Genomic DNA, 142,879 nt, shown 5'->3' on the forward strand with positions numbered 1-142,879 from the left:
CCCCTTCTAGTCCCATTAAGTGCCTGAATGAAATAGATGCAGTTTTAGGCTAAGATGCTGCCATTGTACTGTCTCCTCAGCTCTATGGAGCCTTTTAGCATCTTTCGGCTCATTACTTTGGTTTTCCGGCCCACAGCACTACTGTGTCAGTCAGTGCCATTCAGTGTCGCTTTCAGCTGAAGCAGGCAGCTTGTTTCAGTTATTAAGCTCTGAAAACCCACTACAGACCAGGCACCCAACAGCAGACAGCCAAGTGAGGAGAGTAATTACAGACACCATTTTCAGGTTCATCATCATTAGTATGATTGGCTGGAAAGACCTCACATGACAATAGCTATTCTCATATACACAGACGTGATCCACGTTGTCAGAGACATGACTCAGAATGAAAAGTAATGTTGCTATGTATCTGCTTGATATATTAGTATACTGTTTTCTAGAATGTATGCCACATCACATTTATATGAAGCAATATGCCATTGTTATTTCCACAGCTTGATTCAACTTGTTCTTCTCATGTTGAACCATCGTCATGTCAAGAATGTTTGGTTAATCATCAACAATCTTACGTGACATGGTTACCATGTTAAGCATTTCTTTATATAACTATGTTAGCATTTATATTTTGAGTGTGTCAGTATTTGCATTTAGCTCAAAGCATTGCATCACGAGCTGTTCACATGGTTATAGACCAGTAGTCGTGTTGGAACAAGAGTGACAAGAAACTGTGATCACTATTCCTCCCTCAAGACTAATGTGGAGACGCATTCGAATGGCAGTTGTAAGCTGATGCCCTTGGAGCTGTGAATTTGTGATCAGATCAACCAAGTTCGTAGTAATCTCTAAATGACCCAAAAAGATTGAAGCAAATATTTTGAATGACTTCATCTCGTCATTTTAAGGTATCTCTGAAGAAACCAGGTCAACCGGGATTAACATTTCAGTTTTTGGAAATTAAAATGTAAGGTCAGTCCTGAGTAATCATTTGACGTTTCCTCTGCAGGTCTTCAGACCCAATCTGATTTCCCTGAAGAGATCCGTGAGCTGGAGACCACAGCAGCTTTCTGCGAATGACATGTCACACATTTCCCCCTTCATTCTCAGAACCGCTTGCCACATCTAACTCTGCATGGTTAGCTTGTGTTGTTTCACACGTCCTAAAATGCAGCCAACATGTTTTGCCGCTCTCAATGTATTAGTGTTTTTAATTTGAACGCAGGTCAGTTGGAGCTTTTATTAATTCAAACACACAAAATAGTTATTAGATATTTCTTCAATGAGAAAAAGCTAAGGAGAGAACCTATTTTTGTCTTACCTACAATGATAGTTGCCACTAATAAGAAATTATAGAAATATAGTTAGTCATTTAAAGGAAAATACTGATATTGGCTCTATTGACTAGAGTTAGATGAAAAGACTGATACCACTATATGTCTGTACGGTAAATATAAGGCTAACACAGGAGGCAACTAGTTTAATAGCTTAGCAAATACGCAACAGCTGGCCTGGCTGGGTTTAAAGAATGCAAAATCGGCCTCGTTCCACCTCTAAAGTTGACTAATGAAGACTTCTTTCCACTTGCGATTATGCACATTTTAGTTTGTGTATTCAAAACCTGAAATAGCAGTTACTGAAAGAAATGCAAATCGAGACAAAGAAAAATATCACAATGCAGATGAATTACTTGTCATTCAAGAGAAACAAGAATTACCGCACTATGGTTGTATGCCTCCGTCAACTGGTGCAGTTTCTATGTATATATTGATACATACTTTTTTTCCAGTTTCATATAAAGGTCACTTTAACCTCTGACAACTGAAGCATACTCACTTTATCTTTTAGCCCAAGTTCATCCGCGATTTTGAGATATCGCGTTCACAGGAATGGGTATGTATGGATGGATGGACTAACCGCCTCTGGCCACTGGTTACTGCCGGCGCAGAGGCATACGAATAATGGCAGAGGGGAATATCTCGAATGAGGAGAACATTTTCAAGTTAAACATAAAAGACACATAAAAGTCACTTTTGCATCGTGTTTTGTGCAACATTTTTCATCATTAAAGGTTAGAAAGGCACTCCTTTGGTTAAACCTCTTTTGCAGTGGTATACGAGCACCTGACTGGAAAATTAGCTTTCTGACGCTTTCTGAGCCAATCTATGTAGCCAAATTTTGCGTGACATCATGCCTCTGACCGCAGCACCACCCCTCACCTGACACTCAAGAGATTTATTTTTTATTATTGTTGAGACAGTTGTTGTCTCAACAATAATCCTGTTGTGTTGATAATGTGCAACAGTCAAACTCTGGAGAATTTCCGGACCCAATTTTGCGGACATCCTCCGGAGGTCAAGTCGGAAAATGGCTTGTGAACGTGAATAAGCCTCTTTCCCAATACATGAGCCTATTCCTCTGAGTATCAACTGGACCCGGTTGCTGGCAGACTCCGTCGTATTGTTCATATGGCCATTGTTTGCTGACCACAATTTTCCCTGCACACACGGAAGGGCCAATCATGCAAACTGTCTTCAGCGTCAGATACGGAGTTGAGTATTTGCATGGATTGTTGATGAGTCACCCCTCCTTCTCGTCCGAGTTCATTTGAATGCCTTAGTTCAACACTGAGTCATCATGAAAATAGGACGCAGTCGGAAATAGCTACCACAGCCATTGAACAACAGTGTCTATGTTTGGCTTTTAGAAGTAAAGACACATTGATAACTCATTTGAGTCTCCTTGGGGAGGCCTTATGAGTGATAATGTGTGTCATTTGTCGTGTTCACAGCACACAGGACTGTGACTCAATACAGCCTCGGCTCTTACTCATTCTCAGCAGGCGTTACTGGCTAGAGGCTTCTCCCCAGCAAGAGCTGATTGGCTCATCTTCGTCCTGTTCCCGTAAGTCTTGTGCTACACCTTCTTCTTAAGAGAAAGACAGAAAGCCCAGCAGTTGCATAACCCCCCCCCCTCCGCGTTCTAGCTGTAATAGTGTTAGAAACAGAGCTAAAGCTGCTGGGTAATGTTGTCAGGAACTTCCTTTCTTTCTTTACCCCCCTCACAACCGCCGCCCGTCTCTCTCTCTGTCACTGTCGCCATCTGCACGTTTTTTCATCTGCCTGCTTGATGAATACACTTTAATCAGGAGAGACTTGATTCACGATTTAACAATGTTTATTTGACAAGTGCACACACTAATGTGAATGTTTTAGTCGTTGGCATTTTAGATCCCTGTGTAGTGTCATCAGGTTTTGAAAGGGGGTGAAGCAGAGTGCAGAGCAGGAATAACCCCCCGGGGTTTAGACACTGGTTGCGGTTCATGTGACATCCTCTGCCCTTAACCTTAAACAAGAGTAAGCGAAAAACTATACAAAAAAAACTATCAACAGGGGGAAAATGAAGAAATGTCAGGAAGAGCAACATGTGAGGGATCCCTCTCCCAGGACGGACAGAATTGCAATAGATGCCGCGTATAATAGGTATTGTGTCAGGCTGTCTTGTTGAATTTAGCCGCGATCAGCCGCCACCATGATCAGATACCGCCATAATCCACAATCCATTTTCGTGATCCATGATCGGTTACCAACACGATAAAGGATTATACATATACTGAGCACGATCAGTTGAGGTCGGGGATCCGGACGAGGTGAAGATGATTCTGCTGAAGGCTGGAGGAGATCGGAGTGGAGGTGGGATAAGCACGTCAATGAATGACGGCCAGGAGGAATGGGGATTTTAAGTTTGACAGGTGCTGAATAATAGGCTGAAAGAGACCGTGGCAGATCTGATTGGCCATTTATAAACTCCCACAATGGGCGGCTGTGGCTGAGGGGTAGAGCGGTCGTCCTCCAACCCGAAGGTCGGCAGTTCGATCCCCAGTCTTCTCCATCTGCATCCTGAAATGTCCTTGGGTCAACATGCTGAATCCAGAATTGCCTCTCACAGAACAACAAAGGCTGCTCATAGATGCACTGTATGAATGTGTGTGTGAATGGGTGAATGTAAAACTGTACTGTCAAGAGCTTTGAGTGGTCATCAAGACTAGAAAAGCGCTATATAAATACAAAACCATTTACAATCAACTGATCAATAAGCAGTTCAAGTCTACCTGACTGAACTAACGCTAAGCTCCATTACAGGAACAGGCACACACATTCTTACGCAAACACACTTAGCTAACAGATGAATGGGAAATCACATGTGTTCTAGTGTAGAGTGTGAAATATAATATTGAGAAATGTGCCATGAAGTAATGAAATCTCTAGAGTTATTCTTTGTGTAATAGATTAAACCAGAGCTGGGGCTGCAATAACTGAAGCTGGTTAACACCACAGTTACAAAACAACAGATTTATTTTCAGCTTAAAAGTCCTGATAAGTGTTTTTTACTAATTGAGCTTCTTATTGACCTACAACTTGATAAATATTTGCTTGTTCTAGTGTCTGTAAAGCCAAATATTTTAAGTAAACACATATGATAGGGACACAGAATATTTATAAAGTCAGAATATTTATAAAGTCAGAGAATTGTTTCAATACATTTTGATGATCAATCTGTAAGAAGCCGACAAAAGTTCACTACTCTCCATGATAAAGGGCTCCTTCTGAGGTAACACAGCCAATCTGATTACACAGACTAAAACATACTTCTGAATGATATATTGAATATATTGAGAGATCCTCCTAAATCCTACACATTACACCTTTAAGAATGATAAGGGGAAGCAGCTTAATAAAATTATTCTAATTACAATTTCTAGACATTTTCATGCAAATAAAAGTATGTGCAATAAAATCTGCAGAAACTTATTTATTTTCCTGCAGCTCAACTCCGCCCCAACTCAATGGGATTGTTTGTTGGATCCTCCCTGCCTGATAAATATCAATAGCTTTCATTCTTCATGCCTCCTGTTTATAATTAAGTCTAAAAGACATTATACAGAAGTTTCTCATTGCCTCTTAATGGAACAACACAGTGTTCTAGGTGTCACTGGGGGGATTTCCGGCTCTGAGTCGTATTTTTGTTAGGTTGCTAAAATGAAAAATTACCTTCCACAGATCAGGAACTCGCTGTTTCCATCTCTTCTCAGTAGAATGAGTCACACAGTGGTGCAGTGGTAAAGAAGTTATAACTATGGCCACCAGCTGCTGATAATTTATTAATAATATCTTGCCTCATTCAATCAGCTTGTACTTAATCTAGTCTTATTGCCTCCAAATAAGGAGTGATGTGAAGCTGGGCAGCTTTGATTTTTAAAATATACATTATGAACCTCATAACTAGGTTAGTCTTTGGGTGTTGTCATAGTCAGAACCTTTTAGGAAAAAACTCTAGCCTGAGTGGCTATACCCGACCTACAATAGGAGGCTCTAATTGTCGTAAGGAGATATCTTGGGCTCTTGAAAGATAGTAAAACTGTGTTTAAATTAAAATTACCAAGAACTTTTGTCCCAGAAACTTCTTTCAAGGAACTTCAAGGTCCAAGAAGAAAGAAACTTGCCTGCATTTCCACGGCGGTCTTAACACCATGAGAGATGTGGCGAATTAGCCTGCTAACATCCACTCCTGATCAAAATCTTAAGACCAGTTAAAAAATTGCATGAATTTGCATTTTGCACTGTTGAATCTTAGGAAGGTTCTAAGTAGTGTTTCAAAATGCAAAAAGAAGAAATGGGAACAAGAGCCCAAAAGTTGTGAGCAGGCAATTTATTGAAAACAACAATTTAACTGAAGTAGGCTGTTCATCAGCTGATCAAAAGTTTAAGACCACAGCTCAAAAAAAAAAAAAAACCCTCCTAAAACAGAAATTAAAGTGTCAAAAACTGAAAAGTAATGAGTAGCTCCACCATTATTGTTGATCACTTCAAAAATTCCTTTTGGCATGGTTGATGCAAGTGTTTCCAAAAGGCTAGTGCGAATGTTGCGCCAAGTGGTAAAGATGGCTTCACGGAGGGCATCCACTGTATGGAACTGAAGTCCATTTTTTTTAAACTTCCCTTGCCATCCATCCCCAAATGTTCTCAATTGGATTAAGATCAGGGGAACATGCAGGATGGTCCAAAAGAGTGATGTTATACTCCTGGAAAAAAGTCTTGGTCAGACGGGCATTGTGAATTGGAGCGTTGTCCTGCTGAAAAACCCAGTCGTTGCCACACAGACGAGGGCCCTCAGTCATGAGGGATGCCCGCTGCAACATCTTCACATAGCCAGCTGCTGTTTGACGCCCCTGCACAACCTGGAGCTCCATTGTTCCATTGAAGGAAAAAGCACCCCAGATCATGATGGCTCCCCCTCCACTGTGCCGCGTAGAAAACATCTCAGGTGGCATCTCCTTGTCATGCCAGTAACGTTGGAAGCCATCAGGACCATCAAGGTTAAATTTTTTCTCGTCAGAGAATAAAACTTTCTTCCACCTTTGAATGTCCCATGTTTGGTGCTCCCTTGCAAAGTCTAAACGGGCAATTTTGTGGCGTTGAAGGAGACATGGGCTTTGAAGACGTTTCTTGTTTTTGAAGCCCTTCCTTCGCAGATGCCGTCTGATGGTTATTGGGCTGCAGTCAGCACCAGTAATGGCCTTAATTTGGGACGAGGACCGTCCTGTGTTTTGACGGACACCCATTCGGATCCTCCGGCTCAGCGCCGGTGAGATTTTTTTGGGTCTACCACTTGATTTTTTTGTTCCATAACCCTGAGGATCTTTTAAGAAATGCAAAATGACTGTCTTACTGCATCCATCCTCAGCAGCGATGGCACGTTGTGAGAGGCCTTGTTTATTCAGTTCAACAATCCTACCACGTTCAAAGACGGTGAGCTTTTTTGCCTTTGCCATCAAGAGATCTTCACAGAGTGATTACTTGACAGGAAATTTTTGCACAGATTTTGGCTTTTAAAGGCTGTGGTCTTAAACTTTTGATCAGCTGATGAACAGCCTATTTGAGTTAAATTGTTGTTTTCAATAAATTGCCTGCTCACAACTTTTGGTCTCTTGTTCCCATTTCTTCTTTTTGCATTTTGAAGCTCTACTTAGAACCTTCCTAAGATCCAACAGTGCAAAATGCAAATTCATGCAATTTTTTAACTGGTCTTAAGATTTTGATCAGGAGTGTATGAGCAGCCGCCGGCTACAACAAGCTGTTCCACTCCAGTCCACCACGTGGCGCTAATGCAAAAGATTACACAACGTGATAAAGCTTTATAAATTGAGCGACACTACAACAAAAGTACATATGGAAGGTATTACAATGGTGCTGCAGTTGATCAAGACTTAAAGCTGATATATGCTGCTCCGTTTTGACAGACACAGACACATGGGAACGGCTGTGCGGCCGTGGAACTCCCTCTCCGAGCACCTTGGAGAGCTCTTCGTGCCTCTCTGATTTTACTAACTATCCGTCGGCATTTCGGAGAGCCCAGGGATAGCCCTTGGCTGTGATTGGTCCGCTAATGACATAATTTCCGCTCAACATCATTTTCCGGAATCCCACATTTACGGACCGAACACGTGTTTCATTCCCTCTGTCTCCTCTTCTGTTGTTCTTCTCGTCTCATAAAATACGTTACAATCCTCTTCCATGTCAAGCAGCTCTAGCTCCTTCAACAACCTTTGTCTGTTAGTTGCCATCTTTCACTGTGTGTGAGGAAAGCCGGGAGGAGGAAAATAATCAATCCTGGACTTCTTCTACATACGTCATGAGGTAGGCTTCTCTAAGCTCGTCTTCCGTTGCGCCACCTACTGTTCTGGCGGTGAATTGCTTTCAGCACCCACATCCTTCGGAGAACCATAAATGAAAAAGAGTCCGTCGGATCCATCTGTCCGCCCGTCCGTAACGGATTTGGAGTAGCATATATCGGCCTTTACTCTTTTGCAAAAAGCCTTCAGTCAAAGGTAGTAACGAGGCGACAACAGTAACAAAGCCTTAAAGACTTAAAGCAAGGAAACAGAGTTGCCAGTTATTGCAGACAAGCTTACATAAGATGCTGAAGAACTCAACCAATCAGGCATCTATGTACTACGCCCTCCCCCAAGCAATTTCTTGGTGGGGGGCAAAAATATTCCCCAGACCATCCAAACTTGTACTTTTTCCACACGCGATTTGGCTCCGTATCTGTTTTAATCCCTGTCCATAATAAAATCTGAAAAAACACATATCATGTGATCACTGGTACAATGGGCACATCAGTGTACACATATTGCTGGAATAACAGCTCATCTCCTGTGAATGTAAGCTGTTGTATCATTGTAAAATACAGAGCTTAACTTAAAAAATAGATGGGTCAGCAACACTTGTAATTGATTGCCCATGTTGTGTTCTCGACTGGTAGTCGGGGCTAAAGATTGTTGTTTTCTTCTGGAAGGGGGTCATGTAATGGGAGCGGTTGTGTTGATGTCATCGTTTCCAAATATTTGCCTGTTCTACTGAAACAAAGCCAGAAGTGCTCACAAACCCTTAGCAGCTCGAACTTCACTGCACTTATCTAAAGCTAACGTGTCAAAACAAGTGGATCTTCTTCAAAGTTACAATCTCTTAAATTGCTGTTAGTCTGTCTGAAAAGGTTCAGGTTATTGGCCTGAGTAGGCAACTTAAACACACGTACCACCACATTGTGCAGGAGCACCTGTTGCAAACTTTCCACCTCCTAGTTTGCCCATTGCACATCTTTAGGAAGTGGGACAAGCCAATAAGAGGCCCCTCTCCTCATTGGAGATTCAAACACTCATCAATAAGTCCGAACGTAATTCTATGTTATTGTAGTTAATAATTTTTAACCTCCAAGGTCTGCGTTTACAAATGAGCTCTTACATTATCCTAACAATCTATCGTGCTGCAGCTACAGCACGGAGCAATAAAGTGTTCTCAGAGCACCAATGGTGATAATCTTATTTTATCTGCAGGTTTGCAACAGCCAAGTGTGTAATTAATGAAAGCAAAAGCATAGAATTGGTTCATCTACAGATGTTCCCACGGCGTTGTTGTTTATCGCCTCATTAAATTCAAAAGTTTTCCTCTGTCTTATGCAGCAGCACTTTCCGTTGAATTTCATCTGCATGGGAAGAGAGAGGACAGTCAGTCCTACTCGACTTGTAGTCACATGAAGGCAGTTATGCTGTTGACTTTGTTTTCACATTTTTGTGAATGACTCAGACTTTCATAGTGAGAGAGGGAGGGAGAGAGAGAGGGAAGACAGCTCTCGGCCTCACCTCGGCAATCTCTCAACGGCTATGCTGGATCCCACGGGTGGTGGCCATCCCTGACCGTGTTGCACCTCCATGATTAACAAGCCTGGACACGGAGGGAGTGAGGAGGTCCATGGCTGTAGGTGTAGATTTATGCAAACATGCAGGTATGACCTTATTGAGCAAGTGCTAGAGTTGAAACATTTTTCCCACAGTTTGTCAGTTGAAGTTCTTCCGAAGAGAGATTTGTGGGGCACAGAGCATGTTTATCATTTTGACATTTCTGAGGAACACCATAGAAAAAACTGACAGTTACTATGCAGCTTTTTAGTTTTTCAGTACTTAAACTATTCATACTCTTTGTTCCAGTTATTCTTTTTATTTATTTCTGCAACTATTGACTATTGCAACTAAATACAATGTGTCTATTTCAATTATACTACTACTTTTGTTTTAGCTATAATTTGGCTAGGATATCCTCATGCTTACTAAACTAAATGTCAAGGTCTGGGCACATGTTATAGACATACTGACTGAGGGTAACTGAGTCAGGTTATGGCTTTTTTGGTTCATCATACGAGCCACATCTGTCACATCACACATATAGAGGGAGTTCACCATTGGGGCTAGGGAATGGTTCATTTGAATCAGGGCCAGGTGGACAAATCAGAATTCATGCAAATCGAGATGAGCTAAACTCCCCTCCTAGAAGAATACATCAGATAGACGTTCAAACCGTGGAAGGTATTAGGAGGTCTGAGCTGACACTGGCCAGTGGGAGCTTCTCACTGAACACACACTTGAACAGCCTCTTCTCTCTTTGTTTGCCTGAGGTAATACATGGTCAGTTGAGTATTTTTCCCAGGCCAGGCTGGGAACTGTGGGAGTCCAGGAACTCAGTGTGGTAGCTCAGTGGCTCAGTGTTTGTCTCCAGGATGCCTGTTGGGTTTCCAGGGTAGTGGGAGTAACTTGTCTGAGCCGGGGATGACCCTGACTTTCTCTTTGGCTAATTCCCTGAGCAGCTGATAGGCTGTTGGAGGGGGAGGCAGCAGATTCTTGAATCCAAAAGGTTATGGGAAGGAGAGGTTCAGGAAGCTCTGAAGCATGAATTTGGACAAAATCACCAAAAGAGGTTGAATGCTCTGCATTCATGATGGTTTGTGTTCAAGTTAATGTCATGACATACGCCATGTCATTCTCCTTTCTCTGTAAATGGCCAATTACTGCACAGTCTTAAAGGAATAGTTCAACATTTTAGGAAATACTGTCATTAGGCTAGGGTTAGGGGTTTATCCCAATTCATGCTTCTGCATTGAAGCTACGCTGTAGGTTCACACGCAGCCTAGACACAGCACCGAGCATTCATAGTTGTGTGTCTGGTGTGTGAGTGTGTTAGTCGTGCAGCTATTACACCTCTCTAACGCAACAGGGTTAGGGTAGGGTTTCAGTGCTGGTGTTGAGTGTCGTCCGTTTTCTGGCCCGCCTATTTACAAATTCTCTGGCGTCCGTGTTTACTTCAGAACAATGGTGAGTGTCACTAAGCGGCTTAGTTGGAGGTGGGGATAGATGTTGAAAAACAATTACTTTTTATGAAAGAACTGCAACGAATAAAGAAAGACCTCATCTGTGTTCGTTCCTTCAACTGAATTAGAAAGTCATTGGTCCCTTCAGGGTATGGCTTACGGCTCTGCATAGGGTTCACGTCTACGCATGGTCTACGGAGTATCTTTGACCCAGACTTTGGTCCAGTTGTTTAAAATAGCTTAGCATACAGAAAGAAAGCAATGGGAGAAGCTAGAACAGCTCTATCAAAAGTAACAAAATATGTTCGCTGATAACAAGCAGGTGTGTTTTATTACCAAACCGTTTTCAGACATCAACTCTGGAGGATGGCCATCAAATTGGGGCCGGACTTTCTCTGGAGTTTGCTTTTTCACATGTGAACTACGACAGCAGGAGATTCTCCAATCAGACTCGTGCACAACAACACAGATATCTCTGGAGCGTTAAGGGAGGGGTGAAGCAGAAGGCAGAGAAGTATTAATGTAAAGCATTAATACTGCTGCAGAGATGATGTGGTTTTGTTGACAGCACATCAACACTGGTGTCGGCCTTCATCAGGAAAATCTCTATTGACATCTTCCTCTGTGTTTTCTACAATCTCATGCAGTGATTTCACATGGGCTCACTCAGGCATTATCCACGTATACTATACTAACCATTCAAATAAGGGGATGCCAAGAGAAACTGTGCAGAATGTCGGGAGGCTCTCACTCGGTAACTTGCATTCTCACTTATAGCCTCTCTGGAGAATTTCCTGACATTATCCGGAACCCAGTGAATGTCTTCAAATGGCCCAAGATCACTGCACCTGCCGGCTGTTTGCCAAGAAAATATCACAACCTGAACCTCCTTAAGTTGGTTTGTTAACACAACGAAGAGAAATAACAACATACAGTATCTGCTCAGTGTTTTGTTTCTCAATTAGAGAAACCTCTTCCTGTGACCTTCATGGACGTCCACTAGAGTTATCTGTCAATGGGAAGTAAAAGTCACGTTCCTGACACGTTAGACCTGAGCTTGAGGGAGTTTCGTTAGCTGAAGGGTTATTCAAGCTGGCAGTCAGGTCGACCTGCTTCAAAGCTCTAATCCAGTTGGGACACTCTGGGTGGGGATAGTGAATGTGTTTCAATTAAACCAGTTATTATATTAATGACACTGTAAACAGGAAACGGTTGTGGCGGGAAGTATACATAGTGTTTTATATAGTTGCCTCTCCATTTGGGGTTTTGAGGATTTCTTTTCACCAGAATAAAGCAAAGATAGAATCTACACGACGGTTTATTAGTTAGTTGTCATAAGAGGGGATTAGGAAGAGAATCATGGGTTTGCATTAACATTGAGCGAGTCCTCCCTCCCAGAATGCCCCCCTTCAAATCACATCTCCCTGTGAGAACCTGTACGAGGTTTCCAGCAGATGCCGGTAGGGGAGTGCCACATTCCTATTTGCTGACTGACTCACCACATAACACAGTGTGCTGGCTGCCACAAGGGAAAAGGTCAGGCTGCTCTTCCTCTCTGTCCGTGACGGAGAAAACAGAAACAGCACCACCAGAAGTAGGACAAAAATGATAATCACTGACAGACAAAAACATGTCTGAACCACACTGTGTTTGTCATGTGTTTACATATTCTTGCAGTGTGTGTGTGTGTGTGTGTCTGTGTGTGTTTGTGTGGGTGTGTGTGCTTTGTTTTTGCACTAACACATTCCTGCGTCTGGAACATATTCAACAAACTTTTCATGACATTGAAAAAGGAGGGCAGCGTTTATCTTTGGCTCCAGCTGCAATAATTATCTTTTTGAAAAATCCTTCAGTTCCCCAAACAAGAGAGTGCTGTGACATTTCCTTTCACAATGACAGGCAGGTTTGACAGAAGACAGTGTGGGGGCTGAGTGGACATTCAGGAACTGACCACAGTGTCGGTATGATGAGAAATGTGATTACCCAGCCTCAAATGTAATTAAATATTTCCACCTTTGCCTTCCTTCTTATCCAGCTCGTCTTTTCTGTCTTAACAAATATTTGTCATAGCCTCCCCACCCACGTGCATTCCCACCAGGCCCTCCCTCCCGCACTCGCTGGCTTCCCGTAAAGATGCTGCCTCACTCACTTCCTCATTCCTGAAAAACCAATAAAGAACAGTGATGTGGCAACGCTCATGCTTCTGCTTGCTGGTACAGGCTGCAGGGCTTTGATCCTCGGAGAGTACTCCTCTGGAAGTGAGACGTTGGTTCACATCGTTCTTATGTTATTGTCAATGTAGGTAAGGGAATTTAATCTTATTGAGTTATGACAAACAGTGACTCATGAACGTGATATAGGTGCAGTAAACAGGTTTGTTGACACTGTCTGTTGCAACGCCTGTGAGCCTTGCCAAGGATGCAGGAAAATAATCTTCAAACAATATAGGATTTAGGGTGTCTTTTCACTGGACAAAAACATCAAAGAGACCGGTTTAGAGACCAGTTTTAAATAAAACATAAAATCAATGATTATACGTCAGCAATGAAAGAAAACGATCTTGGCAAATACCTACATTTAATGCGAAATTAAACTTTAATACATACCACAAAAAAATTCTCAATTCAGAGAGGACGAGATCTACGTGGCTTACGAAAACAGCCTCCTCTGTGGGCCGCGTGCATGCAGAACTGAAATGATGCGTCTTGAAAGTTTTAAATGCCCCTTCTTCTTTTTTTTGGTCAGCCTTTTATAATAAATGTTTACATCTTAACATTTGCCAAATGTGGAAAAAAGAAGGATCCAAATGAAGGCTCACATGACATTATAACTAATGAGCAGGTGTATGAGCTTTTTGGATATGGCGATTTAGCAAGTGGTTATCCTGAGCAGGAGAAGGAAAACAATGACACATATATCCATTTTATATAACTTGTAAATGCGTTAAAGCAGGGAGGCTGGGTTCGAAAGGTTTATGATTTCAGTTCTATTCCAGAAAATATATTTCATGGTTTAATTAGGCTGAACACAAGGCCTAATAATTAGCTTCTACAAGAGGCTAAGTGTGTACGTCATCAGTTATTACTTTAATAGGCAACATCACACACCACGCACTTGTCATTTCCTGTCCAGCAGCACAGTTTCAGTAGTAAACTCACCCGTGCTTATATGATCACCATGTGTTTGTTTTTCTCAAAATGACGTGTGGTCAGTCCAATGTTGGTGCACTGCCATCTTCAACAGGAACATTTTGTATATTCGACTAACAAAAATCTGGCCTGAATTAAGTTGTGCACTGTTTCATGATTATTGTAACACACAATATCAAGATAGTCAAAGATGATGTGCCTTCAACACAGGTGCACAACACATGCAAACTCTGTTTATTCTGCCTTTGTGCTGGTGACAGCTTGTGGTCGGCGACATAAGGTTTGCTGGTTTGTCTGTCTGCCCCAGTTTTGTAAAACAACAACACAACATCTACTTCAAATGTGGTACGAACATTTAGTTGGACTCAACATGAGAATTTGGTGGTCAAAGGTCAAGTTCACTGTGACAAGTACATTTGTGGCTTGTGAACGCGATATCTCAGGACGCCCTCCGAGGAATCCCTTCGAATTTTTTATAAATGTTGACTTGAACTCAAAGATGAGTTGATTTGATTTTAGTAGTCAAAGGTCCAGGTGACTTCATATGACTCTGGAAATCAAATTGTATGTTTACAGAAACTGCACTGGTTTGCAGAGGCATAGACCGATGGAGAGGTTATTGTAGCAACACAAATGATCTGCTCATGTGCAAATTGTTATCTCCTCCAGAGAGACATGTATTTTTTCTGCTAACTTGCAAACGAGCCCTTCTAATCCCAATCAGCCAAGGTGTTAGCACACCTAGGAATGGAAGATTGAAACTGATTGGTTCAGTGCATGTTAAGACTCATGATTGATCAAGAGCCTGAATTCAACTGGTGCACCAACATTTCACATCATTTCAGTAACAAATGTGCTTGTGCTTTATCCTAAGAGGCTCTTGGATACAACACTCAGTAAATTAAGGGTGCAGTAACGATTCAGAAAAATGTCATAACTATCCATCATTCATTCTTTAGGGTTAGTCTATGTTGTCTTGAGTTTTTTTTTATATATATATTTTGTTCATTTGCCAAGTTTGTTTTGTAGCGTAAACATTGTCTTCACAAATTGGTTTTGCACACATTTTGTTGCAATTTGTTTCACCAATTTGTAAAATGTGTCCCTAACAGACTGTTATTTAAAGGGTCACAAATCCGAAAAATGTATGAATATGTGTGAGCAATGATCAGGAATGATGATGCTTTAAAAATATCAATATTAATACATGCTATTTTTAACAATAGTTATCTTATGCAGGTACGCTATTGTCTTTGAACAATAAGTAAGAACATATACTGAATCTAAGCTAACACTGTAGGTTTAACCCTAAACTTTTAAAATCCTTGTTGGACCTGTTTTCTATTTTATACACTCTCGTCTTTAAACAACGTTTTCTGTGATAAAACCTTTTGAAAGGTATATTTCAAAAGGCTTTTTGTTCCTGTGTTTAAACAGCTCATTTTCCAGCAGTGAATAAAATAATATAATGAATTTCCCGTCCACACACTGACAGTGAGTACAGGCTCCAGCCAGGCTGATAGTAACTGCTGAGTAAGGAGGGCCTGTCAGTGGCCACTGAGCATCTATTTTATGAAGCTCCCCTGACTGATTTTTCCATTGGGCTGTTTGTTAATCAGTCATTGATAGCAGAGGATACGGGATTATGTGCTCTGCATTTTGTAGTAATGAAGAAGTGGAAAATGTAGGAAAACAGGAACTGACCTTGAGCCTTCCTACCGGCTGTTTGTGTGAGTGTGAGTGTGAATGTGTGTGTGTGTGTGTGTGTGTGTGTGTGTGTGTGTGTGTTAGAAAGAGGGAAATAGAGGTTTTATAATTCTTCTTTCTCTGAGCCAAATCGGGTGGACATAGCTATGAGTCTTCCTACTTTGTGCATATGTCTGTGTGTCCGTGTGTCCGTGTATGTGTTGCAGCTGGAATCTACATGGGAGTCATGGAGGTTCCAATGTGTTGAAATTGTCTGTCACTGTATTGACTGTTACCGGCTCCTGTCACAACAGCAGACAGGATATTATCATCACACAGCGGTGACAAAACAGATTGTGCTAATAAACTACAAACTGTGCAAATAGGCCTTGTGATGATATGACTCTACAAATATGAATATATAAACATTAATTGCTGTCAGACATTGTTAATAGTCACATCAGTGCGCTCCTACAGCACATGGAGACAGTGATAATGAGGCAGATGTAAAGGCCTGACAAGCAAAAGTGTCTGCTGTCAAATCGCACAACAGTGCAACATCGGGAAAACTCATATCTAGATTACACAGAAGCAGAGTTTTAAAGTGAATCCTGCACTGGAATTGTAATTTTTACACATATAGACGACACGACTGTACTTCGTCCCTTTATCCAGAAAAGAAGCCGAAACATCCCGAAGACAATGTTGCCATCTAACTGGTAAATGGTCTGGGTTTATAAAGAGCTTTTCTAGTCTTGCTGACCACTCAAAGTGCTTTACAGTACAGTTATTATTTGCTTTGCCATTCACCAATTCACCCATTCATACAGTTAACCTATAGGCAGGTTTCGGTCCATGTGCCATCCACTAACATGAAGAAGTGTTTATGTCCTGTACTGCAGCCAGCCACCAGGGGCAAATTTAGATGCTTTGGCTTCAGTTTTCGGGAGCGGTCAGGTCGTCCATCTTTATATACAGTCCATGGTTGTGGATCAGGTTCACCAAAAAAGTCAACTATTAACCAGCAGACTATTCCTTCATCATGAGCCATTGCTGGCACACGGAGAAGACATGTTTACTTTACAGTCACTGAAGATTTGGAGAGAACCATAAACCTAGAGAGTTTAGTGCTGATGTATCCAGTTCATGTTGAGATCTTACACTGTGTAAGGAGAAGAGTTGGGGAATCGTCAAATAAAGTGGGGGTCCTCCTCTGATCATGAATGTGTTTTAAAAAACCATCAATGTACAAAATGCTTGCTGAGAAACTCAGTTGGGATCAAATTAGCCGGCTGACCAGTCAACTGACAGATGCAGTGGGCTGCCGGTAAATCTGCATTTCCATGGACTGAAGGGAAAAGAGGGCGGCTGACGTAAGCTGCTGGTTTCATTCATAGATGTGTTCTAGCATTCAGAGCAGAAACCCAACAGTGATACCACAACAGGAAACGGGGAGTTGTGGCCTTAGCAGTGAATGTGAAAGGCAAAGGTACAATGAGAGCTGGGGGACACATATTCCAGTCACTGACAGCATCAGTTTTACTTCCAGCTATTCTTGTTGATGGGTGTGGGGGAAGTGGGAGAAACATAGCAGCAAGTGTTAAGTGCTTAAAAAAAAAGTATCCTGTCTTCTCTCTGTCTCCCCACAACCGCGTCTAGTGTTATGCTGAAATAATCTGACCCCCCCCCAAACGAAATAAACAAACAAACAAATAAATACAACATAATGTTTGGATTGTTGTGTTCTAAATAAGTCTAGATAAAGCCAGTTTCCAGTTTCCTTTCACACCTGAACAACACAGCAGGAGATTCTTTGTTCAGACGCATTCACAACAACACATACAACTCTGGAGTGTTCAGGTGAGGGGCTGGTGCAGCAGGCAGGGGAATAACAATTCTGTTAGGGAGATCACATGTTATTATTTACAGTACATTGGCCCTCATCACCAAAAGCTCTCTTGACACCAAACAGCTGCAGGATCCAGATCTGACACAGATCCACATCATTATTATCATTTGTACAACTATTAAGTGGTGTTTATATCATTAACCACACCATTACAGCTATGAGTAGCAAATTGTCCTTATAACAACAAGTCTGACTCCCAGTACCTCCCACCACAGTGCAACCAATCACACTGACTCTGGTTCTGATTTCTCCACAGACTGCAAGTGTTTACTCATCATGGGAACTGGTTATGTGTGTTTGTGCTATGCAAATGAAAGAGCAGGGTTACTTTGACCTACTTCCATCCTGCCATGACCCACATTTTGATTCTCTTTCCCACACTCTAATCCACACAGCCTCTACTAACACTTCAGAGAGACAGGTCACCAGCTAACTGGGCCAACGCTTGTGCAACTGGCTTATTACACTGCAAAGGTTTGGTCTCGAGCTGGTTCATGAGCATTTAGAGCTGAGTAGTGGGATCTGCAGAGGAAACAAATCAGGGAACTGCTGAGTTCAGGGAGTTCTACAGAGTTTCTGCTGAACCGTTCCTCCAACCTGACCACAAATCTAATAAAATATGAATGAGGAACGCAAATCCTCACTTTGGCCCAGGCAGACATTTTAAATGTGCAATCACTTTGGATCATGTGGTTAACAGTTATAAAGGAATGGACACAACAGCCCAGAGTGAAAGTTAAATGTGTCTACTGACAATCGAGTTGGTTGGTTTGATCTTTTCCATAATGACCTGAACACAGACTAGAGATTGATTGAGGCCATTCAACTCTAGTTAACTACCAATACTCTCGTCTGTAACTTTGCCTTCACCCTCTCCCTGGCTCAACAGCATCAGGGAACAAAATACAGAGCTGCTTTTTGCTGCTCTGGTAGTTTCCTGTGGGAGATTCTCCGGTGCTGACGGCCGTCGCTGACATTGACCCTCATCGCTGGTGGATGACCTGAGATGTGTCACATTGTCATGTCAGCACCAAAGAAGAACGAAAACAGGAGGTGTAGAACATAACAGAAATAGTGCGACTGGATTGTACTGGATTGGATATTAAATAAGAGATGTTACAATATAACGAAGACCTAGTTCTATGACTGAAATGGATGATGGGGAGCAAAATATTATCCTGTACATGTACCAGTCTGGATTCTGATTGGCTTGAAGGAGTGAATCAACTTTAGGAAGTGAACAGTCCAAGTTTTTCCTGCAGTTATTACATGCAAAGTCAATGTTTATTGGGGTACCAGTCCTCCATAGAGGATAGCTATAGAGGACTGGTACTCACTTTTAATGAACATCACAAACCTTTTGCAGTGATCTTCAGGTAGGATCTGTGACCTGGATCTGGGGGATGGGTCCTTGTGGTTGGGGTTCCCTTTTTTTTTCCATAGTGATTTTGCGATTTTTACATTGAATGCTTTATTTATGTGCATTTATTTGTATTTATATGTTTCTTTGGAGTAAATGTTTTATTTTGAGATTAAATATGTTTACTATGTGCGGGGGACCAGATACGATACATCCTCCGTACTCACAAAAGAAATAAGAAGAGGGCACTTGAATATTATGCCTTTGATTATGCTGCCACCTTGTGTTCAGCCTGTGAAAATGCAAGCTCCCGTTAGTTTTTAAATATCTACATGTCAGATCCACTCAGTTTCCAGCACTATCAAACAGAGAGAAGCAGCTAGTCATCACAGAACAGGGACTGGAATTAGAGAATGAGACACACTGCTTCCGTGTCTATACTGCTGGCTCCATAAACTTATCCTATACCAAACAGATTTGCAGAATTCAGAAATGATGAACATTATGACATTATTGCACATCATGCAAATACACATGATCCATTTTCATATTGAAAACCTTGAGCCATGATCTTTAAAGGTCCAGTGTGTAAGATTTAAGTGAAAGGGATCTACTGGCGGAAATTTAATATAAAATAATCCTAGTGATGTTTTCACTAGTGTGTTTCATCTAAATTGTACAGATTGTTATTTTCTTTACTCTAGAATGGGCCCTTTATATTTAAATATTTATATTAAATTACTTTACATTTCAGTAAGGTGACGCTGTTAACCAAAGCGACTTACAATAAGTGCATTCAACCCAAGGGTTCAAACCCAGAACAAGAAGAATCAAGCAAAACTACAGAGTGCTATTAGTAAATGCCTTTTAGGTAAAACTAAATAGTTAGTTTCAAAATTTTATTCAAGTTATGGTTGGAAGAGGTACTTAAAGATGTACTTACATCGGGAGCGGGTCTTCTTGACAGGGGCCCAGACTGGACAGGTGTTTATTGGACAAAGTGAACACCTTGAGTTCTTTATGATTCACCACTAGACGTCACTAAATTCTACACACAGAACCTTTAAATGACTGAATTTCAATCATCAAATCATTTAAATGCTGTTGAAACAATGTAAAATGAGTTTATACATAAACTCAACATCTGATCATCTTTTACTTTAGACGGGCGAGTCCAGTCTTACGCTCACACGTGGGTTAAAGGAATAACTGCTTGGGAATGAGATGTGTTTTATGAGATGTGATTTGTTCTCTGCTACTCCCCTGTCGATGGCCATACATTTTCCTGATAAAAGTCACTCACCTTGGTCACCTCAGCTTTTTCTCAATTGATGGATGAACTATTCCAAACCTTCTCTCAACAGGCAGTTTGTTTTCTCCTCTTACTTAACTAATTCATCCTCTTCTTTGACAGATGAAAAGCTTTTCAAATTCCCCAAAAGCAGACGGCACTGAGGAGAAGTTTGCTTTTCCTCATCATGTGGGGTCTCAGCACCCCCATTATCAAGCTCTCTCTACAACTCCTCAAAAGGAGATCTGCCCACAACTGTGTGGGCACTTTTTCCTCTTCATCATCTTTATTAGCTTGTTTCTATTCTGTAAACATATGTTCACCAAAGGGATCAGCTTGTCTAGTTATTTTTTCTGTTGTTACCGGGTCGAATCCCTCACTCCCATCTTTGTTCCTGCTCCCTACCGCTCTATCCCCTAGGCCACGCTCTCCCTTGGCACCCCCTATCCATTATTTCAATCTCCATCAAATAAACCAGGGGTCTTCAACGTTTTTCAGGCCAAGGACCCCCAAACTGGTGGAGAGATGGAGAAGGGACCCCCTACTTTATATATTGAAAGAAATTGTGCTTTATATCAAACTGGGCCTAGTGCCATATATAAACATTGCTACACAGTTATTGTGCATTCAATACTAAGCTATTCAAATATAACACAGGTTCATATATTCATGTTTTTAATTTAAACATGTGCACAGATGGCTTGAATCCTAAAGCCATCTGTGGATGGCACACATACTCCCAGATTAGTGAAATGTCGGAACCTGATGGGTAGCACACAACTTATCTAACCTTGGACGTATGGAGGTTGTCACGCAGAGGGTCATATCTGCCTTTCAATATGTCGGATGCCGGTTAATGTGTATTTAAAGACATTCAATTTGTGGAAAAACATTTCGCGACCACCCCCCCAGTACCTCCGCGGACCCCCTGTTGATGACCTATGAAATAAACTAAAGGAGAATTGTCTTCCTTGAACGTTAATGATTATTTCTGTTATAACATTAGGCATGCCTTCGATTCCAAATCGGCATTTGATTTGATGTATACACATTTTGGTGATTTAAAATTTGACTTACTTTTGTTATAACTCATAATGCTTACTTTAACATTTGGAGTCTGTTACCAACCTATACATACACACCAGAGAAAAGTTTTTTTTTATTCATTTCCTTCATCATACGTAAGAAATTTCTCTCAATGTGTTACAATCACAGGATTGACTCTATTATATGGAACAGCAGGGCACAATATGTGTCACTTTACTTTCAAAGGATCCACAGTGTGGCCTGTATGTAAAGCTCAGCACAGGTCATATAGTCTCAATTCAAAACGGACCTGAAACTTAAATAGGACATTCAATTTTCTTTAGCTGCAATTTTCACTTTTCAGTCGAAATGATAATCCGTGCTGAGGGTGGATGATTGAATGTCAACATTTTTATTCCAGTGTCACTGCCACTTAAAATCAGAGCGTTCTGCTCAGAACCTTGAGCTGGATACCTTTTGGTATGAAAGGTACGATAGAAATTTGTTATAATGATTATTATTGTTAGATTATTGTGGTATTGTGTGGTCACTTCACCACCTGTGGTGGCTCTTAATATGAGTTTGAAGTAATTTTAGTACTTGGCATAGTTCAAATGATAAACATAGTGAAATAAATCTCAGACAGCTGTTAATTAAGGACACTTTATCATTTATTTTTTATTAAACTAGTAATCCTGAGAGTGTTTCATTTAACTAGGGCTTTCCTAAACTAGAACTGTATCAGTGGGAGGCTGCAGTTGTGTTAAATTGTATTGAACTATATATAAGACCTTTTTTAACCACCTTTAATAACAGGGGGCGGCCACACTGGTTCACAACATATTGGAACATGTTGTAGTAACATTTGAGTACCACAAGGTGGTGATTTGGTCCAACTTTATCATGTTTATACTGTGAAGTGATACAGTAACAGTTAACATTATTCCATAAATGTCCCCATATCAGCATTTATTGCAAAATAATGGAATTCTAACGTGTTGCTGAAGTGAGAATATTCTATTAAAATGATGCTTTTAAATCTCTAACAAGCAAGAAGTATTATAACTTCCCTAAACCCTTGAGTGTGTATTTGAGATCAGCCCTGTAAAAACTGTAAATTGGTCCTCATAAAACACTTTATAGCTATAAATGTAATATATGTATATAAATGAGACATATTTGCTCATTCTTTTCATGCTGTTTGAGGACAAAGTTACAATGCGTCTCAAAAGTGCAACTTCGTTTCCACCGTTTACCATTTGTGCCTTTTGTGTTGAAAGCCCAGCGAGGAAAAGAGTAACTTCTCAGAAGAGGAGAGGATTGTCAAGCACAGCGACCCCCACTGCTACGCCTCCATCTGCGTGTTCTGAACTCTTGGTCCTCAGAAGATGGCCCACACACTCGTTCATCACCATGTCTTCACCTCGTCTGGAACCAAACAAAGAGAAATGATAAAGTAAGACAAGCTTAAATTCAATGTGGTTGGTTAACATAGCTGCTGTGAGTGTGCAAGTCTAATCTAAAAACACACGTGAATGTTAATAAAGTTTAATTGATAAATCTTAAACTAAGGGTTCTATACTGGAAACAGAATTTAAATATATTCTTGATTCCAAACACTATCTAGAGTAAAACTGCAGCTCTCTAACAAGTGATTCACTTTATGTGTAAAGTATAAAAATCTGCCAAAATTTGAATTCAAAACCCAAAAAAGGAGAAGTTTCTTGTTTTATTCTCATACCTTGTGTGAATAAATGTAGAATAAAGTATTTTAGATAAGCAGTACTCATGCAGTGTTGGGCGAGTGGGAAATATGTGATCATGCCAGCTTGCAGATCAAGGATTATAGATGTTGTCTCACACTGAGATGAGGAACTAATAATGCAAAGGTTACACAGACCAGGAGTCTTCGCTGCACTTATTGCCAGTGAGTGTGGTATTAGAATACATTTCATAATCCTTTAAAGCTGTTTTCAGACATGAGCGTCGGAGGATCTGTGGAGAACGACACAGCAGGAGGTTCTCTTCTAAGGCTCGTTCACAACAGCAACAAATCCTCCAGTGGATTCAGGTGAGGGGTGGAGCAGCAGACAGAGGCAGGATGTAACATATTAATTCAACTGCAGCGATCACATTATAAATAATTTATTACATCACATCTACACCTTTGTCGACTCTCTTGATATAATCGTCTGTCCTCTATGTGTGTGACTTCCTGAAATATTTGTTATTGTTTTTTTTTTCATAATTTTTGTTTCTGTAAAGTGTTAGAAATGGTTGCGGTGAATCCTGCAGAGGACCACCTGGTGTTTTCTCACATCATCACCTCCGGACTTTCTGTAGAGTCTATACAATTGGGCCATGCGGAGGTCTCTCACTTGGACATTTGGCTCACACATACACGTCCTCCAGAAAAACACCAGAGGATCTCCAGAGTTTAGTGCATGTCTGAAAGCAGCTTAAGTAACTTAGATTTATATAGCTTAATTTATCTTAACGATACGCATGTTCTGAGGTAATGTGGAGCAGTTGAAGCTGAAATGAATTGACTAGCTCTGAAAACACAACCTGTTTTATCACAATATCCAACAATATATTTTTATACCAGTGAAACTATGAATACATACCTGACATATGCTCCAAACGCTCCCAGTTCACAGAGACAGCTGCAGATCTGGAGGGGAGCATCTCGCATCAGCAGGTAGTTGTTTGAGGGGGTGGGATGGATTTTATCCATCAGAATATAGGCCGTCCTCTCAGAAGGCTCCTTCATTCCCTCCAGGATCTTGCAGATCTCTGAGCCATAGATGTTATTACCTTGGAAAACAGCATTTAAAAAATGTGTCAATAAACCATGGAGAAATATGAACATATTATTTTCCCAACCTGTTTTTTCATGGTTTATCCATTTTACGTACTACATGTACTCAGTATTAGCGAATATACGACAAAAAACTATTTCTGAAAATGTTCCCTACTCTTGCTTATCGAAAAGGTGAGTATTGTCTTTTTGTGCTCTGTGTTTTCCCTTCCCCCACTGTTTCTCCTTTCCTGTGTGGCTTCTAGCTGGAGCTGGGAGAGGCCTCCTGTTGAATACCTGTGAGGCTGAGCTTCATCTTCTCATCAACTCCACCTCTCAGTCTACAGCAGTGGTAACATATCGCGGCTTTGTGATTTCACCTCTCATGCTTTTTTATGCGTTTTTACCCCGTGCTCCCTTTTTTCCACAGAATTAGCTGGTCACCATTTGTTTGTTCACCTTAATCTGCTGCGGCCTCACCCTGCCAGGACCTTTGGATCCCCCCTGCCTGCCACCCCCACCCCAGCTAATGATAAATACAATTTTTTTACTCCCATTATCCTGCTGTGTTTGTGTTCTGCACTTTGGGTCCGCAGGAAACAGATCATAACAAGTAAGGAGTCAGGGGTTTTAGGATTTGTTCATTTTAGAGACGTTTGTGTAACCACACCTCCTCCTTCTCGCTGGGGCTTCAGGACAAACCGGTCCGGTGATGCCAGAGCCATCGCTACTGTTTGGTCACCCTCTGGGCCCTTAGGCAACAACAACAACAGAGATATTAATGAGGAAAGGAAACCATGACAGGACATACAGCATTAGCATAGAATATTAGAGTTTAACTTTTCAGGACAAATATGCCATGACTATATACTTTTTCTCAAGTACTGTGAAAGTATATGCTCTCGAATAACTTCTATTTGTCACATTTAAATGATTCCGACAGAATATAACTTTTAAATTACAAATTCATTGAGAGCTCTTAACAACCTAAATCAGCCATGTGAAAATGTAATTACCAAACAAATCATAATTGTTGTATCACTTTTGGCAGCAACACCTGACATTAACATGTGCAATAACTTGCTATGAGTCTTGTGCATCAATGTGGAGGAACTCTGACCAACTTATCTTGCCTTTGTGCTCAGGATAATTTTCCTGCTGCAAAAACCTACTGTGCTTTAGATATAGGAAAAGCTAGACCTAATGGGACCCATGTCTTCCAAAAAGCTCTACTTTTCACTCATCAGTTCACAGAACATTATCCCAAATATCTTGGGAGGGGTCATGATAATGTTTTGGGGAAAAACAAGACGAGTCTGGTGTTATTTTTGGTCAGCAGTGTTTTGCACCTTGCAGCTCTCCAATTGACGCCTAGTTTCTTTCTTACTGTGGAATCAACAACACTGACCATTTCTGTGGCAAGTGAGGCCTGTGGTTGTTTAGAGGCTCATTTAGGTTCCTTTGTAGTCTCCTGCCTGAGTCCTTGTAGCGCTCCTGGAGAAATGTTGGTCAGCAAGCCACTTCTGTGGAGGTTTGCCACTTTCCAAGATAAGAGTTTTGTAACCCTTTGCAGACTAATCGTTTCATGACTTTGTTTTGCTTCTATTATTTAATTTTCCTCAGTCTGTGGCATCATTTGTCGCATCAAATATGGTCAATTTGTTAATCAGAAACTGATGGGGAAATACTTTCTCACATGGGGCAGGGAGGTCTGGGTAGTTATTTTCAATCAGAAAAAGAAATCCTCATTAATTAAATGCACTTAGATCGAGGCACATTTTCACAGCACTCTATACAAATTCAACTTAATAGTTTCACTCACTTACCATGTCTAAAGTGTAGAGGCCAGCGAATGTTGCTCTGATCTGCTCCACTACCTGAGGCTGGTCGGGGAAGAACTTCTTCAGAACTCCAGGCTGTGCGAGCACCTGCTGGACCTTCTTGGTTCCAGCCAGGTGGGTGCCGATGTCTGGACACTTCACAGCCAGGGAGCGCTCAATCAGAAGACGAGCATCCCAGTACTACAATAAAGAAAACAACTTAAATCAGATTCTGAATGCAGGTCCACCGCTACACATCATAGTACAGTTTGGCAGAATATCATGTGATCTGATTTATTTCCCTCATAAAGAAAGTTCTATTTAACTGACCACTATTTGAAAAATGTGATGTTCAGACACTCAAATTGTATGTAATAAAATAACAAATATCATTATAATTGCTAATATCCTTTATGGATCCTTATATTTGAGACAATCAGCATTGGTTTGTATGAACTATTCTTCCAACTGGGTCCAAGAGGGTTTACACAGTTTGGGGGATATTTTTGATGCCCGTTTTCTCTTGGTGGACATTCCTGACAAAGCAGAGGGCCCATTGGCCAGCAGAGCATGAAAACTGTTTTTTTTTTCAATGCAGGGGCAGGTATCATGTGACCTCAGAATGATAGACACTGACAGGAGAATGAAGGAGAGTAACACGCAGTCACACAATCAGCACTTTCAAAAGCGCATCCGCAAAAGAAACATTCTTGTGATGTGTGGTCACTATGCAGTAGATAACCCGACCATCAGTCACAATAAAATCTGAATTACACTCACTTCGATTCAGCTGTGTGTTTGTTACAAACTCTGATCCAATAACTTTGTTTTTTGCTTAAAAAATCAAAATCAATATTGACTTATGTGGCTCTTATTCGATATTTAGAGTTTACTGTTCATAATGTAGATATGCAGTGTGTCCTTCAGTGCATTCAGGATGGTAAAAGTGATCAAAATAGACCAGACTAAACAGCTTTGCTGAGAAAAATTTGACCATAATTAGTTTTTCAATTTTCTGTCATGGCAATTCATTATTCTGCCAATACAAGTCCAACGTGACAGAGTAGCAGCGAAGAAGAAAAAGAGGTGACATTCTCTTAGAATATACACAATGTCATGATCTGATCCCTATGTAAACTTTCTGCCTTAACTTCCTATTTTATTTTTAAATTACCAGTTGTAGTTTTATTTCCTGTCTTTGTGTATTTTCCCTCCACTTGTCTGTAGCACCTGTGTCTTGTCAGCCATTAAGTTTCGGTGTAATTAGAATCTCAGGTTTGTCACCATGTGCTAAGATTCTCTGTTTCTAGCTGTTTGCCCAGCACCACTCAGCTAGAACTAAAGGGGACGTCTGGAGACAAAGTGTTGATTGTTCCTGCATCAGCCTTGTTCCACTCATTGTTTTATTTCACTGTAACAGCCCCACCAACCCTGGGGCATTTGCTTTTGGGTCTCTCTCTCTTGTATCTGTGGCACTGGTCTTTACTTCACCTGTTCTTTGGCAGACCCACATGCAGTTTGTTTTACTGTGACACTTTTTTAGGGTTTGTAACAGATATGGAGAAGTGAAAACTACGTTATCCATCTTGATTGCACTTCACATACACATCACCTAAAACTAGGAGTGAAGAAATTAAGAAAGACCTTTTCAGAAACGTAGTTCTGAGGCATGTAGCCATTCCTGAAGTACACCACTGCAACCTCCAGGCCATCACTGTAGAAAAAAGGTGATGTGGATCCAAAGTCAGTAAAAATGTCAAATTCATGAACATAAATGTAGCTGAAAGAATCATTCTTACACAAAAAGCTTCTTGTCCTGAAGTGTTCCTGTTTTACTAACATCATCAAACCGCTTTCTTCTTGTGGGAATGTTTCTGAAACACAATGAGATCAGCCTTCCTGTTTAATTTGCTTTCCAAAGCTCCACTTCCAACTGAATGGTGCCCACATTTTTTGCACACAAATAAAAAAGGTCTATAAAATACAAGAAAAAAGCCAATTAAAGCTAAGGGAGTGAAATATGTGACTCAAGGCACAAGGCCAAAGCAGCCGTAACAACCAGGGATGCTTCAGATGAAATCACAGATAGACACACTTCTACATTTTCCATTAAAATTGCATGTCAAATGTTGGTTGAGGTAACTGGGAACAGCTTCCTCCTCAGTACCAACAACTTACTTCTTCCACAGTTCATACTCAATACATCGCTGGTCAAAGATGTTTCTTTGGGTGTCTTCCACCAAGAACATGACGATGGCTCTGTAATGACAAACATTTCTCCTGTAAAGCACCATCACCACCAGTTTGAACATTATTCTGGATTGCATTACATTTCATTTAGCTGATGCTTTTATCCAAAGCAGCTTACAATAAGTGCATTCAACCGTGAAGGTACAAACCCACAACAACAAGAATCAAGTCAGTAAAATTTTCCTCAAGAAAGCCAAACTACAAAGTGATACATGTAAGTGCCATATAAGTGCTCCTAAATATATATATTTAAAAAGAGAGAGATGTGTCTGTAGTCTGCGGCAGAAGATGTGTAGACTTTCTGCTGTCCCTGATCTCAATGGGGAGCCCAATCCACCATTTAGGAGCCAGGACAGCTCGCAGTGAGGGAACAGCAAGCCAAATGGCAGATGCAGAGTGGACAGGATGGGCTGGGGTGTAAAGTTTGACATATATATACAGTCTATGATAACGGTAAGCAAGTACTAGTGTTTTGAAACGGATGCAGGCAGCTACTGGTAACCAGTGAAGGGAGTGGAGAAGTGTGAGTGAACTTATGTTAAAGACCAGTTGAGCTGCTGCATTCTAGATGAGCAGCAGTGGTCGGGTGGCACTAGCAGGTAGACCAGCCAGGAGGGAGTTGCAGTAGTCTAGACGTGAGATGACCAGAGCCTGGATCAGATCCTGTGTCTCCCCTGAGTGAGAAGGGGACATATTCTCCTGATGTTGTGCAGCATGTATCTACACAAGCAGGTTGTTGCACTAATGTTGGTGGAAAGGAGGAGTTGACTGTTGAGTGTCAAACCCAGGTTCCTAGCAGTCTGGGTGGGGGCTAACACGGTGTTGTCAAAGGTTATAGTCAGGTCATGGGTGAGAGAGCCTTTCCCTGGAAGGAAAGGTCTCTCTTGAATTTATTTTGACAGGAAGCTTCTTACAATGCGGATAAGTCTGTCTGTTTAGACCTGTAAGGGTGACTGTCCATAGATACCCAAATTATATTAAATCCATGCGCTGTAACTTTATTCCTCCAGGTTTTCTTCTTGATATCGTTTTGATGGAGGTTAACTTTTGTTTCTTCAGTCGTTACAACTTTGTTCCACAAGTGTTTGTGTGAAATGCAGCCTGGGCTTTCTGGTTTTGTGCAGCACCGGGGATTTGCAAACTGCAGTTCATCGTCTTGAGGTGCTATTCAGGAAGTCGTATCTTAAACACCAGGGGGAAAACAAGACCGCCTACGCCCTGAGGAACATTCTCAGCCTGTATTGCAATCATGAATGGATTTATTCTTTATCTGCCAAATGATTTTCTGCTCTTCCACAAGACCTGTTCTCAATCTTTTATTTTTTCCTTTCGGCACGTAATATTAATTATTACCTGAGCTAAGAGGTAATTAATGTCATCCCACGTGTGTTTGTTTGTTGGTTTGATTGCAGGAATATGCTAAATCTATCTAACAGATTACCACAGCATTTGGTAGAGGGATGCAGTAAGAATCAGGTAGGAGCCCATTCAACTTTAGTGTGGATCTAGATGAGGGGTGGAACCAGGTGTTGTTTTTCCAGTTACTTTGACATTTTGAGTTTTTAACTTTTTAACTGATTTCCAAGAGATAGCCCTAAAAAAACTGCACATTTAGGGGACTGAAATCTGAGTATGTGAAATCTGCTGCAGCCTGATTGAATTGAAAGGGACCGGTATATGCACTTCTGAGTGCCATTGTAGCTTGATTACAAACTGAAATATAGTCTCACCCCTCTGATGCATACAGCTCCCAGGCTTTAGCAATTGCTCCAGCCAGACCAGCAGCAGGATTATTGTCGAGGATGCGTTCACTCTCCTCCAGGCGGCCGGCTACCCTAAGTATTTGTCTGTCGAGAAACATGAAGGAAACATATAGTTATCTTTTAATCAGAGCAAACATTACATTACATTACATTACATAAAGACCCCTTTCACCCCAGCCATAAACATTATTGCCTTCTGCCATCTGGCCGACGGTACCGCAGCATCCGGGCCCGCACCACCAGGCTCAGAGACAGTTTCATCCCCCAGGCCATAAGACTTTTAAACTCCTCTCCGTGACATATCTGTATATTTGCACTTTTGTTGTTTTATTTTCTCCTCAGTTGTTTATATATATCTAGATATACATTATTTTCTTTTTTAAATTTTGATATTCCATTTTATTCTATTTTACACTATTTCTATCTTATTTTATTGTATAGGTTGTAATTACTTGAGCATTGCTAGAAGAGAGCCTGAGACTCAAGCATTTCACTGCCAGCGACTGCTTAATGTTATTGTTGTGCATTTGACAATAAAAAATCTTGAATCTTGAATCTTGAATACATTACATTACAAACACATATGGAAACACATTATTTCACCCTTTGTCACTATTTCTTCTTCTAGTTTAAGCAGCAACACTTTGTCAGTTAGTTTTTGATCTTCAAGTAGCATCATCAAATCAGTTACAGGGCAGATGGTTTTTCTTTCAGTTTTGTTTTGACTGTGCGGGAGTCAGACAAAGGGAAAAACATCATCATGAAATGGTTGCCGGTTTACTAAATCTGACTGCCTGTTGAGTACTTATGGGAGATCTATCATGCATGACCATTCATAACAGTTGTAAATTGCAGCAAAATAATAAACTACAATCTGTGTGGAACAAATTTACAACTGACTTACCGATGTAAGTCTGGCGTGCGTGATGAGAGACCTCCAAAACTAGCAGCAAAGGTGTTGATCTCAATCTGTTTTAGAGATGACATCCCGTCCTCGCTCTGGTCCAGCATGTAGTCAGAGCGATTGAGACCCAACACAATAGACTGGGAGGAAGGCAAAGAAACATGATGACATTTAATGCATCAAGCACTTCTGCATTGTGAATGAAATATCTTTTGTTGTTTGGATGGTGCTTTGCATCCTTGACCACACGTCAAGGATGCAGGCAGGACATTTGCATGAAGTCAACACAAACACATTAGTCCAGAGGATCATTTGGCCGCTGATCAAAGTAAATCGAATTCAATACTACGGTGATTTACTAAAGAAGAACAAATGCTGCAGTCTGTGTGTGATCCTCCTGATTTATTTCTTTATGACATGGCAACTGAAAAATAATAATTGTGTAAAAGTGTTCATTTACATTAAATTTTTTTCATTAAATACATACTTGAGACCTTCCTTCTTTCAGGATCTGTTGATGGATCTTGAACAACCTCGCTGTGAAGTCATCCACTGCGATGGTGCTAAAACAAATGATTTCACTCAGTTAACTCAGACCCCCTCAGGTAATACATCAATAACGTGGGGTTTAGGTGAAGTTGTGTATTGCGAAATTCTGAGGAGACCATCATTATAGCAGTGTCATAAACTACCTGGCAAGAGCTTCCTGCAGAAAGTCTGGATCCTGGCTGATCCTGTCCACCAGGGTGTTGTAGTGAGTTTGCACTGCCAGAGCCTGGTGGAACACAGCTTTAGGCACTGGCGTGGGGAAGAGTGTGAATGAAGTGTAAGTCACCAACTGAAAAACAAGAGGGAAAATGTAAGAATAGAATGCTGACATCAAAAGACCATTCATCGAAAAAACAAAACCACTGCACACGGTACAAGGGGAAAGTGATCATTAGGAATGAAGCACAACAAATTCCTGACATGACTTCCTGACCACGCCTGCTTCAACAACCCGCTGGAGCGGTATTATGTGCTCTTTCATTGGCTGGGGCTAATGTTGTATAATCAATGAAAGCATGCAAGTCTGACTTTGTTGTTTCATGACCCTTCTCAGACTGGATGTGTTACACTGTTGGATTCATCCGTTTCTCTATCTGTCTGGCTTTCTTGTCATTTCGATGTCATCTAACATTACCTAACATGATCCTTACAGCTTGTCTAGTGAATATCGGAGACGATATGGTTAAGTACTACGATGCTCACATGGTATTTTGCAGCTGAGAGTGGGTGGGATGTAGACATGCCCTTCCTCCACAATTATTTTATCAAATATACTGTATAATACAAACCAATTAAAAAGTATGTGTTTGTATTAGATTGTATTAAATTGTGGAAAGAGGGTCTCTGAATTGGCAGAAGTCATATCCAGTGCTGGTCAACTAAGGCTACATCCATACTCTGTTTCTGCCCCTACAGACAAAAACTCTGCCAGAGGGTTTTTAAACGAGAAAGCAGCCAGAAGTGTTTCCAAACTTCTCTGTTTTAGCTGCTCTATGACCCTGAGAGGTATCCGTAGCAATGTATGTGCATTTTCAAATGAAAATGTAGTAGTCTGGATGTATCCTACAATGTGTGTTTTTCCAGCTCTCACCTCCGATGAGTTGGGAGTCTCTTTGATCCTCATTAGGACACCCTGCTGGAGTGCTGCATCTCTGGCCACTTCTGCCAAGTCTTTTATAAGTGCAGTATTCATCATCACCTCATCTGGTATCCCCTGAGCCATTCTGATTCACCTGCGATTTAAAGAAAGTCAGAGTCTGTGGTAAGACAGTACCAAAGTCCAATACAAAAACATAACATAATATCTGGTCTGTGAAGATGTCATTTAGCCAGGTCATGGTATCTTCAGGTATTGTACATGTGTACTTGGGCGACTGGACTTTACCTAGAGGCTTCATCAAGTCTAACGGAACAATGAGAGGAACCGGTTTAGGGGCCGAATCCAGGATTTGCAGATCCAAATAAAAATCGGTATCTAGTGAAATTAAATTTGTTTTAAGATTAAGATGCATTTATTTGTCCCAGACACATGCACAGACATGTACAGACACACTCATGCAGGTAGGGAAATTGAATCTCTTCTTTTGACCCATCTGGTGCAGGACACACAGAGCAGTGAGCGACCATGTACGGCGCCCGGGGAGCAGATGTTGGGGGAGTAAGTTGCCTTGCTCAGGGGCACTAGACCGGATAGGGAGAATCCTCTTGGATTTTTTGGACAGATCAATCCAGGTTCGTCTTTTTGTTGTTTCTCCGTGGAGTCGAACCAGAGACGAACCAGATGCCTTCTCTGCCCATAGTCCAAGTTTCTGCCACTAGTCCACCCCCTCTTGTTGATTGTCGGGCCCTAAAGGACGTATGTGGTTTGTCCTAATGATGGACAAGCTTCTGCCTGGGCTGGGCTTATCATATGTGGCGCTTTTTTCTGCAACTCCAGCAACATACACAAAGTCATATAATGAAAATATGAAGACAATGTTTTTTCCATTATGTATTATGTCAACTTTGTAAAGAAATATTTGTAGTAATTATTATGTGAGTTTTTGATTAAGGAATATGTCAGTAAGTTGTTCTCTCAACAGAAGTATTTTACAAATTCACACAATCGGATTACTCATGCATTGGATTGAAATTTGTAGTTGCTAAGAAATCTCAACTCACATTAACAGTTTAGCGTTTTTCACCAAACTTCAGACTGATCTGACCTGTTTGAACAGCCCTGCTCAGTAGCCCCAGGTACAGAATCATTTACTCACATGATCCACAATAAAGAAAAACGTTCACATGATGACACTAAGTTTTTAGGTTTCTGACAAAATAAAGTCACCTTTCATACCGAATATGTAATGACCTAAATCATTGATTCATGTCACATGACTGATTTACATATTTCAGAAGACATACTCCTGAATTTACATTGTGTCGTGTCTTGGTCTTTTATCACTATAACTATCATTATGATGACTATTATTTATGTACTTCCATCTGTATTTTAACCAGTGGTGTAGAACTTTGTGTTAAATGGTGCTTTATAAATAGTTATATTATTAAAGTTATTAAGTGAGTATACAGTGTAAATGATCGGACTGCACTGTTTCATGAGCCCTTCTCAGACTCAGAACAGGTAACTGCTGCTTTAATTTTTCTCTCGCTCATTCACACATTTCCTGTCATTTGATTGATGCACTTGATCTAGAAATAGAGGACATGTCACAAAGCTCACCTGTTATTTTGCATATGAGAGACATGCTGCAGCTGAACAACATATTCTATAATTTTTATTATAACACTATATTTAAGATAAAAGAAGAAGCGTGACTTCAGCTCCCTCACAGGTTGCGTCACTGTGACAATTCCAACCCGTTTCGAATAGAGGGAGCACGATTCATCTTTGAACTAATGTCACCACTTGAAGTAGTTAGAAATAGAGAGAAATAACTCTATCACTGTTCATTCGGATAAACGAGCACCCTCCAGAAAGTGGATCCAGTGGCTGGTGATGGCAGCTAGCACACTTGGCTTCCTACCTTTCGGGCTTCCGGGTCTCCTCGGTCAGAGTTGTAAATCCGGTTCTGAAGCACAGGGTCACTCTGCTGTCAACTCGCTCGTCGTTCTGCAGTGACGCTGTGAGACGGACAGTCAGGAAGTGTACGGACTCGGAGCCAGGAAGCCACCTGTGAAGTACAGACCCATACAGAGCAGCCGGAGATGTGTACTTCCTGGCGCTGGTCACCACTGATTGGTTTGTGTGGTCCTGCACCCGCCTACCCCGCAGCTACTGCCCGGTTGCAGCGAATCAGGGCTCAGAACGTCACAGAATACGCTGCACGAAAAGTTCAGGGACGGTTGTAGCCATAGCTATATGTAGCCGGAGGAGCTTGGCAATTGCCCCCCCTGCTCATAGGTCTATGTGGAGGATGTCATGGGTAAATTACTAAACTGTGAACTTCACAAGTGCAAATAGGGATAGTTTCCCTCAGTGGTGCAGAGGTCAGTACCTTTTTCTTCCTTTTAAGAAAATCCGTTGAAAGAATTTTTGTTTCATTTTAAATGTAATGAGTCCGTAAGGTAAAATTGATATCCATAAAAGAAAACTATCCCATCATATTTTATTTGATATCTATGTTATATATTATTTGAGATAAGGTGTGCACAATTTCTTTTTTCTTACAAATATTTATTTATTTATACGTATGTTTATTAAACTGCACTGTCCCTTCAGCTGTGTATTTTCTGTTTGGAACACATATTTGCAACGTTTGTGCTCATACAAGTTTCTTAACAAAAATATGTAAAGTTCTATATGTAAATAATGTTTCCTGGTAGGTAACCTGTGTGGCTCATGTCTATCTGCTTTACTTTATATTCCATAGCCTGGAAGTAATGTTGTTTTTTGTAATCTTTTGCTTCTTGTCTACCTCATTCTGACTATCGGCTGATGTAACAAGTGAACTTCGTCTGCATGGGATCAAGAAAGTTTTATCTTATCTTATATTAACTTATCTTATCTTACCATAAAAGCAAAACACAAACTATTTCAAGGAAACATAGCAACAAATCAGCTTGCAGAACATGGATGATATGAACCCATTGTTGCATTTGTAAAAGAATCTTTCGAGAAGTCTTCAGTTATCAAATGTTTTGACTTTTTGTATAATATGATTTTCTTCCTGAACCACAGACAGACAATACAATACAAATAGTGAGGAAAAATAATAAAATAACATAGTGAATATAACAGAAGGCTTTAGACTCAGTTTCAAAACATGGTGGAAGTGTTCCAGCATCCGGGTCACATAAAGAGCAAGGTTATCACTGATGGAGACATTTCAAATAGGCATCTGGTTTTGTTTTCAATGAAACATCTTGAAGAGCAAATTTCCCATTTCTTCTCTCATGGGTGTTTGAGATGAACTTTCCCCAGTAAATTAGGTGATGCCTTCTTTCTATAACACAGATCTGATCCTTTTGTTCCAGGTAGATGCAGTGAATACATTTTTATTTTCTTCCCAAGTTGTCATTCAAAGACCAACAAAGCAGAGATGGTTCAGCATTACTCTTAGATAACAGCTTCAGAGCTTCAGGATTGGAACTTTATAATACCATATTCCTCTGAGATGATAGCTTTACTCAAAATGATATTATCCTATTGCATTTTTTTCTCTTGTTTTCCTCATTATGACTTTGAAAGGAATTTCCCCAGCGTGGGATCAATAAAGTATATCTTATCTTATCTTCTATGAATACCTATGAATTGTGGGGAAAAAAGTAAGAAGGGAAAGAAAATAATTAAATGTCTGTTAAAAATATTAGAAAAAAACGTAAACAAACCATCCAGGGAGTGATTCCGTAATTGTCAGCCTCCTCCAAACCAACAGAGGGAGCAAGAGCTTTCTAATAGGAGAGGTGACTAAAGCTTCCTGGTTGGGAAGTGTCTTCCTGATCCTGAGGCCTCCACACTGATCAGATCAGTGTTCCACTCAGGTCTGTTGCTTAAGCTGACAGTATGTATTCGGGTGATGTCCCTTTGGCAGCACATGACAGTAATCCAGATACACAGAGTGATGAGGAGGCACTTTTCTCGTTTTCTCACTGTGTCTTTGTGTGTGCTTGTAGATGGCGAGTGGACAGCTGTCGAGGGCGGAGGCGTTGGCGTGCTCCGGCTGCTTGCATGCTTGTCACGTGTTGCTCTACTCTGACACACCACGTCAGCTGTTTGGGAACATTCCCATCAGACATATCATACTGGTGAGGAGGAGGAGGAGATGTGTGTGTGTGTGTGTGTGTGTGTGTGTATGTGTGTGTGTGTTCCTCTTGGGGTCAAAAAGCAAGTCCCCAAAGCATAAATCATTAAATTCTATGGTTACAGCATGTTAGGATTTGGTTTGGTTAAACTAATATTTAGATTAAGCTTCAATTAATGTTAGGTTAATCTGAGAGCTAGATTTAGGTAATGTCAGGTTAGCGTTAGATGACGTTAAAATAAGTTTAGCGTTAGGTTGAAATCAGATTTATGTTTAGGTTGGGTTAAGGTCAGGGTTAGATTGAAGAGTTAGATTTAGGGGTTAGGGTTAGGATAAGGGTTGGGGTTATTAAGGTAAATTAACATTTGTCTAATGTAAAAGTTAGGTCGAGGTTAGGTTTTTGTTAGGGGAGGGTTAGTCTCCAGGAAACCAATGGAAGTTAATGCAATGTCCCCTGAAGTCATAGAGTGTCCCTGTGTGTGCGTGTGTGTCTGTGTGTGTGTGTGTCCCGGTATTTGCACAACCATACACACGTGTGATATTCAAGCCACCTTTGCTTCTAATCCCTCTGCATGTTCACATTCATTTTTGTGTCTAAGATTCTCTGCTGCCTGCTGTTTTTGTCTGTGTTGTGTGTGTGTGTGTACGCATCAGTGTGTGTGAATGTTTAACAGCCTCTGTCATTTCCCACAGATGCAGATGCGCTTTGATGGTCTGCTAGGTTTCCCCGGAGGGTGAGTCTTTCCTGGCGCTGCTTTGTTTTACTCCTTTTATGTGCACAGGTTTGTTTCGCTCACGTTGTTTTTTTCCTCACAGACGGGCCCAATCAAAAGATGTGGGAAGCCCTTATGGCACACAACATTTACTCTAGGAATCTCATACCACAACGATATACATATTTTATAAGATACACAGAATGTGGATGGCAGGTTCCTCTGTACGGTGACTTGTCTTGCCTTGAAAAAGAACTAAACTTAATTACAAATTTAAATGATCAGACACATACTGAGTGTCTCGTTGTCAACTTAATATGAATCACTTGTGCCTTTTTGTACCAGTCTACTATGCCAGAATGTCAGGAGGATCACTCGCCAATCCAGTGAGATTATGTAACAAAACAAGAAGAGAAGTCTGAGAAATTAGGGGAAACTGTAACTTCAAATAGGAATAAAACATGTATATATATAAACGTATATAAAACGTACATACTCCACAAAAACACACAACAAAATAATTCAATAGTTCATAAAGCTGTTATATCACCTTTTGAATGTTTTCCTCTGATGTTCTTCAAGTGTTTCATAGGGAAACAAGTGGGTTCATGCCGCCTTTCTAACTATGGCAGCAGCATGAATCCCCAAAGGATGAATGCTAAAACTACACACTTCAAGTTTTCATTATGGCGCTATCATCAGGTCAAAATTGTATTTCTTATTGCTGTAGTTTATGAAAAGGGCGGCAAGGTGGAACAGTATTTGCTTGGTTGTCCCGGGTTTACACCAGCTTCCTTCCACAGTCCAAAGACAGGTAGATTATTATGGTTCAATTATTTGTTATTTCATGACCCCTGTGATGTATTTGCTCACAGATTCACATAGGCTCCACTGTTCCATGCAGATATTATAATATGAAGCAACTACAGAAAATAAAATAACCTTTTACTTAATTTTCTATTAATTTTGAGAGGAAAATTGTGAAAAACCTTTTTTAATTTGAGGAGAGCGTGGCCTAGGGGATAGAGCGGGTGCTCTGCAACAAGAAGGTTGCCGGTTCGAATCCCACTCTATCCCATCTGCATGCCTAAGATACTGAACCCCTAGATGGCCCCTCATAAAATGATGAGTGTTCTAAAAATGTAAGTCGCTTTGGATAAAAGCGTCAGCTAAATGACATGTAATGCAATGTAAATGTAATGTAATTTAAAGTTCAATTGTTTTTAACTTGAGACTAAGGCTACATCCAAACTAGTTCAACATCTGATGACCTGTTACTTCAATGTGACCAGAGTGTTGGGCTTTGAAACTCAGGGAGATTTAGTTTATTTTACTCCAACAAAAGTACATATGACATTGTTTATCTACTATTTATCTGATCCTGACCCACCACCCCCTCCCACACTCTCAGGCTGGTTAACCCCGCGGAGGAGACCCTGGAGGCAGGCCTTACCAGGGAGTTGTCGGAGGAGCTGGGCGTGGCTCTTCCTATATCGGTGGAAGACCATGTGAACTCTTGCCATGCCCCTGCTTCATCCCCGTCCTCATCGCCGTCCTCTCGTCTTATCACTCACTTCTACGTGAAGAAGATGGAGGAGGAGCAGATTATAGAGGTGGAGAGAGCAGCTACATCCACAGCAACCGATCATGGACATGAGGTAATATGTGTGTGTGTGTGTGTGTGTGTGTGTGTGTGTGTGTGTGTGTGTGTGTGTGTGTGTGTGTGTGTGTGTGTGTGTGTGTGTGTGTGTGTGTGTGTGTGTGTGTGTGTGTGTGTGTGTGTGTGTGTGTGTGTGTGTGTGTGTGTGTGTGTGTGTGTGTGTGTGTGTGTGTGTGTGTGTCTGCAGGTGCATGTTTCCAAGTGGGAATAAGCTGATTTTTGGGGTGAGGAGGGGGGGTAGAGAATCCTTTTCCTATCACGGACTGTTCCAGTTTTTAGAATATAGTTCCTGGACCACATTAAATGATTGAACACATAGATCTCACTAACCTTTCTAAAGAGATGGCTGGAAGTCACTGCAGAAAGCCATTTAGAAAATGACTTTCATTTGCAGGACAACTGATGCCAGGTAGTAGTGAGGATAAAGCTGCTCACAGATGGTTTTAATCCAAAACAACAAGGCAACAAATCCTCACCTTAAATAGAGGCATACATGAATTGCAATTATTGCAAACACAGTCAATTCTCCCTTGTATCAAACTCTTCAGTGGTATCACACATAAATACAGCTAAATTGGTGGTTTGCTGTTTCTCTGTAGGTCCCAAAAATTCAGTAGAGTAATCTGCTCTCCGACTAGTGGACTTCTACACAATGTTTTACTTGGTCCAGTACTGGGAGCTTCTCTGCAGCTACAATGCTCTTTTCTAAATTCCCGCCCTGAATGAGGTTTCAGCCTCATAGCTTTTAACATACAGAACATATGTGTTTTATGGTGATTTAACACAATCACCATAAAACATGTTATCTCTGTCAGAATGTGCTCTTGTGAAAGCTGCTTGGAACCAGACTCCACTGAAGGGTTTTAACTTTATTCAAGTGCATTTTCCCTTGTAGTTCATGCATTGAAGCTGCATGTTTTCAGCTGAAATTCTGCTGGGTTTGGCTTTTTTCCTCACTGCGAATACATTCGTGCAAACCTAACATGCTGGCTTGTCATTTAATGCATTTTTACAAAACAATGTTAGTTTTTTTCCATTTCTCTTGTCGAGCGTCACGTTCTACATTCTTGACAGTCGGGGTGCTTTCAGACATGCACTGAACTAATTATAATTTCAGGAGATTCTACGGAGTTCAGTGAGCGTCTGAAAGAAATGTGTGTGAGAAAGCAAATGTCCAGGTTCAGGATTTGCTTTGGTGTCCTCCAGCCAGTGCTCTTGCAAAAACTGTATGATGTCCGAATGAGCCCATCTGAGAATACAGCAGGAGATTATCTAGAAGATTCACCCCAAACGATCGGTCGTGTTGACTTTTCTACCAATGCGACCTTTGCATGGTAGTAATGTTAAATTAAATTTTGTATGTTTTCCTCTGTCAATCTGTGGCTCCCTTTATCCTTGGTTCTGTGCTCTGTATGTCTTTTCTATTTATGAATGGTCTTGTGCTTTAGAGGCTCCCTGGCTTTGGCAGCTAGTAGTGGTTGTTGGGGCAAGTTTCCAGGAAATAACTGCAACAGCCATGGCAGCCGTTTACCTGATGTCGTGCTCTCTTCCCCCTTCTCTCTCACTCTGTCTCTTACTTGCCCAACAGGTTTTGGGAATGGTCAGGGTCCCGCTCTATACCATGAAACGTGGGGGAGGCCTCGGGCCTTTCTTGTCGCATTCGTTCATCGGCAGCGCTCGTTCCCAGCTCATTGACTCTCTGCTGCGCCTCAACCTGGTCGCCCCTGAGGAGTTGCGAGAAGCCCTCTCCCGCTCTCTGAAGATACACTCACACACAGCAGAGGATCTGAAAGCGACCCTCGCGCTGCCACCGGTGAAGAGAGAACAGCTTTGAAACCCACCCGCACATGCCTCAGAACATCATCTCTTGTGAACTTGTTTTGGCTATCAGCATTGCAATCCTTCACTCACACGCTTTATCGAACACACACACACACACACACACACACACACACACACACACACACACACACACACACACACACACACACACACACACACACACACACACACACACACTCAGACTCATACTGATTCTGAGCTGGTGACTCATAATTGCCTGCTGTGCATCAAATACTTTGGGGAAAACATTATCATGAAGCCCTGTAACATGAATGGAAATAAAATAATTCAGGATGGCTGTAATATTCAAGCATATCTGTATGTGTCTTTGAAAAACAAACTCTGAACAATTCTAGTAGGAGCACTCATATAAGCACCTTGCAAGCTACTAATAGTCCACAGGGCTGTGCTACCTTAAATGGTAATGCATATGCCCATATACACCCTGTGGTATTCTATAACTGCCACGATCAGAGGGGCCCGATTAGCAGAAATGTACGCAGTCAGGTAGAATGCTTCCTCCATCTTTGTGCGGCTCACCTTTTTTGGGCATTTCCTTTATTAAGTTATAGCGCAAGCCGCAGTGGTGGTGCCATCCGAGGATTAATTACGTTCATGACATACCATAAAGCCTGCGGGCGAAGATTAGATTCTCTTTAAGTGCACCCTGGGTGCGCATAGCACGCCTGCACCAGATGTTAGTAACCTCATTCCCAGATAATATTGCTGCCAGTGAGAAAGAGCAGTCATGATGCTGCCTAATGTCTTCAGATACCTGATGTACACAGTCCACGCTGTCCAAGCAGGTGATTTAACGCGGACATGCTGTATTGTAGGGGTTATTGTACAAAAACTGAGAGAAGACAACAGAACAGAGTTTATTTGATTCATTAGTCATGCAGCGGGTTAACTACACTGCATTCAGCATGACAAATCGACGACAATGTCAAATCAACCTCAGTGTCTGATGAGTTCTACGCACAATCAACATAAAGGATGAATAGAGGAGGTGAAGGATCCTGAGAGAAAGACACTCATTCACTCATCACTCATTTTCTTGTGAGTATCTTACTGCAGATACATCCATCACACGTTTACTGCCTACACACAGACTGACTCCTGCTCGACCGGGTGCTAACACAAGTGATGCGAGGAGAATTCATTTATGAAGTCCAACGTGAGCTGCCGTCGATGCGTATCTCTCTCAGCGCGTGTTTTTTCTAAGCTGTCAGGAGGAAAAACGTGCACCACATCCGCTGCAACAGACAGGAAGCACAACAGACGGATGGTACATAACACTGTTTTCTGTGGTTGTGCTTCTGTGCATCTTTGTGTGTATCTGAGTATATGAGGCTGCTGGAGGATGTCTCCTGGTAGCATGCTCATGATAAATGTGTGCGATTGTGGAAATGGTTTCATCTTGCAGTGTTTGTGTGTGTGAGTGAGGAGAAAGGATTCCTGTCATGTGATGGTGTTGTGAGGGCGAATAATGCAAGGTCATCACGAAGATTAACACATTTCCAGAGAGAAAGGGATGGAGCAATGGAGGGAGGGCAGTGCAGGCGAGCGATGGATGGAGGGAGAGAGCGTGAGTGAGGGATGCTGAGGGAGAAAGGCGGTGTATTCATAGCAGCAGCGGTATTTATAGCCGCCCAGAGGAGAGGAGAGAGTGTGGGGGGGTGCAGGGGGCGTGGCTTTGGTTATGGCTTTCCCACTGCTTCACAACACACAGAGAGAGAGAGACAGAGAGAGAGCGAGAAAGAGAGAGAGAGGGGCTATTTGGCAGGAGAGGGAAGAAAGAAAGAAAGGAGGGAGGGCTGTATTTGAGTGTGTGCCGGAGAAATGAGAGAGAGAGGAGGGAACTGAGCAGAGAGGAATCTGTCAGATACAGACACACACTGCTCTGTGTGTATGTGTGTGTGTCTGTGTGAGAGAGGGAGATGAGAGGAGCAGAGCAGAGCTGAGAAACAAATAGAAAAAGACAGCAGAGGAGCACAAAGTGAGGTATGTACGGCTGTCATGCTGCCCATAGATCCATTAAATACCTGTGTGTGTGTGTGAGTGTTAGTGTGCGTGTGTGCAGTGCATGCATTTGTGTGTGCAGTGCATGCGTGACTAAAGTGAATATGGCTGTGTGTTTATATATAGTTCAGCGTTTTAAAGGGACCCTATTCACTTTGGCTTTTCTAAGTGGACAAATGGATGTGGGCTCCTGACTGTTAGAGGAGTATCAATTATGTAATATGTGTGCACCATTTTCAGTGTTGATGCTCTAACGTGCGTCTCTGTTGTGTGCTCGTGGAATGACACTGTGGTGTTTATGTGGCCATTGTGTAGAGCACTGCAACAGTCCACTGGCCATATGGGGTGATATACAGCCATTGTAAACATAACTCAGCGCTTCTGGGCTGTTCGAGCAATAGGACCTTAGGACCCCCCCCCCCCCCCCGCGGATCACCTACACTGCTGACAGATAATTCACATTCTGTTGTCATGTCACAGGGATCAGCTAATGGTCAGTGCTATCTACAAAGTAGCATTCCCTTTGTGCTGCTGGATAACAACAAGGACTGTGATGGTAACAGCCGCCTGGTGTAAGAAACCAAAAGCTCTTGTGAGCAGGTGAAGTTTATTTAGCCCTAGAAGGAGGTCCAGGTTAAAGTGTGGTAAACATACAACACTCTGGGTTGTTCCTAGACTGTGACTCATTGTTGACTTGTAGTCCACGAATGTGAAATACTCAATTATTTCTATAAATTGCGCTCAGATAACAAGCCCAATCTGCTCTCAGATGCAAATCCCTATAACCCAAACAGCACGGATGATCAGCCTTCACTGCATCCAACAACTATATAAAATAATAATACTTGAGTTTTCGGTTATGTTGTCATTCATGTTTGTATGTCTGTCTGTTGGTTAGCAGGATTACAAAACTACTGGATGGATTACAGAGAAACCTGGTGAACGGATGTGGTTTGGGTTTTGAAAGAACGCGTAAAAAAAAAGCCATGCTATTGAAAATGCCGGTTACAGAATCACATATCAGAATTCACTGCCTTTTCTGCTGTTTGAGTAAATATATTTTCTATCAATACGGATATATACAAAATTATAAATATAATCTAAAAAAATTATTGGCAGATTGATTGCTTGATGAAGAGCTGCAGATATAGAGATGTTTAATCCCGAAATATTAAAAGATGATCAGCTCATTTCAAATGTTTGCCTCCACTGAGAAGATTATGTGTTTGTACGCTTGTCTGTTTCTAAGCAAGAAAACACAGAAACTACTGGATGGATAAGCACAGAGCTTGGTGTAAGGATACTTAAAGGTCAGGGAAGAAGGTGGTTCAGATCCTGGTCAGGGGGAGGATGCAGGAATTTTTTTCACTTTCCTTTAACATTGCGAGATAGAGTGCATTCAACAATTTTACCATGATTTCTCAGAGAATAATTCATGGATCTGGATAAAAAATCTGTCAGCTTTAGGAGACTGATAGTTATGTGTGTGCGCAATTTGGTGCGGATCCAAATTAAGACTGGATCTATTGAATTTAAATCTGGATTCCGATGGGGGGTGTTGGGACTTGGTGGAGGTGTGAACTCTACTCTAGTCTAATTTGCTGCACATGCACAAAGGGTTAATCTCTCATCTAATCCACTTTCCCCGGGCAGTGGTTCACATGTGAACTGTGGTGGACAACAAACACGAAATGAGAAAACCTGACATCAGCTGTGATTTTACCTCCAAATATCAAACAATAGGAGCTATGTTTACAATCACGTGGGAATTTTTTCCGCATGATGGACGGATTCAGATCTTTTACTCTAAGTAAATGTAAAAGTCCCCCCCAGAGCTGCTCTGTTACAAGTGAAAGTCATGGATTCAAAACCTAACTGAATATACTCTACTAAGTACAAATAAGGTGAAAGAGCTAATTGTGGAGAACTGCCTATATGTAAATAATATAAATTATATTTCTGCAAAATAATTGAAATATGATAGAGATAGGGATGCTCTCACCAGCTTGTTCTGTGTAGCTTAATCTATAATATTGATCAATTATTTGTTGATTTTATTTTGAGTTGTGTACATTGGAAGATGAGTAAAAACGACAATATTAACATTTGAAAGGGTAGAGTAGAAATGATAAAAATACATTCATTCAATTAAGTATCAGTCCCACAAAACTTTACATCAATGAGGGATTGTACATTTAGTACATTCTAGAAAGCAGTTCTTCATAGTGTTAGAGTAGAAACTATTGCTATAAAACAGGCAGGATCGACTCCTTAATAGCTCTGACATAGAAAGTGCCAAAGAAAACGTTGGTGGTGAATTGAAGGTCTCAGCAAAGTCTGAGCGAAAGTGGGCAACCTGACAGCCTCTCACCCTCACAGTACCCAGCTGTTAGGAGCTGTGATCATTTCACTTCCTTATTCATTTTTGCCCCTGGCCAGGACCCTGCAGGTATGCATTCCACAAACATTTACCTGTAAATAATCCTCCACATAAAACCCAACCATGGCACGACCTGAGAGATGGGGAACGTTTTCTGTGCCCTTTGGCTTGAATTTGTTCATCCCTGTCTGATGCAGAAAGTGTCCTCAGTGCAGTGGCAATTATACCATGCCAGAATCTGAAAGGCATCTTGTACTCGGCAAAATAGCGTCTCTATTTTCTGCCAAAAGCTATACATGTTCAGCCTTTGCAGATGTGAGCCCTTGTACTATATGTACAGTACCTGAGTCATTGGTGGCCAAAAATCTCTTAAAATTATAAAATAGCTTCATGGTCCTGGATTTGTTTTTATTGTATTTTCGCCCCTTACATAAATCACCCATGTTAGTGTCAGTGGGTTATTAGTTTGGAGTTTAATCCACTGTTGGTAAGAAGCTGTGCTCTATAATAGGCAAACTGTCTCCTATAAGTTTAGGCCACTAGTGGTGCCTGTAACAACCCATTTCAATATTACCCTTTTAAAAGAATGCTTTGACAATAACTTTGCACCTTACAGTGAACCTTACTGTTATTTACTATAATTTAGAACTGTTTTAGAAGTAGAGCACAATCCTTTTTTGTCAAAAGTGTGAAGTTCATATAAGGGGCCTGCATATAAGCGTATTAGGGTTAGTAATGCAATTATTATTATTATTATTATTGTGTAGATTATTGTACAGTCAGCAGTGGTGGATGTATCCTAACTAGTAATTACCGCACTTAATCATAAACCCATTATTAAAAAGGAGGAATTTAAACAGGGTTAACTGTGAAAACTAAGCCAAACATTAAGTTAAATGTCCTGGAAAATGTCCTGCAGAAAAAGAGCTGGAACCCATGGACGGTTTTCTGCTGCCACCTCTGAAGCTTGTCATGCCAGTGTTGACTTGGTTTTTGGCAGCGATGAGAACCAGGATTAAACAGAAAACTTTCTGCAGGTACATTTTTCTCTGCAGATGGTACGAGAGTAAAAAAAAACTGTGGTGGCCCACTACGGTATGGCTTCCTGTTTGCTACAGCAGTTGCTGCACAAGCCGATATGGAGAAATTCTGGCGAGAGGTAGACTTTGCCATGAGATGAGATGAATTTGGATTTTGCAATGATGAACTTGCATTGTGGTGAATTGCATGACACATTCTAAAAGAAACCTGTGGTCCAGAGCCAGCGTGAGAGCGCTCTACCTGTTGTGGTACCGGCAGGTAGCAGTGTGAAATTTGTTTCACAGTTTACTGGGGCAACTAATGAATGAGCTTCAAAGTAAGTCAGTTCTTCAGCAGCATGTTGTACTATCACAAAGCACAGCACTGGAATCTGACATGAATGAATGAATGTCAGTTCATTGACCCTTAATGTAACCGATAAGTTTTTACATTCAGCATTTCTTTTTGACTGCTGTTTAGTAAAAGTTAGATCTAGTGCCATGATATGTTCACTCAATGTATACAATGTGCAGGCCTCTAGTTGTATCAAGTATTTAAAGTATTGCATGAAGTAAGAAATTACTTTTTAAAACTAAATCCCTCGAACAATTAACACTAACAGACACAAAGGCTGGAGGATGTGCTGAGAATTGGGTCCAGGCCTTCTCTAGAGGTTTCTTTTACCACATGAGTCTTGTAACATGTCTTCTGCATGTATAGCACACAATTGTACGTTTTGCATCGGTTGGGTGTTAGAAACATGAGCAACACACCAGCTCACAGTGAATCCTCCAGAGAATCTCCTGTTGTGTTCTCAAGTGGCTTCATTCAGATTTTCTCCAAACATTTTAATGGGGGGCATGCAGGAGAAACACCGGAGAGTTCGGTGCACATCTGAAAGCAGCATATGAGAGGTGTAACTAACCAATCTGCAGCTGTGAACCTCTCCAGAGTCAACAGGCAGCAGGAATCAGGAGCAATGGCCACAAGCCAACAAGTGCTGAGTCCACTGTCTGACTCTGGTGCATGAACCAATCCGTGGAGTCCCACAGCTTCCAGTCTCTTCAGTGTACTTTGGCGAGCAGGCTGCAGCTCAGTGTGTTGGCGGCAGAAAGTACGTACAAGAACTAGTGTCAGCAGCAGCAGCCAAGTTTTAGTACTGAACACGTACATCTACACTCAGCCTGGCAGGGAAACCACCACCTGCACCACTTTCAAGAAAAACGTTGTCTCACTCTGGTAACATACAAGCAGGGGAATGAATCGAGAAGACACAGCTATTTCCTAGAGGCATTATGAAATTTAATTGTGAACTCACAAAAACACCAGTGGTAGAGATCACATGTTTCATCTGGGCCAGCAGTGTGGCACCGTGGTGCAGTGGTTCGTACACGTGGGAATTGAACTCTGCTTCAGCTGGGGCCTTTCTGTGTGGAGTCTCCACCTTTAGAACTTTACATTGCCCAGAGATGTTGTCAGGCAGGTCGGTTAGTGACAGACACGTATGCCAGCGAATAGTTTGATTTGGATTTGGTGCGATCACAATGATTAGTTGTGTGTAAATACAGACCTGTGAGACCACAGACAATGAGCTTTTTTTCCAGAGGGCTTTGATAGCTATTGGGACGTGAAGAGGATTTCATAAATAAACCATCTTTAAGTCACCATCTCTACCTTTAATGCGCAAAATCAATGAAGCGACCTTTGACCAAAGTATCAAGCCACTGTACGTCTATCCAGATAACAAATAAATAAATGACAGTGAACAGCATCCTTTATTCTAAAGCTGCATGCATACTACTACGTGTACGTCTAAAAATTGAGTTTTCACACTCAAACTATTTCTGTACAGACAAATGTTTTGGCTCCATATATCAGTTTTATTCCCCATCCATACTAACGTGCCAGGAAACACATATCACGTGACCACCCAAGCACAATGGGCATGTGTGTGCCAGTGGTCACAGGAAGGATTTGGTTGTAAACAACAATAGTGTGTCTCTTACATAATTGTAGCATTGTGAATTACTGAACAGGATCAGCGACACTTGTAATTAATTATCCATGTTGCGTTCTACACTGGTAGGTACACTGAGGCTATTGCTGGTTGTTGTTTTTCCGGAGGGGAGTCATGTGATCGGAGCCTGACAAATCCGAGAAGGGTTCAAAATGTAACAGTTTGGATGTAGCCTGAAATCAACTGATCACATGCAGGAACAGCTCCAGGTCACGATGATGTGTGCGGAACAAACGCTGTCATAAGCTGTGACCTGACACCACAGCTCCTGTTGCTGATTGTTAATTCCATTATACTTAATGTCAGCGTGCACACCTACGACCCACTCAGTCACAAGCTGCACATACAGCACAGATCTCTCTCCACTGCTTTCCTCTTGTTTCACGTTTCACAGTTCAAAGCCATTTTTCTACTCACTAGCACTGTGACTAATATACTTTTCTAAAGAGGTCTGTTTTCTTCCCCCAATGTTTGTCTCACTGCTCCCTCCTGCAGCGAATAACATTTCAACAAACTCCATCTTCTCCCAATCACGTCGCCGTCCATGAGAGCCTCTCCAATCAGTGTCTCACCTGACTCTTCCCTAAATACGCAGCTGCAGCACAACTGACAGCCCAGATTAGCATATGATCGTTTTCTTATCTGTGATCGCAGAGCTCCGATAGAGAGGCGACACTTCAGCTCCTGTGCACGCTATTACATCTCGGCTAATAAAAAAACTATTTCCCAAAAGTCAGCTGTGTCAGGATGTGAGATCATCTGGCTGAGCGTCCCCATGACACCCATGTCTTTTTCCTTTTTGACATTTAACACTGCATTAGCAATGGTTTGGCTTTATCCTCATGGAGGAGGGATGGTTTAACTTTAGAGGACGCAGCTGCGAAGACAACACAGCTGTAAGAACTGAACATGTTTTTTATATTTCTGCAAGACATGTGACACGAGATGTTCTGTGGAGCCAGCGAGAGTGAAGCTGGCACGCCGCAGTGTGAGGAAATCCCCATATAATATCAGCCCTACATCAAACACAATGTCCCTCTTGTATCCTGTGTCACTTCTGCTAATCGCTTCATTTTTTTCTTCAGAGAAAATTAACCGAAAATCCCCTCAGTAGCAGTAAGGATCTGTCACATTGCAATGCATGTATCCTCTCTTGTCTTCAACCTACTATATATTCACTACGTATATCCCACAATTTTCTCCTTCCAATGACCTTGATGTTAAGTACGTTCCCCATATCCTCCATCCCCCTGCCTTTGTGACCCTTTGTGTTTTGCTCTTGCTGAATCTCTTCTAACCCAATCCTCTCCCTTTCTCCGATCATTTACATTTGCTTTGTTCTGTGCAGACTAACTTTGTACACTGATTAGGGCCTTTGGAGCCTCCAAGGTCTCGAGGAACCTCGCAGCCTAATTTGTGGAAACCTCTGCGTTCGTTCGCTGCATGTACTCTCCGCTAGTTTCAACGCTTCAGTGCGTCTCGATTACATCCAGTACATGGCTTCGCAGGGGGAAATGAAACCACTGGCCCAAGAGCAAACGTTAAGTGAGAATGATATTCAACATGTCAGACGTCAGGAGTTCACGTAAAAGCTGAAGAAGTGGCCATGTGTCCTTTCATATGATGATAAGCCGCAATGAGTCACATTATGTGTTTTTGTGGTCATATATTGATTCAGTTAATGTCGTTTGTAGTTGACTGAGGAACAGTGATAGACAGAAATTATTTGACACTCTGAAAGAGTCCAGAAACCTGTTGAGAAACTGATGCAGGATGTGGAAAGAAAAGGTGTGTGTGTGTGTGTGTGTGTGTGTGTGTGTGTGTGTGTGTGTGTGTGTGTGTGTGTGTGTGTTTGCTTGACAGTTTAAGCTGACAAGCAAACATCCAAGCAAACTCCTGTGTCTAATGCGATGCAAGCAGTCAATCCTGTGCCTGCAGGTCTAAATAGCTAAACATTTTAGATGTGCAGACTGCAGCAGTGCAAAAATGTACTTTAATTGTTCAAATAAGTCCTCAATAGTTCTCCTTACCGGAATTCAACATTATCAGTAATCAATATCAAAATATTCAAAAAGTTGAAGGAGTACTTCAGGATTCCACTGGCAAATGACTGTAGCAGAGGCTGAGATATCCGGATTTTTGTCCCCAGTTTGGTCCAAATCTTCTGCCTCACAGAAGTGCTGGATCTGTTTCAGTACAACCTCCTTGTCAAAACTTGAAAAGGTCTCAATTCAAAGATAGCGTTGCCAGTCGTCTAAGAAAGATTTGGTTTTGGTTGAAAGTCAAAGAAGACAAACATTTCACTCAATATGACTGGCAGATAAAATTATGATGACTTTTATTATGAGCATGTAATGCGAACCATTGACGGTTTTATTATTCTTATTTTGCCCAGTGAATGTGCTTTTTGAAAAGAAGTAGGCTGACAGTAGCTCATGTTGATTCACTCCAGCCAGTAGAGCATTGTTAGCAGTAAGCTAACTAGCAGTAGAGGCATTGATCTTGTGTACTGTACCTTTGTGTTCAGCTCATTGTCATTGAGCTCTGACTGAACTCAGAACACTTTGAAAACTAAAGCTCTTTCTGTTATTTCGCTTGGAACGTGGATGGATGAGTCTTCTCATCAGCCTGCAGAGCCCTGAGCACATATGACTTAGTAGGCAGTCACACGGCCTCTAGAACTCGATAAGCATCTGACTAAATCTTCTTCTTAGAAAACCTCTTCTGACTTTCATCGGCAGAGTTACAAGACCTTAGACAAGAACTCTCAGTCGTAAGTCAGATGTCAAAATGCTGCATCTATATGTGGTAAAAAAATAGTTTTAAGGTAAAACATAGTGCAGTCTACTACTTAAGTGAATATAATTTAAACTTCTAGGTCAATTTCAAATGAATTATGCATAATTTCTGTCCTGAGTAAGGGTGACTAAATGATATGATGATGCAAATACAAGAGCATGTCTTAACAATTAAAGTGTGGAATACTGATAAGGAAATGTACACAGCTCCTCTGATGTAATGATACAAAATAGATACAGGTATAGGGCGTAGAGTCAACTTATATTTTCATGTGATTTACTCACATAACAGTTATTTGTTTGTGTGGGGAGAAAAGCCCTGACTTTATGTGCATTCAGCATGTTTGAGGTTGTGTGCACAATAATATTCACTCAATATATGTTGATAACAAGGATTCAAGATTCAAGATTCAAGATTTTATTGTCAAATGCACAACAATAACATTAAGCAGTCGCTGGCAGTGAAATGCTTGAGTCTCAGGCTCTCTTCTAACAATGCTCAAGTAATTACAACCTATACAATAAAATAAGATAGAAATAGTGAAAAATAGAATAAAATAGAATATCAAAATTTAAAATAGAAAATAATGTATATATATCTAAACATTTATAAACAGCTGAGGAGAAAATAAAACAACAAAAGTGCAAATATGCAGATTAAAAAAAGATTACCTTACAGGGGGACAAACGTATTGAGCTGCAACGTAGCTATGATTTAACAGCATAGTGTATGCTAACTAAAGGCTTAGGCTAATCGTACCCTCAGGTTCGGGCTTTTTAAATGTTATTGCGATTAAAAGGCTAAAACACCTGATGACGCCAAGCCACAACTGATGATTATGATTTTCATTTTAACAACCGGTCGACACAGTTAAAAATGTTTGTTCCTGATCTCCCGTTTGAATGCCAGTGTAGGTTTCAGAGCCAGGAGCAACACTTGAAAACAGATTCTGTAGTCCGCCATTGTTGATTATGTTCTTAAAGTCGGCTCAGTTAAGGCTCTGTCCCAATTCCTCTCCGGCCCCACCCCATTAATGCCCATTGCTGGGAGTGTCCCCCTCCAAACAGGGAATTGGGACTCAACTCGCTACGTCATCAGCAGCCAACCAACAATATTACAGTGACGTTATCATATTAGCAACCGATATCGACCAACATTAGTTCTATCTTTAGAAACTTCTGCCCCAAACTGAAAACTTTATAACATGAGGTGTTTTTTCAATCTTCGTATACAGGACACACGAGTAGCAAGCGTTACTAATTTCTCTCACATAGACTGTTTACTTGCATGTTTCAAGCATTTGCTACAGGGTTAAAATAAGATATTCAGCTGAATTTGAAAAATGTTCATGGTTATATTGCAAGATTTCATACTTATTTATGTTGATTTGCCTTGTCCGTTCGTAAGGCATTAGAGAACATAGATAATTCCTGCCTACCCCTTCGTTTGTAGAGGGGTCCTACATACACGGCTGAAGGGCTGTTTGAAGGGTTAGATGCCCACTACACCTACATTACACAGACAAATAGGCCAAGTGGAAGGGCTAATGGGTGAATTGGGACAGGGTAAGTGATGTTGGGAAATCAGAGATGTACACACTGAAAAGCCAACTGACACTTTAAAGCAGAACCAGCCCTGAACCAGCAGCTGTTTCACTTTGGTGGAGGAGCAGTATCAACTGAGTCATACTTCTCATGGCAGGCTTCCAGACTTCGTTGTGTATAATTGGTTGCGTTCTCCTTTAGCATATGTTAACAGTAAAGGTTACACGCTGAGAGAGTAATCGCAAATGCATCAACACACTGTGAGTGGTGACAGAGATTAGATCACAGGTCAGTGTGATGGTTCTCCACAGCATTTACTACATTGTACAGTCACTCTCTGACCTTTTTCCTTCAGAAATCTCTTTAAGCTTTCTACTGTGTGTTTAAAACAAAGATATTGGAGAGGTTTGCTTGTGTATTTGACCATTACCTTTATATACATCCCAGACCCCCGACCTCAAGGCACTGAATGTCCTTCATTACTGCCTTTACTCATCACCTTTCATCTTCCCTTCCCCCATCCTTCATCGCTCTCCTCTCACCTCCCCATCACTCTGGCCTCTTACTGTCCATTCTGCGCTCTGCCTCGGACTCAATGTCCCTCCTATTAAATCTCCCTTCTGGTGTCACCGCCCCTCTCTGTCTTATTGCTCTTGCCTCATTTGTCCTCTTCTTCTGGCCATTTCTTCCTCTAATCCTGGCATTCTTGTCCTTTCTCACCATTATCTTACAATCTGCTCTGTTTTTCCATTTTCTGCTGCACAGGCCAGTTCACCTATGGATCAGGATTTATACCAGAAACCCAGGGGATTCCGTGGACACACATCGACCCGAATGACATCCCTGCCGAGTGCAGCCGATCAACACTGATGCCGATGCGCTGCATGCATTTGTAGAGCAGCAAGGCCAAGCGGTCAGGGGTGAAAGGTCAAAGACTGCAGAGCCAGAGCAGACGCTGAGGTTGAAGGGCGTCAGGAGGGGGGACCACAAGGGTACGAGAAGAATCAGGGTTCAGGACCTAAAGTCTCAGTGACAGAGGAGAGTCAAGGGGTCAAAGATGATGACATCACATGTGAAGCTGAGGAGGGAGAAGGGGAGTCTGGCCGAGTATGAATTGCAGATGAAAGGTAAGTCACTCGGGGTGTGTGTGTGTGTGTGTGTGTGTGTTTGTGTGTGTTTGTGTGTGTGTGTGTGTGTGTGTGTGTGTGTGTGTGTGTGTGTGTGTTTGTGTGTGTTTGTGTGTGTGCTTGTGACTGTGTGTATGTCACATGTGCATTCATGCGGGAATGTGTCCAGTTGCTCAGCACAGTCATCCAGCCATACACTGTCTCTCTCTCTCTGAATGCTTTTGTGCGTTCACATATGTGCTGAAAAAATGTCAACGTTGTCAGGACCTGATAGAACCACCTCAGCCTGCAGCTCAATGACAGCATGGGAAGAGTTTCCCTCTGTCGATAGGTCAGAAAATCTTATCAACCAATGAGACTTGAATCAAAGTATGGACATATGACCAGTGTTGGCATTCCAAGGTTTTTACTGACAACAGCTGTTTGTGTGTGTGTTTGTATCTTGTGCTGTGTTTTGGAGTGTGCATGCTGAGGCGGGCTGACTCCCTGTACTGTACTACAAGGGTGTATTTATAGTCAGTATTAGCGATGCTGTCTCCTCACATCCAGTCAGCCCTGGGCAGTGTACTCACACAGAGACGGAAGAAAAAGAGTAAAGAAGGGAGAGATAGAATGGTGCGAGCTGTTTGGGAGGGGGAGGAGAGGGGGAGGAATAACAAAATAGACAGCTGAGAATGGGTAGGAAAATAAAATAAAAAGAGAGAGGTGAGAGAGCAAAGCGAAGGCGGTGTTATTTGGAAATGTGGTGTTTGTAGTAGACTACTCAAATCAAAGTGTAGCGTGAGGCCCCGCTACTGTTTTAGTTGTGTGTGTTTACAAGGATTTGTCTGTGTCGTAAAGTTCTATTATATATTTACAGAATATGTGTGTTTGTATCATTCTGTAATAATCCACACACTGCAGTCACATTACTCTGTAAACACAATCCATCACTCCCACAAATGGACTGCATTTGATTCAATCCTGTAATAAGGGAGATTTTTCTAATCAAATTTGTGATTAAAAATGACATTAAATATTTTGTAACTGGATCCTATGTATGTAGTTAAATTACTGAGTGACTGAACTGCTCCTCAGTGAGCACTATACACACCCTGACTTTCCAAAAAACATGGTTAGATATATACTTTATGCAAATGGGCATGTGTACATACACTGTACAATCTAATTGGTTCTCTTTTAATGGTGTAGCATTACATTTAAATTGTATTGTTATTTATTTATGGTTTGAAAATATATTTTGAATTGGATTGGTTCTTTTTTAATGGTGCGACATTAAATTGAAATGATCGCAATGTGCAGATGTCCTAATCTGCTGAGTTCCTTACGAACCCTTCTGTGGTTGTTACTTCCTGCCCGGCTTCCTGTTTCACCTTTCTCCATTATTTGCGACCCAGTTGCACAAGCTTTTTCTCCTTTTAAAAAAAATACAGTTTATGAGTGAATACTGGTGTAAATATTAAAGGAGATTATTGTAAGAATGTAAAAGGTATGAATCAGTGATGATGTAAAATTATCCCATCGCACTGAGGTTGAATTGATGTTAGGTCCATGAAAGCAAAGTGCACAATGTTATGGAAGTCTGCATGAAGGTTGGTGCACACAAGAGCCTGCTTGACAAAATATATTTCAAAAAGGAATTTCCATCTAGTGAGTCTAAACCATAGACTGTGATTTAACAGAGTCAATGCTCGAGTGCCCAAGTGCAAGTCAAGTGAGTGAAGTAGGACAACAATATTATTTAAAATCATTTATCGGGAGAACAGTAGAGAATATTCGTTTCTTACTGTATAAAGACCTGTTTTTATCACTTTCCAAAACCTCTTGGTATTCCAGTGTGTATTACACTGCGCTGAGATGTGCTTATTATAACCACTGGAAGGTCATTTGCTCTGTGAGGCTGCCAACAACTTCAATTGATGTGAAGTCTGGCGAGTAAAATAGTCTCTGTGTATGTATTATATAATTATGATGATTGTTATTTACAGCGGAGAGTTTGACAATTTTCCAGACTCTACTGCATTTAATTGAAGTAATAAAAGATGGTTTATCTTCACTTTAAACTTTCCGCAAGATGTAAAACTGTATGAATCTCTTTTACTGGAACTGGCCCTAAGTGTGGATGGAGAAAGGACCTTCATTGAAAAGATGAATGTGATAAATTACAATTAATATCATTTTTATCACCAGGCCACCAGACTCCTAATTCACGTCCAGCAATCCGGTGCATATCTGCTACCTGCCTGTTTTGCCTCTGGAAAAATTACAATAACTTATATGTACATATACATGTACAGTATATACTTTGGTTTTACACTTCCATCCTCCAATGCTGCTATATAATATTGTATTTGACAATTTAACTTGAGCTTTTACTTCATTAAAATTATTTATTTTAAAAATCTGTGTACTGTACACTTTATATATTTATTTTCACTCATAATGTTTCGACTGAATACTTTATTCTCTGTATTACATGGAATATTGTTTTACCGTAATCTGGAGAAAACTCTTTACTTTGGATGATAAATTCTATCTTCACACTTTTTCCTACTTTCTGTTGCTCTTATCACATTGCGGAGCGGACCTGTCCTTCTCGTCCAACACTTTTCATAGTGCAGTTGACCCTGTGTTAACTTTCATATGACAAATAAAACCTTCAGCTACTAAGTACTACGTTCACATCAAACAGAAACAACATCTGATGACTGCGTACATCTATGTTTGTGTGTTCTTATGACCCTCTCTGTTTTCACGTGTGTGTCCAGGTTTAAACATGTATTTACTTAAATGTCTCTCCTCGGTTTACTCTCTGTCTTCCTCTCTGTCTGCCTCACTCTGTGTGTTACAGACCTCCGGGCTCAGCTGACAGACCAGATCAAGATTTTAGACTCTCAGGTGGAGGTGAAGCAGCAGCAGCTCTCAGACCTCTCCGAGTTTCTCCGGCGTCGAGGAGACATAGAGGCCGAATATGCACGCGCCCTCGACAAACTCACAGAGAGGTTCACCCACAAGACGAAGAAGTAAACGTTTTTCCCCTCTCTCGCAAGATTGTGAAGTGTTGCCGTGTCTCAGTGAGGGTGTTTGTTTTGTTCTCCAGGAAGGAGCAGTGGGGTCAGTCTGTGTGTCAGGTCTGGTCGGTTTTGCTGACTCAGACTCGTCTGGAGAGTCGGGAACATGCAGCACTGGGTGACACCTGCTGCAACACACTCACACAGAGACTGGCGCACAGTACGGAGGACACACACCGTCTGCACAAGAGGGTGAGTGTGTGTGTGTGTGGGTAAAGACACATGGACGCAGAAACACACACTAACACACAGATAGTTAATTGGGGAGAGTTTTGCTGGTAACTTCAGTGTGTGTATACAGTAAGTGTGATGATCACATCCTCCTGTCATCCTCCCTTTGTAACATCACTGACTGTGTTCAGTGCTGAGATATGCAGATGTGGCACAACTGTTGTTGAAGCTCAAAGTAGCATAGAATCTGAATCAGAGTGACAACAACAGTAGCGTCTCAGTAGACCTGCCCCCTGACAGCAAAAGATTCAAATCATTAGTCAGAGCCTCCTCGCTTTCATTCTGCTCTCTGTGAGTTTAATATATGATATGATTTTCTTCTTTCATCACTGTCTTTCTGATGTGGCATAAGCATCAAACATATGTCAGTATGATAAGAAAACTACAGGAAGGTGAATTTATCTGACTTGACTTTTTATGATTTGATCACACCAAACACAAGACAATGAGATTACATACAGTATTGTGGAAAGACACAAATTCCCTGTCTGTAGTTCGGGACTGAAATATTTGCAATCGAATGAAACATTGGCCAGATGCTGCTGGTCAGCCTCAGGTAGAAATGGCAGTCATCGATACACAACTCCACAGATACACACAATGACACTGGCCTCTCTGGCATTCCCATAACAGGTGCAACGCAACAACTGTAGATTCATGGGTTGTTGTCTTGCGTTGCTGATGCGAGTAAACACAAATGACCCTGTGTATAAATCGCGCAAATAACATTACGCAAACATTTGCTGTGCATTTGGTGTGAATGCCCCATTAGTTTGGGCCTTGTCCCATCTGCCAACATGGAGGAGATGGGTTCTATTACCTATAATGCAACCAGCCACCAGGTGGCGATTGGGATGATTTGGTTTCTCTTTTAGGAGCCTTCATGTCATATACAGTCAATGACCAGACTCCATCTCAAAATGTGTCAGTTAAATAAACTATTGATTGATAAATAAAGTTTAATTGTCTATATAAAAATCAAAAGTGTAAATTGTTTGTATTAGACCGACAAATCTGCTGCAACTGACCAATTATTGAGGTACAGAAGATACCAGAATGTATATGAGATGTAAATGTCAAAGAAATAAGTTGAACTTGGACCCATAGTGTCTGTACTATTATTTCAGTTAGATTTCTGAGTAGAGTCAGTATCTCTTGTATGAAGACTTAATGACATTCATCATTTTATAACGATTTCAGAGCTGCCAGATTCATTTTCTGATACAGCACAACGCTTATATGAATCCATTTTTTAGTTGGCAACCTTGAAAGATGAACACATTCACCAATCAAGCTCTTTAACTCGACACATACTGAACACAATGAAATTCTTCATTTAATTCATGTATTTGTGCTGTTATCTGTCTTGGTGCCACAGCTGCAGTTGCTGTCTCATTCATTTTAAGCGAGTACACACAATCATCTTGCTCAAACGACTGGTTGTCAGCACTGACTGTCTAAAGCTTCTCAAAGAAGAAGAGTGAGCCGAATTTTGATTTCGCCACTGCAATCATTTTCGATGTGTTGTTAGGCCTGATGCCAATAAGCTACAGCCTTTTAGTAGTTTCTCTAAAATCACTGTTGGCAGAAAACTGAATGGTTTAGTATGACCTTGAAAGTAGTGCTGTATAATCATTCAAAGTATTAATACAAATGATAATGTGTAGTATAATGTGTATTATTAAAAGTTTTTTAAAAACCCTGCAGGGATGTCAATCTTCTCAACTAACTACCAGCAAGAAAGTTAATAAGTATTTGTCAAAAATAACAAACTACTCCTTAAAATGACTAACATTTACTTTTGTAAATGTCAGAGCAAAGAAGTGGGAATCCAGATGCAGGATGAGTTGCTAAAGGTCACAACTGAACTCCAGACGGTGAGAACTTTATTTTTCTGTCCTCTATGCAACTTCTCAAAACTCAATATTGATGCTGTGACAGTAATGCTAACGTGGAGCTTGTGCAATCTGTCACCCGTGTGCTGATAAAAGGCTACGAAGACGTATAACCTGTACCACACCGACTGTCTGATAGCTGAGGGGAAGCTGAAAGAAGCCGAGCGATTGGAGGAGAGACACACAGGCAAGTCGGCTGAGCTTGGCCCCAGCCAATACGGGGGACAGAGGCGGAGCTCCGTCAAGAAGATGGAGAGATTAATGGAGAAGGTAAGGTCACGTTTGTGGATGTGAAAAAGAGTAGGTGACAGGAAGTCAGTTTTTCAAAGAATAACCAACCATTTCCTGTTGTTGCTTTGTTGGAGTGAGTTTAGGTGTATAAACCTCGAGATAGTGAAAACGCCTCCTATTTACATATATTTAATTGAATATGTGAATGCCGTGGGCACATGATATTGTAATTTGTTGTATTAAAACACATTGTTTTGTGTTTGAGTGTATGTCATCTTCTCCTATCTGACATAAATATATGTGTGTGTGTGTTTGTGTACGTGTGTGTGTACGTGTGTGTATGCAGAGGCACGGCCGAGTGCAGGAGAACCAGCTGAAGTGTACCAAGGCTCGTAACGATTACCTTCTGAATCTCGCAGCAGCCAACGCAGCCATGAACAAGTACTACCTGCAGGACGTGAGCACTCTCATAGATGTAAGAAACATGTAATTTGACTTGTGCGATTGTGTGGTAGTTATCCTTTTGTGTCGTTCTTTCTAGTTATTTTCTGAAGAAAGATTTGAGATTTTACAGGGGTAAGACTGGAACAGTATTGATTTCTCAAGGACCCCCTGTCAAAAAATAAAAGCCCCCTCTCTCCCTCCCTTCTTTATTCCCACACCATCATTTTTAAAACTTTTTCCTCGCCTTCCCTATACTATACTTTGACTACTCTATGATTGCCTGCACAACTCTCTTTTCATCCTTCCTTCTATCCTCCTTTTACTCCTTCCCTCTTGACAGTGCTGCGACCTCGGTTTCCATCTGGCTGTGGAGAGGGTGATGAAGTGCTACCTGGCCAGCCGGTGGCGCATCCAAAAGACGGAGGAGACGGGGCTCAAGCAGCTGGAGGCCGCTGTGACGTCCCTGGACCAAGGGGGAGACAGAGATGGGTTACTACAGCAACATGACTCCGCCTTCTGTCTCCCATTCAGATTCAACTACCACCCACACGAGGGAGACCAGGTGAAAACACTTTGCGTTTTGGAGTAAACATTTTATGACATTCACAGGTATTGCATCCCATTGTTAAGGCAAACACACGTTATTGACACCATTTTGGTTTGTTACTGCGTTTTAATTTTCGAATGCTAGGACAGTGATGACAAATGACATTGCCCCGCCCTCATTTTGGTTACTTTTACTTTAGTCAACATCAAGTCAACATCAACTTTATGGTCAATTCTGTCATATGTATAGGACATAGACAGGATTGAAATGCTGTTTCTCTCTGATCCCTGACATGAAACATATAAGTAGACAGAACATAAGTACGCAAAAACAGAACATATAAGCACACACAGTTGTTGCAAAAGAAAAAATTCAAGAGCAATGGAGAAATCCGATAGAAACTTTTCACGTGTGCACAGAAGCAGAATGAGAGCAATAAGCAGAGTTAATGCTGGAGATCAGGAAATGTAATCATGCAGAGTCCATTTGAGTGAGAGCACTGCAAAATCTGAACAGGAAATCTATAAGTTCTTAGAAAATCTCTATATCATGATCAAAGACTTAAAATCAAAGTGATTTGATTTGCTTCGGATATGCGCTTTAGCCTTAGTATTTTATCATTATTTCATGTTTCATGTCAAATACCTTTTGAAAAGTCGACTTGAAATATGCATCTTTCAACCAATTGCTCACAGAGAATTTATTTTGGCTAACTAGTTAAAGATAACGGAGGCTGCTAGCATCAGTATATTCCCTGAAGGTTTGTTTTGGATGTTAAATGTTTCATTGGTGCATTCCAGGTGTGTGAGGTGAGTGCGGAGAGCCAGGTGAGGTACGAGCTGGAGACCAGATTCCAGCAACTTCAGTCTCGACTCGCTGCTGTTACCTTGGAAACAGAGGAGGTCAGCGAATTATTACCACCGAAATAAAATTAAAAAAACATGCTTCGAGAAAATATCTGAATTAACTGAATCGACAAATTCAACATTTGTTTCCCCCTTCTCAGATCAGTAAAACACTCAAAGCCACGCTCACAGCCCTGCTAGACGTCATGTGTGACAGCGACTGTAACCCCTCCCCCGATGTGCCCAGCAGCCTATCAAGCGAGCCGCCCGGGGGAAGCACAGCCCCGAAACTTGCTCTTGCCAAGCGTCGAGCCAATCAGCAGGAGACAGAGACCTACTATTTTACAGTAAGTCAACGCTGGAGACTGGTCAATGCCTTTCTTAGTCTGATGTACTGTCAGTAGTTCTATCAAAACATTTATTTGCTAAATATAGACCCGACCCTGTTAATAGCATTCATCCTGAGAGATCCAGTTTGAAGTGGTTTGCGCATAGTACTGGTCTGAACACATCCAAATGCATCCTGAGATCTGCTCACCTGGACCACATTCAGAGGTGGGACGCATGTGGCCACAGTCCCCTAGTGTGAACACAAATGAAGGATCGCCTACTCAGCTGTCGTCTCTGACCCGCTACAATTTCACCATGAACCGAACATACTTTTAATCTTCTTATTGTCAATATGTTGATTTATTTGTTGCCACAGACACAATAATAGCACTGACCAATGTTGATTATTTAAAAAAAAAAATTCAAATGGATAAAATCACTATTCCTAATAGGTCTGTAGCTCATTCATACATTCAGCCCCTCCTGGCCTACGTTCATTCTCTTTCTCACTCTCTCTCTCCCTCTATTTCTCATGCCGACACACACAGACAAGCTTTGTCATAGGACACATCTGTAAACTCAGACTGGGTAAAAACAGAATCATTTGGTCTTCACGAACACAAAAGACACAAAAGCAATAGTGCAGGGAAGTGAGATCCAACCACAAGTGGTCTCAGGAGACACATTCACGACCTATTTAATGCCCGTTGTGAACAGACGAACGTAGGGCTGAACACTTTTGATCGGATCTCTCAATTAGAATTAAATATTCCTTAATTGATTACAAATTACAAATCCTGGTTTCCTGAGGAGAATTTGAATGCTGTATTATAAATGATGTCTCAGGAGCTTCTCCCCCCCGCACAGGGATCCAGTTGTTATTGATTTACTTAATATATACAGCAATTGTATGTTGTTGTTTGTTTTTTTATCTTAGAAAGTGAAGGAGTTCCTCACCAGCAGTTCTCTGACCTCCAAACTTCAAGCCAAACATGACATTCTACAAGATGCCATACAGAAAGGTAGTGTCAGAGGATGGGTAAGACTGTTTCCTGTAATGCTTACACGCACCATTATACTGTCACTGGTTGAATCTGGGAAGAGATTCAGAGCACTTTTACAAATGATGCCATTTGTAAGACTGACTACCGTCCAAAGTTGGAGAGACCACTTCACTGATCTAACATTAACCTCAGTGTGACATTTATCAAAATGGATGAAAATTAATAAAGCTGAACCAGATATTTTTACCTTATTTATATCCACTCATTCTTCTTCCTTGTCAAAACCTAGCACCCCAAGCAGAGATAAGGAGCCGGCTACAGAATCATTTATTTAGGACTTAGAATAATAATAAATAGTTTTTTTTAAGACTTCACACAACTCCTCTGGAGACGCACCAGGTTTTTTGTCACAAACGCCGTGGTAGCCCCGAGAGCTGCACACAGAGTTTCATGTGTGTCATGACCAAGCTCATGAAGGGTTGGAAGCAACAGAAGGCCTGTTGTTATTGGTCAAATTAAAGTAATTTAATTGAATACAAACGGATGCTTTAACCAAAGCAGGGGGACAGGGTGTGTGGATGCTGATCAAACAAAGAAATAAATATATTAAAAAAAGTGGACAAAAAGCAGATACCTAAAAACCAAAAAAAACTAGTGAAAACAAAAACCTATCTACAAAAAACTAAGTGAGAGTGATATCAACAATACAACTAAACCTGGACTAGTCCCCAAATAGATTTTCACACATTTGTATCATAAAGTACCTTGTTAACAAATATCTCCCTCTAAGCCCGCTGGCGAGCTGCATAGATCAGGTCTGACAGGGACTGCACCTCCAGACAGGTCTCTAGGCGGTGTCCAATCAGCTGTGAGCTTCCAAACATCCTGTTTGACATCTTCACAGACAGATAAAACACATGAGGGAGAAGGGGCAGCGCACGTTAACAATGTGAAAAGCCTGTGAAGTTCTCCTTTTAATGCTTCTGCACATTCCTTGAACCAAGTCCCTCAACCAAACAAAACTATTTCACTTGTTTTTCTGTCTCCTTCCACCAGCGGAGGCTGTCGACAGTGACCCGTCCAGGTAAGCAAAGTGTTTGCACATTTGACACTGACTGAGAGAGGCATAGAGACATGGAGAAAGCAGAGAGGACAAGATGAAGAGGAAGGAGAGTCTTTGCGGAGGAGGGTTAAAACACTGATATTGTAAATCATCATAGCAATTGGGCAACATCAGAAGATCTAAAGTAATAATACCCACTTGTGAAATGGCATCATGCAATTGATTCATTATTATATTTCCCAGAATGCAATGTGCTCGGTCAGTGCGCGTTTGGAAGTCCAGACCTGTTTCCCAATTCTGCCACACACTCTTCACCACAGACATACTCTCCTACATACAGGTAACACTCTCTCTCACATACACATGCAAATGATAATAATAATGAAAAGGAACGCAGCCTCTTTATTTGCTGGCTGCACTGTGCTGCACTGACTCTCAAGCCTCCAAAGGAAATTGTTTAGAAAATCCTTCCACTCCGATAATGAAGAATGGGGGCACACATCCCCCCCAGAGTTCTCACTGCTGCTTTCATGTGTATGGTCATGCTTACAGCTTATTGCTGGCTTTCTCTCCTTTCAGTCCATTCCCTTCATTTTTTTTATCTCTCCCCCTCTTGTGAAAGGGATTAAAACTGAACTGGCCTCTTTGCTGCCTCCTCTCTCGACTCCTCCATTGAGTGTGGTGTCTGTATGTCTGTGCTAATGTGCGCCTCTTCTTCCCACTGCTTCTTAATCTTTATTTCCCCTCGTTTCTCACTCCCCCTTTTTTCTAATCTCTGCTTTTTCTCTGTCTCAACTCTGCTCTGCTTGGCTTGGTGCAGACGAAGGAGGAGAATGTCTCGGACACAGGTACTGAACCCCTGCAGGCCGTTGTGCTGCCAGCGAACAGGGCCGTAGCTGTTTTTACTGGGAAATATTTGGAGCTCTTGCCACCTTGAAGGGATTTAACGGTTAAAAATCGAAGGATCATTTCGCCCTTTTTGAGAGCTCCAAGTAGTTTTACAGACACTGTCCAGTCATTATTATGTAACTCCTCATGTCCCACATTCTGGCCTCAACAAGTTGCACAGCTGAGCGTCTGACAGTGGTGATATATAATCTTAATCTGAGAGGAGCATTACGTCCAGCAGCACAATGTAAAACGCAGGGTTAAATGTATTTTCAGTTGTTCTTGGGACTTTTCTCTGGCATGTTGATCGACCAAAAAACATTAACATTTTTAACAGCTAAGTGTTATTCCCCTGTTAACAAATTCAGTGTATTTTCGGTTTTCCACACCCAGCATCTTAATTTACACAATATTTTCTGCTGTATGACAACCTTTTCTTCACCTTTCTGTGCGTCTCTATCACCGCTCTCCAACACTCGTCTATCCTCCAATCATCTCTCCCTCTCCAGAGCTCTGGGCAGCAGATTCCTGTGGTGGTTGAAAGTTGCATCCGTTTCATTAACCTTCACGGTGAGTCAGTTTGTATAATGTAGCACTAAGCCGAGCTCAGAGAGAGATTTGGACCCGAAGAATGAGTGGGTGGATTGTTTATGTATGAGGCATCTATTGACATTTAACATAATATAAGTATGTGTGTGTGTGTGTGTGTGTGCGTGTGCGTGTGCGTGTGCGTGTGTGTGTGTGTGTGTGTGTGTGTGTGTGTGTGTGTGTGTGTGTGTGTGTCTGTGTCAGGCCTCCACCATGAAGGAATATTTAGAGTTCCTGGGTCACAGAGGGAGGTTAACCTTCTTAGAGATTCATTCGAGAGAGGTAAGTGATTTTACCTTATGTATCTGTTTTTCATACAGTGAAGAGGTGAATTGGAGGTAAAGGGCTAGGGTCCTTGACTGCAAAGGATTTTCTACCAAGTATTACAAATATTCCTTGTATTTACAATTATGTTTGAGCCTCTGAAAATATGACTTTTATCATAATGACTTGAAATGTTGAAGTGACATCTTTGTTAAACCTCTTGTATTAAATCTGAAAATCCACAATTCAATTACATCTTGATGGATTTGTTTCAAAACCGTTGTAGTGTGCACTGACTCAATTACAAAATTGTGTCACTCACACACATATAATAATATTTATGGACCAGACTGTCTGTGTACATATATAATGATGGATAGATGTAAAAATATAAGATCAAAGCTATACAAAATATACAATAGAATCAAATAATTGTACATTATATATATGTGTATATATCCCGCACACCTTTGGTTTTACTTCACTCAGTGTTCACATACCATAAACCTGATTTTAACCTAGATCATAACAGTTTAACAAGTCTTGTGTTATGTTGCATCCATATGTGTGCGTGTCTTCTAATCTGCTTGGTTTTACTTTACTTCTTTATCTATGTATTTATGATGTATTGTAAGGTGTCCTGAGGTGTTAATATCATTTATGAATACTATTATTATTATTATAAAACGCAACTTAACCATATGTCAGTACATAAGTCAGTTTTAGAAAAATGGCTAATTACTCATTTGTGTTCTAACTCCCTGTAGGAGAGGATCCTCTGTCAGACAGTGAGTGTGACCTGGATTCCGTGGCTGGTGTGTTGAAGCTTTACTTCAGGGGCCTGGAGCCTCCCCTCTTCCCGTATGGCAGCTACCTTCAGCTGCTGGAGTGTGTCCGTAAGAGCCCCCCCCTTATGTAACTTCTGCATCTGCGTCTTTCTGTCTCCACATCATGAATCGCTTTCACTTGGGTTTTCATGTCTGCTCTCAGTTCCTTTGGTATTCCTAGAACTTGTCTTACTTCTTGGTGCTTATCTCGGAATAGCTCACTCTCGCCCTTGTGTACAGTAAGATGTGGGTAAATTAATTTGCATATGAGTAAATCTGCTCATTTTGATGGAGTTTTCTGCAGTGACAGCGGCTCTACTACAATTTCTGTTAGCCTCTACACATAGAAAAGCTTGTTTATGAAATCCTCCATTACAATTAGGCTGCATGTGCTATTGATGCAAGGTGCTGCAACTTTGACTCTCCCTCCTGGTGCATCTCATAGTCTTGTTTGATCTCTGTTCTTATCTCTGTCTTTCTTCAAGTCTCCTCATAAACACATTTTATTTCAATGTACAGTTACAAATTGAACTAAGCCAAACCTTCCCTCACCTTGGAAGTACTTGTCTAGTCATCTTGCTCCTTTTTTCTCTTTCCTCTCTAACATGATCAGAAATTGAGGACGATGCAGAGAAAGCTGCCCAGATCAAAGCAATTGTCTCCACCTACCCGCGGCCGCTCCCCGTCGTGATGCGCTACCTTTTCGCTTTCCTCAATCAGTAAGCTACGACGTAACACAGCGTGCGATATTCCCATCCCTGGTCATAAAAGTTTACACCCAGTCCAAGATTGACGAGTAAACCGTGCACCTGTTTTTTCCCCAGTGTGTCTCAGTACAGTGACGAGAACATGATGCAGCCCTACAACCTGGCAGTGTGCTTCGGCCCGAGCCTGCTGAGAGGGATAGATTCTGATGACGCTGTTGCTAGGCAGCCACAGGTTAATGACCTCGTCAAAACCATGATCCTGCTACATGACATCATCTTCCCCGGCCAATCGGAGCTGCCGGGTCCCGTCTACGAGAAGCACATGACTCTGGAGCAGGAGTACTGGTGAGAGAAGTAAAATGTTACATTTTTTAAACATTTTTAATGTGAGTACATGCTGATAACAATAAACTGTACGCTGCAAATATGAAAGTTCAACATTTGAAGGAAGTGTCAAAGAAATATGTAAAACTTTATATTTTCCTCTGACTTCCTGTAATTTTCTTATTCATTCATTTATTTGTTTTCCTTACTGCGAGTCATTTCAGGAAATGTAGTTGTATGCTAAATGATAGCTTCAGTTAGGTAGCTAGCTCACTCAAACCCTAAAACAGCAGAAAACCATCCTAATGTTGTTGTTTGTTTCAGGTCCAGTTCTCTACTTTTAGTGCAAAGTGTTTACACTTTGCGAGGTAGATATGCAGAGGGATTGCCCTCTAATGGTTTAAACCTGGCTATTTTTATTGTATTTTGCTGAAGGCTGATCTACAAGCAGCTTTCCGACTGAACAGATTGGAGATGAGTAGTAATATCAATTATTATTGGACTGAAAAATGGTGTTATCAGCAAACTGGTCACGTTCCACAAGCAGTGCATCACCTTTGGACATCCATATACAATACACTTGTTCTCGGGCTACTACAGTACCCAAACACACACCTGTAAGGACAGAGAGAACAGGATGGCAGTGTGTCGCTCTTGATTTGTTGGATATTTTATATGAGTGCTACAAAGATCTTCATGTGCTTCGGGAGAAACTAGGCCTGCAGCCAACGCCTTGACCCGGTGGGGCTCAGGAAATTATGGTCCTTTGAGTGAATTCGCTAAATCCTTCTCTTTGTGAACATATTATGATAAACTAGACATTTGACAGAGAATTATCTGTGATTTGGCTTCATGTTTTCTGTAGAACACTGAGGTGGTAGGGTCATCTGAGACATCTCATGGTATGACGTGGTATTTAGTCTTTTGTGAAAAAGCAGAAGCCGAGTGAGGGATTGTGATTTCGGAAGAAAGTTGCATTATGACAGTTGGTGTGTGTCAACCAGAAGTGGAAGTGTTCTTGATCACCGACTAAATTTGTTTTGCTTCTCTACAGTGAACCAATCACAGAGGAGGGAGACGGAGAGACCGAGCATCTGCCCAGTGAGGATGGTGAGTGCACACACACGTCAACACACAAACACACACACACAGATAAATATGTGGTCACGGCTCACATTTGAGGACTTTTATAGGACATTATCATAAGCTTAACCTTAACCACTGACCCACAGTATATGAATAATCGCTTTAAGTCAATTCTGATTACATGGATCACTAAGATTTCATTTAAAACGATACATTTTGACAATTGTGTTGTGTTTGGGTCTGTGTGTGTCTGTGTGTGTCTGTGTGTGTGTTTGTGCAGAGTGGGAGGCAGTGGCTATGTTCGACTATGCGGCGAGATCTCCAGCAGAGCTGACATTCAAGCAGGGAGACCTTCTCATCCTTCACAGCAAGGCCTCAAGTGATTGGTGGAGAGGCGAAGTGGGAGGGGCAAAGGGTCTCATCCCTCACAAGTACATCAGCATGCTGGAAGGGTGAGTGACGTCTCCGCATGTGCCGGGCATTCAATCAAAGCAATGGTCTACATGATCTTCCCTGATGACTTTATTCTACTTTAAACTGATCATGAACCCTCTGTCCCAGATTAACACATTAGATGTCAGAGCGTGCTACACTTGTTGATGGCCAGATGCATCATGCATTCAAAAAACAAATGATAATACGGGGCGTGGATGCCTCTCCAGCATGGAAAAAAAATGAAATTCTTATGCTTGGTACTGAGGATCAGAGGCAAATGATTATAAGCATACGCATAAACAATGTCACATGATTGCCTTTCATCATTTAAGAAATATTGTATGAGTAAGACCGTAGGGGAGAGCGGGGTAATGTGAGACATTTTTTACATTTGCTCCCCTCTAGGCAAGCTAAAATGATATATAAGTAAAATGTACACATTTCCCATTAATTCAGGATGTTTCCTAGCAATGGAAATGATCAGAATGTCTTCAGGACAAAGGGCAGTGAAAATATTATGTTTTTTAAAAAGTGGTCTTGTGTCTCACTTTACCCCAACTAGTGAGACAGACCAGAGAAATCATGTTGGTGAAGGGATCCACTTACTTTTTCCACTTTAAAACTACCATAACAACACATGTTGTAATAGTTAAAATCCTGACAGCTAGATTGACAACCACTTATACCGGACTAGTAACAGAATCATGGGGATTGGTCAATTAAGCACATTTACGATTATTATGATTCATGTGATCTCTTGCACGCCCTAGCTTACCTGCACATTGTTTCTCTGTCCAATTGGCAGGGACAGGGAAATTGTTTTTCTCTGCATATTCAAATGCCAGTTCATGGCACATTTGGAGCAAGGCCATGGAACTGGTCAGCTAGATGTTTCAAGTGTTTGGCAAGCTCCTCCTCCATCTCCTCTGTGAATATTCTCTTTACCTCAGCCACTGCACCCCAGGCTACTGATTTGACTTTACCTTTCTCTTTTTTCTTTATGAATCTATTGAGGGTTGTCTTGTCAATATTTCTATCCCTTCCAGCTTTTCTTAAGGACTTCTCTCCTTGCATGACCTCAGCAGCTACACTCTCCATCTCTGCGAGGGGTGTTTGGCCCCAGGTTGTCTTCCTGGTGTATAGTTTCTTGGCATGATGGCTTTTCTACAATGTTTATGACATTAAAAATAAAACATATGTAATGTAATATTACACCAAAATATGTTTAAGACTAAACTGAACTTGTGCTTCATGTCTCACTTTACCCCACAGCATTTGTCTCACTTTACCCCACAGCCACCATTTTAGAAAAAACAACATCTCTTAGCAATACAGGCTAATCTTCAGCTAGCATCAATCACATGGTTTTATATGTTGGAAGTTCATCAACATGTATGATATAAGTGTTTCTACCTGAATCAAATTATTTTGACACTACAGTTGATTAGGTTCAAAGCGAGAAAATTTACTTTACATGTAAAAAACACATTTTTGTGAAAAAACATACTTTCCCAGCACCAGCATCAACTTCTCCTTCATGACAAGGGGGAATGGGAGGGGCTTGAAAATATAATGGTCACATGACCACAAATGGGTTCTGTTGCCTAGATACAGGGGGTGTCTCACATTACCCGATGTCTCACATTACCCCGCTCTCCCCTACACTCTGGAAGATGACAAAAAGTTGACCGGTATACTCTACTGGACTACTGCATTTTATCCAGGATCCTTAGATCAGCTCCAACTTCAACAAAATTTAGCAGCCAAGGTTTCAACGAGAGCAAGGAAAAGAGATCCCATTACTCTGGTTTTACCATCTTTCCACTGGCTTCCTGTATCACTGAGGATTGATTTGAATTTTACTTGTTTTGAAGACTAATAATATTAATAATAATAAAATGTATGTAGCACTTGTTTTAACAATATTGTAAAGTGCTTTACAATGAAGACACAATGAGAACAACTATAACAATGCAAAATATAGATTTCAAAGAAGCCAGAGAATTAGTCTGTCTAAGTTCAATTGAGGCTCTAAGGTGACCTGGGGGTTGCAGGATTACGTGCAAGAACATTTAAGGCCTTAAAAGTGAGCAATAGAAATCGATATGACATTGAACAGGGAGCCATTGGGAGGCAGGCACAGGAGTGATGTGGTCATGTCCCAGTGATAAGCACGTCACTATGATTAAATTATTGAGATTAAGATGTGCTGGTGGGTAGTTTTCTTTAACCTTCTGACCTTTTTTTTCCCTTTGTTTTTATGCTAAGTTTAAAAAGAATGATCCCACTGCTTGCTGCAGTTTCCTTTTGAGCCAAAGTGAAGGAGTGCATCGACAAAATGTCAATCTTCAAATTTACTTTAAATCCAATTTCCTGAAATGTTAGAAATAAGCTTTACATATCATTCATTCCAAAAGCACTCCTGTTTGTCAGGGACTCAACCAGTTAGAAATATCAGCTATAGGAGCTAGCCTTGGAATAGCAAATTGGTTGGGTGCAGTCGGGTGCCAAACAAATCCCATCAAACAAGTATGGTACCTGGGGGCATCAATGACATGTAACTCGTTGTTAAAGAATCAGTGAAAAGTAATTCAACATTTTCTGGCCGTAGTATTTAGTGATACATACATAAAGTACACAAACACATAAGAAGGTGGACAACATAGTGTCTTATTGTGTAACGTTTTATTTAAATAGCAACTTATCATATCTCACTTTAAAACAGCTACAAGCCATCGCTATAACAGTTTTACAGAGGTTGTATTGTTGTAGAGCTGTCGTGTTGCCTTGTACAGAGTTTGTTCACCCACTTTGTATTCCTGCCTCATTTTGTTTATCACTAATCATCTTCATCCCATATTCAAACTTGTTCTGGTTGTATTTCTCAATTGAAGCTCAGCACATTTCTCTCTTCTTGTCCTCCCTCAGGTCGGAGCGCGGGAAAAGAGAAGAAGGAGGAGGAGGCGGGGGAGGAGGCAGCACTGGGAACCTGTCAGTAGAAGATCCACAGACAGAGAACACTACTCGGTATACACACACACACACACACACACACACACACAAACACAAAACTGCAAACTGCGATGCATGAATTTCCTCATATCAGCAAACACGTGTGGGCAACAGATACAGACAGTGAAATCTACCCATTCAGACGGAAACCCTGTGCAGCTCCACATTATTGCACACAGCTAAACATACAGAAACACAAATTAGTTATGCAACGCAAACCAGCATGGTTTTGTGTGTGTGTCCTGACAGGATGCGAGTGAACAGCGACAGTGCTTCGTTACCTGGAAGACAGAGAGGGAGTGATGGGAGTCCCAGTCGAAAGGCTCCAACCTCTCCCGCCACACGACACCTGCCAGTGTAAGACTGGGCCACACCTAATTCACAATGCATGTGCTGTGTTACATTTGAAAATACTATCGGCACAACAAGCTGCTACAATCACTCTCACTGCTCTCACAACCTTGTGTGTGACGTGAAGAAAGGACGACGCAACAGGGAGCCTAGACAAAGTGGAGCAGCTAAACGGACAGATATTTCCCTTTAGGAGTTGGTGAAGACCAAAAACCAAACAAAAAGTGCGGAGAATATAAGACGGTTTCTCTGTAACTGCTGGATGTGTAAATAGGCAGCGCCCATGTGATTGTGACAGGGCAATAATTTCATTTAACTGAGCCTGGAGTGCATTTCTTTTTTTGACTGAAATTAAGGCATTTACCATGATCTCATTCCCATCTTAAGCATGTGTGAGGCAAGGAAGTGTATGTATTTAGCAACACACAACAGGAGGCTATTCAAGTAAGATGTTAGGAATACATTAACATTACATCTATTTGTACAGGGACTTGAGTTCAACTCCAATCTGCAGTCCTTTGGTGCATGTCGTCCCCTATTTCTCAACTCTCTCCCATTTTCATGCTTATTCTGCCCCATCTATAAAGGCAGAAGTGCCCCAAAATATCTTTTAAAACTTACATTTTAAAGATGGTAAAACAAGTCAACAAAAGATGTCGCCATATGAAGTCAACATCAAGCTCCATCTGTCACTTAGATAAAACCGTTTGGTCTGTTTCACCTCTTTTTCTCTCTCTGATTGTTTATCAGGTCCCAGGAGAGAAGACACACTCTGGACACGGTGAGACCGGGCGGCTTCCGACCCACAGACAAACCCCTGTTTGTTCAGGCAGAAAGAACAGCAGTTGACAAGGTCAGGAGTTCAACTCATTAAATAATTTATGACAGACCTTCTGGTCTTCTCATTGCTTCTGTGAGTCCTCAGATTAAAGAGGAGCTATAGTTTTGTAGTAATTGATTAAGGTTGTGTTCTGACAAGCAGGTTTACTTCATTTTCTAAAAACTGAATAAAAGACCAGGCCCTTAAAACTAGAATAAGGAGTGATCTGGAGAAAAAAAAGACAGATTAACTTTTCTTAGTAAATCTGCTTCTTAGAACAGGCTGTGTTTTGTTTTGCTAACGTTATAGACTAAAGCTGCTTCAGATACGCATCGAACTGCAGCTAATCTCTGGCATTCTCCGGAAGGGTGCATGTGCAAATGTCTAACAGTGAGGCTTCGGACATTCTCCTGAGTTTCTTCGGCCAACCCCCTGATAAGAACTTCGGAGAATGTCCGAATGAGCCAATGTGGGAACAAAGCAGGAGGTCCTACAGAGGATTCACTGCTGATGATTGGGCGTTTGAAAGCACCTTGCTCCAATAGCTTCTATCTCTAACTATAGCTGCTTTCAGACATGCACTGAACTCTGGAGATCCTCCTGACATTCCTCTGAAGGGCTGTGTGAACGCAAATGTTCAGCCACCTGCCAGTCCCAAAGTTTGTAGATCCTCACGGGATTCACTATAAGCGAGTGGATGATAAAGTTTCTAACAGGAGAGAGATTTTGGTAGAGAACAACCCATCTGTGTTTCATCCTGTCTGCTGCCCCACCAACCGCCTGAACTCTTCAGAGATTTCTGTGTTGTGAACGCGCCTGAGCGGAGAATCTCCTGCTGCGTTGTTCATGTGTGAAAGGTCTCGAAGTGATTCGCAAATGTGTTACAGTTCTGCTCATGGATTCAGAGTCTGTATTCTGAAGTATTTAAAGGTACAAATTTAACAAGTCATCTTGGCTCATTGCATTATTGTATAGTTTATTTAATCCCTTTGCATCAACGTACTGATTTGACCAACCACCTGAATGTCAGGACAAGATATACGAGTACTATACCTTCCAGGAACACGTCATAGTAATCTGGCCGCAGTCACCTGATGTACCTCTTAGCTTCTAGGCGAGCTCGAGCACTGAGTCCATGCAGCATCTCGTGCAGTTGAGACGCTCACACCTGGATGGGAAAGGTCCCATGTGCAGTGGTGAGGTGTCATCAGGGTCGGCCTTTGCTGATGGGGGGGGTCACCGAGGCCACTTTTTTCATCATCTACCATGTCTCTCCCCTCTTGCTCCCTCAGGACATGATCAACCGTCAGATGAACTCCGTGTTCAAGGAGCTTCTGTTACGCCAGCCTCCTGTTCAGATGTCAGCCCTCGCCACCCCTGCTGCCCCAGCTCCCTCTTCATCCTCCTCTTCCTCTCTTCCCCAAGCTGCACCCGCTGCGAAAAAAGTAGGATTCGGCCTCAGAGGACGGACGCTTTTCAGACCAGTGGACTGACAGACAGGAGAGGATGATTATGATGATGATGATTACACTGTTAACGATGAAATCTTGATTCATTTTATATAATGTATAATATTTGCGTCTCTGCCATCTCATAGTGCCACTAGTCTCGGTGCCGTGTTACTGTACGTCCAGTGTGTCTTGTTTTCCAGCTGGTTTTGGTCCTTTTTAGGTTCTGGTCTGACTTTCGTTCACCAGGTTTTTGCAACTTTGAGAGAATCAGGGATGGGACATCGCCAGTGATTTCAACAGACTGACTTTTAAGAGTACTTACCGTGATAGGACAGAAACAAGAAAAGACTTAAGCTGCCCCCTAGTGGCAGGTCTGAGATCAGCTCTGCCTATAATGTTTGCTTTTTGAATAGCAAAACTGATCCAGGGCCTGTGTCTAGGAGTGCCTTCACATCTTATTCTTATCTTAATAGTCACATTCATTTCATTTCAAAAGACCTGATAGGTTTAAACTCATGGTGTATTTATATTCAAGAAATGTGATCCAGAAAGATGAGCCCTAAAGTGTTAAATATAAAATGGGTAAGACATTATGAATTATTATTAAATATATTTGTCCCAAAAAATTTTAAATAACCAAGGAATTTGATAAAATTGAACTCTTAAGTATAATTTTTTTTTCAGAAGAAGAAAGATACTTTTCCAAATGAAATTTTATTTTCCGTCACTTTTCCTTACAAATCTGATGTTTGCCGATCTTGTTAATTTCAGCCAATCACGCTGCTTCTTATGCTACAAATTTAGCCATTGAACACTTGTTAGCTAGAGTAAAAATACAAATTTTATTCTAAATAAACGAGATGCTACATCCATAAATATATACGCAGTTCTGGTTCTGGTTTTATTGTTAGGTATAACTTCGAGTCAGCCGCATAGCAGTGGGCTGCACATGCCACATCCAGCCAGTGTAGCGCAGCTTAAATTTGCCTCATGAGACTCACAATGGAACCTCTTACCTACATAACTGCTGTGCAGCAGTTATTTGGTTGATTACTTGCTGTAGCTAACAGGAGCTAACTGGCTAAATATGGTGGCAGAGAGTTGAGCCTCCTTTGAAGAGGCAGTGGGTACGTGATTGGCTGATAGTTGCGAGCATGGTGATGACATCACAGTCATGAAAAATGGCAACAGAGTAACAATCCATGTATGACACAAATTCAGACTTTTGAAAAGGTTGTTTTGAAATAAACAGATGCTAATGTAAAATAACTAAGTCAAATAAAGGAGAAATTGCCAAGCATATTCCCAGTGAGCCTAATTCCGTGACCTTTTCAAGAGGTTATTTATGTTATGATTATTTCTTTAACAAATAATACTGAACACTGTAGTGCTCTTGGACGCTAGCTTGAAAAACTGTAAGCAGTGAGATCAGTAATTATTAGCAGCATGCAGTGTTTCACACACACACACACACACACACACACACACACACACACACACACAAGATCAAACACAGATTCCCCTTCATATGTGATACATGGCCTGATGCGCAGGCCAAATCTCAGGGCTTTAGCAGAGTTAGAGACTGAGGGCTAACTCAGGTTTGGCTTTGAAGGAACAGGTAGAGCTTTTTTCTCTCAGGGCTTCGGTTGACTTACTCCTCAACTGGAAACTGTGCCCTAGCCACAAGAGCCCAAATGCCCCCCCATATCAGAGAGGGTTAAGCTGTGAACGCTTTGGAGCCAAGATCAAAACTTTTGTCTCATTCATCCGCACATTTGGCCCCCTGACTATATAGATCTATAGCACCACCCAGAGGTCCCATTCAAATGTATGTTTCAGGATCTTTGGAGTAAGGTGTTTGATTCCTTGTACTCAAAAGGAATTTGAAATGTTTTTTACATATGGCATCTCTCCTCTGTCGTGTTTCAGTATCAGAAAAAAATAGAATAGAATCACTTTGTCAAATACTGATTCTGCTTCTATGATTAAAAGACCCTTTTATCCTGGATCACTGTCTGATGATGTCACAAAATGTACTGTGTCAAACTGTATATGTGGTAAAAGAAATATGAATACAATAAAGAACATAAAGCAATGAATGGTAAAGGGGTTGTCAATGTATTATAAATTAATAATTTATTGTATTATTCAGTCATTACTAAATAGTACACTCTAAACGTGTGTCTGTTAACTGTTAAGCATGATCAAACAGACACAGTCAAATTCACTCAGTGAGTAAGAATGTAGATTGAATAATCAGGTGATCGTGATGATCAGTTCACTCAAGTTCAGTTACCTGCTAAACCAGAGATGCAGGGTTTGAACCCAGATGTCATTTGGAGCAGTGTGCGCACTTGCTGTTAATTGAGTGTGCTCCAAGTTTATAAAAAGTTATCCTATTAGGAATTGATTGTTGTGCTGTAAGTCTGCATTGTGTGTCAGCAGACAGAATCAGAGAGAGACAGATAACACACTGCCTGCCACAACCGTCCTACCACACCTCCCATAACACCATAAAACACCATAAAAACATCTGGATCAACCACTGCTTGATTCTGCTCCGTCACCTTGAAAAATGCAAGTTATCAACACTCTTGAAATTAGATTTGTTTTTGTGTGTCTACCATTGTTTCAATTTCTGTTTTAAGACAGCAACCCAGTGCTGTAATTAGATCTTTGAGACCCATCTACTCCTCGTCCTAAAATAGGACCCCAACTACACACACATACACACAAACACACACACACACACACAAGTAAGAGACACTGTACTACATTAGCACTTCTGCCTCTTTAAGTCAGTGTAAAATGCTGTGAGAGTCTGTGTGCGTTTGTTTGTGTGTGGGTGTGCACGCCTCTGTATGAATTCTCCTGTGCAAAATCAGCTCAGAGGTACATTGGGATTAAGCGGCTGAGCTGATCTCATTGACATTTTAGATTAGCACTGTCTGCAGGGCCTCATCTCTCTGTCAGCGATACAGGATTAAGATAGCACTTTGACGAAGGTAAGTCACACATGATTGATAATTTCTGCCTAGGATCACCCATGCATGATTCCGCCGCCAGGATTTCTCAACATGCATATGGATTGTAACCTGCAGCACCTGTCTCATACAAAATATAAATATGATACATATACAAGTTGTTTAAAGGATTTTAAATAAAAATGTTGAGAGTTTTATTCAACTGCCATTTTACTTCTGACTCCAAGGCAGGATTGCATCCATCATATGTGCTTGAATCGTTATAGTTTTTTATTTATTCATGGGAAAGTCCCCACTCTGATTCAGCAAATCTTATAAATTATTTAACAGCTCTATTCCCTATAGAAGAAAAACACACATAATAACCATGACAGAACGTCTACACTTTCTATGTTTCATTTTTGACTTGTAGTTCTAAAATTATCAGTTGCTATTTACAGATTTTGGTATGGCTTCTTTTTTAGGGCTAAAGAACAGGTGGTAGAGCCAGTGCTCAGCTCGCTGTTAAACTCCACACGCCTCCAGTCTGCATACTGTGCGTGTGTGTTTGTGTGTGTGTGTGTGTGTGTGCGTGTGTGCGTCCGTGCATGCATTGGTGTTACAGTCTGCAACTGAAAGTAAAAGCAAGATCAGGGGAGCCAGTTTATTTGACTGCCTATGTCCATGCCTATCTTCATGCATGTGCTTCCTCCTGCACACTGAGGATGATGATGGTGAGCGACGACTGTCTGGTGGAGTGTAAGATCGATGATGACAGTGATGAAGATGATGGAGGAGAAGAACAGATGAGCACCCCTCCTCCTCCGCCAGAGTTTGCATCCAAATCCCCGACTCCGGCGCCAGAGCCTCCAACCCCTCCGGCGGCCCCTGTGACACCCACACCCACCCGTCCTGTCAGCAGGGACCCTTATGGCATCAACAAGCACCTACAGGTTGATTTTTTATATCAGTGGGATCTTTGATTCTGTTCTTATCATTAGTCCTAAAAATGCAACTAGTGCTGTGATCAGTTTCCTTTGGCCTATGTTCCCAAATACAAATCAAATATTAAAAGAGATCTGAATCTCATTTCTGATTCCGTTTTAAAATAAATTCTGACATGAGATGAATGAGTAAAATAAAATGATAACTTGATAAATAGACTTGACTTGAACCGCTGTCTTGTTCCCTGTCTGTCTGTGCAGGTGGAGGTCAGTGATGTGCTGGCAGAGCCCGCTTCTCCCCGTAGTATAGACCAGGTGTGGTTTTACAGCGTCACCGGCTTTGAGAAGGCTCGCACATGGACCTACTGCTGCCTCACCTTGCTGCTCGCCGTGCCCTTCGCTTTCCTCTGTGGCGTCTTCCTGGCCATTCTTGCTTGTCTACACGTCTGGTACGCTGGGGCGAAAATAACGAATTAGTCCCTCAGACACTTTTTCATATTTCATCCTCATCCAAACCCCTCTGAAACTCTATATCTGTCATGTAAAGCAATAAGAACAATGGTTCTTTTAAATAGATCAAGCAAACGCTTGTGATAATCAAATCTAGATCCAAAATTGTTATAGCGTACAAGGCAGGAAAAAGCTGTGTGCATTGGTCTCTGCTGGTGTAAACCTTCATGCCTGCTGTTTTTTCTGGCTTGACACTCATCACTATGTCACAGCAGGTATGTATGCTACCTGAATCACCTACTGCGATGGAACTGATTTGATTTGTAGAAACACCTGCGTCCTTTAAATATGTCCTTCAATTCTCTGTAGGGGAGAATACATCCACTACAAAGGCTGCCTACTGTACAACATGACAGATGTGTGTAATCTATTTTTCTCTCTCTCCGCAGGTTTGTGGTTCCTTGCATACAGCTGAGCAACACCTTCCTGCCGTGCCTGCGGTCCTTGTGCATATGTTCTGTGAATGTTTTCATCTCCCCCTTGTGTGAGTCTCTCGCCCTCTGCTGCAGTCAAATTGCCATTTCACTCTCAAACAAAGACTCGCATCAAATGGGGGACAGAGAGGCTGCACCAGTGTAATACGTCGCTAGCAGGTGATAAGTGAGGGGCACTGGATTTTGAGTATAGGACCTGATTTCCAGAAGTCATAACTCGTATTGGATGTGAGCACTGATGACTCAGACTTGGATACAGGCATTGAGTGCATTCACACTCTGGAGAAGTCCCTGCCTTTTCTTTCTTTTTTTTATAACATTATAAAAGCCACACTATAAAACCTTTTTTTACGTTAAACTAGCAGCTTCACCCTGAACACCTGACGTGCAATGACCTCTGGTGAACCTCTGGACATTCTGAAAAAAATCTGCAGATTGTCCAGAGGAGCCCATGGGAAAGCAAAGCAGGAGACCTCCACAGGCTTCACCACGAGTGAGTGGATGTGTTGATGACACTTCTTATCTGTAATGGATGCAAAAAATGTAAAAACATGGCGGTGCCATACATACAATTACTTTAAAACAAAAACAAAAACACAAGATCTTTAGGGGGATTTCTTGCTGTGTTGCTCATGAGTGAAAAGCCAGCTCTTGAGAAAGTCTGGACCAAATTCTGCAGACATCTTCTGGAATACATGTGTTAAAAATGTCTTACAAATTTTGTTGGTGGGTCTGATCTCCTATGATAAGGGAGTAGCTGATGTAATACATTTCCAGAATCAAGTTCAATAAAGCTGTTACTGTAGATCAATTACAAAGACATAGAAGTCAGTAAAAAACAACTTTAAGCCACAATATTCAGAGAGGAAACGTTTTGAATCAGAATTTCTAAACAGAGTTTGTTGGATTTGTTACATTGTAACTTGTGTGGTTCGGGAAGCAGAGGATCATGGGTAATATGCATTGTTCAGTTGTATTTCAGTTCAGTGAGTGGAACTACGCTGTCGGAGCTCCTCTCAACAATGTGATAGGCTGTGATTTTCTGTGAAAACCACTTATTTTTCATATTCAGAGCCCAACAAAATGATGTGTGGCTGCAGAGGCCGCTGTCTCTAAGTGAAAGTTAGAGAATGTGGCTTTAGTTTTCCTGCAAGGGCAGGTACTGGTGTTCACCTACAAGCTGATTCATGTACATACCATCATTTTGTATTATGAAATAAAATATGCACATAAAGATGTGACTATGTTTTGACTAGGACTTTTTGTTTTGATTTTCAACCCTGGACTGAGTCAGAGGGATAGAGTCAGAGAATTTTGTGCAAAATTGCATTTTGTGTTTCTTCTTTTTAAACTTCTGAAACCTGGTGATGTTACTACTGTTTGATTTGTTTATTATTTTCAAAGATAATTCATTACAATTATTATTATCCATATTATTATTACTGTTACTTTTACACTGACTTTAAATGTAATTTAAATGAGTTGTATCATTAATCAAATATATTTAGAATTGAGGATTTCTGTTTTGTTGAATAAACATTTCACCTCAGCTATTGCGAGTTATGATAAAAACGATTCATCATTAGTTATTGGTGATACCTGTGGTCTGTTTGTGGTCATTCAAAGGGAGTTAGAGCTGACTTTATATTTGCTTTTTGTAGTTTTTAGGAATTTGTTGCATGTCTTTGTTGTGGATACTCTGTTTTTACCAGCCTTTAAAGCATTTTACAAACCAGAAATTAATTTCTGAAAGTTTCACTCAATATTTATTTTAAGTCAGAAACATATTCTAAAAATGGATTAATTAAAAATGTAACTAATATTAGAAAAAACTATTCTGCACAAATTGTTACCCTAACCATAACCCTTGTTGCGTTCTACTTTTTATTTTTACTTTATTTCTAATTACCCAGGAAGATCCGGTATCACTTCTCTTTTATCAAGGATCCCTGTTGAGATGAATTAAGTCTTTGAATTTTTTTCTCTAGAATTTATATCAACATTAATAAACAAACTATCAAAACAAAAACATATTGTAAAAAAAAACAACTAAATAAACTTAAAGACGTAAACTCAAACGTAACCCGCCTCACCCTAAATAACATAAACCACACTTATCCAATTTCACATCAGTAGACTTCTTCACAGAGGTCGGTCCATATAGTTCGCTAGTTCGTTAGTTGGAGCTGTGTTTTCCTGAGGTACGTGAAAGCGCATTCAATACCCAGCATGCACATCGCCACCGCCATTTTTGTTGTTGTGAAGTGCGGTGAGAAGATCCACAGAAACAAACTCAGTTCGAGTGTTTAACTCGTCTTTGTCTCAGGTCGTGAGTGAAAACTCGGTGTGCGTGAGTGTGGAGGACAGAGTTTCATCATGGCGCAGTACAAAGGAGCCGCCAGCGAGGGGGGGCGAGCCATGCAGCTGATGAAGAAACGAGAGAAAGAAAGAGAACAGCTCGAGCAGCTGAAGCAGAAGATTGCAGAGGTTTCTACATTCGTGTCCTGAGTTATAACGTGTCTGTTCTCCAGACACTGGGGTGTGTAGAGGTGTGAGGGCCTGCGACCTGCAGGCTCCGTGAAGTGCCCCTTGGTCCAGAGAACTGCAGTTTTACCCAGTGTGATGTGATGCATCATCGGGCATATTATGGTGTAGCTAACTGTATGAACATCTCTGTTTCCTCCCAGGACAACATGGTCAAGTCCAACATCGACAAGAAATTCTCAGCTCACTATGACGCTGTGGAGGCAGAGCTCAAGTCCAGCACAGTTGGTCGGTATCAACCCACTTGACACACTCAAGCAAAGCAACACACGTGTAGAACCTGGAGAAACACATGGGCTGACTCAGAATGTGACCCACGAAGTGTCACACATGATAAGTTAAGACAAGTCGGCATTAGTCCACCATTGCTGTCTGTCTCAAACTAAACATAATACAACGAGAAGTAAAAATAGGTAAACATGCCATTTAAAACAAAAGGAGATATAAAAAAACAAATAGAGTAGAAATAGTATTTAAAAAAAAAAAGTATACAGTATGTAAACAGAATATATGTTGTAATAATAATAACTTATATTACACCTATGAAGAGACCCAAGGACTCTTTACATGCGTAACTAGAGACTGATAGAAAAAAACGAAAATGTGAAGAATAGTGTAACAGGTTGCAAAGACAGAAATGAGTAAGTGCACAACCAAGGGTTTGAGGACATATGATTCATGGAGATGGCGTGTGCAGACTCTGCGACTCGGCTCACTCTCTTTTTTGGCCTTGTTTTTCCTTGTTGATGTTAGTTCCACTGACCACATGAATGTTGAGACACATCTGCACCTTACAGTAAAAGCAAATATTGCAATACATTTGGGAATAGTTGATTGATCTCCCCATGTGACTCTTGTGTGACCAGTTTCATGTGTCCTATGTTCTGATCAGGTCTGGTGACACTGAATGATATGAAGGCCAAGCAGGAGGCGCTGGTGAAGGAAAGAGAGAAACAGCTGGCCAAGAAGGAGCAGTCCAAGGAACTCCAGCTGTGAGTTACTACTTCCTGCCAGCATACGTTCTAATAAACCTGTTTTGTTCATCCATTAGAGTTTCTGCTGTGACTTGAAAGAATTACAAGTGCTGTAAAACATATTGTAGTACAGCTGGACTATGGTTGATGAGTGTTCTTTGGCAGCAATTACATCTACTCATGCAAAAAACTAGAAGGCTTCAAGGGTTTTTACTTTGGAATGTTCACAAGAAACTCAAAACAAAGCTCGTCCTCGGGGATCCCAATTTATTTTCATAAATCCCAATTTATTTTCATGCCAGACAGAAAAAATCAAAATCTATCCCGGCTCTCCTCCCTTTCAGTAACTACAATACTGCAACCTGAGCTTATGTAACGTTACACACTTTATGGCTGAAGATACTGGACTACCGGTAATAACATACACTTTTCTGTGGCTGCACAATGATCTGGTGTTTCTCTGGCCCAACAAGAGTGACACACATCCCTGAACAAACTCGCCAAGTCAACTAAATCACATACACTATGCAGCGAGGCTGTTGCTAGAGAAATATAATTATATCCACTACTGCCTCAGGATCAGGAAAGATGCACATTAACACCAACACTAATCAGAAGTTATTAGGAACTGAACAGCACTGAAGTTTACTTTGGGTTTGTTTGATTCACTCTACAATTTATTAGGCTGCATTTAAACCCAACGTGTGCACACAGTTCAATTGCCACACACAGCACAAGACGCGCACAGCCAGGACATCAGTGTTAAAGTGACCAGGACAATCCAGATTCATGATCCATCATGGTTCACTAATAACTGAATACAATCAGCAATCAAGCTGTGACGAGCGATAGAGATCAGCACTCACACGCTCCCCCCAACCTGCCAGCTGTGCAATCCCTGTTGTGCTGGTAGATTTTCAAATGATACAAAATATGCAACTTTTTTAACATTAAAAGTTGCATTGCACATCTCCCACCCCCAAACATTGGCCTGCTGATGCAATGCTATTGCCGCCACTGCCTCAGGGCAGACTCATATTATGGGTCCTAATGCCTGCCCAGGAGTGATGCTGGGCTGGCAGGCAGGCACATTGTAACTGACGTTGAGTTTGGCTTGTGGATGGGCTACTGGCAGTACAACCTGGTGGAAATGCTGTGTTTCTCACCTCTGACCCTGCAAGGGATGCTGGGACAGTTAGCTTAATTCAACTGTATGAGTGGTCTTTCATTTATTTTGCTTCTGCTCCCTTGCAGTAAACTAGAGAAGCAAAAAGAGAAGAAGAGAAAAGAAGAACAGAAGAGGAAAATAGCCAGTTTATCTTTTAACCCTGGAGAAGATGAAGATGAAGAAGAAGACGAAGAAGAAGAAGACGAAGACGAGCAGGATTGTGAGTACTGATGTGGAAGCACAGAACTGAGAATCTTCCCTGTGTTTTGTAAATGATTGCTTTGGTCCAACAGTTAAGTTGTAAATTAAACATTATACAGAACGATTAAGTCTGATGTGGATCCCTATGTTTATTTTAAGACAGCTTTGATTTGTAAGAAATAAATTACATCTTGTTGTTTGTACATTGCCTATTGTGAGATTAAACCAACAGTTATAAAATATGAATCTGGGAGTTTATCTCACAGTTGTGTGATTTTTGTCTCAGATTTTCCAGCTAAGAAGAAGCTGGGTAAAAATCCAGACGTGGACACAAGTTTCCTTCCTGATCGAGACAGAGAGGTGAGTCTATGTGTGTGACACTTCTTTGAGACTTTTACCTTATACCTCCGCGCCGGTGACAGCCAGCTGCCATAGGCATTCTGTTAAGGGTTTGTCCGCCCATCCCATTCCTGGGAAGACATCTTAAGAATGAGATCAGTTGTCACTTGACTAAGATTTTCAGATAAAGTGATCACATCTCAGTGGTCAGAGTTCACAGTGACATTAAATGAATCTTGCAAAAAAGTTTATCGAAATAATTCCACGGATGTTGGGTTGGTTGGCGGAGGCATACAACCGTAGAGCAGTAATTCTAGTTACTGAGAGGCAAAAATGCTTTTTGGTCTTCATTTCCTTAATGTGTTATGACATAAGATTGTTGCAATTCTGGTAATGTGATGTCTGAAGTGTCTCACATGGTGGCTCAGACCCTACAGGAGCACTAACCTGCAGACACAATGTGACTGATCCATTAAACAGGGTTTCTACATGTTCTTAAAATGCCTTAAGCCTTAACAACGCTAAAATATATCAGATACACGGTCTTCAATCTATTTAAGTAGAACTTAATTATGTTATTGCTCATTTAATGCTACTTTAGAGCTTGAAAATAAGTTTTGTAAGAGAAAGAGATATACTTTACAGATATTTTAAATGTATAATAATAATAAAATGTCAATATGCTTATTTTGTAGTTCTAGTTCAGTGACCCAGATATTAGCATTGATGTAATACAACTATTAACATGGCCGACATGGAAGTGATAACTTATAGTCTGTAAACACCCTGGTCCTATTTTGTCTCCTTACATTCGGCTTGGCTGTGGGAAGGTGGACTGTAGTATTCGAGTCCCAGACCCAGAAATCTACCATCTGACCCGAAGTGAAAAAACTAAGAACAAAACCGAAAACTGGAAATACCAGACCCATCACTCAAAAGAGAAAATCGGACCAAAATAAAATAACCAATAAAGCTCTAATATTTTCACTGAACTGGTTTTGTTTGCTTGCCTTGTGTGCAGGAGGAGGAGAATCGTCTCAGAGAGGAGCTCAGGCAGGAGTGGGAGCTCAAACAGGAGAAAATTAAAAGTGAGTGTCTGAACACACACACACAGTTTTTGTCACTTACATTCAGTTGTGTATCCATCCACTGTCACCTTTATGTAAACATTCAGGCAACAGTGTCCAATATTAGGCAAATGTCTCAGCTTTGGGGAATTTGTCACTTTCATTTTTCCTTTCATTTTATTTTCACTTCTGTAACGCTGGATTCGCTTGACGGTGAGTGTGTCTGATGCTTGGTGTCGGTGTGAGCTTCATAACGGCAACAATCATAGTTTCAGGCTTAGAATACAACATAAATGTTTTTGGTGTCGCTATATCAACATGCACGATAAACATGTTGTAAAATATGGCAAAAACTGCAATAAATGGTGTTCCATGCGCCATCCATTCACTCTCTGTCTGTCAATATATTTGGCCAATCAGATGGAGATATTTGAAATGATGCCACAATATCATCACTGATCATCACATAGTGATCGATACTTTTCTTAATAAGTTAAATCTTACTTTAGAGCAGTGTATTCATCAGCCGCCCCGCTCACTCTTTAGAGCGGGACGGCTAAAGCTGTTAAATTAGAAGCTTTCACTGTCCAAACATGTATGAAAGACACGAGGAGCTGTGCAAGGCTCCCTGATGTCTGCCCCGGACTTGGTGGCAGTGCAGCCAGGCTCTGCACCTTCTCCTGCAGTGGAGCTGTCTATTGTCTCTGCGTCCGTAGCCAGGGACTGTTTTTGTTTATTTATCGCAAGTCATATCGTTATCTACCGGGGCGTTAAGCCATGTAATGCTTTAAAAACAGTTAAATAACCTTAAAATCAATCCTGTGCCAATGCAAAGATGCAAGAACAGGTAAGATAATGTCCCTCTTCCTTGAACCAGTTATAATAATAATACTGAAATGATAACAGTGGGTGTATCAGTGCTTCATGAACATTTTCGGCACATTTTGAAATTATGAAATCATAATACTGATAACTGTGATCATGTTGGTCACTCAAAGTGATGTGACATTTTCCTAGTGTTTCATTTTCACTCTAACTGTGGGGTGTGTGTTTTGTTTTTGTTTGTCATCAGGTGAGGAGATTGAGATCACATTCAGCTACTGGGATGGTTCTGGACATCGTAAGACAGTCAAGGTAATGAATGAGGAGCTTCAACAGTAGTATAAGGGAATGTGTCAGTTCACCATCTTTTTGCTGTACAGCCATGCATCTTGTGTAAGGTTTCAGTGCCCGGGGGAATTTATGTCAACTTAACGGTTCACATTCCAAGTCTCCTTGTGTGTATTTCTCCTGCAGATGAAGAAGGGTAATACCATCCAGAACTTTTTGCAGAGGGCCCTGGAAGTCCTCAGGAAAGACTTCAGTGAGCTCAGGTGAGAAGGTGTAAAAGAACAAAGTGTCAAGTCAACATACATCATCACTATCCTTAAAAGTTCACTTGTTAAATCCATTATAACTATAGGTCTTTCTGTGATTTCTTCATCGTGCTGTTTGACAGAGCAGGAAATCTATAACCAAACAAACCAATTGGGAACTGACTAAATCCATTCACTACATGCATCACTCTCCCTCACAGTGTCATTTCTTATTTTACCACTTGGAGTTGCAATAGTCTGAACATTTATAATCCTTGAAACAGAGGCTTGAAACTGGAATAATTAGTCAGCTTTCCTTCTGAAAGGAAGTGGATTTTGACATTATGTCAAACTTAATCTTGACTGGACTACCTTCTCTGTGCAGGTCTGCCGGAGTAGAGCAACTGATGTACATCAAAGAGGATCTTATAATACCACATGTAAGTACCGTTTGCTTGGATGTCACAGAACTGGCAGGAAGAAGTCATCAGCATGTAACACTTTTAACAGGTTTTTTAATTGTCTAGCACAGAAGCAGATACAAACGTGTTTCTTCACTTGACCTGAGTGTGGATCCTATTTAATAGCAGCCAAAGACTTACAGCTGATAAATAACACAAGTTATTATAATTATTGTCAAGAGTTTGACTGATTGCTTACCTGGTTGGGGTGATAACATGGTGCGGAATCACACTTTCTATGACTTATTGTTCTTATTGTTGATTTTCTTGTTGATCTTTTTTTATCTACAGCTGGGTTGCAACAATGAGATTTTCAATAAATGATAACAGTCTTAGAATTTATGTCATCACAATAAATGGTATTTCTCAGCAATTATTGTCATTATTATTATTTAGCAATCACAAATTAAGTTAAGTTCTTTACTTAGGTAAAAGTACTGAAACCAATATTAAGTTCTGCATTTAAAAATGTTAAATGTGATTCAATGTTTCACATTACTTACCTAGACTTTGGTGGCCCTCCATTTCCAAATTTGTCATGCCCAAGTTTCATATCTTTATAACAATATTTTCCCTTGGTTTGTGCAGCATTATTTGCTGCATGCTCGCTCACAAAATGGTCACTAACGTTGTTACCATGCATGCGGACAGTCAGGCCTCATAGTTTCAGCTGCAGTTGTTTCATGCATGCCCTTCTTCCTCTAACACAACAACTTATCCTTGCCTGATTAGTACCTGTCACTTGCGTGCGCATTCTTAATTACCTCCGTAACTGCTAGAGATCTAAATATTTCTGTCTGGAACACTGTGTAATTAAATTGAATCCAACTACATTTAAATAATTATTGTGTATCTGCTTATTAACAAACAATGGAGATTGTGGGTTTTTTTTAAACTGTGAAAAAAATGAGAAATGCATTCACAGCTTCCCAAACTGATCATCAGATTAGAAGATCGTTAAAATATATTTTTGTAACAACAGGACACTAATACTGCCGGTCCTTTCATCTCACATGCGCACACATCGGTCAGACCCTTTTGTGTTGGCATCCATTATTTTAAAGATATTAAAGTTGATGAAGCCAGCTCTTTTGTTTGTGGATTAATGACGCACGAATGAAATCATGAAAAACCGCAGCTGACATGTCTGTTCACTGTGGGTTGATCTGGTTAATTTCGTTTTGTTCAAGTGTTATATCGTGCACCTTTGATGTAGCTGTTCACTATCAAAGAGTCATGGACTTGCTAATAGAGACACACTCAGGTTGCAGTGGGATAATTGACATCCCTTTAAAGCTGTAATGGCGGTAATCGCTGTAGCTGAAGTAGTGCAATAATAAATAGCAGTCTTCTAAATGTAGCTGATATGGGAAATAAGTGATAATGTAAAAAAAACACCATCTTAAAAAGTCTGTGTGTGTCCTTGATATCAGTTTAGTCTATCTACCTATACCTGGTGAGAGTCATGGTTACTTTTATTAATTGAAATGGTGCACTTTACTTTTCAGCACCACAGTTTTTACGACTTCATCGTGACAAAGGCCAGAGGAAAATCAGGTCAGTGAACAATCAGCATTTTGCGTCTTGGTTTGTTTCTTGATGTTACATTCTGAAGTTCTAAGTCACTGTGCAGATCAGGGAATGACGTGGAGTTGGGTTTCCTGCCTTTTCCCATTCTCCACAGGTCCTCTTTTCAGCTTTGACGTCCACGATGATATCCGACTTGTGAACGATGCCACTGTCGAGAAAGATGAGGTGAGGTTTTAAAGAAGCTGAAATGAACAATAGATGCTTATTATAATATTTTGGTCATTTCTGATTCTGAATGAAATCAGCAAAGACTTGTCCTGCTCAGGTTTTACATATATATGTCTGAATTGAAAATTGAATAACTGTTGTTTCAAATAAATCTTCTAAATCTTTATAATTTGAACTGAGAGCAAATTACAACTTCAATCAACAACAATAAATAATAAGCCTCTATAAAATAGTGGTGTACAAATCTCAAAAGAAAATCATGAAGTCAAAGTTAACCAAGTTTTATTTGTTTGTTGCCCGAAGTCTCATGCAGGTAAAGTGGTGCTGAGGAGCTGGTATGAGAAGAACAAGCACATCTTCCCTGCCAGCCGCTGGGAGCCGTATGATCCTGAGAAGAAATGGGACAAATATACGGTGAGAATCCCTTTGCCAAATGTTGGCTTGCTTCATCTTAGCAGTAAATCACCAATTCTCTTTGAACAGATTATTGAGGTTTTATTCTAGTCTTGAATCTAATCTGTTAAATGACCATTGTAAACCAACTGTGTTTCCGGAAGCATGCAGCTGTGTTACATTTTAATAAACCGGGATAGTAAGTTGACCAAGACTATAAAAAACACATTGTTCTTTCACAATTGTTCATATAATTACATGTCTGATGAGGCTGTTGAGTTAATGTGACTTATTTTACTTCCTCCCATCTAACCAGTGTTGGCCACCAGCTGGTGAACACAGTGGAGCATTTAGCTGTGTAAGAGCCAGATGTTTGTCTCAGGGGTCGGTAGAAACAAAACAAGCTAAAGGGACTGAATAGGGAATGAAACTAAATAATAATGTTGCTCTGTAGGATGTTTGTGGTTTAATGTTGAGTCTACAGTTTGTGGAAACTGCTCCAGTGGTTAAAGCTGCAGAAGCGATGATGTCTTTAATGTGGCAGCATGTAAGAAGCTCAGGGGATTCATTGCTGTTCCTGAACTTTTAGACCTTGGCCCACATCTCTTATTCTTATCCAGAGATTGGTATAGGTCTTGGGTTTGGCTTGCTAGTGTCCTGAAACAACAGTCGTTGCGACTTGGTCTTTCGGGGCTTTGTTCATTAGTCACCCTGCTGGGGGCGATCAATCCCTGACTTGGGTCCAAGTAATTTGCAAACAACACAGATCAGCCCTCTTTATCCACAACAACCAGGTTGGAAATGCTTGGAATCACATCACTTACTGACTGAATCAGAAACCTGAGTCAAGCTGGTTTTTACCTTCAAAGCCACTGCAACGTTCCTCATCCACTACTCTGTGCATGTCTTCCTGAATCAAGGAATAAATCAATGCAAGGTATTGTGTAACCCAGCTCAATTGAATCTAGGGTGAAAAATTGCCGTTTTCATCTGTAAATGACAGATCTGGACCGCTCATGATAATTGTATACGCCTTCTCATGCAGTTTTACCTTAAAATCTAGATGTCTTGCCAATGGATGGTTATCTGGGAAAATAAGCTGATCTAGCTGATAAACATGTCAGCTAGATCAGATTATTGCTAAAGAAAGGGAACCTGGCAAGGACTCATGAGCTCATGCCAAAATTATGATTAAATTTGGGACCTATTATCAACTATTTTAATTTGAACTTGTGATCTTGCATGAGATAAATATGTGACACCCAGAGTTCACTAGAAAGAATCCTTTCTGTTTTCTATAACTACATTATAACAGAAGACCTGTGAACCATTAGTATCAGATTGGATCAAACGATTTTCAAGAACAAGATGAATGGTTGGAGGAATAAGGGAACACTTAGCAATTCACTGTAATCAAATAGTTTTATTTAGTTTAGACCTGACCTTGTTGGCCCTGTGGAGTAACTTCGTGTTGTGTTTCTCTGTTTTTCAGATCCGGTGAAACGGCCACCTTCTCCAGCCTCGCAAAATGTCCTTCTTATTTCCTCTGTTATACCATCTTTCATCTGTGCTTTATCAAGATTTGATGCTTTGGATTCACAGCTTTCCTGATATTTGAAATGCTAATTTCCCCAAATGTATTTGATTTACCAACGCATTGTTTCCTGTGAAAACAAGCCCACATTCATGTAGATAAAGCCGATCAACATGTTCTATTGTCTGTGCTTAATAAAGTGAATTTGGATGGAACTAGCTGGACTCATGACAGAACCTTTGATTAAACCTAGCACCCCTGCACGTGGACCCTTGCCACTCGCTGAGACTTTTCATCGTCAGCCTGTGGGTTTGTGTGAAAGTTGTTTTTGGCCTGAGCTTTGAACATTATTACATTCTGTTGAGGGGCTGAGCCTGCCATGTGCCTCCTGCTAGAGATGCATAGCTGTTAAAACATGCACAGCCAGTTGGCTGGGCTGCACCTCCACCAATAGCCTCCAGGCACCCCTCCCTTCCTCCTCCCACGTTCCTGTCACTCAAACAGCATTGCAGACGCTTTGACATTAGATTTCAATCCTCACGCCGAGCGGAGGCTTCTTTAGACCGTCCTGTCCAGTGGGTTAATGGGGGAGTGGGTGTTAGTTTGAGGTGTGGTGCTGACTGTCATGCTGGCTGCATCAGGATGTGGAGGTCAGCCCTTGTTGTGCTCCAGCTCGTCGTGCTTGGTCTTCCACTGTGTTATCTTCAAGACGATAACACAGCCACTGCTCTCGCTCCTCAGGACTGCACTCTGGACTGCGTCCGCCAGGTAAGTCCCGGTTTCAAACCTGCTCCACTTTAACACAGGTTCTGCTTTGTAGCAACCTCATCTTCTGTGCCTTCTACGTACATTGCATTTCCCTTGGTGGCGTCTGCTCTGAAGCTAGGTTGAATCTGTTTACATAATGAGCTGCAGATGTGTACATTATAGGAGCTGCAGTTGTGTACTTTACAGGAGCTTCACTTCACACTTCTGCTCTGACAAACCTGCACATTGTGTTTGTGGTTTCATGCCATACTAGCTGGGTTCTGTTATTCAGTGTCTCAGACCAGTTAGAAAGTTGTCTTTCTAACTATTCTATATTTTATAGTTCCAACAATATATGCCTCAGACAGTTTCCTCTGTCTACGCCTAAAAAATATAATAAGAAAATTACAATCACAGATCCAATTTATAAAATAGAGTTAGAGAGAAAATTTGGTCATTGAATTGTATAACATTATAGTAAAATACAGAGAGGGAAGAATAAAGGCCATATTTACAGTAGGAGCAATAGATTCTAAGTCAACAGTTCCCACTCTTTGCTTTTGCCTCCTGTATTGCAACAAAAACAAGTCGTAAAAAGAATTCACATTTTTTGTTTGACCTGGTTATAACCTGAAGCCGTGGGGCCCCTCCAGGGGCAGCAAGCTACATGTGAAGGGTCACGATGATGTGAACCCACCTGGTAATCAGAAGGGACGCGTCTCTGAGACATACTCATAACATGTGACATGCAGCAAAATGAAATGGCTTCATTTTGAGGGTTCACACTTAGTTCGGACCCACTTTCCCAGATGACAGATCAACTGTAGAGAGATCTATAATATTTACAACACTGGCTGAACGTCTTTGTCTGTGACTAATATTTACTGCACACTGTAAATATCCTTACTTCTCAAAGCTTGGCTTTAAGTCCCTCAACTAAAGACAGGTTATTTGTGAAGCTTCTTGAACCGCATCATCAGTAAAAATACTGAAACACCATGCTGCAGTTGTTACGGGGGAAAACACTTGATGACTAAATGTGTCCCCTGTGGCACATTAGCCTGGTCTTCCTCGGGTCTGTGTGCAATGTCAGGGAGGTTACTCTCTGCAGTAGAATATCAACCCTGTGGTTGGAGCTGTTTCAAGCCTTCAATTGTTTACGTTCACCAACAATAAATGTACAAAGGAAAATGCAGAGTTGTTGAACCTAAATGTTGGTGTGTGTTAACACGACAATCCCTTCTTGATAGACACACACTGTCACTTCGACAGCTCGCAAACTTCTTTAATATGTGGTAACCACAGAGTTTAGTATTAAAACCAATTTCCCTCTGCTGACGTTTGTGATTTTTTACGTCACCTACTACCCTGCGAGTGTTGTGAGTGGAGGGCGTGTCATTTGTAAAATTGCATGCTAAGCATGTTGATGGTGTTTCTCATCTTCGGTTTGCGTGCCAGTAAGTATTTAGACTGAAAGACTTTCTGAGTGCCATTACCTCACCTGACAGTTTAACTACCACTCTGTGAAAGCACACACACACAGGCCCAGGGCAGGTAAAGTTTTTCTTTCCTTTAATTTTCTCCACCTGTTAGTCTAGTTATGTTCTGTAAACCTGCAGGGCAGTTTATCAGGGAGGTGCAAGAAGTAAACCTACTTTATTTAACTACAGATAACAATACAACAATAAATTAATAATCTACAAAAGTAAAAGTCCTGCGTTTAAAAGTTGACTTATTTTAAAACCATATTATAAATAAATGTACTTTTAAGTTTCTAATTCAAAATACTTGGTTGCTGATACTAATACGGTTTTATATTTAACATTTCCTTTATTTATTTATAAAGACAATGTTTTAACACACTATTAAACTGTTAATACTAATGAATCCAATTGTAAGCAGTATGTACTGTGTGTGTGTGTTTGTGTGTGTATGCATGCATTGAATAGAATAGAAAACTTTCATTGTCATTTCACAGTGTACAACGAGATGTAGCACCAATGCTTAAGGTGTATGGTATTGATAGAAAAAAAGGGTATATATGAGCTAGTAATTAAATATGCAAACAGAGAGTCAGATAATGTTTAGGTTAATTGAAGACCGTAGCTGTTAATGTGAGTTATCTTGTTATTTAAATAACGTTTATTATTATTTGTATTGAATACCGCCAGTATGATTATGTCATATCATGATCTAAGAAATAACTGGTAACTTCCGTCGCTGCTGGTCTCTATGTTGAAATCATTATGGTCATCTGTCTCCTCAAGCAGTTGATACTGATTCACTCCTGTTGTGATTCATTAGTGTCACAGTGTGGGTAAAACTCTTGAAGAGTGAAAACCACAGTATATTCAGTGTTTTTAAGTGCAGTACAGCTTTGTACTTTACTTCTACTCTATATTGCAGAGACACTGTTAAGGAGATACTGTTAAATAGAACCATACTTATATATATATATATATATGTTGAGCATAGTGTTCAGAAACCGACCCCTATTGTGTTTTTTGATGATTCACTCACTGTGACACTGTTGTCCATCCAGGTTTGGGTCACTGATGTAAGTATGTGCAAAAGTTTGGAAATATCTGTCTATTGCGTATTCTTTACTTGGCTCATTATATCCTACAAACCTAGTTTTTTATAACTGGAATTATGGACATTCTCTTATAATATATGAACGTTAGAATATTATGGTATCTATTTTATCTCATAATTGAACTGGAGAAAATTTGTTAAGGTTAAGTTACAAGACAGTTTTTTTACTTCAAAAATTTACAGCAAGATTGTGGCGAGATAAAGGCAAAATGCTCACACATTATCTTGTTGTTTTGCCCCATTATAAAATATTTTTGGCATTTTGTCATAGAATCAGAATCAGAATCAGAAAGTATTTATTTCCAAGTAGGTCAACACCTACAAGGAATTTGCTCTGGTTATTGGTGCATACAATGAACATAGAAACATGAAAACACAATAAATACAACACACATGAGTGAGTATTCTGAGTGTACAAATTGTGTAAAAACTATTGTTGGAAAATATCTCCAAAGCTAAGGCCCTAAACAGAACAGCACCTGCATACATACTTCAATACTTAGCCCTGAAGCAATTAACTAAACCTTTGAGTCTTCAGTTGAGAAATGGCAAAAGCAATAATCCCGGACATTGTATAAACAGAATAATAATCAACAGAGTTAGACATGAAAAAAGAAGAAAATACATTGGTTTAAGTGGAAGAGGCCGTGGATTAATGGAGGAAATTATATAAAGTTCGACTGACATAAATACCTATGGGAGGAGGATACTGGGCAAATAAAAACTTTACACAAAATGTTTTAAAACAACATGGATTTTCTCCAAACATCTGACTCCACAATAGGCGCAATTGAAGACCACAGAGCGGAAGTGTGCTTCAAGTTGTGTTTCTGAGTTTTGAGGCAGCTCTTGAGAAAGCTGTGATGCCAGAAAAGAATTAACAGCCTATTTTATATTAATTTATCAGGAATTAATCCCAGAGTTCCCACTCGGGTAAACTCCTGGCATTCACATTCCTGTGACTGAACCAGATCTCCCTCCTCCTGGCAGCCGATCAGAGAACGCATTAAATCCTGAGAGAATTTTGACATAATCAAATCAATTGACGTCTTTGAGTTCACGCCCAAAAAACTGGACCTGTTTTTGGACATTGTCATTGACATGTGTGCATTTTATTTTCCTTTCTTATCTTTTATTTGTTTTGAATCTGTTTGGGTGATTCACCTGTCAAAACAATGACATAATCATCAATTGGCTGCTTGGTCTGAATTCAGGATCTCTTTCTCCTCTGCAGGGAGGACCAGGATGTGAATACTGCAGAATAACAAGTGCAGATATCAAGGAGGCGCTGGGTTTCAACTCCATCCAAGAGTTTGGAAGTAAGTCTGACACAGACGGGCTGTGCAGTGGCTAAATTACAGCTGGAAACCATGTCAAATGCTCCGACAACTCTGAAGATGTTGTTCACGTTGTACTCAAGGCTAAGTCCGAGACCCCCCGCCCCAAAACCTCCAACTCCACGCTTCACAGCATTAAACTTGTTTGCACTACATATTAGGATTTCAACCCAGGCAAGCCGAAGGACTGACATCCACCTTTAGAGCTGCTGTTGTGATAATATAAAGATCAACAACATTTGGTCCAACAGCATTCATGTCAACTGATCCACAGTCACATTTATTCATGAGTATTTCAACAACTATAGTGGTTGGATGGTCTTGACATTTTCTAAATTCCCTAAGGATCCTCAGAGGATGAACCTCACTGAATCTGCCTCTATAGAGTCAACATGAGCTCTTAGGTGATATATGTGTTGGATTAAAAAACGTTTTTGTTCAATATGTTTATTAAGGTTTTTTTCAGGTTGTTAAGTACAAACATACAAATACTAGGAGTAAGTAAGAAATGATGCCAAAATGAAAGGACAAGAGAAAGAAAGAAAGAGAGTCAATTGAAATAAAATAAAACAAAGGCATAAAAACAGAACAAAAAACTAAAAAACAAAATAACAAACAGGGCGTACAACTTGGATTGTAATTAACGGAACATGGCATATTCCCATCCATATGAAGATGTGGCTCCAAAATCTTATGTTTATGGTCTGGGGGGGAAATCTGCCGGTAGGGCAGTACAATTTAATTCGTCATCACTCCACCTGCCATTTATTGTTTTTTTTTACATTTTTTTCTAGATGCAGGTGTAAATAGTCAATTAGCTTCACATGCAGGTCCAGAAATGAATGCCTACTCTGAAAATGTCCGAAGCACTTTGTCACTGTACGTATCCGTTTCTCCTCAGGTTGTATCCCTTGGCCATGCTTGGAGCTGCTAGGAGAAGAAGACCCTGAGATCTGTCAGCATTATGTCCAAGCGCCAAACGATGTGAAGGTCGAATCTGTTCATGAGCCGAACCCCACCTCGGAAACTATCCTTGTTTCCTGGAAACCCAGTTATTATGGTGTGTTGATACAAAATTACGTCAATGTTTTCTTTCAAACCTTTCCAATGCAGTTCTCAAAAAGACAAATACTAACTGTGTCAAACAGACGTTTGGTTGATTTATGAAATTCTCTGCCAGTTTTGTGAATCATTTATCTTTTCAATCATGAGGCCCCTCCCCCTAGGTCAATTACCACATCCAGTCTTGACATGCACAAATGATTTCAGGTCACAAACAGTGAGTTATTACTGAAAGATAAAGGTGATGCCTTGTATTATGAGAATCCTTCAAAGTGTCCAGAGACATTTGATTCGTTCACACATGAGTGAGGTGACAGTGTAACATAGAGACACGTGTACATTAAAATCCCAACTGAACGTGCACTGAACTGGAGCAGCACATGCAGAAAACACATGTTCTCGACATTGATGGATATATGCAACTTGGATGATGGATTGCTGAATTCGCGACACATGTTTCCTTTTGTCAATTTTGTGTTTTCTCAGGGATCGCCTTCCTGCGAGGCTTTCAGGTGTCCCTCCAGGCGTTGGGAGGATCTACTGTCGCCTGTCAGCTCTTTCTCTTCCACCGCAACGTTTCCCTCATGGCTAAACATGCTCAAAGGGTAGGAAGGGACCCTCTCCCTTTGGTCTTTGTTTCTATTAATGTCTGCTATGCTGTTTGACAAACTGTAGTTCTTCTGGTTTATACCAACAAGAGGCACATTTGATAGTTAGATAACAGCTGCAGCTAAATTATATGTTTTTCACATCGATAATATATAGTGGTTTTATTTTTGATAGTTGAATGGATCCTAAATATTGTTTTGTGAAGGACACTGTCCTGGGTGTACACCACTTATCACTTTCTAAGAATCCTTTAGTTTCTGCTCATATATCATATATCATGACCCTGTCATTGTGAAACGATGGTGTGTTTTTGGGTGAGATCCCAGCAGCAATACAATCCCATAAACTTAAAATATGTCCTGAGAGGAGTCAGCTATAGATTTTACTCTTACGATGTATGAGAAGCTGTAAAAGTCCCACAAGAACCTCATTGGAGAACTGTTTATTCAAAACAACAGGCACAATGTACAATGTAAAACAATACAGTAATATGCATAATACATCACTGCTCAGATCCCCTCACACAAACACTGCCCGACGTGCAATCCCTGTACTAAGTGGTACAAGTGATGGAGGGGAAAGGAGCGCCATATGCAAACCATGTTGACAACAAAAAACAGTGACAAGAGGATCACTGTGTTTACCTTGGACTCTATTTAAACTACTGCTGCATGAAAACAGTTAATATCACATAAACTGGATTTTCCGAGATAAGTTTGTCCATTGCTTTGAAAATGAAAAGAATTGATTCATCAAACAATAAAGTATTATAGCATCAAGCACTGCTACATTTTGCGTTTTATTTTTTATTACTAAATCATATGAGATATTAACCAAACTTAATCCTGTTAGATATGTTAATAATAATAATAATAATAACAATAATAATAATCGTAATAATAATAAACATTTACCTTTGTGCTTGCTTGTTCATTTTTTTATTTAATAACTTGTCATTTCCCTCCTTTTATTACTGTATATGCCCATTACTTAGATTTTTCACCTGGAAAAAAAATATGTTCCTTTACTAGAGAAGTGCAAGAGTGTTACGCGATACGTGATGTATTTATGATAAAGGTAGATGGTCGAAGTTACATATACAAACTGCAGCTCTCTTCATAAATAAATCAATAAATCATTTTAGAATCATACTAAAAGTAGGGTGCCAATTACTAGGAAATATGAAGTAACAATGAAATGTTGGTTTTCAATTATCAAGTAAACTAAAAACTACATGAATATTCAAAAATGAATTGGGGAAAAATAAACCTATTACTAAAGACTTATCATCCAGGCATAGATTATTTGTGTTTCAATTTGTATTCATACTTTGGACACAAAAACAGAGTAAAACCATAATATAGAAAACATTAACAGCACATACGAAATCAGAGCATTTTAATACAATACATTGAGGTTTGACATGAGAAAGAACTTCTCTGTAAATGAACCATCTGACAAAAAGTCTTATCTCACTATCACAGATGAAAGTATGCACAGTGCTATATTTAACCACAACCAAGGTCATGACAGCTGCTGTTTTCTGAAGGTGTACAAGTCGGACCCTTTCCCCGGACTCTCCGTTGGGTCCCAGTATGCTGTTATTGTCATGGCTCTGCCGGTGCCTGAGGAGTGGGAGAGGTTCTACATTAGCAAGATCTTCTCCACACGCTGTAAGACCCACTTCATCCTTAGGCCAGATTATCACACAACACACACACACACACACACAGGTGCAGCTTGTAAATATTGTGGTTGCCTCAGAGAACCCTTTAAGCCAATTCCCTCCTTCTGTTGGCTTGTTTAAAATGCACACGTGCATGATGGTCTCATCCTGCACCATCAGGAAGCATGTGTGGTCCTAACATTGGTGAATGTATAGTAATTTGCATGTTGTGGTTTTGCAGCTTGTGAAGAGAAGAACGGTCTTGAGCAGTGCAAAAACGGTGAGACTTCCTTATACTTCCCAAATAAAGGTTAGATGTATTATTTTCTCACGATCAGCTTTACGTCAACATCAATATTGTTATGGTCTGCTTGCAGACTGGTATCCCAAATATGTCGAGGTGCAGCAGGAGGGGACTGCCATCACTGTGACGTTTAACCTGGCTCCCGAGAACCTGGGCATCACAAGTTACTTCTCCCTTTGTTATGCAAACGGGATGAAGAAATACACAGAAATAACGCCTGTGGGTGGTTAAGCCTTCTGCAGCTTTATGTTTATCTTTGCATCTTTGTTTTCACTCAGTGCATCATTTTACAGATTACCTTATTTATTCTATTTCTATTACAGACATATTTGATATTTATGTGACTCTATCTCCACTAACCATTTATTTATCTTCTGTAGAATTCTTCCAAAAACAATACTCACCACAGCTATCAGCTGAATGACCTCCAAGAAGGAACCAATTACAGTTGTGAGGTAAAAATAAAATTGGATATAGGTCGTCTATACTTTTGACTATGCATTTGATGATAATATTTATGTGACAGTTGTTTAAAATGTGTGCTTTGCTAAGCTACATGTTTTAAGTTTCTTTATCCTGACTCAACATTTCTTGCAGTTTGACTACATTTCCCACAGTTCAGGCTTCATGAAAGTGTAAGGGCTTTGAGTTCAAGTGAAACTAATGTTAATGACAATGTCTGTGTTGACGGATCCACAAACAATTTTCACTCAACACTGCTGTCCCCATCAGCTCGTCCAAGCTTTTTCCTGTGGATAGGACACACTGTGTGCTGTGCTTAACAATAAAGGGCACACAAACTAAATTAGTGCCTGGTTTGTGACGATTTAGAGAATTTAACATCTGGAGTTAATGGGGAAAAAGCAGAGATCGTAGGAGAGAGGTTATTTCCACAGTGTTTCCCATAGACTGTGGCGGTCTGCCATATTCTACTTTGTTCCACCAGAGGTTCATGATGAACCAAAACAATCTTACGCTTATTTTACCAGGTCACTCAGAATCTGTTGAGCATGATAGTGTCAGGTTGGGCAAAATGGCAAGCGTGAACCTGAAAGCAAGACACCATGGAGCAGTCTTGGGATGAGCAAAGTTCTTGTTTAACAACAGATCAGGGGTCAGAAGCCAGGCAGTCAGTCAGAGAAGGCCCCCCTGTTACCGCCAAAGATCTATCTTATTCTGTGGAAACGCTGCCTATAGTCATCAGATGGCCATAAATAAAAGCAAATCTTTGCATTTTTTCTCAAATAGGCAACTACCAGCTAGCATGTTTATAAGGTGATATTGATGTGCTTACAGCTATTTATGTGACATTATTGGCCAAATAACAATTTAAGTTCAACAATATCCTGTCAAACTACAATTACCAAGGCCACAGGTGAACTCAACATTTCTTGTGTCACAGATTGCTGCTAATGAAGTTGATGCAGTGAGAAGAGCTTTCAACGTTCAGGTGATGCACATTCACAAAGGTACTGCTCACCACTAAAGCAAATAAGCACATTTCCCCAAATGCCAAATTATTTAATAAGTGTCAGCCAATGATTTGTCATTCACTCCCATTTCTCCCCCCCCAGAAGGTCCCAGGACACAATTTGTCACTGCTTCCTTGGCTCTGATACTTCCACTGTGCCTGGCTGTCGTAGTCATTATTGTAGTCATACTGGTTGCTCTCACCAGGAGAAAGCCTAAGCTGCAGATGAAGATATGTGACGTAAAACCAGGTGCAAAGACAAATTCAATACATCATGTTTGTATTTCACTAGGCGTAATTTAATCAAAATAGCGGTTCATTGAAACATTGTTCATATCTGCTCTATCTTTTCCAATACCAGCAGCGTGTGAAATGTAACAAGGTTTCTTTTTCAATGTCCCTTCAGATATCATCAGGCAATACCATGACAGCGGGACTCAGGAAGAAATGGTATCGTTACCCAGAAGCAGGCTGACCCCTCCTCGTCTTCTGATTTGTTACAGCAGCTTTGATTGTCCTGCACATGTCAAAGCTGTCATGCAATTGGGGGCCTTCATACAGCGGCACATGGCCACTCAGGTAGCAGACACGACATTTAAAAGGCTTAATGTTAAATTTCACAAGGACCATCTAAGTGAGCTGTTCTATTAGACCATTTTGAGATGAAACTCTTCTTCTCTGTCCAGGTGTGCCTGGACCTTTGGGACTCTCTCAGCGTGGCTGAGGAGGGCAGTGTGGCCTGGCACTGCCGGCAGATCCGGGAGAGTGACTTTGTCTTGGTGATCTGCTCTCAGGGCCTCGACCACAGATTTGAGCCTTCAGGCCAAGAGAGTGATGATGAAGAGGCAGACAGGCGGCTGAACTTCAACGCCTTCAGCTCTAATGCAGCCATCCAACTCATAGTAGAGGAGGTCTGCCGAGCTAAGGCCAGAGGGCAGGACCTGTCCAAGTACATGGCAGCCATTTTCGAGTACTCTGAGGAAACAGACATCCCCACTGAGCTGAGGCTGGTATCTCACTACAGGCTGATGAGTGACTTGCCGCTGCTCTTCTCCCACCTTCATGGAGTGGCTCTCCACAGACCTGGGGGTTACCTGAAGATAAACAACATCTCAGAGGAAAGTTTTGCCAAGTTGCCTGCTGGGGCAGCTCTACAGAGGGCTATCCATGAGGCAGGACTGGCAATAGGAGGCCAGATACATACTTCTGTGGAAGAAGGGGAATAAAGACCAAAAAAGTAAATCTGTACACTCTTAACTAATGATAGCTCTCGGCCCAGGAAAGGAAAAGCTGGGAGTGGAGATAAAAGCTGCTAATGGCCAAAACCTTGCTGGTTTTGCATCGAGCCAGGCAAGATAATCTGGAAGTTCACAGCAGAGGGTACAGATGTACCTTTAAGCAATCACCCATATAAACCATCCCGGCCGCAACTGTGGTCCAGTGCTAGCAGCTGTACACTGTGACCTCTAATGTATTAATGTGTTACATGTAAAGGAAGGATTTGTACATAGAGCATACAATATTGGTCAGCAAGACTGAATGTATTTGACATAGTTTTTGGTGGCATTAATCTGTTATTTGTATTGCAGTAACCAGGTTTAAAGCCATTATGAAATTATACTAGCACTATAAATAAAAATCATATTATCTAATAAATTACTTAGTGAATTATTCTGTGAGAATGTTTACCTTGAAGAGGATAGTGATATTTGTATACATGAAAGCTTATATTTTTATTTATACATGTGCATATTGCATACAGAGATGAGAAAAGATTAATAGGCCCATAATTATAATGGTTTCATTGTATTTTATTTTTGAAAGTATTTTATTTTGTGTTGTATTTCTATTAAATATGTACTTTTACGCATGAAATCATGCTAGCATGTATTGGTCTCTCGGCTTCACAGCTTAATGCCTCAACTACAAACTAACTTCTGACACTAATGCTTTAAAGGGGACATATTATGAAAATTCCACTTTTGTAGTGCTCTTAAATGTTAATTTGGGTATCTGGCATGTCTACCGTCCCAAAAACTCTAGAGAAAAACAACTCCCGCAATTTGTTGTGGTTCCTCTATGTCAGAAACAATACACTAGAGTGCGTCGAATGGGAATACGACCGAAATAAAAATCATAGTCACACCATGCCCATGTAGGCCGTCTCGCTACATGGCCTTGGACGAGTGAGCTAACGCTAGCCGGGCTCCACGGGCCCAGTTAGCTCGCGAGCTAACGCTAGCCGGGGAGCCGGGCTCGCGAGCACAGCTCCCTAGGGGCTCCTTAGGGGCTCCCCCCCATTAAATTGGGTGTATGAGAAACCTTACAGAAGAGAAATGCTTAAGATTAATATATTTTATGTTTTGTATTGGGAGTCACCATCCTATGGAGGACCATACATGACATAAGTAAGAATAAATAAATAAATGCTAATGAGAAAGGCGGGCCTAACCTCAGTCTCGAGCAGGATTGGTCAACTGAGCTACACACACACACAGCCCCTGCGCTCCGTCACACACTCGCTCAGAGACACGGGCAGTGACTGAGACCTGAGCTCTTCACCGTGAAACAGCCAGTTAGTGACTCTGTGGAACAGTGGAAACAGTGGAAACACAGAGCTTCTCTGGTCACATCTGCTCAGAGATCAGTGGCTTCATGATCAGAGCAGAGGCGGCAGGTGGTTTGTACCGAGCTGGAGTTTCTGTTTCCTCCTCCTCCTCTCGGCTCGCTCATTGTGCTCAGTAGAACACGAGACGTGACGCTCACAGTCAGGACTACTGACAGCTAAATCATCCCAATAAAAAATAACCTTAACTAACCCTCTGAACTTGAACTAGTTCATTTTAAGTGTGAACTGGCTCAACGCTGCAAACAGCTACTGGACACCAGCATTGAAAGGCAGAAGTAGTAGGGCTGGATCATTACACTCCTGTGACCAATCCTGCATGAGACTGCGGTTAGGCCCGCCTTTCTCATTAGCATAAGGACACTGCAAATGCAAAGGAAATGTATCAGGGAAAAAATAAATGTTAAAATATATTTAAGACATTTCTTTTGACATTTCTTTTGGTATTAACATATGTATTTATTTATTTCTGTATTTATTTCCATTTTTATTTATTCATTTATTTCTGTATTTATTTATACATTTATTTATTTATTTATTTTTACTTATGTCATGTATGGTCCTCCATACATCCTGTCTCAGGCATTGAAATGAGGCTGTCTCCATTCTTAAGAATATAATATTAATCTTGACATGACTTCTAGAGATCCAGACTTCTGCTCTGCTGCTCCCTCCCAAATACAGACATGTGTCTATTGTACTTCAAGTTTTGTGGTTAGACTGCTGGCATGCACATTGGACGAAGAATCTTCTCTGTCCACAGATCTATGTTATAATTAGAATGGCACACGTTAGAGCTTATACCTCTGCCAAGGCCCAACACTCCTCTTCATTTAAATTCACTCAATCTGGATTTTATTTGGACCTGCACCAGATTGCACACACTCAGATATCAGTCACCTAAACATGGAAATCAGTGATTTTTGTGAATTCAAGCTAACAAACAAACAAATGCAGGTGAAGACATAATTAACTACTATATTAAAGTAACATCAACTGCGGTTCATCGAGTTAATTTTTGTGTCCATCACTGTAAAAACGGATAAATCGGTCAATTATAGTTTTTTTAATATATAAAAAAACTTTCCATGAAGTTTTCCTGACGTAAGTTGCCAGGTTGGCTGAAAAGAAGGCCTAAATTCTCGCTCTCAAAAACCATTCTGAGTAAACATCAACAACAGAGTGATTACATATCTTACGATGTTTTGGTTTGTTTCTTGGAGAGAGCTCATGATGAACTAATGTCACGATTGGGCTTTTTCAACTCGTGGTTACGGATTTGTCAGCGGAGCGAGAAGCTCTGGCAACCCGGCTGTAGTGCTGCACCGCTGTGAGCTCATTCAGTCTGTGACAGTCGGACAACGTGGAAACCTGCAGCAAACATGGTGCTCGACTTGGACCTGTTCCGGACAGACAAAGGCGGAGACCCCGAAGCCGTCCGTGAGATCCAGAGGAAGCGCTTCAAAGATGTCACGCTCGTGGACAAACTGGTGGCCGCGGACACAGAGTGGAGGAAATGTAAGCGCCGCTTCCTTTCGCTTGTCTCCCTCATAGAGGCTGACGTTAGCGCGGCGGCTACAGATGCTAACGTTAGCTCAACCTCAGTGGAGAATAGCCCACGCCCAACTCCAATAGAAAGCCGGTCAATTTGATCGCTAGCATCTGAAGACAGCCAAAAGTCACACTCGCCAATCATTTAAAACGACTTCCCATGTGTTCAGGCTTCCAGTCTTCCATTCGGTTTCCTGAAATACAAGAACAGCCCCTGTGAATATACTTTAATTGTGAATCTGCTTGTTCTGCCACCTAGCAGTCAAGGGTCCGCTCTGCTGCAGTGGACTGCGAGAAATGCCAGAAGGTTTATCATTTGAAATAGTAAATAAAAGTATGTTTGGTGCATTATTAAGATGCCGAATTGATCACTGACAAATCATTTGACATTATCCAAAAAAACAACCTGTATAGGTGGTGATGATCTTCAGTAAGTTAAGCTAACATTTAAAGTGCAGATTTGAATGAAGTCTGGTTGGACGTTCTCACAGCAGCAAGACGATAGCAAGCAGCATCGGGCTAATGTTAGTATAGCTAGCACCTTTCGGCTAATTCTAATGAGCCGACTCGTTTTCTTCCACACACTCAAAGGTAGTTTCTTGGTTTCAGAGTTATAATGGATGAGGTACCAATCACTGGTTTATCACACGTTCCCATAAGTGTTACTTATGTTGCTAACGTGAAGGCTGTGTTAGCTTAGCGATGCTGGATGGAAGCGTGGAATCTGATGCAATCCCAGTCTGCAACATATCAACTCAACCTCGCCCTGCAGTGGAGCTACGGACAGCGTCAGTCTGAATCAGAGTATGACACGATCAGGACACTGTGGTCCATGTTTAAGTGACAGAAATAGTCTGTTCTTATCATGGTTGTTACTGAGAGTAACCCCTGTCAGCAGGAGCCCTGCTACTGCAGTTGTCTCCCACACATCTACTGACAGTGCACTGACTGAATGACTGTGCCCATTAACAGGTCGCTTCACCTCAGACAACCTCAACAAGGCAAAGAACATGTGCAGCAAGAGCATTGGGGAGAAAATGAAGGTAAATCAGCAGCAGCATAGAAGATTAGAATGTGACTATTTTATTTGCACCCTTATATATATATCGTACAATATCTGTCAATACTGTATTATTCCATATATATTTGCTACTGTACATATCTTATTTATTTACATTTCATATACGCACAATACTCTGCACTTTGCACTTCTGGTTAGACGCTAAACTGCATTTCGTTGTATAAGTACTTGTACTGTGCAATGACAATAAAGTTGAATGTTATCTAATCTAATCTAATATTTTCTTTTGTTGTGAACGCAGAAGAAGGAGCCAGTTGGGGAGGATGAGGCTGTACCTGAAGAAGCACAGAACCTTGAGTCCCTAACAGCTGAAACACTGTCGGTATGTTTGTCTTCACTTTAAGCTCTTACTCTACCGAAAGTACGGCTGTAACAATACTTCAAACCCACGGTTTTGCTGATACCTCAGTTTAATTTTTTTTATGAGGGATGTAGAGTATGTTAAAGCGGGGGCATATTTCTGGGTTTTAGTAAACACCAACATTTGGAACCAAAAAGAGAAGAAAACTAAACGACATGTTGTACTTGTCTTCACATAAAACTAGATAAACCCAAATGACCAAAGAATAGGAAACAGTGTGTCTCCCATATTCTAATTGTCCAAATTTCAATCCATATATTTACAAAGTCCGGATCAGTCTCCCCCACAAGCCCAACATAGTTCATGTCAATTTAGTTCAAACAATGAAAAACAGATGAAACAAAAAAACTCCAGGGAAACTCCATAAAGAATAAACAATGCTCTGACTCCATCTTCAGTGTCTGCTCCTGAGCAGCAAGAACAAGCAGACTTCACAACACACTTTGGTGTGTCCTCTCCGACCTCCACACTCTTTGCTCTGAAGTTACGGGGTTGTGGTCCTGGGGTTGTGACTGAACACACATAAACCCAAAAGGCTGCACCTGCTGCTGTGGCAGCCTGTTGCGTTTGCCAGGGAGACATTTCATGGTTCGGTCTTCGCATATAGCAAACAGCAACCAGCGACCTTGGTTTTGGTTCAAGAATTGTTACAGCCCAAACCTGAGTGGTGGCATTTTTGCCACTTATTACATGAATCTGTGGGGGTGTGACGAAGAACGACATACCGTTTATATCTGTCTTTTAATTCCTTGCTTGTTTACATATTTCTTTGTCTGTCAGGCCCTGACAGTAACCCAGATCAAAAAGGTGCGCATTTTGGTGGACGAGGCGATGGAGAAAACTGACGCTGAGAGGATAAGGCTGGAGGCGGAGCGCTTCGAGTACCAGAGGGAGGTCGGCAATGTTTTGCACCCATCTGTGCCCATCAGCAATGACGAGGTGGGGGTTGATAACATGACTTTGATTTACTAATGCAATTTAAGTTGATAATCTGCTGTTCATTTATTGGCTTAGTCATTCACAAAATCTTTAACAATTAAGTGGATTAAATAATACATTCTTTTGAAGACTGGCAGAAGATCTTCATGCAGATTTGTGCAAGAATGCTATCAGCGACATTCAGGAGAATGGAGACTGTCATTCATAATAAACCCTGACATGTGTAACAATGTGACATTTTCTCCTGTCTCCCCTCCTGACAGGATGCAGACAACAGGGTAGAGCGCACCTGGGGCGACTGCACTGTCCAGAAGAAGTACTCCCATGTTGACCTGGTGGTCATGATCGATGGTTTTGAGGGAGAGAAGGGAGCTGTTGTGGCCGGGAGCCGAGGTTACTTTTTGAAGGTGAGTTAAGATACAAGCTCAGTCGCATGTATGGACAAAGATGTGTCATACAAACAAGAAAATCAGTGCAAATATCTCAACCCAAGAGACCTGCTGTTGAGTGGTTTTCCTTTCCCGTGTTGTCATTTAGGGCCCTCTGGTTTTCCTGGAGCAGGCTCTGATCAACTACGCCTTAAGGATCCTGTACAGCAAGAGTTATACAATGCTCTACACCCCGTTCTTCATGAGGAAAGAGGTCATGCAGGAAGTCGCCCAGCTCAGCCAGTTTGACGATGAGCTTTACAAGGTTTGTTAGCGGTGGGGCGTGCTAATATAATACTACCATGATACATCTTTTTATTTAAGTGAATAAGTGTAATACTCAAAACTGACGATATTACAGATGGATTAGACCTGTCCATTTCGGCCCCCCGAAAAAGGAATTGCACCATGAGTAAAGAATCTGTCACTGACATACTAGTTACCCTAATTTTCTACAGAAGCCAGCTCTAGATAGTTATGGTAACCTGACGTTTTATGGTGTATATAACCTTGAAAATAACCCATCAAGATGTCTACAGCAGCTGTAGGAAGAAATATCAAGAGAGGCCAGGACTCCTGAACTGATTGGCCAAACTTGGGATGCCTTGTGATGCTAATAACCACAGTTTGCTCTGATAAAGTGGTTAGTTCCTTACAGGTGAACCTTATATAATGTCCCGAAAAATAAACAAGGCATGGACTCCAATTTTAAATTAACTTTAAACAAGCAGATTTAAGTCCAAATACATTGACATCTAGCTCTTGATAGTGATTTGTAATTTTGAGAAAACGGGGAAACTACAGATCATTAACCAAACATCTTAAAAACAAAACTCGATAGGCTATGGGACCCACCCCAGGACTCGGTTGACAATGGTGGGGCCTTCCTCAGAAGAGTATAGAATGATAATGGCTAAACATCCCATGAGGCTTAGATACATTTCTGAGGATCTGTCTTAAAATTGAGAGTAGGATAAACCTAAAGTCAGGAAGGCCAAACCTTTTCCAGGAAAATATACTGTGCTGCATAGCTAACTGGCAGGTACACATATCCTGCCTGACTCTATCTTCCACTGGTTGCTAACATCTGGTGATCCTTGACATTAGCTGCTGGTCGACAATTTATCATCAATATAGTTAAGAGAAACTCAAGCAAGGGATATTAAATATTGTCTGTTTTAAATCCTTCATCTTAAGCCATTCCCATCTGCTATAAAGGCAAATGAGGTATATTGCCCCTGACCTTCTTCCTTTTCTTACCCATCTAATCAACACTTCCCTGTCAACTGGCTGTTTTCCTAATTCTCTGAAGGAGGCAAGAGTAAATCCTCTCCTGAAGAAACCCACCCTGGACCCGTCTGAAGTAAATAACTACAGACCTGTCTCCCTCCTTCCCTTTGTTTCCAAAATTCTTGAGCGTGCTATCTTTAATCAACTTTCCTCCAATAATAATAATAATAATAATAATTAACCACAATAATCTTCTTGACCCTCACCAGTCTGGTTTCAAGGCAGGTCACTCAACTGAGACTGCCCTCCTTGCTGTCTCTCAGCAGCTTCACACTGCTAGAGCAGCCTCTCTCTCCTCTGTCCTCATCCTTCTAGACCTCTCTGCTGCATTCGACACAGTGAACCACCAGATCCTTATTTCCTCCCTTCAGGACCTCGGTGTCTCAGGCTCTGCTCTCTCCCTGCTCTCTTCCTACCTCAATAACGCACTTATAGGGTAACTTGGAGAGGGTCTGTGTCTGAACCTTGTCCCCTCACTACTGGGGTCCCTCAAGGTTCTGTCCTAGGTCCTCTCCTCTTCTCTTTGTACACCAACTCCCTCGGCTCTGTCATTCACTCGCACGGCTTTTCCTACCATAGCTATGCTGATGATACCCAACTAATCCTGTCTTTTCCCCGATCAGAAACACAGGTAGCAGCACGAATCACTGCCTGTCTGACCGACATCTCTCAGTGGATGACTCAACACCATCTGAAGATTAACCTTGACAAGACTGAACTACTTTTCCTTCCAGGGAAAGACTCTCCCATCCACGACCTGACTATTAACTTCGACAACTCTGTGTTAACCCCCACTCAGACAGCTAGGAACCTGGGCGTAACACTTGACAGCCAACTCTCCCTTACTGCCAACATTTCTGCAACAACACGGTCCTGTAGATTCATGCTGTACAACATCAGGAGAATACGCCCCCTTCTCACTCAGAAGGCGGTGCAGGTTCTTGTCCAGGCTTTGGTCATCTCACGTCTAGATTACTGTAACTCGCTCCTGGCAGGTCTACCTGCTACTGCCATCCGACCTTTGCAGCTCATCCAGAATGCAGCAGCTCGACTGGTTTTTAACCAACCTAAATTCACTAACACTACTCCTCTCCTCCGCTCCCTTCACTGGTTACCAGTGGCTGCTCGCATCCGGTTCAAAACACTAGTACTTGCGTACCATGCTGTGAACGGATCCGGTCCAGTCTACATCCAGGACATGGTCAAACGTTACACCCCACCCCGTTCACTCCGCTCTGCTTCGGCCAATCAGCTCGTTGCTCCCTCACTGCGACCTAAACAATCATCAAAAACACGACTGTTTTCCGTCCTGGCTCCTAAATGGTGGAATGAGCTCCCCATTGACATCCGGACATCAGAAAGTCTACACATCTTCCGCCGAAAACTAAAAACGTACCTCTTCCGACTTTACCTTGAATAAATTAAAAAAAACAAAAAAAAAACAAACACTAACAACTTTTTGTAACTAACACTTTAGTAGCACTTAAATGGCACTTACTTATAGCACTTTGTAGTTTTGCTTTATTTGAAGAAATTGTATTTTCTTGATTCTTGTCGTCCTTGGTATGTACCCTCGGGTTTGAATGCACTTATTGTAAGTCGCTTTGGATAAAAGCGTCAGCTAAATGAAATGTAATGTAATGTATGTCTATTGTATTTCAGCTCTCTCAGTAGTTTTTCAGGGAGGTTTAATGAATTGCATTGTACAACTGTGGTATTTCGTGCAATGAGCTGCATATGTAATTGGTTATATTTGCAAGTCTGCAAAATAGTTTGACTCATTCACAGTCAGCTGGATCAATGGATTTCTGTCCACTGTTACTTTCTCCAGGTCATCGGTAAAGGCAGTGAGAAGTCAGACGACAACTCCATAGATGAGAAGTACCTCATTGCCACCTCTGAGCAGCCCATCGCAGCCTTCCTGAGGGACGAGTGGCTCAAACCAGAGGACCTGCCCATCCGCTACGCCGGCTTCTCCACCTGCTTCAGACAGGAAGTGGGCTCCCATGGCCGAGACACCCGCGGGATCTTCAGGGTGCACCAGTTTGAAAAGGTCAGAAATGTCCCTTTTATTGTCCGTGAAATACACTTCAAATAAGTAACTAATTACTCTTTGTGAAAACTTCTTATCATTTCCTCTAACCAAAACTTTATTAATGTCACTAATTGACACAGATTTTTGCTTTTGGTATGTTTGGGTAAACGCTGCAGTTGAATTCATTAAGTTTTCCTTTATGTCTCCCGCTAGATTGAGCAGTTTGTGTATGCCTCCCCACATGATAACAAATCATGGGAGATGTTTGATGAGATGATCGGGACGGCAGAGGAGTTCTACCAGACGCTTGGAATTCCTTATCGCATCGTCAACATAGTCTCTGGTGGGTGTGAAACACACACACGCAAGATTAAGATCTGGTCAAATAGATCCATGATGTATGAACAAGTGTCATTCTTGTTTTTGGTTACTCAGCTAGAAGACAACAGAGTGTAGATTCTTGCTCTATTTTGAGTGAGTGTAATGGTAAAATGAAAGTTAACAAAGAAAAGAAGCTCCCTGTAAAAAAAATCGGCATGCAGGGCTCCACACTAAGTTGATGATTAAGTTGGACCAGCACAGAATTTAGGTGCATCCAAAAAGTTTCCTCATGCATTTTGGCACCGTAATAATACACCTATTATACCTTTTGCCTGACAGTTTCCATATACACGAGTGATTTGAGATGAGGAAGCGACACATCTCAATCAAAGACAGTACCACACCAGCTAAATGTTTGTCACACCAGTGTGAGCATGGAAAAACCGCAGTTCATAGATACTTGGTCTTATTTGTGACCAAAATGGTAGCACTCTCTGGCCCATACATGAGTGTACTGTTTTATTTGTTTAAAATAATGTTACATTGCATCTATACATACATGTGCACCAATTGTTGCAAAAAAAACTATACAACACTGAATCCTTTGTTTGGTGAAGCACTACATTGTTGTGTTTGTTAACGACACTCTATATTGAGAAAGATTTTTATTTTCATGTTGTGTAAAATTTAACCTGTTGGCCGTTCGAAAGTCATCAGATGACACTTAAACACAAGCATCTTTCAGAGCAGCAAGAGTTGGCGTCATGATCCTACATTAACTTCTGCTTCTGCTTGTCATTTCAGGTGCCTTGAATCATGCAGCAAGTAAGAAGTTGGATCTGGAGGCCTGGTTCCCTGGCTCAGGAGCTTTCAGAGAGCTGGTCTCCTGCTCAAACTGCACTGACTACCAGGCCAGGCGCCTCCGCATCCGCTACGGACAGACTAAGAAGATGATGGACAAGGTGAGTGCTTAGTTCCAACGCAGCTGTTTATGTCACCGAGAAGCTAATTCTGCCTCAGCTGTAGTTGGACAGTTAAGGGTTGACCACTGAGACTCCTGTCCCAGTTAACGTGTACAATCAACACAGTCCAAAATTTGGGGCTGCATGTGAAGGTCTGCTAGGGGTCCATGGAAAGCCTCATGGACATGGGTGGATGAGTGCATTAACAAATTATAGACAGTGAAAGTAGATTTGGCTCTTTTTTTTCCTCCATTAAGCAAAAACATTTTATTCCACTGTTGATTTATTAACATGGTACATAAAAACCACTTGATGCTGGTTTAATTGAGAGCCTTGTCTTCACCCATCTGATCAGGATGTTAAATGCATTTCAAAAGAAGGGTACTCGGAGCCCATACCCTCACACTGTCTCGCATTGTTAAAGAAAGTTTAGAAAGAAATCCCGGATCTGCTTGTTTATCCAGATCCACTCCAATATTGTTTGGATGGTTCCTTGGATCATGCTCCACCCTCCACAGAATCTCATGGAAGTCCGTTGAGCAGATTATGCATCATCCTGCTGACAGACAGACAGAAAGACAGTGTCTGTGTTTTCCCCTCTGTGGCTGCATGTTCTAACACACCTCTGCTGCACAAAGATGCACTGTATAAATGTGTGTATGAATGGGTGATTGTAAAAACTGTACCTAAAAGTGCTTCGAGTGGTGATCAAAACTAGAAAATCGCTATATAAATACAGACCATTTACTTCCTCTCTGTATGTATATTATGCAGGCAGAGTTTGTGCACATGTTGAATGCCACCATGTGCGCGACCACTCGAGTGATGTGTGCCATCCTGGAGAACTACCAAACCGAGGAAGGCATCATTATTCCAGAGAAGCTCAAGGACTTCATGCCTCCAGGTAAGCTCTACTGCATTCTTAACATCTGGTGTGTGCAGTGATCACTCACAGATTACAAATAGCTGTTTGAGGGAAAGTGAATCATGAGGATTAAGTTGTTTTTCAAAATCTCAATTCTGGTTAAGTTTTTGTCCGGGGTGAGTGTAAGCTAATAACTAATAGAAGGTTTATTATAAATATATATGTATTTGTGTCTGTGCATGTCAACAAGTAAAAATAATTTTAGGATAGATAAATAACAATGTTTGTCCACAAGATGGCAACCACAAGCTTTTTTATTCACACTGTTAAATGTCATACTAAGTATGGTACCTTAGTCACAATTAAAAACAAAAAACTAATTTTAAGATCGTTTGTTTACATGATGTCTTTTTTATTTAACTTATTACGATATTAGTATTAAGATCTACCACAGGAAATCCAGTCTGACATCAGTAAGGCCTCTTAAGCATTAATAATCTAATTTCTACTGCGCAGGCTTCAACTTTGAATAAAAAATGTATAATTTAGATCTTTTTACTGATCAACCCTAAGAGGTTTCACATCATGCTGAGTGGAAGGAGCGAACCCACAGCTGCATGCTTGGGTGCTGCACTACATTGCATGCTGAAAACCAGTAAACCAGCTACACACCTACAAGTCACCTTCCTTAACACTTAATGTAAGAGCAGACGTTTACGAGGGGTAATCCCCAAGCCAAAAGAGTTTCTGACAGAGCCAGACTACTTATTGGCCCCTCCCTCAGCCTTTATGCTAAGCTAATTGGCTCTTGGCTCTTGCTTCACAAGTAGAAAGTGTTTTTCTCTAAAATCTTTGACTGTTCCTTTAAGCACTGACACAGTTTAAGTGCGTTTGTGGAGGTTTTCATTGCCTCACGATCACACCCACCAGTGACAGATTTTTTTATTGAGCTAAATGACCTTTGTTTTTTCGCTTGTAGGCTTGAATGTAATTTTTTTGTCCTCTAGGTTTGACAGAGATCATCAAGTTTGTCAAGCCTGCTCCTATTGATCAGGAGATGTCTAAAAAGGCAAAGAAAAATCAGGACGGAGGAGCAGGAGGCAAGAAGAAGAAGCAGGGAGGAGGAGACCGGAACCTGCCTAACGCCATGGAGAGCATGTCCGTCAACGACTCATAGGCTCCGGTACACAACAGCTGTGTTGCTTCACCAACCTCACAGACAGAAACTGATGGACTAGAGCTGAGTCAGCGTGGACTTTTCCTCCAAACTTTGATAGTGGTTCAAAAATGGAGAAGTGAATCTCCCAGGCTGGCACTTGATATTATTGAAGGTCTGGCTCTATCCCATCTGTGTCTGTCTACCAGGATGGTGTTATTTTCATCTCGGCTGTTCCTCCTCTCATTCTCTCAAGAAGGGATCGCTCTCTGCTGTCATCCATCCACTGTCCACTTCAGAGTCCACTCACCACCTGTTTCTTCACTTCTCTCACATCTGCAGCACCATTGAGCCTAATACAAATAGATAAAACTTCCCTCCGAGGGGACAGAGCATGCTCGTGTAAGCACATCCAGCAGGGACATTTCTGGCAGATGAACTGTTGATTGTTCACAGGCACACAGGGTTGTTTTCCAGCTGTGCGTTGGGTTCTGTTCTTATCATTAAAAAGTGTGGTTTCCAAATGCTTTGGTGGTTTGTACAATTGATCTTTTACTGTCTGGAATCATCATTCATCAGCTTTTATTTAGACTAAATCATGCAGCTCTTCTGTGGTGACTTCAGGTCTGAAATGGATTTTAAGCTGGAAAGAGAAATCAAAACAGGTATTTTAACTGTCTGCGTTAGGCTTCCCTTCATGCTGTCTCTGACCACAATCACAATTCTCAACTGTTGCTTGATGTCACTGTTGACCATTATGCTGCTCTCGAGGTAATGACTAAGACTCTGACATTGAATCCACTTGCGAATATAAAGATATATCTATGATTGAGCATTGACAAAGTGGCACTCACTGTAAACAAATAAATACAGGTGATACAGAAGTTATATTTGTGTGGCTGGTTTTTCTGTGAGTCTGCTTGCCTTTATACGTGTATGAACCACAGTGTGCCCATGAATCCTCCTGGCAGACTGCATATCTGATAAGAGGCAATAAGGAAGACCTGCAGGTTACTGATTAACTCCAATAGACTTTACACCCATTGCTTTATTATTCAGAAAGAACAGGATCCTGTCTGGTAATAGCACATTAACAAAGGTATGTTGTCTCATTGAGCTGATTCAGATATTTCTGTGGCACTTAATGTTGGTTTTTAATGTGTTGATGTTTCACTGACAAACACCAGGTGTGTGTGACGAGTGTCGAAATGAGCGACACTTCAGAAGACAACAATGAGATCTCCTTTCGAGTGAAGGTAAATAGAGTTTTGACACTTTAGTTACGTCAGTTGGACAATGTGGTGTTCTTTCTGTGATACAGCTCATTCCTGTAGCTATGTAAGTCAAATATACATACACATACCGTATATACAGCATTTTGTACTAAAACATATTGTTTAAAACAAGGCTATTCTGTGTTTCTCTCTGAAAACTCCAGTTTCTTGGGCGGGTTGAGGTAGTTCGCCCCGATGGAGTACAGATCCTGGAGGAAGCAGCTCTTAGTCTCCAGGTCAGTCGCAGCTGTATTTTCCTTTTAACCATGCCAATATCATGGCACAGCAAGTCTGTCCACCACTTAGGTACGGACTGAATTATCTCAATATCTACTGGAGGACAAAATTAATGGATACAGATATTCATGGTGCCCAGAGAATGATTCCAAAGACTGTTGATTGTGGGAAGTGCCCCCCCAAAAAACTACAAAGAAACAGAGAACCGGGAGTCACCACCTGGTTCGTTTAGATTCATCCACTGGGAACCATGAAGGTCTCCACCAAATGTTATGGCAAACTGTCTGTTAATTGCTGAGACGTTTACTTCAATGATACCCAGACGATAATTCCAAATGACTTTGCTGATTCACAAACTTTTATTATATCATCACCACAAGGTTCATTTAGATTGATCCTCTGGGTACCATAAAAGTCTTTATCCATTTCTTGCAAATCCATCGAGGAGATATATTGAAGCTAACAGAAGTAAAAAAAAACATCAACCTCATGGTGGCGCTAGATAAAAAGTCTGAGGAACACCAAAGTCATTTTTTTTATAAATTCTATGGGTACCATGAAAGTCTGTATCCATGTTGTTGCAAATCCATCTAAAAGATATTGAGACTCATGATAGCACTTGATGAACAGTAAATATATATATTATATCAATATATTTTTCTGGACTCTACATGTTTTATACTGAGAATCAGTGACAAGCAGGACATAATGGCTCCTTCTCTGCGCCTCTCTCTTCTAGACGCCTGATCCATACTCCACAGAAAAGGCAGCCAAGAAGAGCAAAGTCCACCTCTTCCTGTCCCTAAGTGAGATAGACATATTGGAAAACAAAACCAAGGTGTGTACACTGTTCAAACCAATCAGAGGATGCATAAAACTTGATTAAAGATATTGCTTACTTTGGCCTTGACTCATCACTTGACGACTTTACTTTATCTTTCCTATACCCTCAGTTCCTGTTGTACCCGTGTCCTCTCTCCACCGTTTCCTTCTGTGCCCTCCTGCCGTCCTCACACAAAGTCTTCGGCTTTGTGGCCAGACACCCTGCAGCCGACACGTACCACTGTTATCTGTTCCAGAGCAAGAAGTTTGTGAGTATCTTGGTATCAGCTTGGGCACAACGCTGCTGGTCGGATTTTAACCAAAACCAAGAGTAGGGCCCATATCTCTTCAGTGCTCGCCTCCCTTCAATGGCTGTCAGTTAGGATTGATTTTAGGATCCGGTTAATAACTTTTTAAAACTCTGCATGGTCTGTCCCCCCAGTTATAACTCCAAGATGTAATCCAAGAATTTCCAACCAACACTTACTAGTACTTCCTAAATCAAGGCTGGTAATTTAGGGTAACTATTGCATTCTGTTCTGAGGAGACCAAAATTTGCCGAAAATTAGAAAGTGGTGAAAATGTACATATTGTGGAGGATTTTCAATGGGCAAGGCAAAATGGCTCAATGGTGCCCCCCCAAGACCCCCGGAACATGTTCACATTGACCGATCTTCACAAAAATTTATACACAGGTGTATCATGACCAGACAATTGCATCTCAGGTGCAATTTGAAAAATGCAACAGGAAGCCTGCTATTTTGCATTTATTGGCCATTTTGGCCATATTCCACATTTTTACTTTGAGGTACTTGTACTCAGGGCCCTAGCACCGACAAGCACTGACAGACAGTCAGGCCCTATTGAAAATGTAATTCAAATGTTAGAATATGGATTGGCCAGTGTCAAACCTGATGCAGTCATCTGTAACACAATTCGGCTGCAATTGGTGGGTCAAGAAACAGTTTCCCCTGAAAGATAAACATGTCTTTAAATGCACTGCTGATATTTAAAAGACCCATATTGTAAAAAGTGATGTTTATTTTTTTGAATGAGCAGGTCTAGACAATAAGTGGTTAGCTGTAGTTGACCTGGTCGTAAGACAGATGTAAAACTTTATCCAAGTCGTAAAGTCACTTTTCTGTATAGTGCTTTATAGTTCCCCTTGTTCAATTGGAGAGCTTTTTCACAGTCTTCTAGTGTTATGCTTTTCCTCTGCAAGTTAAGTCATTTCGGTACATGGGTCCAAGGGCCCAATTGACAAAGCGAAGGACACAGACCATGTATCTGAGAGCACGGCTTAGAGACAGATTTTTTGGTGAACCTGTGGCAATTGGTATATTTCGGTAATTATTGTATTAATATATAGATAAGACCAAATGTAAAAAAGTTATGAAACATAGTTTGTCGTCTGTTGCTGTGCTATGTTGCTATGAACAGTAGCAAACTAAATGAATCACACTGATTTGTTTCACTCCAACACTGCGTTAATTGATCGGGGCCATGAATTCTGTATCTATATTCAGAAAGACAGAGGCAGTCTTACTGTACTAGTTTTATTTATTCACAAAATTTAACATATAACATTCACATCATTAAATTATTTATAATATGTGCAAAAGGGGAACAGGTGAGGGGTTTGTTTCGAGGAGTAGGAAAAGGTTGAGGGAGGCGGGGGCAAGGAGGGAAGGAGTGGGTGAGGTAAGTGCTTCTCCACCTCTTCTCTCTGCTCCAGCTCATCTCGGCCTCCACCTTTCTGCAGCTCAGTCCCATAGTTGGAGTTGTCTCCTGCTGCAGTTTCGTCTCCAGCACCCGCCTCTCTCTATGCCCATTTTGTTTTGTAGTGCGCAAGCTCGGGTAGCTAATGTAGGGAGTTCTTCTTTTTCTGTATAGTGGGAAGAAGTCTACGACACACATACAAATCTCTTCCATATTAAATGTATTTTAATGAAGAAAGTAGTCATGTGTAATTCATTGGTAATTGTACTTATAGTTATTATTTAATATATATACAGTAATAATAGATTCTTTTTTCAGAGTCATGTGCTGGTCTCATTGATTGGAGATGCGTTCCGAGCATCTAAGAAAGAGGAGAGCGTCAAGGGAGGACGAGATCTGATAGTGGAGGCGCTCAGACATAAGGTTAGCTTCATTTATTCAGGGATAAAGAGTCACTGTCTTCCAGTTAAAGCCTCCTAATATCACTTTGCTATTGTTTGAGCTTTATTTTGTTTTGTTATGATGATTGTCATATTTTTTAGTCTATCAAAATTAATATATGTCCAGTTCTTTACAACTGTTTCCCTTTTCCCGCTATTCTTCAGAATAAAGTTCTGCAGAGAGAGAACACTGAGCTGAAGAAGAAGCTCGCAGGACAAAATGACTTGTTTGTTTGAATGCAATGAAAAAAAGCATTCAAGCAATTGCTCTAACAAAGAAAAAGGAAATATGGGTTAAAATCTGTGGAATAAAGACGTTGTTTTTTGCTGGTGGAAAAAATTGCATAAATGATAATAAATAATAATGATTTCTGTAATAAATAATGTGATACATTTCTGATTGGTTTGTTTTATTCATCTTTTTTTTAGAAAATTCCAGCTGGGATTGATAAAGCATATCTATATCTATCTGAGGATGTTCTGTCTATCACAGGCTTTAAGTCTTATTTGAGTTTATAGAAACATGATCCATGTTCTAGTTATGGATTCCTTTATCCTTCTATTCAGAGGTGGAAAGCCCCTGGAGGTAATGGAAATCTGCTTTACAGCCCCTCGCTGTAAATTTTCAACTCATATTAACTATAATCAAAACCAGGAAAGACTCAGATTGCCTCTCCGTGTGTACTGTGTGTATTTTTGTGGTGCTATTTTTCTTTGGCTACACATCACCATGGCTGTATGAGCCTTGGCATTTTCAGCACCTCATTAACGCCTCCTTGCAGATGTGGTGCAAATACATGCACCGGCACAACTCCATGAGTTACATCATTTTGAAAAACTAAGCAGAATTTAATTTTTCATCATAGACAAGTGATAGTGGCTAAGGTGAGTAATTTGGGTTGTTTACAAAGTTATTTATTTGTCTAACAAAGTTTAACGTTCACATTTAAGCATTAGACGACATAGACATAAGGAGATTGGCGTAAACATGACTGTTAAGTAACCAAGTGTTTGTCTGTGTGCTATGGAAGTCCATTTCCACCACTGTGATGAAGAAAATTAAAATCATAGGTCTCATAATTATGACTTGAGATACTATGTCATAATTATGACTTAGTATCTCATTATTAGGAGATATTATCACCTAATTATGACTTACTATCAAATTATTATGAGATACCATGGAATGAGTGAGTGTGCTGGACAACTTTGAAAAACTTATCCTTAGCATTACAGCTAACTGCTAGCATTGGCGTGTTGGTCTGTTCAGTCTCAAGGCCATCGGCTGGCAACAGGCATGAAATTGGGTGATTGACAGGCTTGCCTGCTAACCATTCTCAAACTGACAGCATGGCCGGCCCTGGCAATGTTGGCGCCCCAGGCGAGATTTCAGATTGGCGCCCCCCAACATACACACGCAAATTGTCATGCATCCCCAAGAACACAGGCAGACAAAATTGTGCGCTATAAATATATTTTGATTGTGAGTGTATAAATCAGAGAGAAGGTATGACATCGCTCACCACACAAACCATCACTCGATGTTCTCACCAAAGAAACAGAGTGTCTTGGATAATTTCCAAATAAAGTCACACACAGATGATGACAGGCAAAGGGATTGTATCAGATTTAATTATTATGGCAGTTCTGGACAGGAACTATGACAGTTTTATAAATACTACACCACCATCTGTCTCTTGAATAGACAGTTAAAAAGCAATAAAAGCAACAAAGGAAAAAATGACAGAAGCACCGAGTTGGAAGTGGCACCCAAGTTAGAAGTTTGCTGTCGTAGCCTTTGACTCGATCTCTCCCAGATATCCCTTTGCTGGTTTCAGTTGGACATACATTTTAAGGCCAGATTCTTCTGATATTCCATATTCCAGTGGCTCTCAAATTGGGGTACGTATACCCCTGGGGGTACATGAAGGCACTCTAGGGAGTACATGAGTTTTAATAATATATATTTAAAATTAGCATCCATTCAAAAATCCTTTAAAAAGTATTATTTAATAAATATCTAATAAAATAAGAGTGTAAGTTCATGAACTGAAATGTATATTCAGTAGGCTGTTCAATTTCATTATCCCAAAAACCTTGAGTCTCTCCCATACCAGGAGGGTTTGACCCAACCTGAAACACGCCACCTGTCATCACTGCCGCCTTGAAAACTCAAAAATGGAGTCTGGGTTTGAGGCGTCGCAGCAATGCCTCTGAAAACACGGAGGGCCAAAGTTCCAAAGAAGGCCGGTTGGTTATATCCTCCTGCTCCTTCAGTCTGACGTTTTCAGCCTCATGCTCCTCAAAACAGGCATTTTCAGCCTCTGTCTCCTTTTCAGCCTCCAGGACCTCAGGACGAGTGTTTTTAGCCTCCAGCTCCTCTGGACGAGTGTTTCCCACCTCCAGTTCTGTCAACCAGGCATTTCCAGCTTCTGTCTTCTCCAGCCTGGCCAGACAGGTAATTGCGGCCTCCAGCTGCGACAGACAAGCGTTTTCATTGTCCAGCTCCTCCAGACGGGCATTTACAGCCTCAAGCTCCTTCATCCGGGCGTTTTCAGCGTCCAACTTCTTCAAACGCGTAATTTCCGCCTCCAGCTCCTCCAGACAGGTCCTTTTATTCTCCAGCTCCTCCTGATGGGCGTTTAAAGCCTCAAGCCCAGCTATCCAGGCATTTTCAGCCTCCAACATCTTACAACGCGTAATTTCTTCCTCCAGGCCCTCCAGACAGGTAATTTCAGCTTCTGTCTCCTCGAGCAAGGCGTTTTCAGCATTCTGCATCTCCAGATGAGCTTTTTCAGACTCAAGCTCCTTCACCTCGATGATTTCATCCTCTAGGTCCTCTGGACGAACATGTGTAGCCTCCAGCTCCTTCAGTCTGATGTTGTCACCCTCTGGCTCCTTTACAGCCTCCAGGATCTCTGGACGACCGTTTTCAGCCTCCAACTCCTCTGGATGAGCGTTTTCAGCCACTGTCTCCTCCATCCAGGCGTTTTCAGCCTCCAGCTCCAGAAGGTCGGTTTTAGCCTCTGGCTCCTTCAGCCTGGCAAATCCTACATTTAGCCCCTCCAGAAAGGCGTTTTCACCCACCAACTCCTTCAGCTGTGGGGTTTCAGACTCCGGCTCCTCCAAACAGGCATTGTCTGCCTCTAGCTCTTCATGATAGGCGTTTTCGGCCTCCGACTCCTTGAACCAGGCATTTTCAGCCTGTTTCTCCTTTTCAGCCTCCAGCACCTCCGGACGAGCACTTTTAGCCTCCGGCTCCTCTGGACGAGCGTTTCCCGCCTCCAGTTCCTTCAACAAGGCATTTCCAGCTTCTGCCAGACAAGAATTTTCCTTCAGTCTGGTGTGTTCTATCTTCAGCTCTTTCAGCCAGGCATTTTCAGCCTCCAGTCGGGCATTTACTCCCTCCAACTCCTTCACACGGGCGCTTTTATCCTCCAGCTTCTTCAGGCGACCGTTTTCAGATGCCAGCTCCTGGTTCTCCCTCTTCAAGTCCTTGAGGGCTCGGTCGAGGGCCTTCAACATTTTGTGCATGCTGTTGAACTTCTCCATTTCGATTAATAGGTGCTGCAGTGTAGTAAGACGGTTTCTGTCGAAGATTTTCTTCTAGTGCTGTGTACAAAAGTTGTTGTTGAGTATTCTCGTGTTGTGACGGTCAAAGTTACTCTTGAGACGTTTGTTTTGTGTCTGACGTTGGCTCACAGTCGTTGTGTGTGGTTCCACTGACAAATATCCTGACAAGAACCAAGAAAAGAGCAAATTTCTCTAGTGTTAGCAGCTTGAATTAATGTTGTAATGCTAGGTTATCTCTCTTTGGCAGTCGGTGGTGCTATAAGTAACATTATTTTAAAGGACTAATCTAAAGAGGTCAAAAACGCTCTTTTTTCTCTTAAGATCCTCTTTGCATCAAAGGAATATATGAATCTATAATCCTTAGAAGTGTTCTTTTAAATAAAGCATGGGTGGAGTTAAATAGTAAGTCTCAGCAAGTGTTGTTGTTTCAGCTTAATCCTTTGATACACAACATAGGTCAAAAGGGACCCAATTCAGTTTTTCCTGTTCTATATCTTTGCAGTGAATGAATTTCATCATTCATCATTTCAGGTATTCCCCATTTAACTTGTTTTTAGTCATCACAAATCCTGATTTAAATTTTCCTTAACTTTTTGAATAGAAATAATTTTTTCATCACTACCCTTCTAATACAGAACATGGGTCAAAAATGACCTGTATAAATTTTCTTTGATATTTCATGCATGTTTCTTTGCTATGTTTGAAATAAATGTAGTTTATCATTTAATATTTTGAGTATTCATGAAATATCTTGTTTTGATTAGCACAAATCATTATTTGCCTTTTTTTCCCTTTTTCTTGTCTTTCTTTATAAACAAAGTACAGTTTAATCATTTACCACGGAACACCTATCATAATTTCACACAGTTGGCTTTGCACATCTCTTTTTGTGTATCATGACCAGATGCACAAAAAAGCCTCCAGGAGCATTATGAAAAACGCAACAGGAAGCTCGCCATTTTAGATTTAGTGACCATTTTGGCCATATTCCACATTTTTACTTTGTTGTACTTGTCGTAGAGCTTTCATCAGATCAACTTAAAATTTAGACGGGGGTCATCACAACAAGATGGAGATCTAAAGTTATTGGAAGATTGATTTTTCGATTAACACCATCAAAACAAAGGCTTCTGTATCTTGGACATATTTGGTCCAATCGAGTCCAAACTAGACATGACAGACAAGAGTCATGACCCCTGGTGGCAGCAGGAAATGTCTTGTTTTTGGTACGTCTTACACTTGGATGTATTTCTCCTCATCCACTTTGCAAAACCACGTCAAACTGTGTCAAATGGGTCTCAAGATATTGATAATGTAGGCCTAAGATTACTGTGACTTTTCATCATGCGCATTATTAATGGCGTGGCTCAAAGTTCATCAGCTCGCCATGACACAACATCGCTGTAACTTCTGTGATCATGGGTCCATCGCCCTCAAACTACATGTGTGAATCAACAGCCCCTCCTTGAAGATATTCAGATGGTTGTAAGGATTAGGAGTGTCAAAATAACGGACAAGCACCCCCTAAAGGGCAGCCCCAGCACCACGATTGGTCTACATCTACAAATTGACAGGAACATGTGTCTTTTCATGACAAAGAAATAAGTCTCTTGGATAGATATGCTTAAACAAACAGGAAGCCCGCCATTTTGGATTTAGTGGCCATTTTGGTCATATTCCAGATTTTTACTTTGAAGCTCTTGTCATAGAGCTTTCATCGAATCAAAGTTAAATTTACTTGAGTGTAAACAAACTACTCCACTCCTGCAGTGTCAGTGTTCAACAATCAAAGGAATCTTTATGTCTTGAAAAGGTGACGTCTCTCTCGCTCTCTTTCTCTCTCTCAGAATTGGACATTTCCTCAAACCATGTAAACATTGAGGTACGGCGAAGGTTCATCCTTCGCCAGAGGAGACAATGTTGTCATAACTCCACTGTGCATTGTCCTATCACCACCAAACTTCTGTCTCATGATCAGAGTCCAAGCCTGAACAGCTCTATGTGTCAGTATTTCCTCAGTCATAATTTTTTTTTTTTTCAGGGAAGACAATGCAACACTTCTTGTGCTCAGGCACGCTCAGTGCTGCCTTGCAGTCCTAAAAATGTTAGAAATTGTATTTAATTGATTATGAATTTGATTATTATGTAATGTAATAATGTAATGTAATAATTATTATTTAAATGTATTACATTTACACGATTAGAAGGTTGTAGTCATGAAAATAAACTCCTTCACTCAAGAGATTCTTTTTTATTTTTAAGGATCAGGCTGGATCAAGTTATGTTTTTGTTAGTATAGCAAACCTCTTGGGTAAAGTCAAAACTGTCTCCAGCTTTTTTTGACCTGTTCCAACTGCCTGTGCCTCTCAAACCAGTGCATTACTGTAAAAGTAATAAAAAAGAATAATTTAAAAAGCAAAATTAATTACCCTAAATGCACTCAAAATGTTTGTGTAGACTCATAGACTGTATATATGTGTAGACTGCATTTGTTTGGGACTATTTTGAGTGGTGGATTGATCCTGTGGTGCCGCTTTGTCGACTCCACTTGTTCCAAATGTATTTCCAATTATTGATTTTATATAATATTATTGATCAGTCAATTCATTAATATATATCGTTCCATCAACAACTTGTATAGTTGTCTTTAACCATTTATCATTTAAAAACCAGCTATTGTAACTATTTAAGTGTTTTCCGTGGTCTGATCATAATTAATATTTTGCCAATTAAGTTGAGCTACCGTACTGTCCCCATGCAACAGCTGGAACATATTAGGACTTATAGAACTGCTTTTCCAGTGTAATCGTCCAGTCATAGCAGTTCAAGACACATTCACCCATTCCGGTCCTCCCGCTCTTGTACTATCACAGATCATTCAAACACATTTTGGGGTTCAGTGTTTTGCCCAAGGACACTTTGGAATGTTGACTGGAGGGATCGAACAACCAACCCTCTGGTTAACTCCTGAGCCAAAGCCGCCCAGTCTGACTCAAAACTGGTTGAGTTCATGCTGATGGAGGTTTATGATTTCTGTCCAATGAGCTCTGTAGCTTAGAGGAATCAGCTTTTTCAGGCTTTGATTATGAACATATTGCTAAGTAAGACAAACCCATTGTTGTGTTTTAGTTTTGATTGGATTTATTAGATTTATAAGTCAAATTACATATAATTGACATGTTTTTTCAGTAAATCCATTATTCCTCTTGCCTTAGTTGTGAAAGAATATAACGAAAAATTGTACTTTTGATTGAGGTACTTTATTTTTTTAAATGATAACTATAATAAGAAGCATTGTTGTTAGCAGCCATAGATCCTGTTGATCCTCATGATGTCCCAGTAGGACATGCCCTGCCTCTGGCCGATCCGGACGTTGGAGTTGGGGATGGGGGTGATGCTGTCCCTCCCCCGCTGGATGGAGAAGGCTGTTCTTCCGTAGTGCATGATGGAGGTGTAGTCGTAGGGAGTGTTCAGGTTGTTGGTGTCCTTCTTGTAGAAGTTGTAGGCACTCCGCTGGATGATGTTCCCCCAGTTGATCCTGATGTAGCTGTCGCGGTCGCTCTGGTCTGCTCGTGGTTGAAGCCCAGAGCGTGGATGATCTCGTGCTGGATGATTCCGTTTTGGACACAGCCCCCCCTGTTGAGAGAGAGCACCTGTCTGCCTCCCACTCTGCCCAGAGAGGAGAAACATCCGCCTCTGTTCTCGATGCTGATGTGGTCGTACTGGTTTTGACGGGGGACGAAGCAGATGCAGGTCCAGCTGGCAAAGGCCTTCATGGCACGGTCGATCTTCTGCCTCTCAATGCTGCTGAACTCTCTGCTCACGGTGAAGGGGACCACCACCTGACCGTTGGAGGCTTTCTTCCACAGGCAGCTCTGGGACCAGCACTTCATGGCGTTCCTGGTTCTTGGAGCGATCGGGTCTCCTTCCAGCAGGATCTCATCTGTGGCATTGTTTGATGTCAGAATCCTGGTGGTGATGTCCATTGTGCTGTCGGGAACTTCTTCTTCAATTCCCTCCTCCTGGAGAGGATGAGCCTGAGAGAGGCCGAGCAGGAGCAAAAGGAGTAGGCTGACACAGGGAGTCATCTTCAGGGTGGATGTGGAGGCGGTGGAGCTTCTGTGGAGAGGTGAGACTCCTGATGCTTTATGTTTGACTCGGTGCTGTCCAGGCTCTTTATACTCTCCTCTACAGGTGTGTCTGCAGGATTATTATGGGCTGGGGTCCACCCTGCTAGGCCTAAACAAACTTTTGAAGGGAGGACTTGTTGGGCCACAGTCCAGAGGCTGAACACCAGACACTGGAGCAGACGGTGAGGACAAAGGATTGTAAAACTTTTGGAGGGAAAACATTCTCCAGCAGGCCTGAGAATCTCCCCCTGGTGGTTGGAAAATGTCCTGAAGCGCCTTCAGGACCCCCGCTGAGTTCCAAGCCCGGCCCACTGAGGTCCAACTCTGACACTCAATTGGCTTAAAGCCAGCATCATCCTATGACCAGCACCTCAAGGAGGCAGAACCTCTCAGGTAGAATAAAATCACTGAGACATCAATAATCGCTGCCATTTTCCCTGCTCTGAAGACGTCAACAGACCCCTCCGGGTCTTTCCAGATGATTTAGTTGCTAAAGGGTGCAACCAGAGTTATTTTCTTTCATTTCTTTCATTGTCTTTTATCTTAAGTTTAATCTTACTTTGATAGAGACTATTTTTGTTTTTAACTTGAAAAGGCCGTGCACAGGAACTCGCTCGCTGGCCGAGCTCAGAGACTTTCTTTCCAAATCCACAGCTGCGTCAACCGCTGTTCATCCCTGCAGAAGAGACGAAGCCGAATTCCGTTCCAAGAGCAAGAGAATTCGCTCTATTCGGCCCAGCGCTGACCTCCGTTGCAACCACGAGACCCACCGGAGCACCGCTTAAGAGGCCAGGACACTGATTTGTTTTCCAGGAATCCGCCCGTTCGCACGCATCCTGAGGTTTAACGACAGATTCACTGGACTTCCGGGAAATCCGCGCCCCACGCGCAAGCAACACCGCAGAGGTCACAGTAAGAGGCTTTATTGTCTGGGCAGAGACTAGTTTAAATACTTAGCGTGTCATTTGTTTGATTGTATGTTTGTTGGTAGATCGCTGATCTATTTTTAGCCGTGCTACACGGCGGGCCGAGACGTCACATCCGGTTCCTTTGTTTACTGTGTTTTTGATAAGCGCGCGGTACAGAGCCGGCGCTTCCTTTTTGCATGTTACCGTCAGAGATATTGTGCGGAGATTTACATCTGTTAAAAGATAAATCTCACGTAACTGGACTGCCTGCTTTGCTAGTAGTTGTCTCTGACGATGTTTCCTGATCTCTCTCTATCTCTCCCTCTCTCTCTCTCTTTTCTCCTAAACCTGTTTATACACACATCCGATCTGTATTTAGAATACAGTTCAGGTAACATAGTTAAATCTATATTTAGAGAGGCTGGACACATCTGGAAGCCATGCGGCCGAACGCCAAAGCAGAGACAAAGAATTCTCTTTGTCTGAAAATCCCTTTGTGTAATTCATGTGACGACCACCAGTGTGAGCTCCGGCCACATGGTGTCATTAACATAGACTCCATTTTGAAGAACGCAAGTTAAACCACCATTTTGAGTCTATTATTGCCACGCCTCCTCTCTCCCTCTCCTCCCATTCTGGCTCTAAAGTCATAACGGCTCCGCCATCTTGTTTTGTAGTCAATTCGCCATTTTGAGAGTTTTTAGGCCTTGATTCCAGGAATCATGATCGGCCGCCATCTTAGATGTGACGTCACCACGTGACTGCGTCATCGCCACGCCCCTCTTCTTTTTCTCTCTCTCTCGCTCTCACACACACACACACACACACACCCACACAGACACAGAGACACATTGATAGACACAGACAGATACACACACACAGATACACATAGATGAATACATGTGTTTTCTAAATTGTGATAAGCGGCTGCTGTTGTTATCTTTGAAATATGGGAGTTTGTTAAAATGATGAATCATTAAATAACACTAACTGTATTTCACATGCACACACATAGACACACACACACAGAGAGACACTTTGACACAGACACACACACACACTGAGACAGACATACATAGGTAGACCGCCGGTTTTACATGTATTTTCTGAATTGTGCTGCTGCTGTGTTTATCTTTGAAATATCGGAGCTTGTTAAAATGATGAATCATTGAATAACATTATAACTTTATTTCCCCTTTTTAATAAATGCTTTTGTAATTAAAGTATCTGTAGTCTGTGATTATTTGTGCATATGTATGTGATTGCAGCTGGATTATGATTGCCTGTGCTCGAACTTAGAAGCCTTCACTGTTAATTAAATAATTATTAATATTAAATATTGAGATTATTGATTTGACATTTATCATTATGAGACTGATATTTTATAGATTGACTCGTTGGTCCCTGTAACCAGGGTGGTGCCCCGCGACAATAAGCAATGATTACAGATTTGTATTATTCTTAATTGACAATTTTATTGTTTTCATTAATTATTTTAACTATTATTAATGGATAACCGTATCATTTCTAATTAAATGTGTTACTGTTCTTAATTAATAGCTTTATCATTTTTGATTATTTTTAATAAATAATTGTTATTTTAATAATCATATTTCATGATAATTAATAATTAGCCAACGTCAAATCTACTCCTACTATTGCACAACAGACTCCACTGACAAACCTACTTTTTAAACACAGCATGTAATCCGCCAAAGTTATTCTGTCTATTTGGTCTTTGTGTGTCAAATTACCCTTTATCTCAGCTGGTTTCATGTCCCTGTTCTTCACAAATGGCTTTTAAACAACCTTTACCGAGGCCTATACGTATGTAAAAATCTAATTTGTGTGACCCAAATAGCCTTCCCTCAGTTTTTGATGACCTGGGTATTTGAAATCCCCTATGCACCTTTTATGACAAGCTGTTAAAGTTCTACCAAATGCTGCGTGTCCCTCTGTGAGGATTATAGAGCTCAGTTTTTCCTTTTCTATATCTTTGCAGTGAATGAATTTCATAATTCAGTATTTCAGGTATTCCCCATTTAACTTGTTTTAGTCATCACAAATCCTTATTTAAATTTTTCCTTTGTAACTTTTTGAATAGAAATCATTTTTACTTCACTAACCCTTCTAATACAGAACATGGGTCAAAAATGACCTGTATTAATTTTCTGTGATATTTCATGAATGTTTCTTTGAAATGTTTGAAATAAATGTAGTTTATCATTTAATATTATAAGTATTCATGAAATATCTTCTTGATTAGCACAAATCATTATTTTCCTTTTTCCTCTCTTTCTTTATAAACAAATTACAGTATAATCATACAGAATGTACCTGGTCTTGTTAGGAGAGACGGCGTTCATCCCACTTGGGATGGAGCAGCTCTCTTATCTAGGAATATTACTAAGTCTATAACATCATATTTTTTAGTCTATCAAAAGTAATATATGTCCAGTTCTTTACAACTGTTTCCTCTTTCCCGCTATTCTTCAGAATAAAGTTCTGCAGAGAGAGAACACTGAGCTGAAGAAGAAGCTTGCAGGACAAAATGACTTGTTTGTTTGAATGCAATGAAAAAAAGCATTCAAGCAATTGCTCTAACAAAGAAAAAGGAAATATGAGTTAAAATCTGTGGAATAAAGACGTTGTTTTTTGCTGGTGGAAAAAATTGCATAAATGATAATAAAAAATAATAATTTCTGTAGTAAATAATGTGATACATTTCTGATTGGTTTGTTTTATTCATCTTTTTTTTAGAAAATTCCAGCTGGGATTGATAAAGCATATCTATATCTATCTGAGGATGTTCTGTCTATCACAGGCTTTAAGTCTTATTTGAGTTTATAGAAACATGATCCATGTTCTAGTTATGGATTCCTTTATCCTTCTATTCAGAGGTGGAAAGCCCCTGGAGGTAATGGAAATCTGCTTTACAGCCCCTCGCTGTAAATTTTCAACTCATATTAACTATAATCAAAACCAGGAAAGACTCAGATTGCCTCTCCGTGTGTACTGTTTGCATTTTGTGGTGCTATTTTTCTTTGGCTACACATCACCATGGCTGTATGAGCCTTGGCATTTTCAGCACCTCATTAACGCCTCCTTGCAGATGTGGTGCAAATACATGCACCGGCACAACTCCATGAGTTACATCATTTTGAAAAACTAAGCAGAATTTAATTTTTCATCATAGACAAGTGATAGTGGCTAAGGTGAGTAATTTGGGTTGTTTACAAAGTTATTTATTTGTCTAACAAAGTTTAACGTTCACATTTAAGCATTAGACGACATAGACATAAGGAGATTGGCGTAAACATGACTGTTAAGTAACCAAGTGTTTGTCTGTGTGCTATGGAAGTCCATTTCCACCACTGTGATGAAGAAAATTAAATTCATAGGTCTCATAATTATGACTTGAGATACTATGTCATAATTATGACTTAGTATCTCATTATTAGGAGATATTATCACCTAATTATGACTTACTATCAAATTATTATGAGATACCATGGAATGAGTGAGTGGGCTGGACAACTTTGAAAAACTTATCCTTAGCATTACAGCTAACTGCTAGCATTGGCGTGTTGGTCTGTTCAGTCTCAAGGCCATCGGCTGGCAACAGGCATAAAATTGGGTGATTGACAGGCTTGCCTGCTAACCATTCTCAAACTGACAGCATGGCCGGCCCTGGCAATGTTGGCGCCCCAGGCGAGATTTCAGATTGGCGCCCCCCAACATACACACGCAAATTGTCATGCATCCCCAAGAACACAGGCAGACAAAATTGTACGCTATAAATATATTTTGATTGTGAGTGTATAAATCAGAGAGAAGGTATGACATCGCTCACCACACAAACCATCACTCAATGTTCTCACCAAAGAAACAGAGTGTCTTGGATAATTTCCAAATAAAGTCACACACAGATGATGACAGGCAAAGGGATTGTATCAGATTTAATTATTATGGCAGTTCTGGACAGGAACTATGACAGTTTTATAAATACTACACCACCAACTGTCTCTTGAATAGACAGTTAAAAAGCAATAAAAGCAACAAAGGAAAAAATGACAGAAGCACCGAGTTGGAAGTGGCACCCAAGTTAGAAGTTTGCTGTCGTAGCCTTTGACTCGATCTCTCCCAGATATCCCTTTGCTGGTTTCAGTTGGACATACATTTTAAGGCCAGATTCTTCTGATATCCCCTATTCCAGTGGCTCTCAAATTGGGGTACGTATACCCCTGGGGGTACATGAAGGCACTCTAGGGAGTACATGAGTTTTAATAATATATATTTAAAATTAGCATCCATTCAAAAATCCTTTAAAAAGTATTATTTAATAAATATCTAATAAAATAAGAGTGTAAGTTCATGAACTGAAATGTATATTCAGTAGGCTGTTCAATTTAATTATCCCAAAAACCTTGAGTCTCTCCCATACCAGGACGGTTTGACCCAACCTGAAACACGCCACCTGTCATCACTGCCGCCTTGAAAACTCAAAAATGGAGTCTGGGTTTGAGGCGTCGCAGCAATGCCACTGAAAACACGGAGGGCCAAAGTTCCAAAGAAGGCCGGTTGGTTATATCCTCCTGCTCCTTCAGTCTGACGTTTTCAGCCTCATGCTCCTCAAACCAGGCATTTTCAGCCTCTGTCTCCTTTTCAGCCTCCAGGACCTCAGGACGAGTGTTTTTATCCTCCAGCTCCTCTGGACGAGCGTTTCCCACCTCCAGTTCCGTCAACCAGGCATTTCCAGCTTCTGTCTTCTCCAGCCTGGCCAGACAGGTAATTGCGGCCTCCAGCTGCGACAGACAAGCGTTTTCATTGTCCAGCTCCTCCAGACGGGCATTTACAGCCTCCAGATCCTTCATCCGGGCGTTTTCAGCGTCCAACTTCTTCAAATGCGTAATTTCCGCCTCCAGCTCCTCCAGACAGGTCCTTTTATTCTGCAGCTCCTCCTGATGGGCGTTTAAAGCCTCAAGCCCAGCTATCCAGGCATTTTCAGCCTCCAACATCTTACAACGCGTAATTTCTTCCGCCAGGCCCTCCAGACAGGTAATTTCAGCTTCTGTCTCCTCCAGCAAGGCGTTTTCAGCATTCTGCATCTCCAGATGAGCTTTTTCAGACTCAAGCTCCTTCACCTCGATGATTTCATCCTCCAGGTCCTCTGGACGAACATGTGTAGTCTCCAGCTCCTTCAGTCTGATGTTGTCACCCTCTGGCTCCTTTACAGCCTCCAGGACCTCTGGACGAGCGTTTTCAGCCACTGTCTCCTCCATCCAGGCGTTTTCAGCCTCCAGCTCCAGAAGGTCGGTTTTAGCCTCTGGCTCCTTCAGCCTGGCAAATCCTACATTTAGCCCCTCCAGAAAGGCGTTTTCACCCACCAACTCCTTCAGCTGTGGGGTTTCAGACTCCGGCTCCTCCAAACAGGCATTGTCTGCCTCTAGCTCTTCATGATAGGCGTTTTCAGCCTCCGACTCCTTGAACCAGGCATTTTCAGCCTGTTTCTCCTTTTCAGCCTCCAGCACCTCCGGACGAGCATTTTTAGCCTCCGGCTCCTCTGGACGAGCGTTTCCCGCCTCCAGTTCCTTCAACAAGGCATTTCCAGCCTCTGCCAGACAAGAATTTTCCTTCAGTCTGGTGTGTTCTATCTTCAGCTCTTTCAGCCAGGCATTTTCAGCCTCCAGTCGGGCATTTACTCCCTCCAACTCCTTCACACGGGCGCTTTTATCCTCCAGCTTCTTCAGGCGACCGTTTTCAGATGCCAGCTCCTGGTTCTCCCTCTTCAAGTCCTTGAGGGCTCGGTCGAGGGCCTTCAACATTTTGTGCATGCTGTTGAACTTCTCCATTTCGATTAATAGGTGCTGCAGTGTAGTAAGACGGTTTCTGTCGAAGATTTTCTTCTAGTGCTGTGTACAAAAGTTGTTGTTGAGTATTCTCGTGTTGTGACGGTCAAAGTTACTCTTGAGACGTTTGTTTTGTGTCTGACGTTGGCTCACAGTCGTTGTGTGTGGTTCCACTGACAAATATCCTGACAAGAACCAAGTAAAGAGCAAATTTCTCTAGTTTTAGCAGCTTGAATTAATGTTGTAATGCTAGGTTATCTCTCTTTGGCAGTCGGTGGTGCTATAAGTTACATTATTTTAAAGGACTAATCTAAAGAGGTCAAAAACGCTCTTTTTTCTCTTAAGATCCTCTTTGCATCAAAGGAATATATGAATCTATAATCCTTAGAAGTGTTCTTTTAAATAAAGCATGGGTTAAATAGTAAGTCTCAGCAAGTGTTGTTGTTTCAGCTTAATCCTTTGATACACAACATAGGTCAAAAGGGACCCAATTCAGTTTTTCTTGTTCTATATCTTTGCAGTGAATGAATTTCATCATTCATCATTTCAGGTATTCCCCATTTAACTTGTTTTTAGTCATCACAAATGCTGATTTAAATTTTCCTTAACTTTTTGAATAGAAATATTTTTTACTTCACTAACCCTTCTAATACAGAACATGGGTCAAAAATGACCTGTATTAATTTTCTGTGATATTTCATGAATGTTTCATTGAAATGTTTGAAATAAATGTAGTTTATCATTTAATATTATAAGTATTCATGAAATATCTTCTTGATTAGCACAAATCAATATTTTCCTTTTTCCTCTCTTTCTTTATAAACAAATTACAGTATAATCATACAGAATGTACCTGGTCTTGTTAGGAGAGACGGCGTTCATCCCACTTGGGATGGAGCAGCTCTCTTATCTAGGAATATTACTAAGTCTATAACATCATATTTTTTAGTCTATCAAAAGTAATATATGTCCAGTTCTTTACAACTGTTTCCTCTTTCCCGCTATTCTTCAGAATAAAGTTCTGCAGAGAGAGAACACTGAGCTGAAGAAGAAGCTCGCAGGACAAAATGACTTGTTTGTTTGAATGCAATGAAAAAAAGCATTCAAGCAATTGCTCTAACAAAGAAAAAGGAAATATGAGTTAAAATCTGTGGAATAAAGACGTTGTTTTTTGCTGGTGGAAAAAATTGCATAAATGATAATAAATAATAATGATTTCTGTAATAAATAATATGATACATTTCTGATTGGTTTGTTTTATTCATCTTTTTTTTAGAAAATTCCAGCTGGGATTGATAAAGCATATCTATATCTATCTGAGGATGTTCTGTCTATCACAGGCTTTAAGTCTTATTTGAGTTTATAGAAACATGATCCATGTTCTAGTTATGGATTCCTTTATCCTTCTATTCAGAGGTGGAAAGCCCCTGGAGGTAATGGAAATCTGCTTTACAGCCCCTCGCTGTAAATTTTCAACTCATATTAACTATAATCAAAATCAGGAAAGACTCAGATTGCCTCTCCGTGTGTACTGTTTGTATTTTGTGGTGCTATTTTTCTTTGGCTACACATCACCATGGCTGTATGAGCCTTGGCATTTTCAGCACCTCATTAACGCCTCCTTGCAGATGTGGTGCAAATACATGCACCGGCACAACTCCATGAGTTACATCATTTTGAAAAACTAAGCAGAATTTAATTTTTCATCATAGACAAGTGATAGTGGCTAAGGTGAGTAATTTGGGTTGTTTACAAAGTTATTTATTTGTCTAACAAAGTTTAACGTTCACATTTAAGCATTAGACGACATAGACATAAGGAGATTGGCGTAAACATGACTGTTAAGTAACCAAGTGTTTGTCTGTGTGCTATGGAAGTCCATTTCCACCACTGTGATGAAGAAAATTAAAATCATAGGTCTCATAATTATGACTTGAGATACTATGTCATAATTATGACTTAGTATCTCATTATTAGGAGATATTATCACCTAATTATGACTTACTATCAAATTATTATGAGATACCATGGAATGAGTGAGTGTGCTGGACAACTTTGAAAAACTTATCCTTAGCATTACAGCTAACTGCTAGCATTGGCGTGTTGGTCTGTTCAGTCTCAAGGCCATCGGCTGGCAACAGGCATGAAATTGGGTGATTGACAGGCTTGCCTGCTAACCATTCTCAAACTGACAGCATGGCCGGCCCTGGCAATGTTGGCGCCCCAGGCGAGATTTCAGATTGGCGCCCCCCAACATACACACGCAAATTGTCATGCATCCCCAAGAACACAGGCAGACAAAATTGTACGCTATAAATATATTTTGATTGTGAGTGTATAAATCAGAGAGAAGGTATGACATCGCTCACCACACAAACCATCACTCAATGTTCTCACCAAAGAAACAGAGTGTCTTGGATAATTTCCAAATAAAGTCACACACAGATGATGACAGGCAAAGGGATTGTATCAGATTTAATTATTATGGCAGTTCTGGACAGGAACTATGACAGTTTTATAAATACTACACCACCAACTGTCTCTTGAATAGACAGTTAAAAAGCAATAAAAGCAACAAAGGAAAAAATGACAGAAGCACCGAGTTGGAAGTGGCACCCAAGTTAGAAGTTTGCTGTCGTAGCCTTTGACTCGATCTCTCCCAGATATCCCTTTGCTGGTTTCAGTTGGACATACATTTTAAGGCCAGATTCTTCTGATATCCCCTATTCCAGTGGCTCTCAAATTGGGGTACGTATACCCCTGGGGGTACATGAAGGCACTCTAGGGAGTACATGAGTTTTAATAATATATATTTAAAATTAGCATCCATTCAAAAATCCTTTAAAAAGTATTATTTAATAAATATCTAATAAAATAAGAGTGTAAGTTCATGAACTGAAATGTATATTCAGTAGGCTGTTCAATTTAATTATCCCAAAAACCTTGAGTCTCTCCCATACCAGGACGGTTTGACCCAACCTGAAACACGCCACCTGTCATCACTGCCGCCTTGAAAACTCAAAAATGGAGTCTGGGTTTGAGGCGTCGCAGCAATGCCACTGAAAACACGGAGGGCCAAAGTTCCAAAGAAGGCCGGTTGGTTATATCCTCCTGCTCCTTCAGTCTGACGTTTTCAGCCTCATGCTCCTCAAACCAGGCATTTTCAGCCTCTGTCTCCTTTTCAGCCTCCAGGACCTCAGGACGAGTGTTTTTATCCTCCAGCTCCTCTGGACGAGCGTTTCCCACCTCCAGTTCCGTCAACCAGGCATTTCCAGCTTCTGTCTTCTCCAGCCTGGCCAGACAGGTAATTGCGGCCTCCAGCTGCGACAGACAAGCGTTTTCATTGTCCAGCTCCTCCAGACGGGCATTTACAGCCTCCAGATCCTTCATCCGGGCGTTTTCAGCGTCCAACTTCTTCAAATGCGTAATTTCCGCCTCCAGCTCCTCCAGACAGGTCCTTTTATTCTGCAGCTCCTCCTGATGGGCGTTTAAAGCCTCAAGCCCAGCTATCCAGGCATTTTCAGCCTCCAACATCTTACAACGCGTAATTTCTTCCGCCAGGCCCTCCAGACAGGTAATTTCAGCTTCTGTCTCCTCCAGCAAGGCGTTTTCAGCATTCTGCATCTCCAGATGAGCTTTTTCAGACTCAAGCTCCTTCACCTCGATGATTTCATCCTCCAGGTCCTCTGGACGAACATGTGTAGTCTCCAGCTCCTTCAGTCTGATGTTGTCACCCTCTGGCTCCTTTACAGCCTCCAGGACCTCTGGACGAGCGTTTTCAGCCACTGTCTCCTCCATCCAGGCGTTTTCAGCCTCCAGCTCCAGAAGGTCGGTTTTAGCCTCTGGCTCCTTCAGCCTGGCAAATCCTACATTTAGCCCCTCCAGAAAGGCGTTTTCACCCACCAACTCCTTCAGCTGTGGGGTTTCAGACTCCGGCTCCTCCAAACAGGCATTGTCTGCCTCTAGCTCTTCATGATAGGCGTTTTCAGCCTCCGACTCCTTGAACCAGGCATTTTCAGCCTGTTTCTCCTTTTCAGCCTCCAGCACCTCCGGACGAGCATTTTTAGCCTCCGGCTCCTCTGGACGAGCGTTTCCCGCCTCCAGTTCCTTCAACAAGGCATTTCCAGCCTCTGCCAGACAAGAATTTTCCTTCAGTCTGGTGTGTTCTATCTTCAGCTCTTTCAGCCAGGCATTTTCAGCCTCCAGTCGGGCATTTACTCCCTCCAACTCCTTCACACGGGCGCTTTTATCCTCCAGCTTCTTCAGGCGACCGTTTTCAGATGCCAGCTCCTGGTTCTCCCTCTTCAAGTCCTTGAGGGCTCGGTCGAGGGCCTTCAACATTTTGTGCATGCTGTTGAACTTCTCCATTTCGATTAATAGGTGCTGCAGTGTAGTAAGACGGTTTCTGTCGAAGATTTTCTTCTAGTGCTGTGTACAAAAGTTGTTGTTGAGTATTCTCGTGTTGTGACGGTCAAAGTTACTCTTGAGACGTTTGTTTTGTGTCTGACGTTGGCTCACAGTCGTTGTGTGTGGTTCCACTGACAAATATCCTGACAAGAACCAAGTAAAGAGCAAATTTCTCTAGTTTTAGCAGCTTGAATTAATGTTGTAATGCTAGGTTATCTCTCTTTGGCAGTCGGTGGTGCTATAAGTTACATTATTTTAAAGGACTAATCTAAAGAGGTCAAAAACGCTCTTTTTTCTCTTAAGATCCTCTTTGCATCAAAGGAATATATGAATCTATAATCCTTAGAAGTGTTCTTTTAAATAAAGCATGGGTTAAATAGTAAGTCTCAGCAAGTGTTGTTGTTTCAGCTTAATCCTTTGATACACAACATAGGTCAAAAGGGACCCAATTCAGTTTTTCTTGTTCTATATCTTTGCAGTGAATGAATTTCATCATTCATCATTTCAGGTATTCCCCATTTAACTTGTTTTTAGTCATCACAAATGCTGATTTAAATTTTCCTTAACTTTTTGAATAGAAATATTTTTTACTTCACTAACCCTTCTAATACAGAACATGGGTCAAAAATGACCTGTATTAATTTTCTGTGATATTTCATGAATGTTTCATTGAAATGTTTGAAATAAATGTAGTTTATCATTTAATATTATAAGTATTCATGAAATATCTTCTTGATTAGCACAAATCAATATTTTCCTTTTTCCTCTCTTTCTTTATAAACAAATTACAGTATAATCATACAGAATGTACCTGGTCTTGTTAGGAGAGATGGCGTTCATCCCACTTGGGATGGAGCAGCTCTCTTATCTAGGAATATTACTAAGTCTATAACATCATATTTTTTAGTCTATCAAAAGTAATATATGTCCAGTTCTTTACAACTGTTTCCTCTTTCCCGCTATTCTTCAGAATAAAGTTCTGCAGAGAGAGAACACTGAGCTGAAGAAGAAGCTCGCAGGACAAAATGACTTGTTTGTTTGAATGCAATGAAAAAAAGCATTCAAGCAATTGCTCTAACAAAGAAAAAGGAAATATGAGTTAAAATCTGTGGAATAAAGACGTTGTTTTTTGCTGGTGGAAAAAATTGCATAAATGATAATAAATAATAATGATTTCTGTAATAAATAATATGATACATTTCTGATTGGTTTGTTTTATTCATCTTTTTTTTAGAAAATTCCAGCTGGGATTGATAAAGCATATCTATATCTATCTGAGGATGTTCTGTCTATCACAGGCTTTAAGTCTTATTTGAGTTTATAGAAACATGATCCATGTTCTAGTTATGGATTCCTTTATCCTTCTATTCAGAGGTGGAAAGCCCCTGGAGGTAATGGAAATCTGCTTTACAGCCCCTCGCTGTAAATTTTCAACTCATATTAACTATAATCAAAATCAGGAAAGACTCAGATTGCCTCTCCGTGTGTACTGTTTGTATTTTGTGGTGCTATTTTTCTTTGGCTACACATCACCATGGCTGTATGAGCCTTGGCATTTTCAGCACCTCATTAACGCCTCCTTGCAGATGTGGTGCAAATACATGCACCGGCACAACTCCATGAGTTACATCATTTTGAAAAACTAAGCAGAATTTAATTTTTCATCATAGACAAGTGATAGTGGCTAAGGTGAGTAATTTGGGTTGTTTACAAAGTTATTTATTTGTCTAACAAAGTTTAACGTTCACATTTAAGCATTAGACGACATAGACATAAGGAGATTGGCGTAAACATGACTGTTAAGTAACCAAGTGTTTGTCTGTGTGCTATGGAAGTCCATTTCCACCACTGTGATGAAGAAAATTAAAATCATAGGTCTCATAATTATGACTTGAGATACTATGTCATAATTATGACTTAGTATCTCATTATTAGGAGATATTATCACCTAATTATGACTTACTATCAAATTATTATGAGATACCATGGAATGAGTGAGTGTGCTGGACAACTTTGAAAAACTTATCCTTAGCATTACAGCTAACTGCTAGCATTGGCGTGTTGGTCTGTTCAGTCTCAAGGCCATCGGCTGGCAACAGGCATGAAATTGGGTGATTGACAGGCTTGCCTGCTAACCATTCTCAAACTGACAGCATGGCCGGCCCTGGCAATGTTGGCGCCCCAGGCGAGATTTCAGATTGGCGCCCCCCAACATACACACGCAAATTGTCATGCATCCCCAAGAACACAGGCAGACAAAATTGTACGCTATAAATATATTTTGATTGTGAGTGTATAAATCAGAGAGAAGGTATGACATCGCTCACCACACAAACCATCACTCAATGTTCTCACCAAAGAAACAGAGTGTCTTGGATAATTTCCAAATAAAGTCACACACAGATGATGACAGGCAAAGGGATTGTATCAGATTTAATTATTATGGCAGTTCTGGACAGGAACTATGACAGTTTTATAAATACTACACCACCAACTGTCTCTTGAATAGACAGTTAAAAAGCAATAAAAGCAACAAAGGAAAAAATGACAGAAGCACCGAGTTGGAAGTGGCACCCAAGTTAGAAGTTTGCTGTCGTAGCCTTTGACTCGATCTCTCCCAGATATCCCTTTGCTGGTTTCAGTTGGACATACATTTTAAGGCCAGATTCTTCTGATATCCCCTATTCCAGTGGCTCTCAAATTGGGGTACGTATACCCCTGGGGGTACATGAAGGCACTCTAGGGAGTACATGAGTTTTAATAATATATATTTAAAATTAGCATCCATTCAAAAATCCTTTAAAAAGTATTATTTAATAAATATCTAATAAAATAAGAGTGTAAGTTCATGAACTGAAATGTATATTCAGTAGGCTGTTCAATTTAATTATCCCAAAAACCTTGAGTCTCTCCCATACCAGGAGGGTTTGACCCAACCTGAAACACGCCACCTGTCATCACTGCCGCCTTGAAAACTCAAAAATGGAGTCTGGGTTTGAGGCGTCGCAGCAATGCCACTGAAAACACGGAGGGCCAAAGTTCCAAAGAAGGCCGGTTGGTTATATCCTCCTGCTCCTTCAGTCTGACGTTTTCAGCCTCATGCTCCTCAAACCAGGCATTTTCAGCCTCTGTCTCCTTTTCAGCCTCCAGGACCTCAGGACGAGTGTTTTTATCCTCCAGCTCCTCTGGACGAGCGTTTCCCACCTCCAGTTCCGTCAACCAGGCATTTCCAGCTTCTGTCTTCTCCAGCCTGGCCAGACAGGTAATTGCGGCCTCCAGCTGCGACAGACAAGCGTTTTCATTGTCCAGCTCCTCCAGACGGGCATTTACAGCCTCCAGCTCCTTCATCCGGGCGTTTTCAGCGTCCAACTTCTTCAAATGCGTAATTTCCACCTCCAGCTCCTCCAGACAGGTCCTTTTATTCTCCAGCTCCTCCTGATGGGCGTTTAAAGCCTCAAGCCCAGCTATCCAGGCATTTTCAGCCTCCAACATCTTACAACGCGTAATTTCTTCCTCCAGGCCCTCCAGACAGGTAATTTCAGCTTCTGTCTCCTCGAGCAAGGCGTTTTCAGCATTCTGCATCTCCAGATGAGCTTTTTCAGACTCAAGCTCCTTCACCTCGATGATTTCATCCTCTAGGTCCTCTGGACGAACATGTGTAGCCTCCAGCTCCTTCAGTCTGATGTTGTCACCCTCTGGCTCCTTTACAGCCTCCAGGACCTCTGGACGAGCGTTTTCAGCCACTGTCTCCTCCATCCAGGCGTTTTCAGCCTCCAGCTCCAGAAGGTCGGTTTTAGCCTCTGGCTCCTTCAGCCTGGCAAATCCTACATTTAGCCCCTCCAGAAAGGCGTTTTCACCCACCAACTCCTTCAGCTGTGGGGTTTCAGACTCCGGCTCCTCCAAACAGGCATTGTCTGCCTCTAGCTCTTCATGATAGGCGTTTTCAGCCTCCGACTCCTTGAACCAGGCATTTTCAGCCTGTTTCTCCTTTTCAGCCTCCAGCACCTCCGGACGAGCATTTTTAGCCTCCGGCTCCTCTGGACGAGCGTTTCCCGCCTCCAGTTCCTTCAACAAGGCATTTCCAGCCTCTGCCAGACAAGAATTTTCCTTCAGTCTGGTGTGTTCTATCTTCAGCTCTTTCAGCCAGGCATTTTCAGCCTCCAGTCGGGCATTTACTCCCTCCAACTCCTTCACACGGGCGCTTTTATCCTCCAGGTTCTTCAGGCGACCGTTTTCAGATGCCAGCTCCTGGTTCTCCCTCTTCAAGTCCTTGAGGGCTCGGTCGAGGGCCTTCAACATTTTGTGCATGCTGTTGAACTTCTCCATTTCGATTAATAGGTGCTGCAGTGTAGTAAGACGGTTTCTGTCGAAGATTTTCTTCTAGTGCTGTGTACAAAAGTTGTTGTTGAGTATTCTCGTGTTGTGACGGTCAAAGTTACTCTTGAGACGTTTGTTTTGTGTCTGACGTTGGCTCACAGTCGTTGTGTGTGGTTCCGCTGACAAATATCCTGACAAGAACCAAGTAAAGAGCAAATTTCTCTAGTGTTAGCAGCTTGAATTAATGTTGTAATGCTAGGTTATCTCTCTTTGGCAGTCGGTGGTGCTATAAGTTACATTATTTTAAAGGACTAATCTAAAGAGGTCAAAAACGCTCTTTTTTCTCTTAAGATCCTCTTTGCATCAAAGGAATATATGAATCTATAATCCTTAGAAGTGTTCTTTTAAATAAAGCATGGGTGGAGTTAAATAGTAAGTCTCAGCAAGTGTTGTTGTTTCAGCTTAATCCTTTGATACACAACATAGGTCAAAAGGGACCCAATTCAGTTTTTCTTGTTCTATATCTTTGCAGTGAATGAATTTCATCATTCATCATTTCAGGTATTCCCCATTTAACTTGTTTTTAGTCATCACAAATGCTGATTTAAATTTTCCTTAACTTTTTGAATAGAAATATTTTTTACTTCACTAACCCTTCTAATACAGAACATGGGTCAAAAATGACCTGTATTAATTTTCTGTGATATTTCATGAATGTTTCTTTGAAATGTTTGAAATAAATGTAGTTTATCATTTAATATTATAAGTATTCATGAAATATCTTCTTGATTAGCACAAATCATTATTTTCCTTTTTCCTCTCTTTCTTTATAAACAAATTACAGTATAATCATACAGAATGTACCTGGTCTTGTTAGGAGAGACGGCGTTCATCCCACTTGGGATGGAGCAGCTCTCTTATCTAGGAATATTACTAAGTCTATAACATCATATTTTTTAGTCTATCAAAAGTAATATATGTCCAGTTCTTTACAACTGTTTCCTCTTTCCCGCTATTCTTCAGAATAAAGTTCTGCAGAGAGAGAACACTGAGCTGAAGAAGAAGCTCGCAGGACAAAATGACTTGTTTGTTTGAATGCAATGAAAAAAAGCATTCAAGCAATTGCTCTAACAAAGAAAAAGGAAATATGAGTTAAAATCTGTGGA

General features: G+C 41.1%; 8 protein-coding genes and 1 pseudogene across 14 annotated transcripts; 7 read left to right on the top strand and 2 right to left on the bottom strand.

The window, feature by feature from the left end:
- Positions 1–21,512: 21,512 nt before the first annotated feature.
- Positions 21,513–34,387, bottom strand: gss (glutathione synthetase). The gene is made up of 13 exons (XM_062391172.1): positions 34,229–34,387; positions 32,293–32,434; positions 31,346–31,491; positions 31,141–31,216; positions 30,654–30,793; positions 29,717–29,833; positions 27,915–27,995; positions 27,536–27,610; positions 27,381–27,450; positions 25,743–25,937; positions 24,587–24,668; positions 23,744–23,933; positions 21,513–22,544 (listed from the first exon to the last, which is right to left on the bottom strand). The coding sequence occupies exons 2-13, from the start codon at positions 32,422–32,424 to the stop codon at positions 22,421–22,423; spliced, it is 1,428 nt and encodes a 475-aa protein (XP_062247156.1). The 5' UTR covers positions 32,425–32,434; positions 34,229–34,387; the 3' UTR covers positions 21,513–22,420.
- A 164-nt stretch (positions 34,388–34,551) lies between these two features.
- Positions 34,552–40,973, top strand: zgc:103759 (U8 snoRNA-decapping enzyme). 3 transcript variants are annotated; one of them, XM_062391173.1, is made up of 5 exons: positions 34,552–34,691; positions 36,318–36,449; positions 37,139–37,179; positions 38,570–38,816; positions 40,407–40,973. In XM_062391173.1, exons 2-5 carry the CDS (start codon positions 36,318–36,320, stop codon positions 40,650–40,652), a joined length of 666 nt encoding a protein of 221 aa, XP_062247157.1. In that variant the 5' UTR covers positions 34,552–34,691; the 3' UTR covers positions 40,653–40,973. The 3 variants fall into 3 exon arrangements, with proteins under 3 accessions (XP_062247157.1, XP_062247158.1, XP_062247159.1); XM_062391174.1 differs by lacking the exon at positions 34,552–34,691 and adding an exon at positions 36,093–36,185; XM_062391175.1 differs by lacking the exon at positions 34,552–34,691 and adding an exon at positions 36,120–36,205.
- A 1,052-nt stretch (positions 40,974–42,025) lies between these two features.
- arhgap4b (Rho GTPase activating protein 4b) lies at positions 42,026–76,085 on the top strand. Of its 3 annotated transcripts, XM_062391176.1 has the most exons (25): positions 42,026–42,664; positions 53,208–53,569; positions 56,421–56,592; positions 56,670–56,832; positions 58,686–58,748; positions 58,863–59,036; positions 59,344–59,472; positions 59,782–60,003; positions 60,789–60,890; positions 60,995–61,180; positions 62,101–62,202; positions 63,224–63,251; positions 63,474–63,570; positions 64,051–64,078; positions 64,628–64,688; positions 64,911–64,988; positions 65,738–65,866; positions 66,411–66,516; positions 66,622–66,849; positions 67,883–67,938; positions 68,195–68,366; positions 71,278–71,376; positions 71,611–71,718; positions 72,463–72,565; positions 73,825–76,085. In XM_062391176.1, exons 2-25 carry the CDS (start codon positions 53,500–53,502, stop codon positions 74,023–74,025), a joined length of 2,877 nt encoding a protein of 958 aa, XP_062247160.1. In that variant the 5' UTR covers positions 42,026–42,664; positions 53,208–53,499; the 3' UTR covers positions 74,026–76,085. The 3 variants fall into 3 exon arrangements, with proteins under 3 accessions (XP_062247160.1, XP_062247161.1, XP_062247162.1); XM_062391177.1 differs by lacking the exon at positions 64,051–64,078 and having other exon boundaries at positions 42,027–42,664; positions 62,101–62,185; XM_062391178.1 differs by lacking the exon at positions 63,474–63,570 and having other exon boundaries at positions 42,027–42,664; positions 62,101–62,185.
- Positions 76,086–76,793: 708 nt separating this feature from the next.
- On the top strand, positions 76,794–80,078 carry cav4b (caveolin 4b). Of its 2 annotated transcripts, XM_062392279.1 has the most exons (4): positions 76,794–76,991; positions 77,674–77,902; positions 78,155–78,342; positions 78,793–80,078. In XM_062392279.1, exons 2-4 carry the CDS (start codon positions 77,675–77,677, stop codon positions 78,980–78,982), a joined length of 606 nt encoding a protein of 201 aa, XP_062248263.1. In that variant the 5' UTR covers positions 76,794–76,991; position 77,674; the 3' UTR covers positions 78,983–80,078. The 2 variants fall into 2 exon arrangements, with proteins under 2 accessions (XP_062248263.1, XP_062248262.1); XM_062392278.1 differs by having other exon boundaries at positions 76,794–77,902.
- A 986-nt stretch (positions 80,079–81,064) lies between these two features.
- On the top strand, positions 81,065–90,846 carry fam50a (family with sequence similarity 50 member A). Its single transcript, XM_062392311.1, has 13 exons — positions 81,065–81,324; positions 81,525–81,609; positions 82,274–82,373; positions 83,610–83,743; positions 84,011–84,084; positions 85,085–85,151; positions 86,203–86,264; positions 86,427–86,503; positions 86,871–86,925; positions 88,455–88,503; positions 88,631–88,701; positions 89,008–89,118; positions 90,590–90,846. Exons 1-13 carry the CDS (start codon positions 81,214–81,216, stop codon positions 90,596–90,598), a joined length of 1,005 nt encoding a protein of 334 aa, XP_062248295.1. The 5' UTR covers positions 81,065–81,213; the 3' UTR covers positions 90,599–90,846.
- Positions 90,847–91,161: 315 nt separating this feature from the next.
- On the top strand, positions 91,162–102,297 carry si:ch211-207e14.4 (interleukin-17 receptor D). 2 transcript variants are annotated; one of them, XM_062391080.1, is made up of 12 exons: positions 91,162–91,399; positions 95,208–95,292; positions 96,212–96,370; positions 96,859–96,977; positions 98,531–98,654; positions 98,889–98,927; positions 99,025–99,170; positions 99,332–99,406; positions 100,354–100,420; positions 100,526–100,672; positions 100,829–101,001; positions 101,109–102,297. In XM_062391080.1, exons 1-12 carry the CDS (start codon positions 91,274–91,276, stop codon positions 101,646–101,648), a joined length of 1,800 nt encoding a protein of 599 aa, XP_062247064.1. In that variant the 5' UTR covers positions 91,162–91,273; the 3' UTR covers positions 101,649–102,297. The 2 variants fall into 2 exon arrangements, with proteins under 2 accessions (XP_062247064.1, XP_062247065.1); XM_062391081.1 differs by having other exon boundaries at positions 100,529–100,672.
- Positions 102,298–104,383: 2,086 nt separating this feature from the next.
- Positions 104,384–114,921, top strand: sars1 (seryl-tRNA synthetase 1). Its single transcript, XM_062392015.1, has 11 exons — positions 104,384–104,566; positions 105,572–105,642; positions 105,922–106,002; positions 106,822–106,980; positions 107,244–107,387; positions 107,518–107,673; positions 110,530–110,751; positions 110,947–111,076; positions 111,859–112,016; positions 112,791–112,920; positions 113,889–114,921. The coding sequence occupies exons 1-11, from the start codon at positions 104,431–104,433 to the stop codon at positions 114,056–114,058; spliced, it is 1,557 nt and encodes a 518-aa protein (XP_062247999.1). The 5' UTR covers positions 104,384–104,430; the 3' UTR covers positions 114,059–114,921.
- Positions 114,922–115,058: 137 nt separating this feature from the next.
- LOC133956266 (PTB domain-containing engulfment adapter protein 1-like) lies at positions 115,059–118,929 on the top strand. The gene is made up of 7 exons (XM_062391180.1): positions 115,059–115,136; positions 115,225–115,293; positions 115,476–115,547; positions 116,288–116,386; positions 116,502–116,639; positions 118,408–118,512; positions 118,695–118,929. Exons 2-7 carry the CDS (start codon positions 115,246–115,248, stop codon positions 118,764–118,766), a joined length of 534 nt encoding a protein of 177 aa, XP_062247164.1. The 5' UTR covers positions 115,059–115,136; positions 115,225–115,245; the 3' UTR covers positions 118,767–118,929.
- A 6,454-nt stretch (positions 118,930–125,383) lies between these two features.
- Positions 125,384–126,190, bottom strand: LOC133956750 (high choriolytic enzyme 1-like; annotated as a pseudogene).
- Positions 126,191–142,879: the final 16,689 nt, after the last annotated feature.

This window comes from Platichthys flesus, chromosome 7 (genome assembly GCF_949316205.1).
Source record: "Platichthys flesus chromosome 7, fPlaFle2.1, whole genome shotgun sequence".
Taxonomy (NCBI): Eukaryota; Metazoa; Chordata; class Actinopteri; order Pleuronectiformes; family Pleuronectidae; genus Platichthys; species Platichthys flesus.

Coding starts and splice junctions, on each gene's coding strand:
- gss (XM_062391172.1), bottom strand. CDS start 32,424: ATGGCTCAGGGGATACCAGATGAGGTGATGATGAATACTGCACTTATA. Junction 31,217..31,345: donor CTGCAGGAAGCTCTTGCCAG/GTAGTTTATGAC, acceptor CATTTGTTTTAG/CACCATCGCAGTGGATGACT. Junction 27,996..29,716: donor GAGCTGTATGCATCAGAGGG/GTGAGACTATAT, acceptor TTGTCATTACAG/AGCCATCGTCATGTTCTTGG.
- zgc:103759 (XM_062391173.1), top strand. CDS start 36,318: ATGGCGAGTGGACAGCTGTCGAGGGCGGAGGCGTTGGCGTGCTCCGGC. Junction 37,180..38,569: donor CTGCTAGGTTTCCCCGGAGG/GTGAGTCTTTCC, acceptor CCACACTCTCAG/GCTGGTTAACCCCGCGGAGG. Junction 38,817..40,406: donor CAACCGATCATGGACATGAG/GTAATATGTGTG, acceptor CTTGCCCAACAG/GTTTTGGGAATGGTCAGGGT.
- arhgap4b (XM_062391176.1), top strand. CDS start 53,500: ATGATGACATCACATGTGAAGCTGAGGAGGGAGAAGGGGAGTCTGGCC. Junction 58,749..58,862: donor TCACAACTGAACTCCAGACG/GTGAGAACTTTA, acceptor TGCTGATAAAAG/GCTACGAAGACGTATAACCT. Junction 63,252..63,473: donor GTCGACAGTGACCCGTCCAG/GTAAGCAAAGTG, acceptor TATATTTCCCAG/AATGCAATGTGCTCGGTCAG.
- cav4b (XM_062392278.1), top strand. CDS start 77,558: ATGCATTGGTGTTACAGTCTGCAACTGAAAGTAAAAGCAAGATCAGGG. Junction 77,903..78,154: donor GCATCAACAAGCACCTACAG/GTTGATTTTTTA, acceptor CTGTCTGTGCAG/GTGGAGGTCAGTGATGTGCT. Junction 78,343..78,792: donor CTTGCTTGTCTACACGTCTG/GTACGCTGGGGC, acceptor CTCTCTCCGCAG/GTTTGTGGTTCCTTGCATAC.
- fam50a (XM_062392311.1), top strand. CDS start 81,214: ATGGCGCAGTACAAAGGAGCCGCCAGCGAGGGGGGGCGAGCCATGCAG. Junction 81,325..81,524: donor TGAAGCAGAAGATTGCAGAG/GTTTCTACATTC, acceptor GTTTCCTCCCAG/GACAACATGGTCAAGTCCAA. Junction 88,702..89,007: donor CCACTGTCGAGAAAGATGAG/GTGAGGTTTTAA, acceptor TGTTGCCCGAAG/TCTCATGCAGGTAAAGTGGT.
- si:ch211-207e14.4 (XM_062391080.1), top strand. CDS start 91,274: ATGTGGAGGTCAGCCCTTGTTGTGCTCCAGCTCGTCGTGCTTGGTCTT. Junction 99,407..100,353: donor GAACCAATTACAGTTGTGAG/GTAAAAATAAAA, acceptor CTTGTGTCACAG/ATTGCTGCTAATGAAGTTGA. Junction 101,002..101,108: donor AGCGGCACATGGCCACTCAG/GTAGCAGACACG, acceptor TTCTCTGTCCAG/GTGTGCCTGGACCTTTGGGA.
- sars1 (XM_062392015.1), top strand. CDS start 104,431: ATGGTGCTCGACTTGGACCTGTTCCGGACAGACAAAGGCGGAGACCCC. Junction 107,388..107,517: donor GCCGAGGTTACTTTTTGAAG/GTGAGTTAAGAT, acceptor GTTGTCATTTAG/GGCCCTCTGGTTTTCCTGGA. Junction 107,674..110,529: donor TTGACGATGAGCTTTACAAG/GTTTGTTAGCGG, acceptor TACTTTCTCCAG/GTCATCGGTAAAGGCAGTGA.
- LOC133956266 (XM_062391180.1), top strand. CDS start 115,246: ATGAGCGACACTTCAGAAGACAACAATGAGATCTCCTTTCGAGTGAAG. Junction 115,294..115,475: donor AGATCTCCTTTCGAGTGAAG/GTAAATAGAGTT, acceptor TGAAAACTCCAG/TTTCTTGGGCGGGTTGAGGT. Junction 115,548..116,287: donor AAGCAGCTCTTAGTCTCCAG/GTCAGTCGCAGC, acceptor TCTCTCTTCTAG/ACGCCTGATCCATACTCCAC.